We start from the raw sequence: 144179 nt of genomic DNA on the forward strand, positions 1-144179 counted from the left end.
GAAGGCCTGGGAGTAACTCTACGACCACTCCAGTGCAGGACTTAATTCTTAGATTGTTGGGCATGCCAGGCAGTTTGATCCTGTAACTGACAAGATATAACATGGTAAAACAGTTAAACCCAAACCGCTATCGGCCGAATAGTCGATACCGCTTTAGAACCCTAGCCGATGCGCTAAAGAATCGGCTTTACAGGAATTTCATGGAAATGTGTGATAATATGCCCTATCGATTGAATTACGAGCAGGATAGCCAACAGACAACCTAGTTGGCAGATTAATCTTAAAATATTGGACTTAACCAAGACAGTCTTAAGATTAATTAGCCAATCGGTCCGATAAGGTGCTTATCGCACATTTAATCAGCGGCTGATATATATATATATATATATATATATATATATATATATATATATACATATACATATACATATAATGTATGTCATTATTTAATCCCAAATACTACCTTGACTCAGCCGTAATTGTCCCACTCTTCTATCTAGGAGACCGGAGGTCGAATCGCTCTAGATAGAAGAGAGAGACGGTAACCACTAAGCCAAGTTGTACTATTGATTAAATAATTTTATACATTATACATATATGTATAAAACCACGGTTAAATCGCAAAATTTCCGGACGACACGGTAAATTTTGCATTTAGGTCCTTGCCGCCCTTACAGAGGTTGAAAAGGGCCTAAATGCAAAATTCGTCGTGCCGCTGTTTCTGGCCGTTCCTCGTGACCGAGGGGTCGTTTGCCACGTTACCTTTCCGCCCTCCAAGAGAGTGGCAGGAGGTTAGTTTTGTGATTTTTTGAAATACAAAATTAAATTTATAAATTATTTAATAAATAAACAAAATTCAAAAAATTCGGCGGGTGGAGGGGAGGGAAGATGGGCCTGCAACCTTTTGGCCTCAAAACTCACGCGAAACATGATTTTGGCTTGAAAACGAAAACCTACGACTAAAAAAGAACGGACCGACGACCGGAAGAAGGGAAAGAAAAAGGAACGGAAAAGGAGGGAAGGGAAAGAAGGAGAAAAGAAAAAAATGAAGCAGGAAAAAAAGATTATGCCTCCAATTTTACCGATTTTTATTAGATTGATTTAAGCAAATTTTATTTTCTGAAATTCAAATTTAACTCATGTTAATAATTTAAAATGCTTTTGGGATATTTTTAGAATATTCCGAAAAGCTTCCATTTAAATTAATTAATTTACACTGGGTTTTCTTTTGAACTTTCATTAACAAATTATTTTTAATATATTATTTAATTTATTTTCGGCTAGGGTGAAGCTCATGCCGTGACACACCTCCCCAGCTCCCCTCCCGCTGGCAGCAGGTGTTCGCCCTCGCTGCGTCAGCTGCTCTTGTCTTTGCCGGAGATTCTCGCTCGCCGCCCCGCTGGCGCGCCTAGCAGGTTGCCTTGCCGCGTTGGCTGCTCGCTCTTGTCTCCACCGGAGACCATCACGACCTTGCCCAGCTTCCCCTCTCCGCCGGCAGCAGGTTGCCGACCGCCTCGCTTGTCGCCTACGGAGCCAGCCCAGTGCACGGAGCGTGCGAAGAAAGGTCGGGCTGCATAGTCCCCGGCGGTCGGTGACAGCCAAGCGGGCGCTTGGCTAACTGGGCCCATTGTCAGGTCGGTGGTGCGCCACTGACGTCTTTTAATGTAGTATAGATTAGGCAACAACTGCAACATTTGTTAGTTGATGGTCAAGCAGTAGAAAGAACATTACACTAATACATGTAGTGGATGGCAAAGCATCTATCTAATTTCCAAAGTTGCTTTTCTGTAATGGATAATTTGCAATTCAAAATTACAATCACCCTGAAAAGATTTTAAATGGATTTTCTATGAGGTTCCAATTTTATTATTATTTAAATCTAACAGTAATCTGGTTAAATGATTTCTTGGATTTATTATTTTTATCCGTGGAAAACGTTGCGGACGGAGTACCTGAATATGTTATTCTAAAACGAATGTGCAACCTATCTACGTCTCCTTGAACCAAAAGCGTACAAGTTACATATGTGAAGGCGTCTTTTTATTTGGCCGCCGTTAAAATCATTTTTAAAGAAGTTGGGACCATATGTCATAATCACATATTTCTTCAAAAAATTGGTTTGAATTAAAAACTTCTACGGGATATAATATCGAAACTCGCTAATGACAGTTATCATTAGATCCGGAGTACTCCCTAAAATAAAGCCATTTATATCGTCCACTCTTTATTGTAAATCTTTATCCTAAAATAGAGCTATTAATCCATCTCTCTTATCATTTTAATCAATCATAATCATTCTCCATTTAATTTCTCATCTACATTATTTGCTCAACCAATCGTAATCTTTATACGCTCATTCTCACTTATTTTCTTAATTCTCGAATTCAACTCTAAAAGTGGTTACATTTTACTCTCTCCATCCTATAAAATATAAGACATTTTTTTGTCCCATAGTATAGGGCATACAAACAAGCATGTATTAACTAGCATGTATTTTTTATCTAAATTTTATTTATTTTAAATTCTTCATCGTCAAAACGTCAAATCACATTACATGTATGCATATATGCACATAAGTAATCTAAACGAGGGGGTGTTAGTGTTTTTTAGGCAGGGTGTCAGTCTTAGTTGCGACTTAGGGTGTAAGACTTTAAAGTCATTAGAGTATGTACTGTTAAAGCCTATGTAAACATCATTTATGTATTTGATGTTTTACTTATTGTATGTATGGATTGAATAAAGAATTGTTCACTAAACAATTTTCTTTCTTTCAATATAGATGTCTCACGATATCATTTCGATTGGAGAGGAATTATGCCTTGTGGATAACGGTACCACAAATTCTATACTTAGGGAGGTCAAATACTTCCAAACTCTTAAAAAGAGAGAAGGGAAAGTTTTGACAATCGCTGGACACGATACTATAATAGTTGGCTGTGGACGAGCAATTATTACATTCCCAATGGGTACACAAATCACAATCGAGAATGTTTTATTATATTCTGATTCAACCCGTACCCTACTAAGTTATAGACATATCCGTCAAAATGGATTACACATTGAAACCCATATGGATAATCGAGAAGAATTTCTTCTCTTAACCAGACAAAACGGACATAGCAAACGTATTTGCGAAAAAATTCCATCTCTTACGTCGGGTTTGTACTATACATACACTATGCTCATTTCCAATGTTGCGTATAAAGTAATTTTTCAAAATGTCGATGCATTCCACACTTGGCATGATCGACTTGGGCACCCGGGTATCGGGATGATGAATAAAATTATTGGCAACTCTATTGGTCATAATTTGATCACTGGAAAAATTCTCAAATCCTCTAATTTTGTATGCACTGCATATGCTATAGGAAAATTAATTTTGAGACCTTCTTATCTCAAAATTAGAGCTGAACCACATCGATTCCTTGAACGTATTCAAGGCGATATTTGTGGCCCTATTATGCCACGATCTGGACCGTTCAGGTACTTTATGGTTTTGATCGACGCATCTACGAGATGGTCTCGTGTGTATCTACTATCAACATGAAACCATGCCTTTGCTAAACTTATGTCTCAAATCATAAGATTAAAAGCATGTTACCTTGAACATAGGATTCAATCAATCCGTATGGACAACGCTGCCGCATCCCATGCTTTCAATGATTATTGCATGGCATTAGAAATTCAGGTTCAGCATTCAGTTCCATATGTCCAAACACAAAATGGTTTAGCTGAATCATTGATCAAAAGAATTAAGCTTATTGCTCGACCATTATTGATGAATTCCAAACTACCTTCGTCATGTTGGGGTCATGCAGTACTGCACGTTGCTGATCTTATCCAGCTACGACCAACTGCATATCATGAAACTTCCACAATGCAGTTAGTACGTGGAAATCCTCCAAGTATTACCCATTTGCATAAGTTCGATTGTGTTGTTTACATACCGATCTCACCACCACAGCGTACTGCTATGGGCCCACACAGGAAAGTGGGGATATATCTGGGATTTAAATCTCCATCAATCATAAAGTATTTAGAACCATTAACTAGTGATCTATTTACTGCCTAGTTCGCTGACTCTATTTTTTATGAGGAACATTTCCCGGCATTAGGGGGAGATTTCAAGTACCAGAAAGAATGCTAGGAAATTTATTGGAATGCTCAGGGTATTCTAGCCTCGGATCCACGTACTACTGAAACTGAACTTCAAGTTCAGAAAATTATACATAACCTGCCAGTTGCATTTACTAATTATAAATGTGTGACTAAATCCTTTTCCCGCTCAGAATGCAGCAAAAAGAGTGGAGGTAGCAAACAAAACCACTCAACTTTCACTCTCTAAAAAGAGAGAAAGAAATATGGTCACTAAGCGAGATATAATTGCTAACAAGCAAAGAAAGATAGTAAATGCAAACCAACCTTCAGTTGGTACACACCGAAATGATACTAGATATCAAGAGAATCATCATCTGCAACCTAGCTCAGTTGTGCACAATGCTGAGGCTAGATATTTGTCACACCCCAAGTTTCTATCCCAAGCCAAAATTTAATAAAGAAATTGTTAATTAATAATTGACATAATTATAGCTCGGGAGAATACCCCTCTAAAGAACTAATTTAATTTAATTAAATCAAAGTCCGCGAAATTGTTAACTAGATTTAAAGATGAAATTCAAACTATAAAATTTGCCCCAAAAATAAATTAAAAATTGGCAAGGTGAGGTTTTTCCCTCCTTTTTCCTTTTTCTTTTTCTTCCTCTCCTTTTCCCTTTTTACTTTGGTTTGGGCCGCAGCCCAACTCCCCTCTCCCTTCCTTCTTTCTTTCTTCCTCCTTTCTCTCCTCTCACCGGGCTAGCCCAGCCGCAGCCGTGGCCCAACTCCTCCCCTCCTCCCTCCCGCACGCACCCCCCCGCTGGGCCAACCGACCCAGCCCACTTGACCGCGTCGGTTCAGTCCGTCTCCCCCTCCACCCGCGAGCGATCGACAGGTGGGGCCTGCCTATCAGCCGCCCCGTCCCCGCGTCTGACATGCCCACGCCGCCACCGCCACCATCTCCGCCGCGCGCTGCCGCAATTAGCGCCGCCGCCTTCCAATTTTGGCACCACCTTCCATCCCCGCGCCCTTCCAAACCCTGGCCACCCCTCCCTGCTATTTAAACGACGACGCCGCCCCCGGTCGCCGTTTTTCCACCGCCTCCCGAACGCTGCCACCGAACCCCTCACCCAAGCTCGCCGTTCGCCGCCAGTCTTTGCCGCCAGACCTCGTCGTCGTGGGTCCCGCCGCCTTGCCATCGTCATCTCGTCGCCGGTGAGCGCCTCCCTTTCCTCCTCTCTCCCTTTATCCTGTCCGGCCGGCTGTCGCCGAGCCGCACGCCGTTGTCGGCCGTGTGCGCCGCGCGCCGTCGCCACCGCTCTCCACCGTCGTCGTTGCCTCCGCGACACCGTCCCCGAGCCGCCGCCAGCCGCGCTCGATCACACCCGCATCGCCGGCCATCCTCGCCGTCGCGTCGCCGTCGCCGCCCCTATACTTCGAAGCGCACGTTTACTTCGAGATCGTCGTGAAGATCCCTCCTGAACCTGAACAAGGCAAGTGGCACTCCTTTTTACCATATTGATCCCATTTATTGTTAAATTTCCACCGTTTACATTCAAACATGCATTGTTTTACTTAAAGTATTTACGGTACTTTGCTTTATGTTATTTTCTGGGTTCAACCTATTATGCCATTGTTCGTTCATCCTTTATACCTGTTGTACCTAGGGTAATCGAGGTCTAGGCCATGCTTAGCCCTGCTTAGAACAGGTAGCACATGGGAACTTGTAATCACTTGTACTCTGATTTAGTTTAATGATTCATTACCCGGTCAGGGTTAATTCCAACTAAAATATTGATAATGGTGGGTCATGGGTGCATGGTTTTGAGAGTCGCACCCATGACAATTAAGGACTGGTTCACGGGAAACCCTGTTGGTAATCCAGTGCTAACCACATGCCGAAATGGGTAAGGTGGGCTTTGAAGCATGGCTTCAAACTATTTGACATATCAAGGCAAGGGTGGGCGTGACGGAATATGGATAGGTAATCGTGGTGTAATGAAAGCCTCTGCTGCTTCCGGATTCACCATGGCACAAGAGGGGACTGCCCGACTTGGTGTAAAGGAGGAAGTGAAACCTAAAGTGTGGTACGCTTAAATAGGGAGGGTTATGTGACAGGTCCTATTACAGTCTCCTATCCGGTGTGCCATGGTGGCATGTCGGTGCACGTTCAAGTGCAGTGGAGCTGTGTCTTATGGGTACAGTAGTATACCTCTTATCAGAGTACAATCTATTCGAATAGCTGTACCCACGGTCACGGGCGGACTCCCAGATTCACTGTGATTAGTTGAACATTTAATAACCTGAGTAAACAGGCTTTCACTTGGGGCTACTGCAACATGGTGTAACGTTGAGGAGTGGTTGGGCCTATTGCAACGTGGTGTAACGATGAACAGCTTGGAGAAGCTTTATTTAAATGCTTTATGTAAATGTTTTACTTATTTATGTAAATACTGTCTTTATCCCTGTTTTTTTCTCAATTGCTGCTGTTGTGCAACTAACCCCAGCCTATCCTTGTGATTACTTGCATTTATTTATTACTCCCTTTCTGTCCTGCTTGTTGAGTACGTGGTTGTACTCAGCCTTGCGTTTTTCCCCCTTCAGAAGTTGAGTACTGTTCAGATGAAGGCGATCCTGAGGTTTGAGGCTTGTCCGTCGTCGAGGCGCTGCTTGTGGATGGAGCCACGCTACACTGAAGCCAGAAGCCCTTCGTTTACCTTTTCGCTGCATGTCGTTAGACTTTAATTATTATTTATTATTGTTTTTAAGAATGATGGTAATGTAATTAACTTTGTCTATTGGTGTACCCTGGCTAGTCCTGGACGGGGATTTTAATACACAATAAGGTTTAGAAATTCGTGTAAGGAATTTTTGGGCGTGACAATATTCTGAAAACCATAGACACATTATGTTGGGAAATCACAATGAGTCACAATATTCTGAAAACCATAGACACATTATGTTGGGAATCACAATGAGTCTATAAGGGTTGATGAAATTGTCATCAATTATACTGACACTGGAAATTCGTTTGATAGAAGAGCTACAATTGTCAATAATAATTTTTCCGAACAAATTGATGATTGCCTCCAAATTGATCTAGAATCTAGGTCTATAAAAGAGTGCCAAAAGGACTCTGACTGGAACAAATGGAAGGACGCAATTGATACGGAATTAGCTTCGCTTTATAAAAGAGATGTATTCTTGGTTGTTATGCCTACCCCTCGTGGTATCTTCCCTATGGGATACAAATGGGTTTTCATTTGAAAACGAAATGAAAGCAATGAGGTGGTGAGATATAAAGCAAGGCTTGTATCACAAGGTTTTACGCAAAAACCTGGTGTTGATTTCAACGAAACTTATTCTCCAGTTATGAACGATATAACTTTCAAATACTTAATATCATTGGTAGTGCAAAATCGTCTATCTATGTAGTTGATGGACATGGTGACAGCATATCTTTATGGGTCACTTGATTCTGAAATTTACATAAAGGTTCCAGACGGAATCGACATTCCGAATCAAAAGATAAATCGTAACATGTATTGTGTTAAGTTGCATAAGTCACTTTATGTCTTAAAACAATCAGGCATAATGTGGTACAACCGATTAAGTGAATTCCTATCGTTAAAGGGATACACTAAAATGATGATTGCCCACGTGTCTTTATCGAAAAAATCCCCCACAGGATTTTATAGTATATCAGTATATGTTGATGATTTAAACATCATTGGCAATACACAAGATATAAATGAAGCACGTCATCATTTAAAGACGGAATTTGAAATGAAGGATTTGGGTAAAACCAAATTTTTCTTAGGTCTATAACTTGAGCATTTACCTTCACGAATCCTTGTGCACCAAAGTACTTATACCTAGAAAATATTGGAGAAATTCAATATGTATAAGTCATATCCCTCCAAAACTCCTATGGTGGTTCAATCTCTAGATGTAGAGAAAGATCCATTTAGACCAAAAGAAAATGGAGAGGATGTTTTAGGACCTAAATTTCTATATCTTAGTGCTATGGGCGCACTAATGTATCTTGCAAATAGTACGCGACCAAACATTGCTTTCACAGTAAATCTATTAGCAAGAAACAGCGCCGCTCCTACCCATCGCCATTGGACTAGAGTTAAGAATATCTTTCGATACCTTAATGGCACAACATATTTAGGATTGTTCTTTAGAAGAACCAGGATCCGATTTTACTTGGGTATACTGATGCTGGTTATCTATTTGATCCCCACAATGCCAGATCACAAACAGGATTCGTATTTTTACAAGGTGGAACTGCTATTTCACGGAAACTTTCGAAGCAAACCCTGGTAGCCACTTCCACAAATCATTCTGAAATAATTGCATTATATGAAGCACCACGTGAATGTGTATGGCTTCGCAGAATGGTTAACCACATATTAACATCTTGTGGTATTGGGTCATTAGAATTACCCACCATTATCTATAAAGATAATGTCGCTTGTATTGTTCAGATGGAAACTGGTTATATTAAGAGCAACATCACTAAGCATATTGCTCCTAAATAATTTTATCCTCATGAGCTTCAGCAATATGAAGATATAAAAATCTTGCAAACTAAGTCATGTGATAATCTTGTTGATTTATTAACAAAATCTCTACCACATTCCACATTCTCTAAAAGTCTGCAGAATTCAAGAGGAGTATCTCTCTAGAAAATAACCTATTCTCATTATATTATACTCTTTTTTTTGTATGAGTTTTTTACCCTTTGGGTTTTCTCATTCAAAGTTTTTAATGAGGTAATGTCAACACAAGCTCTTAATATATCACGTTATTCTCCTTATTTTTCCCATCGGGTTTTTGAGTTTTTACCTGATATATCTAAATAATGAATTATAATTATCTTTTCATGATTTTATTTACAGATCTTCCAAGTCTGGATTCGATCATAGGGGAGTGTTATGAAATATGTGGAGTGATCCCATCTATCCATATAATAGATCTCATCCATCCAGATGCAAAAGAAGTTACAAAGAGGAGAACATGATTCACGTGTTTTTGAAGAAACTTGCGTTTCTCCCTCCAACAGACGTCTCTCTAGAATGAGTATGGCGTTTCCCAAACCTCGTACTTCCATGGTTCACACCGTATCTCCTCGTATATATTGAGTTGCCAATGAATGAGAAGATTGACCCATTTATTTTTTCCTCTGTCGTACTTTCTCATCTAAACAGTTAATATTGCCCCTTGCATAGCAAGAGAGCTGAATTTTTATATACACCCGTGGTAATGTATACTTATTCCCATAGCCTTTCATGATCTTCTAGGACAAATGATTAGCCGGACACAACGAGTTCATGACCGAATCGTTCCCATTGGGTCAACCGCACCACAGCAGCATCTATCCGAACGGGGTTTCTTGGGCGGATGAGCTAGGAGTGGAATCGAGCTACTCATGGTTGAGCTATAGCTTCTCCGATGCGACGCCGCCCCACACCAGGGCGCCGAGGCTGCCGTTCCCAATGGGCGTCGCGTCCGTGAAGTACCTCGCCGGTGAAGAGTACGTCGCCTCCAGCGGCCGGGCCTCCTCCGCGCGCCGGCCGTAATGTTGGGGTGGCGGCGTCGACGCTGGAACGCTGTGGAGGCAAGAGCGTGCATGGCGTCGACCAAACTATACGTCAGGTGACTGAAAATTCCGTAGGTGTCAGTCGATATTGGTTGGCACCTGATACAATCGTACAAGTATCTTTACAAAGAGCATCTTCAACAATATGACTATCTCACTCTTCAAATTAAAATTTGGTAATTATAACCAAAATTAGCACTCCGACAGACTCCATCCGACTGGCCAAACAAGTTTTCCCACTGGCCAAAATTGACTAGCCAAACTAGGCTTACCATACATGGCCCCACCCGTGGGGCCCACACCCCGCCCACCCTGCGTTCACACCCCACCCCCCTGCATCCTCCGACCGAGACAAGCCGTCGGCGTCGTCACTCCCGTGTAGTCGTTGAGGTCGTCGTCGCGCCTCGTTGCCTCCGGAGCAGTCATGGCAGTCGTCGAGGTCGTCGTTGTCGCGCCACGCCAGCCGCTCTGGCGCCGCGGCGCCTCCCGAGCAGCCATGGCAATCGTCGAGGTCGTCGTTGTCGCACCGCACCGCTCCGCCCCACGTCGACGCCACGTCACGTTGCCCACTCCATCCCCGTGCCGGCAGCGGCGCCACCGCCTGCCTCAGCCACCGCCTGCCGCTGAGAGGAAGAAGAGGAAAGAGAAAGAGGGAGAGAGAGATTGCGAGAGAGGGAGAGAAAAAGAAAAAGAAAGAGAGAGGATGACATGTGGGACCTAGTTGTCATAGACTCGTGATAGAGATGATGGATGGAGGGACCGTTGAAGTAAAAAACGAATTTGAGTGGCCAAATAAAATGAAGAGTTATCAAATAGATATTTGGAAAATCTAATTTGGACTGTTGGAGATATTGTAACACTAATAATGTGTTGTGCTAACCCTACGGCAATACTTAGTACTAACATTTAGTAACCACGTACTCCAGTGCATATTTTTCCACACGTTGCAATAGAATGACATCTGTACCAATCACAAATCGCACCATGCAAAATGACGTCAAACGTCTCAACAAGCACCATGTGTGTCTGCTAACATAACAGACTAAGCTCGCGTTCGATGCCCCGTATAAGTTAATTTACTCTCTCAGTTCTCCGTGCGCACATTTTTCGAACTACTAAACGGTGTATTTTTTGCAAAAATTTTCTATAGAAAAATTGTTTTAAAAAATCTTATTAATCTATTTTATATTTTTTTAATAATTAATAATTAATGCAATAACACCCTACAATAAAATCCAACGCACAAGGCAGTGATACAGGTGCCTTCTACAACAGAATCTGTAAAGTAGAAGTTCTCATTTTATTTTTTGGCATATAACTTGAAATCACAATAAATTGATTGGCTGGCTAGGATGTACTGCAATCTTCTAAATAATAGTCCCAGAGAGAGTGACAATAAAAGCAAATACCTGCTTGAGTATTTGACGAAGCCACATTGCTTTCCCGCTATCACCTTTACCTTTACATGGACAAGATCTCCATAGGGATTAAAGGTTTGCGGCCAATTTTGTCCCACAAACATCACATCAAATCTTTGAATACTTAAATAGAGTATTAAACATAGATGAAACGAAAAATTAATTGGACGGTTATGTGACAAATCGTGAGACGAATCTTTTGAGCCTAATTAGTCCATGATTAGCCATAAGTACTATAGTAAACCACATGCACTAATGATGAATTAATTAGACTCAAAAGATTCGTCTCACGGTTTCTAGGCGAGCCGTAAAATTTATTTTTTTCATTCGTGTCCGAAAACTCCTTCCAACATCCGGTTAAATATATAATGTGACATCCAAAGATTTTCATTTCTCAACTAAACACCCTCAGATCCTCCTCAACAGTCACACTTGGATCAATAGAACCAATAAATAGCTGCAAACAACCAGAACACTGTGACATTGACGTTCTTCCATCTGATTCCTGTTAAAATATTTCTTTAGAGGAGAAAAAAAACAAAGGTCCTACTCTTGAATTATCTGGATTGCAATCAGACTCAGATACTTCTGTATCACGGGAGGGAACTGCAAAAAAAAAAATAGAAATGTGTGCTTAGAAATAATGGATGGAGACACAGCCAACCAACTCATGTTAATTCCTAGATTGATTCTTAATTAGTGATCCATTGTTGAAAATCCATAGCTAGCACGCACTAAAGCAATGCATGTGCGAATATAACATGATATCCACCTCAACATGTTATAAATTCACATGTTTAAACGCTGTCAATGTACAGAATCCAACATGTGTTTTAGCAACCTACCATCACACCTGCCCAACTAAGAGGCTGCACCAAATTCATGGCAGGTAAAACGACATACATATATGTGAGGTATATGTTGCAGCTTGAAATGCATCTACCAAAAATGTGGCAGAAACATCTGCGCTGATAACAAGCAATGACTTCAGGGGTGTATGACACGCATTGAATACAGGGGAACAATGAAAATGTGGCCAAAAATTGAATGGACGATACTAAATGTGTCGTCATGCACTTCTATCTTCAATGGTTTAGCTCTTAGGAAACAATTCATAATATAAATGACCATATAATTTATTCTTACTTGACATTAAAATATGTGCAAGAGATTATCTCTTGATTAAAAGATAATTTTTATCTCTCTTCTATTAAAAAATTATATAATACATTTTATAGATAGTTTATAGATATCTACTAGAGGTAGCCTTAGTTGTAATGATACATGGAAGCACACAGCCAGCTGTAGAAATTGGCTGAAAAAAACCATCGGGTTGGTGCACATACCTTTCTTATTGGGAACATCGCCGATACATATATTTGGCAACACGGGTGGAGGGGCTCCGGGATCCTGACGTCGACGGCGCTCCACTCCTCGAGCAGCACCAGGTCCGTGGTGCACTCGGCGAGGAGCCCTGCCCGCAAACGGCGCCGAGCGAGCGGGTGAGGTCGGTAGGGCGACGGGTAGGCTCTAGGTCGACGTCAGGATCTGGGAACAAGAGGGACTCCACGAGCACCCAATGGAGATCTGAGGAGCGCGGTGGAGCAGTCGTGGGCGGGCGCCGGTCGCGTGAGGCTCGGTGGAGGGGCGGCGGCGTCGCTCGCGGGGATGGTGGCACAGATGAGGACGAAGGCGAGGGGTGAGGGCGAGTCGTGTGTGGGCGAGGGGTCAGGGCGGACGCAGTTGATCCTAGCCGTAGATTCGTAGATAGACCGAGACGGACCATTTGATCTGAGTATAGAAGTGAGATGGCGCATTATTATAGGGTAATAGAATAGAAATAGAACGAGAGTTGTGTTCATCCGTCCTCTCACTGTCCTTTACACCCGCACATGCATGCATGGGGCCAACTGCCTAAAACAAGACTCGTGTGTGACCAAAAGAAAAAAGAAAACAAAGTTCCGCGCCGATCTGTCTATGAGCCTATCGCACGCGTTCTCTCATGCCTACTCCGCCCTTTCTTTCCTTTTATTTTCTGCCAGTCTCACGCTTACCATGATGATATAATATGTCTTTTTGTTTCCTCTTTACAGCAAGTTCAATAATATAGCTAACTACTAACTTAAATTCATCTATACTCAATTCATATAATAGTTATCTACAAAATATTAATAGATAGTCTCACATGGCATATAAACTGTGTCTTGTGTCTTGGAGCCCGTGATGCAGCTAGCTACAAATTAGTAGCCCACTTACTTCTATCTCCCCTCTTAGTGTATCATTTGTTGTCGAAAGACCACCCACCTTATTTTAGACCCGGTTGTTTCAGCTAGTGATGGTTGTAATTTAGATTATTAAGTCAGATTATTATAAATATAGGTAATTATTTTAAAGTATCCAAGGACAGTGGGTCTAAAGCCACACAATAATCTAAAAAACATATTTGGATGAGGTTATTATATTATAATAATCTATCTATTTGTTTCAACTTACTCCTAATAAATTAGATTATAATAATGAATTAAATAGGGTCTTAATTTTTTATGATGTTAAGCATGGTTTACTATTCTCAATTATAATCATACTGGTGTAATTTACGTTTCTCAATGACGTCAATTTATTATTCTTGACTCGACGCATAATTTATTTTCAAAATTTATTTAATTTGCACAACTAAAGTTAACTTAATCAGTGCAAAACATGGACATTTAATATTTAATTTATTCATATATGTTCTATAATCCAAATATCTACTATCTCTACTATTATGAAAACTAGCATGGTGGCCCGCACATATTGCGTGGCTAGCATCGTTATATAGGGTATTTTATCTTGATAATAATTATTTTTTAATTATTAATTTGAAATTAAACTCATCTAAATGTATTTTTTAGTTGGAACCTTATTTATTTCTATTCTAAATTGTACATGTACCTACACTCTTTTCTACCTAAACTGTATTTATATGTTGATTCTTTCTCTTAATTTTACTTACTTTTAACCAAAATTTTAGATGTTTCTAAATTGTATTTGTAGATGGACTCTTCCTCAATATCAATTATTTTAAAATTTTAATTTGAAATTTACATTTTTGTTAACCATATTTACATATGGAATCTTTTATATTATTTTTCTTTATTTTTAGTTTCAAAACTATATTTCTAATCAGATTATAGATGTTTCCAAATTGAGCTCCACCTGAGATCATCTCCAAATCACACAACAAAACCACAAATAAAATGCACAAAACCACCACACCCGCGCCTCACGATCACACCGACATCCACACGACTCCCGGAACACCGCAGGCTCGACTCTTTTATATGTTGTCTTTTTTATATTACTTTATATATTATATATAATAGAGCACTGCATTGTCAAATCATGACACAATCAGGCTTAAAAGATTCGTCTCGCAATTTACACACAATCTATGTAGTTGATTTTTTTTCTATATTTAATACTTCATGCATCCAAATATTTGATGTGATTGCGTGAAAAAATTTATTTTGGGAACATGTAACATGGCCTTAGCCTTAGTTTAGGATCACGCCGCTCGTACATCTTGGCCTCAAGTTCATGAGAGGAACTTGATTAATTCTGTCTGAAATAATTAATTAAGCTGGGTGTTTTGGTAGGATCGGTCGGTATATAGTTCTTGCCTCGACGGCCATGGAGTGGCCCTGGATGATGTCAGGGACGAACGATCTGATCGCTTGCATGCTCTTCTTCCCCAAGGAGAAGTGGTAGTCGTTGATGCCGAATTCGCCGACGAAGAAGAGCGTTCTGCCGAAGAAATCCTTGCATTCTGCGTCGCTATAATTTGTGAGCAATTAAGTGATTTTTGATTGGCTAATTTTAGCTCAATTTAGCTAGTAGATTAATTGACTGGGGGAGATTAATTAGTGACCTTGGGCTGTGCTGCCTGGATGGCCGCTATTTTCTCTTTTTTTATATAGTTGTCCAATTCAAAAAAATATATCTTTTCTTTTTTTCTCCTTTTTTTTCTTCAATTAATCTTAGAATTTTTAACCTATAAGAGACAACGTGAAGGCTCCTGATTTTAGCTCAATTTATCTAGTAGATTAATTGACTGGGGGAGATTAATTAGTGACCTTGGGCTGTGCTGCCCGGATGGTCGCTATTTTCTCTTTTTTTTTAGTTGTCCGATTTTAAAAAATATATTTTTCTTTTTTTCTCCTATTGTTTTTGATTAATTTTAGGAATTCTAGCCCATAAGAGACAACGTGGAATCTTTTTCTATTAGTTTATATATATAATAGATTGATTGGCAGTGTTCTTGTCATACATTGTCCGTCCGTCTCACCCAACTGTGCCGGTCGGGCTTAAAACTCAAATTTGACCAATTTTCATAAGAACATAAAAATCAAACTCAAATTTCGATGTTCCGCGGACCCGTCGCGCTCCCGTTCATCCCCGCCGCTTCTACAGCCCCGGGCCTCTGCCTCCACCGCCGCATCTGTTGTGATCTGGCTGGCCTATCTCTCAAGACTCACCTCTGAATTTTGTGGGAAACAAACGCAGTTCTGAACAGAACAGAACAGAAAATTAGCAGACAGCTACAGTAACCTGACGAAACTGAAGAAACACTGAATTTGTGTTGCGTTAACTGCTGCAGCTTTTCTCGGTTCTCCTTTCATTATTTATACTCCGAAGTCCGAACTCAAGGAGCTTGTTACAATAACAAAAACAACCGCAAATTATGTAGATATTCTATTTGACCCTGCATCCCAGGATCGATCCGGCACCATATTTTTTGCAACTACCAAATAACTGGAAAAAAACAGCTAACTAGCAGACTAAAAGTCAGTAACCTATTCATCCGTTGTGTAACACAGCACGACTTAGATGCATTATTTGATCCGAGAAAGTAGAAACTAGCAACTAATTCGGCAACGAAGATTATTTTCTATCAGCATGGGCATGGCCGTGACATCTTCCAGTTGAATTCTGCCATCAACGCGCACCTCCGCGCCGGCAGAGTTACTGCTGCGCGCCAAATGTTCGACGAAATGTCGGGCCGGAATGTGTTCACATGGAACTGCATGATATCTGGCCTCGTCAGGAACAGGATGCTCCCCGAGGGCCGAGGCCTGCAAGATGTTCGACGCAATGCCCGTGGGCTGCGCTCTTGACCAGGGAGCTCTTTGACCAGATGCTTGACGGGAATGTTGTTTCTTGGAACGCGATGATATCAGGCTATGTGCACAACGGGATGGTGAAGAGGGCACGCGAGATATTTGACATGATGCCGTCAAGGAATGATGTGTCGTGGCTAACGATGATCTCAGGTTATATCAAGAGAAAGCATGTCCATGAAGCGTCTTCCCCTTCAACTTAAGTGCGCAATGCATTGCTGTTAGGCTATGTTGAACTTGGTTACATCAGGGCAGCAGAGGAGCTGTTTGGTCAGATGCACACACGGAACCTTGTTCCTTGGAATGCCATGATCACAGGGTATTCGCGAGCGAGCTGGCAGTATGGGGATTGCGCAGCGTCTGTTTGATCGAATGGCTGAAAAGGACATTATAGCTAGGACTGGTATTATGCGTGGCTATTTGCAGAATGAATCTGTTGGTGCTGCATGTAAGGTGTTTCCAAGACATGCCTCATCGTGAACTTGTTGCTTGGAATACGATGATGGATGGTTGTGTGCAGAATGAGAGGTTGGATAATACTGAGATTGTTCTCTGAGATGCTGGAGAAGGATCAGATATCATGGAACACAATCTTGCAAGGATATGTCCAACAAGGGGACATGGATAGCACGAATACCTGGTTTAGAGAAATGCCAAATAAGGATGAGACCTCATGGAACATAATGATCTCTGGGTACAAAGATGATGGAGCATTATCTTTGCTTTCAGAAATGATCCACGGAGGACTCAAACCTGACCAAGCCACTTTGAGCGTTGTCATATCTATGCATCTCTTGTCCCCTCGGATGTGGAAAAATGGTGCATCTCTGGGCAATCAAAACTGGTTTTGAGCATGATGCTTTGGTGATGAGCTCAATGATATCTATGTACTCTGAGTGTGGGATGATCGGTGAAGCTTCACAAGTTTTCGAGCTGATTTCGCAGCGGGATATAGAAACATGGAATGCCATGATTGCAATGTATGCTCATCACGGTCTGGCTGACGAAGATTTGAAACTTTTTGAAATACGCATACAAAACTTATATAAAAGAAATCAAAGAAACCAGAGACATCAAAGTGCGGCTGCCCGCGGACTGTCCACCCAGAATCTGCACCGCCAAAACTCCAAAACTCCACCCAGAATCTCCAATTGAAGATGAACCAGAGCTTGTGACAGGTAGAGCTTCTAGTCGGTGAAGATTACCTTGGAATCGAGGTCTGTCTTGACATCCTCCATATGAGCTTTAGGTACCAACGGGTTGCAGTCGCACGGAGGTGGGCGAGGCGCGCGTCCCACGACACCCGGTTTGCGAGAGCGAGGAGGTCACGGCATTGCACCTCGGTCACGGCGTGTCCTGCGGCCGGGAGGGCTCTGCAGAAGCGCGCCTCCAGCAGCTCCCGCCTGCGCTCACGGCTTACGAGATCGGTTTGAGAGACGGCCGAGACGACCTCAAGGATACGAAACAGCTGTTGCTTCCTCCTCAGCAAATCCTTACGCCACGCCACCGCCTGAGCGAGATTGTCCAGGCCGACGACCACCCAGCCGTACTGCTGCCTTGCATGCTCCAAAGCACCCTGGACCAGCTCCGCGTCGTCGAGCCGGTCGAGTTCCAGAACGACCACACGGGCCCAAGCCGGCGGGTGGCTGCCGAAGGCCTCCTCCAATGCCAGGTAGTCCGCTATGGAGCTCACCGGGAAGTCGTCGGGGCCAGCTGATCCTGCCATGGGCGATGGCCTGCCGGACGAGACGGTGAGGAGACTCGCGCTTGAGGAGGGAGGCGGTGGCCGGTGGGGCTCGGCTCGAGGGGCGGAGGCGCAGCCGTGCCAGTGGGACTCGGACTCGAGGAGAGGCGGTGGCCGGTGGGGCTTGGGCAGTTGGGCTGGAGCCTGGAGGGGGAGAGGCGGTGGCCGCCTGGCCGGTCGGGAGAGGCGGTGGCCGGATTTGAATTTTGAATCGCTGCCTCTGAAACTTCTCTCTTTTGAATTTTGGGTCGGGAGGAGGGGCCAACGGCGTACTACTCCGTCCTGAAGAAAAATATTTCCTTGTTTACGTGTGAGCGTTGATAATCTATCTTATTTAAAAAATTATTTAAAAAGTAAAATAAACTAGTTGCGGATAGTCTTTTATCATCTAATAACAATAAAAATATTAATAATAAATTTTTTTAAATAGAACGAGCAATCAAATAGAAACTAGAAAATTGATTTATTTTGAGAGACATTATAAAAATTGATTTATTTTGGGAGGCAGCTTGTACGACAGTCGTAGTAAAAAGAACGTATCGGAGGTATGACTCGCTCTGATTGTTGAACCATTGGGTTCATCGGTTCAGACGTTGAACCATTGGGTTATCGTTCGAACCGTTATTTTTTATTTATTAATATTATATTTGATTTGTACTATTTTTAATATATAATCATTACAAACTGAAATATACATAAATTAATTAATATATATTATTACATGGTCATAACATCAAAACAAAAAAATTATAGTATCGTTAATAAATTCGTAATGTAATATTGAACCAGTTTGATTCTAAAAAATGGTTGGGTCACCCAAGAAACAAGTTGGTTTAAAAATACTGGCTGGTTCATGGTTTTTTACTGATTCAATTGCATGGAGGGTCTTCGAGCGGGACTGAGCCGCCAAGATCGGTGGTTCTATTTTTTTCAGTTTAATTGCCGATTTGGTACGGATTTTTTACTATGCGTACTGTTGGAGATATGGACCCGGGGTATCTTCTGTGTGTATGGCGCGCTGTGACCTTGGACCCGTGAATCGAAATCCCCGAAAAGAGAGATCGGGCCACTAGGGGGTCGGGCTCGAAAGGTTGCTGGGTGACCGAGCGTCGGAAGGGTCAGGCCGCCCCTGAACCCCCTCGGCGTGGGGGATACACATTGCGAGGCCCACTACGTGTCAGACACGGTCTCGGCACCCAACCACCGTATTTATGGCGATAGGAGGGCGCTTACCACGCCGCGTCACCCTCATGATGGACGCAGGTGTGCGCCTGCGCCAAGCCACATTAAATGTGGTTGTAGGCGCACGCCCCTTCCACGCCCCTTTTCGAGAAAAAGCGGGGAGAGGCAGGCTACCTTGATCGCACAGTGACATCCCTGTCACTGCAAGGATAACCCATCTCCCTCGCCTCGTCGTTGCATTAAATACGGCAGATGACCACGTGCGAGGGGTGGCCGCTTCCCGTTCGGACCACCGGGTTGAACGGAGGGCGCCGCCCACACCTCCACCTACTTATCGATGGGACCCAACAGTGGCAGTATGTCAACTTGTTGACTTACAGCGACATCCGCAGCAGTCCCAAGAAGGATAATCTTCTGCACATCGTAGGTAGGAAAAACAAAACCCATGGTCGTTGTGGTGTCCCCTTACAGTATAAAAGGAGGGTCTGGCTAATGGAATGGAGCATGACAGAAGACAAGTAGAACATTCTCATTATAAGCTTGTAACGCATTTATTCCCATAGTGCACAAGCGACATGAGTAGAGTTCTACGCCTAACGGCAGCTGTCACACCCGGAGTTTTATCCTAAGCCTAATCCATAAAAGAAATTCGTAAATAATAATTAGTTTTATAATTCAGGAAAAATCCCTCCAAAGGAATTAATTTAATTAAATTGAGGTTAGTAAATTGATTAACTGGATTTAAACCTAAATTGCATAATATAAAATTTTGCCCAAAAACTTAATTTAAAATTCGGCAAAAGTGAGGCTTTCTTTTTTTCCTCTTTTTTTCTTTCTTTTTCTCTTCCTTCTCAAATTGGGCCGAATTCCAATTTTCCTCCCCCCTTTTCTTTTTTTTCTTTCCTTCCCTCCTCCTTCCTCTCCCTTCTCTCCCTCCCAGGCCGGCCCAGCCGACCGGTCCACCTCCCCCTTCTCCACCCCACATGTCGCGCGCCTCCCCCTCTTCCTCAGGCCGGCCCAGCGCCCCGCCTCCTTCTCCCCCACGCCCTCCCCTCTCCCCGCCTGGGTCGCGCCGCTCGCCTCGGCCCGCTCGCGCAAGCTGTGCCGCCGAAGTCTGCGTCTGTCACACCCGAAGTTTTATCCCAAGCCTAAATTCGTAAAAGAAATTCGTAAATAATAATTGGCTTAATTAACTCAGGAAAAAATCCCTCTAAAAGAACTTAATCTAATTAAATCGAGGTTCGCAAATCGACTAACTGGATTTAAACTCAGATTGAAGAAGTATAAAATTTGGTCAAACAAATTAATTTAAAATTTGGCAAAAGTGGGACTTTCCTTTTTTCCCTCCTTTTTCCTTTCTTTTTCCCTGTCTTCTCAAATTGGGCCGAAGTCCAATTTGCCTCTCCTTCCTTTTCTTTTTCCTTTTTCTTTTTCCTCTCCTCCTTCCCGGGCCGGCCCAGCCGAGCCGGCCCACCTCTCCCTCCAGGCCGGCCCAGCCGAGCCGGCCTTCTCTCCCCGCGCGCCTCCCCTCCGCCTGGGCCTCCAGCCGCCGGCCCAGCTCACTTGCCCCCGCCTCGACCCAGCGCCCGCGCGACGCCGAAGTCCGCCTCGCCTCCCTCGCCCGGCCGGACCGAGCCCGCGCCGCGCCGCCACCGACTCCAACTTCTCTGCCGCAACCGCCGCCGCCGAATCCGGCTCGTCGCCGACTCAGTCTCCTCCCCAACGGTCGTCCCCCCCTAGCCGGCGCCTCTCCCCCTATAAAACCCCCTCCCACAAGCGCCGCCGCTGCCCTTTCCCCGTCCGCCCAAACCACCGCCGCGCCTCCGTCGTCTCCGCCGCCCGCCGACCTCACCCCCGGGTGCCGCAGGTCGCCGCCCACCCTCGTCATCCCCTGTCCCGCCTCCTCGCCGACCCTTCGCCGGTGAGCAACCCCACTCCCCTCTCCCTCCTCGTCCTTCCCCTTCGGTCGTCGTCGCCGGCCCACGCACCGTCGCCGCGCACGCGTGCCACAGGTCGCCGCCTCCGCGCCGGCCGGGCGCCGTCTCCACCGCCACGCGGTCGCCGTGCTGCCGCTGTCGACGATCGCCGTGCCGCCGCTGCCGGCGCCCGCCTCTACCTCCCGTGCACCGTCGCCATCGCTCCTCCGCTCTGTGCGCCGCCGCCCGTCACCTTGCACCGGTCGCCGCCGTCACCGTCATTGCCCTCCGGTCGCCGGCCGATGCCGTCGCCGTCGTCGCCCTCACGCCGTCGGTCCTCGCCGTCGCCACTCGCTCGCCGCTGGCGCCGTCCTCCCCTCCCGGCCGAGCCCGCCTCCCCCTCCTCCTCTGCTCTGGGCCACTGACGAGTGGGTCCCACTCGCCAGCCGTCGGTCGCCACCCTCCTCCCTATCTCCTCCCGTGGGGCACAGCTGTCAGCCACCCACCTCCCCTTTCTCCCACTGACAGGTGGTTCCCACCCGTCAGTGCCTCCTCTCTCCTTGCTGACGTCAGCAAGCCCCATTAATTGCGCAATAATTGATTTAGGACTTTTCTGTTTAGCTAAAAAACCCAGAAAACTTCTAAAATTCATATCTAATTCATCTAGTCTCCGTTTAGGCCCATTCAAATTTCATTAAATTCATAAAATTGTCAAGAATCCATTAAAAATACTTTCTTTTACTGTTTCAGTAGAGTTTGTGCCTGTTTTATTTATTTTTGTGCCTTGTCGCTTAGATTCGGACCCCACCGAAGAGCCGGTTTATTTCGAGATCATCACCGAAGAACCCCAGGGGCCAGAGCAAGGCAAGTGGCACTCATCTTTGATCATATTGAGCCTATTATAGCAAATTCCCCGCTTTATTTCTTCAAATATGCATTGTTTTAATTAAAGTATTTACTATTTTATTTTCCGGGTAATCCCTATTATTATGCCGTTGTTTACCCAACTTTATTCATGCTGGACCGGGGTAACTTGACTAGAGTTAGGCCTAGGTTAATGCTTAGCCGTGCTTAGATCAAGTAGCTCATGGGATCACATTTAATCATGATTAGCTCTGAATAGCTATAATAATGATTCATTCCGGTTCGGGTTAATGCCAACTAAAATATTGCTAATGGTGGGTCGTGGGTGCTTGGTTTTGAGTGTTGCGCCCATGACAATTAAGGACCGGTTCGCAGGAAACCCTGGAAGTTAATTACGTGCTAACCACAAGCCAGAATGGGCAACGGTGGGACTTGGAGTGTGATTGCGAACTATTCGACGTACCCAGGCAAGGGTGAGCGTGATGGAGTATGGATGGGAGTCGTGGTGTAACGATGGCCTATGTTGCTTCCGGATATACCTAGGCACAAGAGGGGGCTGCCCGACTTGGTTTAAATGAGGAGGCGAAACCTGAAGTGTGGTGCGATTGAATAGGGAGGATTATGCGACGGGTCCTATTATAGTTCCCTTTCCGGTATGCCGTGGTGGTATGTCGGCGCACGTTCAAGTGTAGTGGGACTATGTCTTATGGGTACAGTAGTACACCTCTGATCAGAGTAAATCTATTCGAATAGCCGTGCCCACGGTTAAGGGCGAGCTCCCAGCTTCACTGTGATTAGTGAACCTTTAATAACTTGAGTAAACTGGTTTTCACTTGGGACTACTGCAACGTGGTGTAACGTTGAGTAGTGGTTGGGCCTGTTTCAACGTGGTGTAACGTTGGACAGTGTTGTGGTATTTTACAAGCGTTATTTACTTACTCTTTAATTTATTCAATTACTTCTATTATTTTTAATCTCTGCTATTCAGTTAAATGCTGCTTTATTGCGACTAACCCCTAGCCTGCCCTTGATTATCCCCTATGCATCATTTATTGTCCTCTTTTCCGTGTCACTTGTTGAGTACGGTGGTTTGTACTCAGCCTTGCCCAACTTTTTCCCCTCCAGAGTTAGAAGATGAGTCCGATGGAGGTGACTCTCAGAAGTGAGCTGGTCTGTCGTCGAAGCTTTGCCTGTGGACTGGAGCCGTACCCGCTGGAGCTAGTCTACCTTCCTTTTCGCTGCATTTTCGTTATAATAAATGTTATTTTCAGTTGTTTCTAAGAACGATGGTTATGTAATCAACATTGTCTTTTTGTGTACCCTGGCTGGTCCTGGACAGGGATTTTAATACACAATTAAGTTCGGAAATTCGGGTGAGGAATTTCTGGGCGTGACAGCGTCGCCTCCCCGCACAAGCCGAGTCTGACTCCGCCGCGCCGTCATGCCGCCACGCCCGCAACCACCGCCGCCGAATCTGCACCGTGGCCGACGCGGTCTTCAACGGCCGCCCCGCCCTAGCCGCCGCTCGTTTTCCCGAGACGTCGCCGCACTCGAACTCGCCGCCACCGAGCAATCTTCGCCGCCGCTGCCGACCGACCTCGCCGCCAGTCGTCATCCCACGTTCGCCGCCCTCGCCGACTCGCCGCCGTCCTCCGTGCCGCCAGTGAGCCTCTCCCCTCTCTCCCACCTCCCTTTTTTCCCATCGATCATCGCCACCGACTCCCCAACGCCGCCGTCGTGCGTCGTGCGTTGTCCATCGCCAGAGCCACCTCTTTGGTCCCCGTCGTCGTCGCCTCGCCAACCTCTCCCCGTCGCTGCCAGCGCCCTCGCGCGCCGAGCTCGTCGCGCCACGCCGCCATCTCCCCGAACCGAAGCCGCCTCGGGCTCCCTCCGCGCCACTCTCACCGTCGCCGGCGGTGCGCCGCCGCCTCATGGCCGTCGCCGTCGCCAGCGCTGGGCGCCTCGCCACCGCCACCAGTCCGCCGACGCCGCTCGGCCGAACACCGCCGCCCTCCCCTGCTCAGCCGGCGCCGTCTCCCTCCCCTGCTCGGTCGGCGCCGTCTTCCTCCCCTATCTGCCCCGGGGCACCGACCGGCGGTCCCCACCCGTCGGGCCCCCTTCCTCTCTCCTCTCCCCCAAAGGGCGCCACCTCTCTCCACCGCTGACGTCAGCAAGCCCCATTATTGCGCAATAAATATATTTAGGACTTTTATGTTTAGCTAAAAACACAGTTAAACTTTTAAAATTCATAACTAATTCATCCGATCTCCGTTTAAGTCCATTAAAATTTCTTTAAATTCATAAAATTGTCAAGAATCCATTGAAAATACTTTCTTTTGCTATTTCAGTAGAGTTTGTGCCTGTTTTATTTATTTTTTTGCTTTGTCGCTTAGATTCAGACCCCGCTGAAGCGCCGGTTTATTTCGAGATCGTCGCCAAAGTACCCCAAGGACCAGAGCAAGGCAAGTGGCACTCATCTTTGATCATGTTGAACCTATTATTGCAAATTCTCCACTTTATTTGTTCAAACATGCATTGTTTTACCCAAAGTATTTATCGTATTTATTTTATGGGTAACCAATTATTATGTCATTGTTTATCCATCGTTATTCATGTTATGCCAGGGGTAACTTGAGTAGAGTTAGGCCTAGGTTAATGCTTAGCCGTGCTTAGAACAAGTAGCTCATGGGATCACACGTTAATCATTTCTAGTTCTGAATAGTTGTTAATTATGATTCATTACCCGGTTCGGGTTAATGCTAACTAAAATATTGTTAATGGTGGGCTGTGGGTGCATGGTTTTGAGAGTCGCACCCATGGCAATTAAGGACCGGTTCACGGGAAACCCTAAAAGTAATTCAGTGCTAACCACATGCCGAAATGGTAATGTGGGATTTGAAGCATGGATGGAGTATGGACGGGCAATCGTGGTGTAACGAAAGCCTCTGCTGCTTCCAGATCTACCAAGGCACAAGAGGGGATTGCCCGACTTGGTGTAAAGGAGGGGGTGAAACCTGAAGTGCGGTGCGATTAAATAGGGAGGGTTATGTGATGGGTCCTATCCCAGTCTCCTTTCCGATATACCATGGTGGTATGACAGCACACGTTCAAGTACAGTGGAGTCGTATCTTGTGGGTATAGTAGTACACCTCTGATAAGAGTATAATCTATTTGATAGCCGTGCCCACGGTCAAGGGTGGACTCCCAGCTTCACTGTGATTAATTGAACCGTTTAATGACCTGAGTAAACTGACTTTCACTTGGGACTACTGCAACGTGGTGTAGCGTTGAGTAGTGGTTGGGCCTGTCGCAGCGTGGTGTAACGTTGGACAGTGATGTGGTATTTTACAACTGTTATTTAATTATTTATTCTTTAATCTATTTAATTACCTTTATTCAGTTTAATCTCTGTTATTTATTAAAATACTGCTTTATTGCAACTAACCCTAGCATGTCCCTGATAATTTCTATGCATCATTTATTACTTCCTCTTCCGTGCTGCTTGTTGAGTACGGTGGTACTCAGTCTTGCTCAATTTCTCCCTTCAGAGTTAGAAGTTGAGTCCGATGGAGGTGACTCTCAGGGGTGAGCTGTTCCGCCGTCAAAGCGTTGCCTGTGGACTGGAGCCGTACCCGCTGGAACTAGTCTACGTTATCTTTCCGCTGCATTTTTCGTTAGATTAAGTATTATTTTCAGTTGTTTCTAAGAACGAAGGTTATGTAATCAATATTGTCTTTTTGTCTACCCTGGCTGGTCCTGGACAGAGATTTTAATACACAATTAAGTTCAGAAATTCGTGTGAGGAATTTCTTGGCGTGACAGCAGCCTGAACCTGTATAATTGCTTTGAGTCCACCGAGGGGCCCGACCCCCCTCAAATCTCTCTCGCTTTGCTTCCTTCTCTTTGACGAGGCTTTCGAGCCTTGACTCGCACCTTTGGGTTGAACTCAAAAGGGGTTCCACGGACTCCACTTGACGAGCTCATGCGCCGACACGTACAACCAAGGTATTTTTTTATTTGTTTTTGTAAGGCTAGATTTACTAAAATCTACTACTTATTATATATATATATATATATATATAGACACACACACGTACACACTATATTTTATGAGGGGAAGGTTCCCTTCAGAATTGCGTTAACGTTACTGATGTAGTTTGCGCTCAAAACTAATATAGTAAGTTTAATTTGGTGTCGCAGTGGATAGAGTACTACTCTACGGACAGGAAATCTCGGACAAGCATGATTTTTTTTGGCAGCGAGCTGGCCTAGCAAATATTTTTTGGATTTTTGTCCGTTTGTTTGTTTTTTATTAAATATACAAACAATATCACAATAGGTTGCAAATTTAACACCAAAAATTTGTCACCTAAATAAAATTTTAAATTAAATCATGTTTATTGTAACTAGGGTAGATTATTTTGATTTTTGTACAAAATTGATGAGCAAAAATATTTCTAAGTATAAAATTTCATTTATGTATGTATAAAATTTATGAATACCTATGCATAAATTTTATGACAAAAAACATTTTATCTATGTATAAAGTTTATGTATATTCATGTAAAAAGTTCATGAATAAAAATATTTTATTTATGTACCGAATTGAAATATTTCATTGTCGAAAGACCGACCACTTTATTTAATTTGTTTATGACGTTGAGCACAAATTAATATTTTGAATTATAATAATGTTGATGTAACGTACGCTTTCCAAATCAATTATATGTTGACCATAATTTAATATTCTCAACTCGACATTTAATTTATTTCCAAAACTTATTTTAATTTTCACAACTAAAATTGACTTAACCCGGTGCAAAGCATAGACATTTAATATTTATTTTATTTATATATGGTCTACAGTTCAAATCTCTATTGTCTCTGCTATTATAAAAAATGATAGTTTATCATCCGTCATTCACTGCCTTGCCTGAGCCGAGTGGGCCGGTCGGGCTGCGTCACCCACGTCGCACATGCTGCACGGACCTTTCATTTGCCCACCTTGAGTGGGTCTTGACATGTAACGTAGTAATAATGTGTTCGCTTTGTAAGCAAAAGTTCGCGAGTTTGGTTTTCGCTGGCAGCATATTTTTTTCTTCTCTTTTCGAGTAATTGTCCATCTAAGACCATTGTTTCAACAAAATTCAAACTCTATCTTACTACTAGTAAATAAAAGCTCTGTAGCTCAATGGTCAAGCCATTAGTCATTAACATATATTAATATATATGTGCTAGGTTTAAATCATAGCAAAGTCATATTTATTTATTTTTTGTTAACCTGCCCCGTACATTTTTGTTTTTTTAATCTTTTATATCCAATACAAATCTACAATGAGTAAAGTTCTTTTACTTGCCCATATAATTTTGATATTTTTTTTGCTTTTTATATCCAATACAAATCTACAATCAGTAAACTGAGAATAATATAACCATACTTTACTATTCCTTACTCAACGCGCATTTTTTTCAAAACTTATTTTATAATTTATTTAAATTACATGATTAAAATTAACTTGACTCGCTGTAACGCAAAAGTGATAGAGGGGGGAGAAAGAGAACGTTTCAGTGGGCCGTTAAGCCATTCCATCATAGACAAATCTATGTCATTCGCGATCAAGCATGGTAAAGCAATGCTCGGTGACGAGGGGCGGAGCTAGGTAGAGCCTAAGGGGTTCCCAGGCACGTGGGTCAGAAAAAATTTAACCGGAATTTATCAATTTTCACTTATCTCAATCCAAATTCAGGCATCTGTAGCCGCCTAAATTCGATTTAAAGCACTAAAATCAAGTGAGTGACAACTGTCTATATTTTGTTCTAATTCCACCACTGTTGGTGGCCCAAGGCGCTATTCCAGTTTCGTGAGGTTCTGCTGAAACAAAATACATATAATGTTAGTTCCACCATTGTTGGTGGCCTAAGGCGCTATTCCAGTTTTGTGAGATTCCGCTGAAACAAAATACATATAACGTCTGATATGCCTGAACCAAAACAAAAGATGATGACTCCACACAGAGGACCTCTCGCCACATGTGAAAGCGTCGCTCCCAGTGAAAACATCGTTCACAATGACAATCAAATAAAATGTATTCACTGTTTTATGAGCCATCCACTGTTTTGCATAAAAAATGCCGTCCTTATCCAAAGAAAGCCAAACTAGTGTGATCATTTCAGACCCTTAATCTTCCCCAAACTGAAGCAACCCAAAAAAAAATGTTTAAGTCATCCGTAGAACTGTGACATCTTGCAACCTATTTTGCCAAGCATAGGCAGACAATAAAAAACTACAGAAGCAAATTAATAGCTGCACAAATTAATAATTGAAGTTGCATAAATATGTAACAGAAGTTACACACGATTGACAATGGCAACTTCAATATTGTGGAGTGCAATTTACCCATAAAGGACAATTATTAGGTCTTGACACTGAAATCACAAATTAGATAAATTAGCTTGAAAATACATTCAAACCATCACACAAAAAACATTTGCAAAATTATTTATTACTTGGTACAAAAACAATTTGGTGTGGATTCATATATACGTTGCAAGAAATCACAGCTTTTACCCCGGAATAAAATTCTGAATACAAATGTTTCTATTTTTCACTCTATAGTTTTCCTAAGCGAGTACAGTGCAGATCCCACTGACAGACAGAACAAAGTTTCCTCTGAAATTCTGAATGATCAACGGACATGCAGCGGTAAATGGCCACCGACACCGCCACCGACGACGTTGCCTGAACGTGCGCCGCCTCCAGACTTGGTAGATGGCCTCGGTGTGGCGAGGGTCGGTGTCAAGGCCTCCGACGGAGCGGGGCTTGGGAAGGGAGGACGGCGCCACCACTACCGCGACGTCAGCGTGCGCTCGCCCTCAGCCGCTGCCGCTTTCTTCCCCACTATCAGCGCCACGCACTCAGTCTCCGGCCCGCCACCGTTTTGAAGTACTGGAACTTCTCATCACACGACGGATCTGGGCAGCACAACACTCCGGGTGCCGCCGTGAGCCATCGTGCACCGGCTCCCGCGCGACCTCGCCATCACGCGCCTACGGCCGTCGGAGCCGCAGCCTCCCGCCGCTCGTCTTTGGCCGTCGCCGCCACACGCGTCCAGCCGCCGGCCAACGCGGCCTCGCCCTCACGCGCCTCCGGCCAACGCGGCTTCACCCCGCGCGCCTCCGTCCATGGCCACCATGCGCAGATCTGGGCGAAACCAGATCTAGCCACTCCACTACCGCCTCCATACGCCTTTCTTCCAAGGTGGAGAGGGAAAGGAGCCCCACCGCCGTCGTCATCGCAGTCGCACGATTTCCGGTAGCCTACTCGAGCGACGGCGAGGCAGCAGCAGGTTGGCGAGCTGCTCCTCGATCGCACGCGTCGCCGCCCGAGCCGCCTCTTAGAGACGACGCGGGCGTGGCTCTCTTCGTTGTGTGTTGTCTTCGTTGTAATGACTTGTCCTATAGTCATACATATGATGCGATAATTTTTACCGTTTGCTTACGTCACTTCTTCGGTTGTATGCACTTGCGGGAGAATTTCGAACGTGTCAGTTGATTCTTTTGTCTATCTGATTTGCTTTAAGGTGCGTGCACGCTGTTGGGTTTGGTTTGTTGTGTGTTCCGTAATTCTCTCAAAACAGTTAGCCGTGTTAGAGTATTTTTTTTTCCACCGTAGCAATTCTCCCATCTCTCAAGCAGTCTGTCTCTGGAGCCATGGCGGCGGGGCTAACAAGTAGAGGAAGGGGGAGGCCAGAGCCTGGTGGAGGTGGCTGCGGCGCTGGAGGGATCCTGGCTGATCCACGGCTGCTCTAGCCAGTTGGGCAAGAGGAGGGCACGAGAGCTAGGTAGAGGCCGAGGAGGTGAAGCTGTTGCTGGCGGAGCCTGTCGACAACGGGGGAGGATGAGGCATGTAGAGAGCATGTCTCACCGGGGTCTTTCTCGTTTGTGATTCATTTGTAGGTAGTTTATTAGAAGAGCTAGGGTTCATGTGGTTTCAATTTGTTTTCTGTGTCTAGGATGTTTGTCTTGCGTAGGAGCATGTGATTTATGCGGAATTTGTGAGGTTTCTGCAGTTTGTTTGTGTCCGTAAGCTCTATGTTCTCAAAACATGAAGTCATAGTCTACGTAACTGAGGTTGTTGCTCCGGTAGATGTTTTATGCTCAGGCTTTGGGGTTTCCATGGCAGTTGCTTTTTTGATCTTGGGTTTTCTGTTGCGAATAACCAAGCACACGATGTGGGTTTATTTGGAGCTCGGGTTTTTTCATATCGACTAATGTTTTGTGTTTTAGACAATGGATGAAGGGGGCAGATCGATTTGTATGCACGAGCAATGAATTGGTGATTTGGTATGCACTGTGTAGCCTAATTTTTTGTGTGATTTAATTTTGGATTAATGTAGTCATTCTTCTGGTCTTGAACTGACGTTCATTAACACAAAATTTTGCATCAAAGTCGCATAGTAATGTTGTATTATTTTTACCATCCAGTTAATAGTTGAGTTCATTCTACTAATTTAGCACAAGGCTTTGTCAAGCACAAATTCTTTTTGAAATGATTTTCTGGTTTACATACTCATGGAGATGCAGAGAACTATTTTCTTGCATGCATTGCACGTATTGCAACCTGAAAAGGGTATCAATTAGTAGATGAGAGTATCCATGGAACCTGGGGAAATTATATTGTTAACCTGGAAGCTTTGAACCTGTACTAGTCTGCTTTGCTCTTAGGGGTGTGCTAAACATTACGGCTTGTTTCGGTTCATAGGATTTTCAAAGAATTACCGTAGGAATTGAAACTTTAGGATATTTTTCTATATGTAATTATGTATCATTTATTTCACTGGAATAGCCCCTAGCCAACTGAATGAGCTTTAACAATGTTAGGACCAATTGAATGAGCCCTAACATTAGTTACATTTTTTTTTCTATTTGGAAGCTTATAAGTTCTGTCTGTTTGTGCTTGCATTTACCTACTTAATAAACTTCTGAATTGTGTTAGTTATGAATTCTATTATAAATTTGTGCAACTCCTATTGTAATCTTGTGCAATTTCAGCCATACATGTGTGCAACTTCCAGTCATAAACATGCAACTTGTTTTTTACTTGTGATGTGTTCTGTACATTTTTTTCTACTTGAATAATCCAGCTATGCCTTTCGAAAGGAAAGGAGCAAACTGAAATTTATGTTTTGTGATTTCAAAGTCAGGAGAAAATAATTACCCCCTGTAAGCAAATTGCACCCCTAGTTGTTACAGTTATTTTTTTCAAGCATAAGCAATTTCTCATGCAATTTGTGCAACTTCAATTATAAATTTTATGCAACTATTGAATTGTGTTGTGTGTCTAGATTTGACCCAAAAACAGGGTGAATAGATGCAACAATTCTGATAGTTACATTAACTTCATACTAAAGTTGCACATTTTGAGATGGTACAAATTTAGTGTATGCGGTGTCCAAGTTTTCTTGATTGACAAAAAGGAAAAAAAATTATGCTGTCATGGTAAGTGCTTTATTGGTAGAAATACTTATTGTTGGGGTTTTCAAGTAACTATTTGTTAACTGCACCATATATATGTAGATTTTATTGGCATTTGTCTATTTCTTTGCTGGTCTTTAGATTCGCACCAGGTCGCCAAAAGTAGTCAACTGGTTTATATCTAGTTAGCCCCATATACACTTCTATTATGTTCAAAAAATATATATACTCTCATACATTGTGCGGGGTAAGAAAATTAATGTTCACTGTTTAATTATGTTGGTATGTTGATTGACTAAATTTGTCTATTTCTGTGTGAACAAATAGGTTGTTGAAACCAGAAAAGGCTCAGGGTTTTTTTGTCACCTTGAAGGACTTATACTGTTACAACGGGCAAAAGCTCCCTTTCGCAGCAGCTCAAATTGGTCAAGCGCTCTGTAACGAGGTCTGTGTTTTGACACATAGTCTTTGCATTCTACATTCTAAGTTACATGCTTGGAGGAATTTGGACTTATTAACTTTAGCTAACTATGCTTAGGACACTCTCCAAGAGCAGTTAACTGACTATTCCAGTTGCTTACAGACTACAGAGTCCTTTCTTTTTTATGTACTTACTTTTCTATACCATGCAAATCAGATCTCTTCACGCCAAGGTCTTCTACAAGTGCATGAATTCACATTAGCCGAGATTGAGCACTTTGTAGATCCTGAGGATAAATCACATTCAAAATTTGCTGATCTTGCTGATTTGGAGTTTTTGGTGTTGCCAAGAGAGCTGCAAATTTCAGGGGAACCAAATTAGTGAAGCGTGGGGAAGCAGTTTCAAAGGTGTGGAGTTTCTGCCTTGGTGACTAAGTTGCAGTCATTTACTGGAATTTTTTAGCTGATGCAGTCTGCTGCTGGGATTTGTTAGATGATGCAGGCTGCCACTTTGTAGATGATGCATGCTGGAGCTGGCGTTTTTTGGATGATGCAGGGTGCTGCTGGCATTTTTTTGGATGATGCGCACCGCTGCTGCCATTTTTTATGATGCAGGCTGCCATTTTTTAGTTGATTTAGCCTGATGCTGCAATTTGTAGATGATGCAGGCTTCGGCTGCCATTTCTTGGATGATGCAGCCGGCCATTTTTTAGCCGGCCACTGTGTCGGACAAGTCGAAGGCGAGGCCACGGAACTCCGGCATTTGCGTCAGGTGGTGCCGCCAGAGCCGTCGAGGAACCACGAGGTTCCCAACCGGGATCAGGCATTGACTCCTTTAAGTCTTTCAGTTAATCCCTATCATAACAGTATTCAAGGGGTCTAGAAAAAGATTTATTTCACATCTATTATGATGTGAAATTATTTCTCCTTAGTCCTATTCAATCTCTCTCTTGAAAAATAACCGGACGAGGCATAATACAGGTACCTGCCTATCGTTCATTGTTCCTAATCTATGATTTAAATATAGGCTAGATTGGACGATTGTCCACTCTGATGAGTCTGGCACTGAGGCTGCGTTGAGGCTGCGTTTAGTTCCAAAAATTTTTAGGAGATATATCACATCGACGCGGACGATCACATGTTTGAAGTATTGAACGTATTTTAATTATAAAATAAATTTCAGATTTCGCTTGGAAACCGTAAGACGAATCTTTTGAGTCTAATTAATCCTTTATTACCACACGTTGGTTATTGTAGCACTTATGACTAATTATGTACAAATTAGACTCAAAAGATTTATCTCACGATTTTCTTGTAATTAGTTTTAATGTTTATATATATTTAATTTTTTTGTTTAGATGTTAAAGATTCGATAAGATATTTTAAAAAATGGTTTTCGGAAACTAAACATGCCCGAGTCCCTAGGACATGATTAAAGATCTCATCTCCGTGAGTCATATCGTCCCTTTTTTTTCTTTTCGTTTTTCCTTTTTTTCCTCTTCTTGGACTGCGACTCTACTTCATACTCTCTCCATCTCAGGTTTTCTGTCTTGAGGCGATGTTAAATAGTTGCATAGTCTGAAAAGGAACCAATAACCATTCTCCTAATTTTCACTAAGTGGTTACTCACCAAGTACTACTTAAAGTCTTAAAACAAGCCTTAGAGAAAATCATACCATATAAACTAAAAGGTCTTTCCTTGACCAAATGATCTTACTCATGCCTTGTTTAGTTTAAATTTTTTTTTCAAAAATATCACATCGAATTTTTGAGCATCTAAATAAAGCATTAAACATAGATAAATCAAAAAACTAATTGCACAGTTACGGAAGAAATATCGAGACAAATCTTTTGAGCCTAATTAGTCCATGACTAGCCATAAGTGCTATAGTTATCAACATGTGCTAATGACGGATTAATTAGGCTTAAAAGATTCGTCTCGCGGTTTCCAATCTAGCCGTGAAATTCGTTTTTTCATTCGTGTCCGAAAACCCCTTTCGACATCCGGTCAAACATTTGACGTGACACTTCTCCCAAAAATTTTCTCAATCTAAACATCACCTCATTACATGCTCTCAATTCGATAATGGTAAGATCATAAGGACATTGGGTCCCAATGGTATATTAGTGGTGGTTTATATCCTGCCACATAACAAAAATGGTAACTTGATAACGTAATTAATGAAAAAGAGAGGGAAAAAGTTAGAAATGGTTTCCTCACGAAGAAATTAAGTTTTCCTCCATCCAATGTAATAAGAAACTATAAATTTACCATTGGGAAGAAACTACTAGTTTTTAGAGTATATGTGTCACGCTCAACATTGGTGGACTAATATAGAGTTAGAAAAGAAAGAAAAAACAATTATTACTTTAAGACATCTTTATTGTGAAAAATGGTTTCTATAGATAATTTCTTATACTATGACAGTCGTGTCAATTTCTTCCGTTAGACTGCCCTAAGATACGACTGTCTAAGTACTCAATTTCTCATTACTTATTTAGTGCCGCCATTAAGTCCAACTAAGTTTTTACATTTAACTTTGGAAAACCCATCATAAAGTCTGTACAAATATACACCATGTGTCCACCATGTGCTATATGTAAGTCCGATTTTATTATCTAGCATTCTTAACTATACTAGACTAAACGACACAAATTTCTTACATCTTAGTTTAAGAAAGGAAAAATGAGCTTAGACAACTAGTTGACCAACCTTTGCTTAAATTTCCATCACACAGCTCCGAGCCTCTAACTATAGAATTTTTAATGTTAAACAATTTTGGAGCAAACACAATAAGGTGAAGTGGACCATAATAATTGTCACATTAGATTTATCCTTAGTTAAAAGAGCAAAATCATGTTTATTTTCACTTAAAATTATTATAGTCTAGATTATTAAGATAACTTACTATAAGCTAGATTATTATAAGTTGAAGTAGATAATGCATGATAAGATGGTAATTAACTTAAAATACCTAAGGACAGCGAGTCTTTAACAATTTAATAGTTTGAAAAGGAATCCTTGGAGGAGCTTATAAATTAGAGTAATCTAGGCTCTAGATCATAATAAGCTGCCACAATAATCTAATTATTTGTTTCGGATTATTTATGTAATCTAGATTATAATAGTTCTAAGCCGGAACAAACCAGATCTAAGAGAGAACAAAAATAAGATATAAATTTATACTCATGGTCCGTTTGGTACGACTCTAATTCTAACATAATCTTTTTATAGAGTTGGAACCCAAGTTTCAGCTCCATACAAATTGAAAATGAAGTAGTCCGAAATGATCCCAAAAAATAAGCTACAAAGGCAGGAGTAGACGAGGACAGTCCCTGCAGGTGGAACCCACATCCAGAGGGCGAGGGAATATCCAACTCCTCGTCACGAGTTCAAGGCCACACTCGCTAACCGACAGGTGGGGCCCGGGGGATTATGAACTATACTGGCCCACCTGTTAGTGAAGTGTACGAGTGATTTGCCATTTCCAATTTCCAACTTCTTCACCTCGCCCACTTGATTCGAGTTCTACTCTCCAGATCTCGCCGTCGCGCTCCGCCGCCTCCGCGTTGGCGTCGTCGTCGTCGTCTTCCCGTCTCCGGCGGATGCCTCCTCCCAAACCCTAAGCCGCCCACCCCGCCAAAACCCTAGATCCCGCGCCCCGGGGCCCCGCCGCCATGGATTCCGCCGCGTCCGGGCCTCGCCACGGCCGCCTCCTCATCTCGCCGTCGCTCTCCTCCCCGACCTTCTCCACCAGCTCGCCCTCCCGGTCCCCGGCACCGCAGCACGACCGCCGCAACTCCACCTCGTCGCCGCAGCCGCTCCTCCCCTTCCCATCGCCTACCTCTAGGTCTCGCTCCTCCGGCGGCGGCGGAGGCGGCGCCGGGGGCCCCCGTGCAGCGGGGACGGCCGCCTCGCCGCCGGCCTTCGCGCACAACGCGCGCGTCGCGGCCGCGCTCGCGCCCGCCGCGGCCTTCCTGCTCGACCTCGGCGGGCTGCCCGTGTTCGCTGTCCTCGCCGTCGGCCTCGCCGCCGCGTACCTCCTCGACGCGCTCCGGCTCCGCCAGGGGGCCTTCTTCACCGTCTGGGCCGCGCTCATCGCCGCTGACGTGGCGTTCTTCTTCTCGGCCTCCCTCTCGTCCGCCGCGTCCGCCTCGCTGCCGCTCACCGTGCTCGCGCTCCTCCTCTGCGCCGAGACCTCCTTCCTCATCGGCGTCTGGGCGTCCCTCCAGTTCCGTTGGATCCAGCTGGAGAACCCGACCATCGTCGCCGCGCTCGAGCGGCTCCTCTTCGCCTGCGTGCCTATCGCGGCGCCTGCAATATTCACATGGGCTGTTGTGTCCGCGGTCGGCATGGCCAACGCCTCCTACTACTTTGCCACGTTCACCATGGTCTTCTACTGGCTGTTCTCCATACCTCGGCCGTCAAGCTTCAAGAACCGAAAGCAGGACTCTCCATGGCAGGATACTGACGGCATTCTTGGCCCCTTGGAGAGCTGTGTGCATGCGCTGTATCTGTTGTTCGTGCCAGTGTTGTTCCATGCTGCATCCCACCATGCTACGCTCTTCGCATCGTGGACCAATGTGTGTGATCTGCTGCTGCTGTTCTTTGTACCATTCTTGTTCCAACTTTATGCTTCCACACGTGGTGCGCTGTGGTGGATTACCAGGGATGCACAGACAATGGATCAGATAAGGATGGCAAATGGCTTGGTTGCGCTGGTTGTAGTGGTGCTTTGCCTTGAGGTTCGAGTTGTATTTCACTCTTTTGGAAGGTATATTCATGCTCCACCACCTCTGAACTACCTTCTTGTAACGGTCACAATGCTTGGCGGTGCTTTGGGTATGGCAGCGCATGCTGCGGGCAAGGTTGGAGATGCTGTTAGCTCGGTGGCCTTTACAGGGTTAGCAGTGCTTGTCAGTGGAGCAGGTGCTGTAGTCATCGGATTCCCTGTTACGGTATGTTGCAGTCTGCTTAATAGCAATATCCACTCTTGCAAATTTATCATCAAAATTTAACAGTACTGATGAGTACATATATGAAGTGTAGTGAACCAAAGGCTTGAATCTTGATGGTCTAAGCTATTGCTAAGTACTAAGTACTCATGGAAGTTGGGTATTTATAGAGTTGTTTGCTACCTGCTACTGCACAGCTATTCAGATTATATAGTAAATTCTACCCTGAAAATCAATGTTGCTACTAAAATAAACTTGTTGAGGGAGCTTCTCGAATTTTGATTTTTCATATGCTTGTAGCTATCTGTTGATTGTAGCTATTTTATGATTGACTTCATTCCATTCATGTATTTGCTTGGTATTTAATATGGATGATCTTTCATGTTGAGTTAGTTGTGGTGTTCCATCTATAAGTTTGATTAGAATTTCATTCCGTAATAACAATCTTTCAAAAGCTGCTATGGAAAGTATTCTATAAGGTACCTTATTCACTGTTACTGTGGAAACAATGTTACCAATGTCAATCAACATTATTTGTGGTGCTGTGATCTCATATAGAAAACTCTCTAGTACTGTACATGGCAGTAGCTCGATGTGGATGCTCTTGAACTATGTACTCTTTTCCGAACTGATATTGTGCTCCCTGAATTTGTCTACTCAAGCTAGTGCAATTTTTGTTTTTCTATGAAAATACTGTACCCAAATCCATATGTTCCTATTCTCACACTCGTCGCCCCTCCTACTCTCTACCATTATACCTTTGGGTAATTTTGCTCCTAAGTAAATCATGATTGTGATGATTCTGTTGAGTCCTTAGTTATTGTTAGGATTTAGTTAGTATTTCTTGCAAACTGTGCATGTTCATAATTACTTGTGCTTGATAAGGTTTAACTTGCACACACTTATATAATAAAAATGATCTTGCTCTACATCAGGTGCTTGATATTCATAGTGAAACAAGTTCCAGAGCGAATGGGCATTATCAAAATTCTAATGGTTCTTGAATATCCATCTCACCTCCATTTGACCATGGACTAGAGTCTTGAGGCAGTAGTTTGTTGATTCTATTGTGGTCATTTTTTGCGCAGCTTACAGTCCTACCATAGTCTCGAATATGCAGCATTATCATAAAAGCTATTACTTATCATTTTTATTTTTATTACCTATACTTATTTCTGTGATCTAATCTTTTTGGCAGTTCCTTCCGCTTCCAATGATTTCTGGTTATTATGCAGCAAGGTTCTTTACTAAGAAAAGCTTATCATCATACTTCACCTTTGTGGCAATAGCAAGCATGATGGTCCTTTGGTTTGTAGTCCATAATTATTGGGATCTGAATATTTGGATTGCTGGCATGCCATTGAAGTCATTCACCAAGTATGTTGTTGCAGCTGTAATCATGGCAATGACTGTTCCTGGTTTGGCTCTTCTCCCAACGAATCTGCGGTTTCTTGTAGAACTTGGTCTTACTGGTCATGCAATATTGCTGTGCTACATTGAGAACCGATTGTTCAACTATGCTACCATGTACTACTTTGGATTTGAAGATGATATCATGTATCCTAGCTATATGGTTTTGATTACAACCTTTTTGGGATTAGCTCTTGTAAGAAGATTATCTGTTGATCAGAGAGTTGGGCCTAAAGCTGCTTGGATCTTGACTTGTCTTTATTCTTCAAAATTATCAATGTTATTTATCACATCAAAATCGGTGCTATGGGTTTCAGCTGTCTTGCTACTTGCTGTTACTCCACCCTTGCTTCTTTACAGGTATACTGCAACCTCATGTTCTAATTAAGTGTTTTGACTTCTTTATGTAAAATATTTCACTGTACCTTCCAGAGACAAGTCAAAAGGGGCTTCAAAGATGAAAGTTTGGCAAGCTTATTTCCATGCATCTGTAGTAGCCTTTTCTGCATGGCTTTGCCGGGAAACAATCTTCGAAGCTTTACAGTGGTGGAATGGAAAGCCTCCTTCAGATGGCCTGCTTTTGGGTTCCTATATTCTGTTGACAGGCGTTGCTTGCATACCAATAGTTGCTCTCCACTTCCCTCATGCTCAGGTATTTGATGCTTGCACCCTTGTTCTAAAAATTATCAGTCTTCTCATAAGCATATTTGTTGTTAGTCCATTCGTGATTTTCTCAATACTTTTGCACCAGAATTCTTCGCGTTTATCTTAACAAGCACAAGCACTTAGAGATTGAGGTTCTAACTGTGGAATTTCAAATGATAACATCAATTGTTCTGTCCAGATTATGTGGGAATTTTTTACCTTTTGAGGGTATCATATTGATTAATATTGCTTTGGGGACACTAATTAACTTCAAACTTGGGTAAATAATTAGATGCAAACATTAGATGACATTACGTCCAGTTCACACTGGTAATCTTCAATCTGACCTTTTTTGGTTTGGCATTACCATGATTTCGGTCCAATTTTATTAACTTCCATATTTTGAATTTGAATTTAGGTTTTTTTTTAACTTTTAAGAGTTTGTCGAAGTGATCCTACTATCATGCACTCATGCCCATGACGTTAAAATTTATTTTATACTACTATAGGGTTTTGCTCGCATGGCCTGCACTATTTGAAGCACAGCTACTTACTGAATACTGATGGCTAGCTAAATGCCCATGGTTCCCTACTGGATAAAAGAAAATATACCATAACATTGTCTAAAATATTTTTCTTTAGCTTATGTTACTTGTTTGCTATAGGCTGCGCTCACCTTGATCATATATTCATATAACCCATTTATATTGGACTATCTGCAATAGCAAAAAAAATATCAGGGGCAATTCATAAAAACCGTAGCAGGAAGAGGTATGGATGAACTTTGAAAGGAGTACATGGTGGTTTATACATGAAGTTATGATTATATAGTTCTCGGATCCCCATGTTTTAGTTTTGCTTCCCTATGTGCATGTCTGAAATAGTCGTCGTACTTGATATTTTTCATCAGTGGAAAGCACATTATGCACAAAGTGCTTACAGTACCTGTTTAGTAGGACGCACCTTCATTTTTACAGATTTGAATTCAAAATTTTTCTGTTCATATACCTCTACCATTATATTTGTTGTTTCTCTTGAAGTGCCAAAGTAGTTGTTTTGGTAATGTGAACCTTACAAGCTATTTTGGAGCTGCTACAATTGATTCTATGTTATTATTCATTTGCAGTCAGCCAAGAGGTTCCTAGTGCTGGTTGTGGCTACAGGGCTTCTTTTTGTTATCATGCAGCCACCTATTAAACTTTCATGGGTATATCGGTCAGAGTTTATCAAAGCAGCACATCTATCTGATGATGACACTTCAATATATGGTTTTATAGCATCCAAGCCCACATGGCCATCATGGCTGCTCATTGCAACAGTGGTACTCACGTTAGCTGCAGTTACATCCATTATCCCTGTGAAGTATGTTGTCGAGTTGAGGGCTTTGTATGCATTGGGGGTTGGAATTACACTTGGCATCTACATATCTGTTCAGTACTTCTTCCAGGCAGTTGTTCTGTATCCTCTTCTTGTTGCAACAATTGTCTCGGCTGCAGTCTTCATAGTATTCACACATCTTCCATCTGAATCCAGTACAAGGGTTTTGCCATGGGTGTTCTCTTTGTTGGTAGTTTTGTTTCCAGTCACATATCTTCTTGAAGGACATCTAAGAGCTAAAAATTTTGTGGATGATGAGGAAGCAGAGAATTTCACCAACATGTTGGCTATAGAAGGGGCCAGAATGTCACTGTTGGGTCTCTATGCTGCCATTTTCATGATTATTGCATTAGAAATTAAGTTTGAACTGGCTTTGCTACTGCGTGAGAAAGCTGTGGACAGAGGTGTAACACATGGTCCACCTGGTCGGAGCTCTGCCTTTCCACCCAAAGCCAGACTACTCCAGCAGCGAAGAGCTCATGCTGCTCCAACCTTCACTATCAAGAGATTGGCAGCAGAGGCAGCTTGGATGCCTGCGATTGGCAATTTTTCAACTGTGTTGTGCTTCATCATCTGCCTTATTCTCAATATAACTCTTACTGGTGGCTCAAATCGTGCTATTTTTTTCCTGGCACCTATCCTTCTGCTTTTAAACCAGGATTCAGACATCTTTGCAGGATTTGGTGACAGGCAACGTTACTTCCCTGTAGCAATCTCTATTTCAGTTTATTTAATATTGACAGCATTGTATAGGATATGGGAGGAGACATGGCCTGGCAATGGAGGGTGGGCACTTGATATTGGGGGTCCAGGCTGGTTCTTTGCTGTGAAAAACATTGCCCTTCTCATGCTCACATTACCTAATCACATACTCTTCAATCGCTTCATGTGGGATTATGTCAGGCAGACAGACGCAAAGCTACTTCTGACTCTACCCCTCAACTTGCCATCAATTATAATGCCAGACATACTTACTGTGCGGGTATTAGGATTGTTGGGTGCTATTTATTCTCTATCACAGTACGTTATATCAAGGCGGATAAGACTTGCCGGGATGAAATACATTTAAACTAGGACATGCAACTTCTTTTGAGGTAAATCTTGTATGTCTTGCTTCGATTATTGTGAATAAGAGCCTCCAGCTTCCTGATAGAAATATTTCGGTGCTTCGTGTGCAGGCTTTAAACCATACAGCGGCAATTGTTTTCAAAGGCTCTTGCTTGAAGTCACCTTTGCCGGGTGAGTTGGAAACAAAAAATTGCCGTGAAGCAGAGAAAAACAATGGTCAATAGTCGTCATCAGTTTTGTACTAGATGATCCTTATACTGGTAAAAACCTAAGGTGTTGTAGTATAATGTTACTGAACTCACCTTGGGTCTTCTGAGCTTGTGACCATACAGCAGTTTATGTCGATACTTTCTTTTTATGAGAGCCTCACCAGAACTGACTTGAGAATCTGTGTAGATTCATTCGTTATCCGAGAAACTAAATTCTGAATGACAGGGTAATGTTCGCCACGGAGCTGTCTTGTTCTTTCGCTGCAGAAACTGTTAATCTTTCCGATGTAGAGTATACAATATACTTATATGATAGGATGTCCGACAGTACAGGTTGAGGTCTAGATGTGATTGGTCTGCGGTTCGGCAATATTCAGTCATTTGTTTCACTTCTGTTCATGAGCTTGGTCTAGGATTGGTATGAACCAATCAGTAGATTTGCTTAGAATTCAGGATATTCGAAACTACATGTTTGATGCCTCAAGTGTACTGAGCGGTAAAATTATGCATTAATGTTGTCATCGGGAGAGCACGAAACTATCTGCCTACGTATTGATAGGAACCAATCGGAAAGATTTACGTGGCTGGTGAAATAGGAAACTTTTTTTTATTAAATAAATCGTTTTAGCGAGTAATTTTATTACTAAACCACTGGATAATTTTTTTTTCAAAACTGAATTTTTTGGCTAAGCTAGTATGAGTGACGTGGCAAGACAACGCTCTCTGGTTGGCATGGCAGGTCGTGCTGCCACACCTTGACAATGGTGTGACAAGCCGTTTCGTTACGTCAATGTTGATGGTGTGACCAAAAGGTTTATACGGTAGAAATATTTTCCTTGGAGGTTTAGTAATATAACTATTTATTGAAAATGTTTAAAAAATAAAAAAATTCGTGAAATAGCTCCTCTTTGTTCGATTGAAAACGTAAATTCCAGAGTCCGCCTTCGTTGCAGGTAAAGCGACTCAGCTCACCACCGGACGCGCGGCACGGTCTGCCTGGCCCAGGCGCTGCCACGTACCACCGCGCCTGGCGGGTCCCACTGGCCAAGCCCGACTCCGCGAAGAGGGAGGTGGGGCCCACCGGTCAGCCATACGTCTCCAACCCCACCTCCCCACGAGGCGATCCCCCACGCACCTCCTCCCCTCCCATGGCGGCCGCGCTCCTCCGGCGCGCGCTCCACCTCCGGCGCGCGCTCCCGTCCCCTCCACGCGCCATCCTCCCCGCCCGCCGCGTCCTCTCCAGCTTCACCACCACGCCGACCCCGACTCCGACCCAGCAGAACAGCTCCTCCACCACCACCATCGACCTCTCCTCCGACGAGAGCCGCCGCCGCCTCATCAACAGGTGCGCCGCGCCCATTTTTCTTCCCCCCTCGAACCCTGGGGTCCCGTCCCCGAGAGAGTGCTCTTGATGTGTGTGTGTTGGTGTGTGGATTTGCCGCAGGCTGGTGTACAGGAGCAAGCAGAGGGGGTTCTTGGAGCTGGACCTGGTGCTGGGGAGCTGGGTCGAGCAGCACATCCACTCCATGGACGAGGCCAACATCCGCTCCCTGCTCCATGTCCTCGACCTCGTAAGATATCCCCGCCGCCCACCCATTAACCTCCTTCCACCTAAGTCTTGTGAAAATTCCATCATTTCATCATATGTGTAACCTTGTTTTGCTCTTGTAACACGGATCAATTAGCTAGTTGAAACTGCTGCCTCGTAAGTCGTAACTCATTATGATCTCCCGTTGCTTGTTTTCCCTGGCCTTTCTAATTTGCAATTCTAGTCTTTGTTTGGGGGCTTAGCCTCCATTGTAACAATAGTTTGTATTGTTTATCCAGGCTGATTCATAGCTGTGTGTTCTTGTAAAGCTCTATAGTTGAACACCTTTAATACAATGGAAAGGATTTTGATAGGTGCTACTCGCAGATTCAAAAGGGCCATGAGGTCTTGGGAACTAGATATATGTGATTTTGATTATTGATGATGAACAGTTCTGACTATCTACATGGGTTGGTTTATTGGTCAAAAATCCAGAAAATAGTTTCATCCCATTGGAATTCAGAAGTTTGCATTATTGTCATCCCTTCTGATCATCCCTCTCTGATCATCCCTGCCTGATCATTCCTGATGTGGAACTAGGGAGTATGCCCCTTAGTTCGTCAATGAGTAATTGGGCAATTCAGCAATTGTGGTTTGTAGCTCTAAGATAATCTAAGTCAGCTGCTTTTAAGACCTAAAAACTTCATAGCATAAAATGGTATGGCTGTTATGTATTTACTTAAGCTGCTAATTTGGTAACAAAGTCTGATTTTCCTTCCTACCATTTATCTTCCCCAGAGGAGCAGTCAAATCATTTCTTTGGTGTACTAAAAATGTTCTTTGCTACACCTGATGTTTTAGAATGTTCATGCATTGTGCATCTCTTATGCACAACAGTTAATTATGTTACATATTAGTACTTCATACTGCTCATCAGTCATGACAGCTTGGAAGGCAAATACCATGATCCATTGGACAGCAGTGCATCGAAGCATCATTTTGTTGTTGTTTTAAATTTGTAAGTTGGCTCTAAGCTATAATTTATGACATCTCAGGAAAACCCAGATTTGTGGAAATGGCTTACTGGTCAAGAGCAACCACCAGAGGCAGTGAATTCTAATCCTGTATGTTATACCGCACAACTCTTCTGTCCCTCTAAATGCTTGGTTCCTTCTGTGTACTGAACATTGCTTTGTCGAAACAGGTATTTATTGCTGTTAAATCGAAGGTCACGGACAACCTGAGCAAGCACTCGTCTCCAGAGACCCGATCAGCGCCTGGTCAGCCATGGGTGAGAGGGTGGGATGATAAGAGAGGAATTGATGGACCAAAGTATGGAAATCAATGATGAGATGCTTTAGAGAGTGGTGTCAGATTATATCGTTAGTATGATCCTGTTTTCCTGCTCCTATTGTATGGTGCTTGTGTAGAAAAATAAATCATGGTGAAATGGTGTCATCCAATTATTTGGAGAATTGGAGTGTCACTATGGATTGTGCTAATAAAGCTCTTTATGAGTTTCAAACACTTCACAGTTGAAGAAAAAGCATAGTTGTACTGATAACAAGTAACCAATAGCTCTATTTTTTACTTGGTATTTCCTCGTTTATGTAACAATGATGGAAATTAGGCCATCTATTTTGCAATGCACAATTGCAACCAAGACCTTGAAAGGCTGTACTAGATTTAAATTACAATTACATGAGATTGCAGGCAGTGATCGCCATTGGTCATGTCACAAAGGTAATCATGTTGCCTTTCGTTAGTCGTCACGCTGAGCGTCATAGATTACTTTGCAGTAGAAAGAATATTAGTTCAAAGACAGCAAAGGCAACAAATAATTTGTTTACTGTAATTGCAATGCTTGTTTTGTGATTTACAGACTGCCTTTGTCACTCACATTGAAAAATGAAATATATCAATCTTACTTACAGCATAAATGAAATATATAATATTTCTGACATTATGGTACATCAGATAACTGCACAAAAGGAGAAAACGGTCATTTGGGATTATCACAATGTGCATTTCAGCGCGTCGAGATCTTCAGATAAAGAACTTATGGACCAGCTGAGGTTTGTTGAGCTCGCATCACCATTTCTTCAGTAGTAGTCCCTATAATGTCATTTGCGCGCTTCAGGGGAACACAAATAATTCTCCCAATTGAATCCTGAGCAGAAAAAAATATTGTCAGAATCAGGAACCTTGAAATGGGCCAAGGATCAAAAACCTTGAAAGCAAACAAGTGAGCTAGATCTGTGAATAAAGGGATTGTTCAACGATTATATAAGGTAATTTGGTCCTTTTGATGCTGAAGTTATATATGCGTTATTTAGCTCAGATGAGAAACAAATATTTTGCATGAATCCCATTAATAATCTTACCCGAGATACAATACCAAGCTTTTCTAGCTTCTTTACAGCGTCAACAACGTCAAAATTGCACTCAACACCAAATTCTTCCTTAATGAGCTGTTCACAGCGTGAATCGAGTTCCTATAAATGGCAACAAGTAAAATGCGTCAACTTCAGAAAAAAGTCATATATGATGAGTCTTAATGGCATACAAGTAAAGATGACTTCATCCTCCAAACTCCCTATTTATAAAATGAACTTTGATGCCACAAAAACCAAATTCAAAAAAATTAGTTTTTGTCATGTTTCAGATGAAACAGAGAGATATGTCCAATAAAAACTTCCCAAGCAAATAATGATGTGTGAAAACCATGGAATGTAATAATGTCAATTCAAGGCGATTAAGAATATTATGGGTAACTGAAAATATGGCATAAAATTTACTAGTAACAGGGAGCATGGTTACTCACTTGTACAGTTGCCTTTCCTTGCTCCATCAAAATGTAGTAAGAAACAATGACCTCTTTAACCTGCAAAGAGTTTTATCTTATGTCAGTGGCATATACAAGACAAGTTGCGCATAGCAAAGAGAAGTTCTTCCATACTTCTTGCTGGATCACATCATCACACAAATGCAGAAGTGTTCCTTTTCCACTGTCAAGCTGTTTATCATACATTGATTTTGTAATCAAATTTTGATAAGCTACCATATTTGCCTGAAATCTGTTTCATAAGAGAATAAAATAAAATTTTCTGTAAGCATTATATCAGGAAATTGACCATGTGGGTAAACAACTGATATTTACCGAACGAAAGGTTTAACAAATATTTTATTCTAGTGGAGTATGATAAGGTAAACCACTTACGTGAAATAGATCTTAGCACAGTATCCAACTAAACCAGACAAGATTGCTATGACAACCCATATATCAGCCTTTGGCATTTCAAGAGAACCTATGAGAGTGACCTGAAAATAAAAGGTTATTAGATGCTGAAATATTAGCATATCAGCATGGTTTGGCATCTAGAGCATAAGATACATACCAACCCAATCACAGCAGAAACAAGAAATTTCACCCAATCCATTGGAGTTAAACTAGGGTTCTTCTTCTCTGGCTACATCATAAATACTGTTATTATCAGGTACCCACAGGAAGTATGATGGAACATCACATATGAAGCACACTTCTCTATTACCAGAACTAATTCCATATCAGCCATTGGAATATTTTTGAAATGCTTTACAAATATTCCTCGATCCGGTTTAACCTCTGTGCTTGCTCTCCTGAGTTACAATCAGAACAAGAAACTATGTCAGCGTACTGGGAGATTTAGAAGTAGTAAATTAGTTAAGCTAGTTAGGTGAATACATGAATAACAGAATAGATACCTATATACCACAATCATCCTTTCAAATGTAGGTTCTTGAATTGTCATTGGACTTAGTAGATTCTTTATGCTGCCAACCCATAAGGAAAATGCACATTAGATAGAAATTTAGTTTTAGTGTAAAAAATCTACTACGGGTAAACGCTAATCAACAACCTCAGCTCCATCTTTTCTAAGCGAATACGCTCAACAGAAAAATCTTGTTCTTCTACTACATCATTAACTTCGTCATCAGTCTTCTTTGTGTCCTTTTTGGGCCTCAATCGCTGTTTCTTAGAGAACAATTTATCAATCCTGTTGTAAAACCAACATGATCGTTTTGCATTACCAAATTAAACAATTATCCTCCAATCAAGAAATTTTGAGAAAATGAATGTTATTGAACCACATTATAGTACCTTGTAACTCTGAGCAATGATCTCCACAACCGTGATATGATTACATCCACTTTCTCAATGAAGAAGTAATCAGTTGTCTTATCGATTCCAATGCCCCGACGGAATATAATGTACTGCAATAGTAGTGCTTAATGTGATAATTATCTATGTAAGAGATAATGTAGAACTGAAAAAAAATGCATTGAACATCAAATGTATGCCATCATGAGGTATCAAATAGCAAGGGAATAGTGGTTTGGAACAAAAATGGCCGCCTTTTTTTTGGTTGCATTCATTATTTTTATCCGTACTGTTGTTCTCAAAAGTGTAATCTTATGATAAAAGCGTAATCTTACAATAAACCGCATCAAACGTCCTCTTGAAAGTTAAAAGTCTATACCTTATCTGCGGATGCTGGTAGATTATCATGTGGATGTGCTTTGAAGTACCTTGTCAACAACTTCTTGTCTACCTAGGATGGTTTAAAAAAAAAGTTAATAAGCAAGTGAAATGGATTATGGATCATGCATCTTTATGGCCCCTTGATTGACGACGATGTTGTAGAAATAGGTTCAGACCTTGGATTCATCAACTTTGATTGGTAGATTCAGAAGATATTGACCAGACTGGGCTACATCATACTCTTCATCAGATAACAACTTGAAGTTACTCTTTTCCATTACCTAGTACCATGAGTATTTTTGAGAACAAGGGGAGTGTCAGTCACTGTCAAATCTCACAGACAACATGTAGCTGTATCAAAGTTTATGGATAGTGGTTGACCTGAAACATGTAGGTTAAGAAATTGAGTTCAAGTGTTTCAATCTCATCTGGTCTCAGGCTTTGCTGCTCCAAACTCTTGACGCCATTTACAGGATCAAATAGGGCATACAATTGCTGAACCACAGCACAACATTCAGACAAATGAAACTTGATCAACTGAGGGAAAATTATGAAATAAGAAATGAATTAAAGAGAGGAAATGGCCTACCATTAGGTCCTCAAATTGCAGAAGATACCAAGCACGAACAGTGTACTCCACCCTCCTACATAGCTTCAAGAACTCGGCACGATCCTTATCTTGCTCTAAAGATTAAATCCAGAGGATGTGTGAATTATTACAATGTAAATAAAATCACACAATTTCAAGTCCACAATTCCAAACAACAAAATTTCACATGTGGAAAAGAGTAAAAGCAATTCAGAGAATTTGCAAAATACCAGATTGTTAACTCCAATATGTAATTACTGCGGATTGCCAATGTACTGAAATTTGATTAATTAAACCTGACCTATAGCAACATTTTAGACAGAAACAAAATGCATCACATTTGAGTATTACGATCACCGGAAAACATAAAAAATCGATTAGATTTCAAAATCTCCTTCATGCAAGACAGATATTAGTAAATACTGTCTGCAAGTAACACTTATTCAAATTAACGCATCCTAGCCCTTTCTTGTCGCAATTCAAACTTGCAAAACAGCATACAGTCATAGTTCGTTGACGGCTAGGGATGGGCGCTCGGTCCACGGGTTATTAGTTTAAATAAATAAACTAAGTTTTATTTCTAAGATATAAAAAAATAAAACTAAGTTTATTTATTTGAACTACAGATGATCATGGGTCGCATGCAGCCCAGAATTGCATCCGGAGAGAAACTAGCGAAGAACAGAAACAACCAAACCGCGCATGTTCGTTTGCCCCTCCCTCCCATTTTCCAAACACTTCGCCATGGCAGCCAATCCAATACGTGGGATGGATCGGATCGATCGATCGATCGATGAAGATTTATAGCATACCGATGAGGTAGGCGAGCTTCATGATGAGCTTGGGCTTGAGGATGGGGATGACGGACTCCCTCTCCAGCCGTATCACCTCCTTCACCACCCCGTCCTTCTTCTCCTTCCTCATCCTCGCCTCCATCTCCCTCGCGGCGGCCGCCGCCTCCATCGTTCCGGGGCGGCTCGCAGCAGCGTATATACACCCAACCCGAATCCGACCGGTGCTCTCGGAGCCGGAGCCGGAGCCGGAGGCGTGGAATGGCGGCAAGGGATGGCGTGTGGCGGCAAGGGAAGAAGACGATGCGCGCGCGCGAGAGGGAAGAGAGAGAGGGGGGCTCGCTAATCACAGGGTTGATGGAGTTAATTAATTAATTAATTAGTTAATTAGGTTGATGGAATGATTAGCGCTGGAAAGAGAAGGGGAATTGATACCAAAAGTAGGTAAAAGAAAGAGAGGAAAAAAAAGGCTTCCAGAATTGGTTCATGGAGAGACTCGTAGAGACTTGTAGGATGTGTTTGGTTCGTGACGAGTTAGGTTTTTGGCTCTATCCTGTATAGGATGTATTGATTTTATTTTTTTGTTTGGTTGGATGGATAGGATCTTGTTTTTTGTTTGGTGGAAGGGATGAGATGGAATGGGTTAGACCTGTTTTTTGTTTGGTTGAAGAGATGAGATGGGATAAAGGCGGTCTCTCATATCCAAAATAAAATATTAAATTCTAGGATTAATATATAAATAACTTAAAGTAATAGAATGTATATTTATACAAGTAATATATTTTAAATAATTTTAATAAATAAAATAGACACCCTTCTATACGTCGTGGTCGTCCTAGGACGGATCCGTCCCATCGTTTTGGTGGGATGAGTTGGACCTAGATCTGAGAGAAATATTACTCTCCTGGGTCCAACCCATCGCACCCATCCACCAACCAAAACCACCAACCAAACAGGGTCAGGGATGGATTGGCTCTGTCCCAACCCATCCCATCCCTGGAACCAAACACATCCATAATGTGCCGGGGCGGGCCGAACGAAAGCCTGATATGGCCTACAATAGTTTTTTAGAAAATTCAGACATAAGTCTTTGCGGTGACGCCGCTCCTCCGTGTGTGGGATAGCAATTTTGCTCACGGGTATGTGTACCTGTTAGTACCTGATCCGATGAGTATAGGTATAGATGTAATTTTGCCCATAAGCATACCCGCCCACGACCGCACTACCTAATGGACAACGGCCAGGTTTAGTTTTTATCCGCGAGTTATGATTTCCCCCCAATTGACCATATAAAAAATCATATATATTTTATTGTGATATTATGGTTTGGTTGGTAGTTCACTATTTTTAAGGTGATACTACGATTTTGATATCATTGTTCTTTGGCAAAATTTGCTACAGGGCATCGAAAAACGTGTAATTAGCTGGTGGACACCGTAAGATCAAGAATTTGCTGTAGGGCACCAAAAAATATGGTAATTAGCTAGTATACACTCCGGCCATTATTTTATTAATTTTGGCGTAAAAAATTTTAAAAATGACAAGATTGCCCTCGGTGGTCGGTTCGACCCCGTCCTCGCCGTAGCTGGGTCACCGTTGCCGCTGTCTGCTCAGCTGTCCCGTAGGTTAGGGTTCGGGTGTGGTGCGGCGTCGAGACTGATTGGGTCTGGTTCGACCAGACACAGTCAGCATAACGGGTTAGCCCCCGAGGGTAATCTCGTCATTTTTTAAATTTTTGACTCTAAAATTAATAAAATAATGCCGGAGTGCCTACCAGCTAATTACCATATTTTTATGGTGCCCTGTAGCAAATTCGTGATCTTACAGTGTCCACCGGCTAATTACACGTTTTTTCGATGCCCCGTCGCAAATTTTGCCTTGTTCTTTTTATTTATAATTTTGAGTTTATTGTTTCTTTTACTATTTTTTATTTTTTATGTATATTGGAGAAGAAATTAAGGATATGTTTATTTGAAAATACATACCGGGTATCCAGTGGGTACCTGTGCACCCGCCGGGTATGAGTATGAGTATAATATTTTGCCCGTTAAGTAATTCAGATACGAATCAGATATTCATTGCGTATCGGATCGAGCATATTTCTGCTCCATTCGTATCCGGCCTGACCCTTTGCCATCGATAGTACGCAAGTGTCATTTCTCCGTGCTTGTTCGCCACCGGCGCTCTCCCCGCGCTCGCGTCTCCATCACTGCTCACCCGTGCGCCCACGTCCGCGCCACGCTGCTCGCCTCGTTCGGCGCCGACCTCTGCCCACGCTACTCCCCGCCGCCGGCGCCAATCTCAGATCTCGTCTTGTATTTGTGTAGTCGGTCTCTAAACTTTTTTTTCTTCAATAAATTAGCTATCGCCGTTCAATCTAGTCCAAAGAGATGTGTTAGCCTAGTGTGGGCTGAGCCCATATGTAGTGACTGGGCCCAAACAGATAGCGGGGTGTGTGCGGCCCAATTTGTAGTTGGGCTCCAACGGGATTGGCGGGCTACGCGCGGGCCTCTATAATTAGTCCTGAACGGTGTTGCGGTCCACGCGCGGCCCTTTTTATTTTATTGGGCCGGAACGGACTGCTGTGCACACGTGGCCCAATTTTTTGGCCCGGCCCATGTTAGAGCCTTACCGGTTTCAGCCCACGACGCCATTGCTATACAAAATGCGGCAGCCGATTTTGGAACGGCTCTCTTGCATGGCCTATGTACATACTCCCTCTGTTTTTTAATATGATTTTTTATATTTGACAGTTCGTTTTATCTTTTTTTTAAAAAAATAAAATTATAAGTCTAACTTAAACTATATTTTGTAATAAATAAAATTATAACAACATATTTAGTAATTATGTAATTTTTTAACAAGACGAATGGTCAAAAGTATACTAAATATTAATGGCATTAAATAAAAAAGGAACTTACTCCATACTAAAATAACTAACCACTTTCATCAATTTAAGATAAATTAGGACTCATGTAAAATAACCTCTATGTTCCTATCTACTTGTACTCCTAATTTAAGATAAATTAGGAGTACCTTTTTGGTTATGAAAAGATGTGCAGTAATTGTGCATGCCCCTACCTAGTCTATTTTATTTTCTTTGTAGTCACTAAGTAGTTTATTTTGGGATGGAAGGAGCACGTTCTTGCTAAATTGCTACTGCCTCATTTTAACGCTAGTATTTGTTCAGTTAAGAGAAAACAAAATGGCCTCATCATGGTTTTTGTTGGATTAAAATATTACTATCTCCGTTTTATAATGTAAGACTTTCTAGCATTATCTAGATTTATATGGATACTAATGAATCTAGACATATACATACAACCACTATACATTGATCAATAGATATATCTAAAAATAGCTAAGCCTTACGGTATGAAATGGAGAGAGTAGCATTCTATAGGAAGTGAAACTGAAACCAGTGCAGTTCGCTCTTAGAAAAACGTATAATATTCACAACTACTAATATGTACTCCAGTACACAAACACTACTTATAAGCTACTCCATTACTAAAGAGAAATTTTAGGGTATTTAAGAAAGCACATAGAGCTACCAAAATTTTATAAATTTTTTTATTACATCCAAGTATTAGGTAATTAGAGGTATCAAAATTTATATTAGAAAATCTGATACCTTCTAATACCATCTTATGAACGGTAAACAACCTTAAGTCTGAAACTTTAGGAACAATAAAATTTTAGGACAAAGGGGATGTAATTTTTGGCAAATGCTTCTCATTTGTTTATACCTCAAAGATGCATGACACTTTTGACAAAATGCAGCCTACAATGTAAAAAAAATACGGTGAATTGATCCCCCTAAACCGTCCCTGATGAACGTTGACAAAAATAAATGACCAATTGTGCATCTTTTTTTTTAAGGATTGCTTTTGCCAATAGGCATTTCAAATTTGAGTTTGCATCTTTTGGCATCAGATGAAATAGGCTTTCCGAGAAGTCCATTTTTTTTTGTCAATAACATGGGATGGATATCTTCACCCCAAAAGTGTTGGTTTCCTGCAATACACAAACTTTGCCATGGAGGTCCTAGCAGTATATAACAGCGCGTTTGAAAAGACAAAATTGAAAAGACTCTTGATGCTTTCCTCCACTCCAGTGGATCATCTCTTATATTTTTGCATCTAGTAGACACTGTTCAAGTAGAAGAAGATGCCAAGCAATGCGAGTATCCCGACGGCGATACCAATAGGCAACGCTTGCCTGCAAATCAATCAACAAAGGTTTTTTGTTAACTTGATTAGTTCATGCACCATGAATCAAGATTCAAGGACTTGTTTGGAACGCAGGATGTTTTTTTTAACGAACTTAGGTGAAATCTGACTAATTTGGAGTATGAAATTCACTTGCTCTAATTTGGTCAACATATAGAAATTGAATGCGCAACTCATACATTAGCAGCTCAGATTTAATTCAATAACTTGGGTTTCTTTCTTTCTTCTGTATGCATAAAATTTACTTACCCAACAGCTTCATCCTTCTTCAGCTGCTCCTTCCTAGCTTTGCGGGCATCCGTGGCGTTCGCGTTCTTGGACACCTTTGGCTCGTAGGGCTTGAACCTTCTCTTTGGGGCTCCACAAACTGCATCAGTAATGCAAATCAATCATTCAGTAATGCAGACCAAGTCTGAAAGTATGGTTCTCCTGAAACCTGAATTAATACAAATATGGTTCTTTGTAATCCTTTGAAACTGTAAACATTTGTATGCAAATGCACTGAGCACTGTAAAGGATGTTCTTGCTCAATTTGTCTTGAAACAGGGGAAGACACTGCCAGTTGCAAATTGTGGGTGGTCTAACATATGGATTATGGAACAAAACTGATGTCAGTAAAAAAAAATAAAATTCAGGCCATACAAACATTTCAGTGTATAACATAGAACAGAGCCTAGGGGGTGTTTAGATGGTGAAAATTTTTTTTTTGAATGTCACGTCAACATTTGACCGAATGTCGAAAGAGGTTTTCAGATATGAATAAAAGTATGAATTTCACGGCTAGCCTATAAACCACGATACGAATCTTTTGAGCCTAATTAATCCGTCATTAGCACATGTAGGTTACTATAGCACTTATGGCTAATCATGATCTAATTAGGCTTAAAAGATTCGTCTCACGATTTCTCCCATAATTGTACAATTAGATTTTTGTTTAATCTATGTTTAATACTCCATTTAGATGTCTAAAGATTAGATGTGATGTTTTTAGATGAAAATTTTTAGGAACTAAACAATGCCTAATTGGTAAGTTCAATGGCCTTCTACCAAGTTGTGTGGTCAAGCATTGTAGTTTAGCTGTAGAGACCCCAAACATCCAAAAGAAAAAACATATCTTGTAATTGAAATTGTTATTTAGAGAGAGAAAAGAACAGCCTGCAAAATTTGTTAGGTTTTTTGCATAAACTGAAGGAGACAGACAAGGGGATGATGATGCGGCGTTTCTGACCGGGGCAGAAGTACTTGTCAGGCAGCTTGTCGAAGGGCGTCCTGTCGCTGTAAATGTACCTGCAGCGAGCAGAGCAGAGCACGCGGCGGCGTCACGAAATCATGCGCGGCATTGCGGGGGGAAGAACAAGTCACGGACCTCGTCGGCGCCGGTGCCGGCGGCCGGCGGATCGAAATCGAGGCTCTCACCCGCAGTCGCGGCAGATGTAGGCCTGCTTGGACGCGACGCCGAACCGCATCGTGATCCTCGCCGCCGTCGCCGCGGCGGCCCTGGCGCCGCGCCGTCGCGCTGGCGCCGGCAGCGGCAGCGCCGGCGCGCTGAAGGACGACCGGAGCTGCGCGCGCACCAGCGGCCGCGGCGACGACGGGGCCTGCAGCTGCAGGGCGGCGGCGGCGGCGGCCATCACCGCTAGCGCTAGGCAAAGAAACGATCGTGCGGGCGCGTCGCGTCGCGTGGCGAGCTCAAGATCTTGCAACAACAACAACAGCAAGAAGAAGAGGAGGAGGTGGTGGTGGTGGCGGGAGAGAGGGGATAAGAGGGAGCGGGAGATGATTGGTGCGTGCGGTGCCCGTGCTCTTTTTCCCTCGCTTTTTCTTCTCTTGGCGCGGCAGCGTGGAGGCGGGAGGACGGTGCATGCGTGGCGGCCATGGCGTCCCTTCGCGCGCTATCCCTCTCCTCTGGACGGGAGCGCCACTTGGCCAGCGCATCACCTCGCCTATGTCGAAACGGCAACCCCTGCTCCTGCCTCCCTACACGATACTGAATTTTTCAACCATAATCCATACAAAACAAAATCTCTCCGATGAAACACCGAGACTTTATTAATAAATCAAATTATAATAAAAAAATCGATATTATATATTTTTTTAAATAAGATGAAGGGTAAAACGTAGATAAAAAATCAACGACGTCAAATAGAAAAATCAGATGGAGTAGATAGTAAAAAAATCCTATAATTTCCTGTGTACTATACCAATCCTCATGTGGCGAGATCACGCACAGGGACTTGTTGGCGATCTCATCTTAGGCCTTGTTTAGTTTGTAAAAAAATTTTAAAAAATATCATATCAAATTTTTAAACACACATTTGAAGTATTAAACGTAGTCTAATTACAAAACAAATTTTAGATTCCGGCTGAAAACCGTGAGACGAATCTTTTGAGTCCAATTAATTCGTCATTAGCATATGTTGGTTAGTGTAGCACTTATGGCTAATCATGTCCTAATTAGGCTCAAAAGATTCGTCTCACGATTTTCCCCCATAACTGTGTAATTAGTTTTAGTGTTCATATATATTTAATACTTTATTTAGATGTCTAAAGATTTGATGCGATGTTTTTTAAAAAAGTTTTTAGGAACTAAACATGGTCTTACCTGGGCGAGCCAATCTGATCTCGGGGCTCGTTGAAGTCGTTAAAAAAATCGATTTAATACTAACCTATAAATAATTTTTTTATAATTTATAGTAGCTAATTAATGCAGCGTACGAGTAAGATTTATCAAAAGCGGTGATTATTTTGTTTTCCATGAAAAAAAACTAATGGTAGTTTGCAAACGAAAAATAATTTATAAATAAAAGTTTTATATACGTATTTTTAGCGATCTAAAAGTTAAAGTTAAGACTTAAAAAATAAACTTCGGTAAGAAAACCTAAAAATCAACTCCGATTTTCGGGTTAAAAATTTAAATTTTAGCTTATAAACATAAGTATAATTAAAAAGATAAGGGTGTCAGATTTTAGATCTCAATTTTTTCCTGGAAGGACATGGTCTATCTTCAGGGGAAGGAATTATCAGAACCAACGAAGAGAGAAACCAAACTCTGAACATCCAGAGAACTGAATTCTCTGTTTTCTGAAGAATTAGTACTCTGAAGAACATATCTCTGGGGAGTATGAAGATTAGGGGGGATCTACGATAGAATTTAGGGTTAATAGTTACTATTTACGACTGTAGATGTCATGCTTGTCGTTTTGTTCTTTTACTTCTGAACCTACATAATTCAGAGTTAACATCCCAGCTGTATGTGGACTGGGATCGATATAATCCCGATGATTGTAACGACAAAGGGCAAGAAGATTAAAAACTTATCTAGTTTAGTCTGTAGAACTCTCTGTTATGTTCATCCAAAGGAAATATGAGGCATAAAAATTCTCCTGATTTTAGGCATACCTAAATTTTAGGAATTGACTTAAAAAACCTATAAATATATTTTTTTAGCTTAATTCCTCAAGATTAGTTTTAGAGATCAATTTTCTCTTACCCCGCTCTTTCCTCTTTTCCATCTCTCCCTCCCTCCCGTGTCGTTACAGGCATTAGGGCTGCGTTCGGTGTGTTATGGGTAAGTTAACTTATCCCTGACACATAAAACGTAGTAATAAATTAGTATATGATTAATTAATTATTAATTATTAAAAATATAAAATAGATTATTATGATTATTAAAACAATTTTTCTATAGAAAATTTTTGCAAAAAATACACTATTTAACAGTTTGGGAAGCGTGTGCGCGAAAAATGAGAAGGAATAAGTTAACTAACGGGGGCGGCGAACGGGGCCTAGGGACGACGAGGAGGTAGGGCAGGCAGCAGCAGTCGCTGCCCTTCATTAAGCTCCTAGACCACGTTCAGTAAGGGAGAGGGTAAGTTAACTTACCCAATGCAAAAAAGGAAACAATAGATTAGTACATGGTTAATTAATTATTAATTATTAAAAAAAATATAAAATAGATTAATATGTTTTTTTAAAACAACTCTTCTATAGAAAATTTTTGCAAAAATATATCGCTTAGTTGTTCGGAAAGCGTGCGGACGGAAAAAGAGGAAGCTAAGTTATCTTGCCCATGCTGGCAAACACAACCCTAATCTCCAATGGCGACAAAGTGCCCTTACTCTTGCTCTTTGTGTCCTCGATGCCCAGATTGACATATGGGCCCTACATAAATCTACTTGGTGCCACGCAGGACGAAGCCACCTTTAAAGCTTTTTGAGGAGAGGAAATAAACCGATATTGATAGTTCAGGTAGGTTCTACATCTAGTATTGTGGTCAGGGGACGGACATCAGACTGCGTTAGATTAGGGACCTAATACAGACTTTTCGAAATTGAAACAATCATAACAGCCGAACGTGCATTTCAAATCGAGCCCAAAGGTTAGCCCAAAGATCGCAGATACGGCATGTATGCCTTTGTGCTTTCTCTGTTCGATGGTTCTCAGGCAGGCAAGCTTGTAGCCTGTTGGCAGCGACTGCTTATGCTTATACCAAAGACATGATCTAAAATTTGACAAAATATCACTCGATAAAAAAACAATTATCTGACATCTCAATCTTTTCGCTTCTGCTTATGTTTGTAAGCACAAAGTTGTATTTTAAATTTTAAATTTTAGAGTTTTTTTTACCGAAGTTTATTTCCAGTCTTAACTTTTAGATCGCTAAAAATACATATATATAAAAGTTTTATTCACAAATTACCTTTCATTTGCAAATATGCCATGATCACCCCCTGAGTATTTAGGCGCTTATATATCCTACAAACTATTTCAGGTGCTTGAAAATTGTAGACTCTAGAAGGCAATCTCTGTACCTGATAAGCAAATTTTTTTTTCTGCTGAGGTGTTGCCGAAAGACATAATCCAGTAAGAAGTTCAGTCCATCCCGGTTGGAATTAAACTGCTCATTAATTTGTTAGATGATGGGAATCCCATAAACCGTTTATTATTATATTTGCGTAGTTGTGCAATTACACCTATTTCCATGTAACCTGCATAATTATCTGTGCACAATTTCCAGCTCCAAACAGGCACATCACACTGAACACAAGCTCTTCAGGTCAAAGGATTCCTCCTGATCTTCTCCTCACCCACCTGAACATATGTGCCATCTGCATGCAGCTGCAGGAGAAAGACAATTCAGAAGATTCAGAAAGGAGGCAGTTGGAATCAAAGCATTGCATCTGAAAATTGTTTCTTTTCTGGATGGCTAGATGGCAGCTAAATTTTATCTCTCAGATGCTGCTGCAATCTGATCAAGAAACACTATAGCTGAAGATTTGGTCGGTGAGAGCAAGACAGTTATGTGAGCTTAGCTGCAATAACATATGGCATCATGATCATGCTAGCTGTGCAGGAGTTAATGGCTGGTGATCAGAAGAATAATCCATGTGCATGGCTCATGTGGAGGTCCTTGGAGGGAGGGCTACAGGAGCTATAGAATAGTGGCCATTTCTTGCTTGGAGAAAACAAGGGGATGGTTTAGTTTATGGGCATTGCGCCATGTGAGCTAGGCTTATTATTCCATCAGCTGAGAGCAAAGCACTTGAGTTCATGTGGCCTGTCTCCCATGGTGATCCTGCAGGGGTTTTCACAAAGCACAAGTTGTGACTTGTTCTTAATTTTTTTCTCCCTCTCCTCTTCTTTTGTCTTAGAGTAAGTTTAATAATATAGCCAACTACGAGCTTCAATTCATATATAGTCAATTCATACAATAGTTAACTATAAAATATTAATACATGGTCTCACATGTCGTACACACACTGTGTCTTGGAGGTCGTGCTGTAGCTAGTTACAGATTAGTAGCACACTACTCTTCCCTCTCGTTTCTTATCTCTTTAAAATATATTTATAACTAGCTTATAGTCTACTATTGTACTTACTCTTAGAGCAAGTTCAATAGTATATAGTATAGACAACTACTAGCTCCAATTTATCTATAATTAATATAATAGCCAACTCATATAATAGTTACCTACAAAACATCAATATATGATCCCACATGTCATACACATATTTTGTCTTGGAGCCCGTGTGTAGCTGGCTACAAATTAGTAGCTCACATCTCTTCTCTCCTCTCTTATCTCTTAAAAATATGCTTATAGCTGACTTATAGCATGCTATTGTACCTGCTCTTAGGACCACTCATTTCTTGGATCTGCTGCGCTTCGGTCGCCGCGCCCATCCTGTCAAAATGATTAGATTCAGAGACAACACTTTGCATCAGGGAAAAAGAAAATACTGACCACTGACTAGTGTGACTGTGCTGTGGTGTGAAGTGTGTACCAGGATCAGACTAGGTAATAGATCCATGTGCTTATTGGCTTTGCTCAACAAGACAGTTTTTTAAAACTAATTAATTTTAGAATATTGGTGTCTGTTATATAAAAAAGGGGAGTTTGTTTTCTCTGAACGGTAAGTTTAGTTTGCAAAATCATCCTTTACCAATGTTTTTTTGGCATATAACTACATAAATAAGTAAACCGCATCGAAATTGTGAAAACACCTTATGGTCAGGGGTGGGAATAAGCCAAGGCCCGTAAGTTCTTTCATAACCCTATTTAATTCTTAAAAAAAATTTAGGTCAAAACTCTATACAATTTTATTTTCAACTCGTTTTGAACCCGGCCCTTAAATTTTATAGGCAAAATAGTTGGGCCCATTACCACCCCTACTTATAGTTATCAGTCTATAGTGAGCCTAGCTACTACCTAGTTACTGAAAAGTAATACAACATTCATATAATGTGCAAGATAAGTTTTCCAACTAAAAAGTCAGTTGTACTTTGCTAGCATTTCATTAGCTCAACAAGCTTTGAGTAGGGTTATTACCCATACAATTGCATCCTAATGGGAGGCATGAGAGTAGTGAGATCTCACTGATGCCTTGTGGTCCTCAGGACAAGATTTTCGCGGCTGTACTTTGACACAATATTATCTCATCAAACTACAAAAGAATGCATCTTTGGAGGATGTTAACATTGTTATCACTAGTCAAGAAAGTACCAAGTGGTTTCCTGAGAGTTCTTATTCTAATGTAACATGTATATAAATTGGAAAGGGTGACATGACACAAAGCAGCTCTATGGATCATTGAAACGACCAATTTAGTATTTTTTTAATAAAAAATTGCCTAATATTTGATCCACTCGAGTCGTCGTTGACCAGGCAAATGATGATGTACTGCTTGCTATCGAATTTTGGGTTTTGTGATATGAGGTAGCTTCAAATGCAAAAGATGCAAATTTTTATATTGTAGAGCAGATCCAAACACAATAAATAGATGAGCATTTGTTTAAGTGAAGAGGTGCCATCGGTTTACGAAATATTGGTTTAGAAGGTCATTGGTCAACCAAAATCGGAGGAATTAGTTTACCAAATTTCAGCATTTCTGATAAACTACCGTATAGTTGCTCAGAGACATGAACCGGTCATCACTCGAATAATGCAGATTTCGCTCCATAGGGTGGCAAATTGCATTCATTCCTCCAAACTTGGTAGTTATGGGTTGATCAAATTATTTAGTTGCATTTGTTAATTTGTACCTTGTTAGTTATGCGTTGATTGAAAATATTAAGTGTACTCATTAGTATCAAATCAATGTCTTGTTTCCTGAATTTCGATTACACCAAGATGCCCATCTGGATCCTATCTATATGTGGTAAAAAGAACTATACCACCAACACAAAGTAGATCAACATTGGTAAGCATTGACCTTTTGTGAACAAGAATCAAAGTGGAGAAAAGACACTGAACATACAACCCATGGTTCACATTGTTAAATTGATTATGTCTTTTTTTTCTTTTTAGTGTTTTTTTTTCAGATATATGCATTTCATTCTGGATGATGCAGAGCTGCAGAGTTGTGAGTTTGAGAGAGTGCTATGCAATGGATTTGGCTTCTAATATATAAACCAGCTTGTGCCAGAGGTGACATGGTTCTCCTTGTTTTCCTCCTCTTTTCCTGCCCTTTTCAAGGATCTTCTGCCCCCTGCACAATTAATTTGTTGTCACCTGCATCTTTGCTATTTTTCTTGGTACATTTTTCCTGTTGCTTAAATTCAAGAACCAAATCCAGCAGATCCCAATTGAATTGATATATTCAGTAAACAACAGGCTTATCCTCTCCCATCACTGTGTGAATTTTGCTAGCAAACAATAAAACAACAATTTCTTTTTATAACATTTGTTCTTAGCAGACAGGCCCAATTATTTACTGTCTCTGTTAGCATTAGGTGTTGATTGACTATATCAGTTTCTCTCTTTCCAATGCAGGCCTATATAGTCACACTGTCTGGTTTTCTACGACTGAGATGCAGCTCACAGCACTGTAACATGGCCCTAATTAGTTTAATTAGAAATTGTTTGTTTACAAGAAGTGGTGCATTATGATCAAAATTAGCTAGGTTCTGCAAACAAGTTGCAGAATACAACAACTAGCAGAAAGTTTGCTGAAGTAAGCTGGGACTTAATTTTGCACAAGTTGCAGAAGTTCAGTCTTTGCAGTCTATGGTCTATGAAAACTGATTACCTAGCCATAATTGGAGATCTGGATTAATTTCCATTACCCAAAAGGGCTTATAATTGAAGCTAGTGGAGAAATGCTAGAGACATTCACAGAAAACTTAAACTTTTAATCCAGTAACAAATAACAGAGACTACATATGGGTGTGCCAATTTATTGAGAGCAACATGACAAAGTTAAAATCAATCAGCTATATGTCACATCTTATTCTAATGGCAGCAAGAGACCAAAAGCTGGACAGCTAGATGGTGCAGACCTGACCTTCTGATCTCCCAAAACTTATTCTAGATTGGCTAAATTATCTCACATCCGATTTAAAAGATTGGCTGATTAAAAAAAAACCAATCAAGGTTGTCAAGTGTTGCAACAGTACAGGGGAGGCTGAATAATTCAATTGAGAACCTACTGACAAGTTTGTGTTCTTATTTTTTTAGAAAAAGAGTAATTTTATAGTATTTGAGAAGGTATCAAGAGATACCAAAATTTCAGTATAAAATTTTGGTACCTAGGTACTAGAATGTACCAAATTTTACACTAAAATTTTGCTACCTCACAGTACCTACTCTAGGGTTGTAAAATTGCTCTTAGAAAAAAGCAATTTTAAAAAACAGTGGTACCTCAAGGATAAGAAAAAAACTCCTTAAAAAATAGTCGAATTTGTTGGTACTTCTTGGCAGGCAGGCAGGCAAGCGATGATTGGATTCAGAAATAAGCAGCAGCAAAAGAGAGACAGCTTCGGATCAAGAGACTTTCCCATGTGTGGTGTCATTATACTCTTGACTGAAATTAAGGTGTTCCAACAAGTCAGCTTAACATTCCACTAAAAATGCTTCCTTGATAAGCACCCATAAAGCATCAAAACAACAAGAGACGTATTCCAGATATTAAAGTAACTTCCAGAGACACATCTGGTCACTGGAAATTGTACTGATCTGAGATTCATTTTTCTTGCCTGAAAATATTTCTGTCAAAGTCCATACTTTGTGTGTGATCAGTTCAGACTGTTGTGTCAATGCCAATCTCACTGGCACTTGATTGAGCATCAGATCACAAATTTAAAAAACTAGGATCACAAATAAAACTAAATGAATTAAAAACGTTTAAAATATTTCCATCAGATAAACAAATCTGTAACAGCATCAACAGTACATTCTAGGTGACATGGCTATCCAACAAAAAAAATAATATTGCCCATTAGAGTAACAGTTTCGGCCTGCCTCAGATTGGTCAAGGAATCAAATGGACTCCAGTATTTTACACCTGAAAGGGCATCAAAAGAAATATTTCTCTTCTTTTCTTTTTTTCATTGTAGAACCTGCAGTCTGTCAGATTGCCAGCTGAAGAAGTAGAAGAAGAGCAAGTTCAGAACCTTCAGATGCTTATGTACTTCTAAACGCAATTTGTTTTCCTCTCTGTACGCAGGAGAAGAATGACAAGTTGACCTAGCTTTTCGTCAAACTCAAAAAGGTTCAATTTTCTGTAATTATTTTTACCCTTTGCCTGTTTGCTATATAAATTCTCTGAAATTCAGCCTCTCTCTGAAGTTCAGAGTCCATACCACCCCTATCTTTCCGCTTTTGTTTATATTTATAAGTCAAAATTTAAATTTTTAACTTTAAAATTAGAGTTGATTTTAGTTTTTTTTACTGAAGTTTATTTTTCAGCTTTGGATTTTAGATCGCTAAGAATACGTATATAAAAGTTTTATTTATAAACTATTTTTTATTTACAAATAAAAAGCTGAACATTCAACCCCCCGTGTGTAGCTTTAGGACAATCGACAATAACATTTGCACTGTCAAAGTACAGAGCAAATTAAGTCAGGTGAGTCATCTGATAAGAACTGAACTTTGGCTCTATTTGTCAATGAAGTTAAAAAAAAACAGTAGTCACAGAATGACAGAAACATAAAGGGACACTAAAATTAAGGAGAGGCAACCAATATGAGCTTTGACCCATAATACCTGCATCTAATCACAAGCTCCAAGACATGGCCACATGTGTAGGCCCTTCTCACACATACAACATGCACACACTACCTTCTGCTCTCTTTCCCATAATTTTTTTGCACCACACACAAAAAAATTTTACTCCTCCAAGTCCACACCACACCTCTCTCTCTCCTGAGATTTGTTTTAGTCTAACAAAAGTAACAAAAAATATCTCAAGGTATCGTTATCTCACGATACTAAATTTTTTCTGGTCGTTGGATCTAACAATGCACATCTTATTCAGCCAGATCCAATGGTGAGAAACGATTTGGTACCTCGAAGTACCAGTATCTCAAGGTACTTTTTGTTGGACCGAAGCAAATCTCCTCTCTCCCTTTCTCTCTCTAAAAGTTTATTTCTTTCTCTGTCTAAAGAGTATCTATCTTTCTGTCTAAAAAAAGTTTCCACATGCTTATCATGATATTGTATATAACACATAGAGACCAAGAGCAGCTCACCTCTGCAAAAACAGTAGCTGCACAAGAACACATACACAACAGAGAGTGTGAGAGAGAGAGATAGAGAGAGAGAGAGCTGGAGTGCATGCATGCATGGATCACCTAACAATGACGTCCACGTCTGAAAATGCGCTCGATCACCATGACGACCACGACGCTTCGTCGCCGGCGCTGCCGCCGATGATCCCGGGCTGCGACCCGCACGACGGCGCGGCGTGCCTGGAGCTCATCGAGGTGCTGACCGCGCGCGCCGGCGACGTCCAGCGGCGCGTGCTCGGCGAGGTGCTCGCCATGAACGCCGGCACGGACTACCTCCGCCGGTTCCTCGGCGACGGCGGCGAGGCCGACGCCGCGGCGTTCAAGGAGCGCGTTCCGGTGGTGGAGTACGAGGACGTGAAGACGTACATCGAGCGCATCGCCAACGGCGCCCCGTCGTCGCTCATCTCCTCCAAGCCCATCACCGAGCTCCTCACGAGGTAGGTTTGCGCGCCCTCCATCTCGCCGGCCGCCATGGCCGTTAACCCCGCAAGTACTGATCGATTTGGTCACGTGTGGCGGGGCAGCTCCGGCACGTCGGGCGGGCAGCCGAAGCTGATGCCGGCGACGGAGGAGGAGCTCGACCGCAAGACCTTCCTCTACAACCTCCTCGTGCCGGTGATGAACAAGTGAGTCGCTCGCTCTCGCCTCGCCGCCGTGTAGTTGATTACAAGAGCTTACTCACCGCCATCGATCGCCATGGCTGGGTTGGTCTGACAAGCGTCGCGATCGCTCGCAGGTACGTGGAGGGGCTGGACGAGGGGAGGGGGATGTACCTGCTGTTCGTGAAGCCGGAGATCACGACGGCGTCGGGGCTGGTGGCGCGGCCGGTGCTGACGAGCTACTACAAGAGCCGCCACTTCCGGCGGCGGCCGGACAGCCCGTACACGCGGTACACGAGCCCCAACGAGGCCATCCTCTGCCCGGACAGCCGCCAGAGCATGTACGCGCAGCTGCTCTGCGGCCTCGCCCGCCGCGGCGAGGTGCTCCGCGCCGGCGCCGTCTTCGCCTCCGCCTTCCTCCGCGCCGTCAAGTTCCTCGAGGGCCACTGGCGCGCGCTCTGCGACGACATCCGCGCCGGCCGCGCCGACCCGGCCGTCGTCACCGACGCCGCCTGCCGCGACGCCGTCGACGCGGTCGTCTCCCGCCCCGACCCGGACCTCGCCGACGCCATCGCCGCCGAGTGCTCGGTCGGGTCGTGGCGGGGCATCGTGCGGCGGCTGTGGCCGAGGACCAAGTACATCGACGTCATCGTGACGGGCTCCATGGCGCAGTACATACCCCTCCTCGAGTTCTACGGCGGCGGGCTGCCGCTGGTGTCGACGATGTACGCCTCGTCGGAGTGCTACTTCGGCATCAACCTCCGGCCGCTGGACCGGCCGGAGGACGTGGTGTACACGCTGCTGCCCAACATGTGCTACTACGAGTTCATCAAGGTGGAGAAGGACGGCGAGGAGATCCGCGACGGCGAGGTGGTGGACCTCATCGACGTCGAGGTCGGCGGCTACTACGAGCTCGTCGTCACCACGTTCACAGGTGAGCACGCCGCGCGCGTGTGCCCTTCAATTTCTTCCCATCTCCTGCATGCGTTCATCAGCGCCGTCCGATCGCAAAATCAACGGCCCAGATTCACCGAAACTCACGTTGGTGATTTTGTCAGTGTTAATTTCTCGCGTTTTTCTTCTGCCGTTTTCATGTAGAGGGAATTTAAGTTTCTAAAAAACTGTTAAAAATTTTAATATATAAAACAGTGAATTAATTATTCCGTGAATTATTAACTTCTTAGTAACGGCACAAAAATTACTATCGCAAAACAATACACAGCACGTAGGAAGGAGCCATTAATTGTTCAAAGAAATCATGGCTAAGAGATTAAGTGCCCATCTAGGTGATGATTAGCCATCCAAAATTGGGGATTTGGTTCTTTATATCTCTTCAAAATAGGAGTGGTTTTTAAGAAGGGTGAAGTCCCTTTCTAAGAAAAGAAGAATTGGGCAAGTGAAACTAATTAGTTTTTAATGTTGCATCATTCATGAAGATAATAATCATTCACCATGAGAAAAATCATCACGTAAGATCCATAGTAAAGATACGCAAATTATGAACTGCCATCGCACGTGAGAATGACATGTAGGACATGTTCCATGTGTCGACACACAACAGATGGTATTTTTACAGCTCCATGCATGATTTTTGCAATATGCACGGTATGTATCAAAGCAATGAACTGAAACTTTTTTGTGACGTGATACCATTCATGGCATGCATATATTGTCCAAAGATAAGTGCATTTTGTCTTTTAGACGAAAAGGTCACCTGTTCTCCCTTTTAACTTATTTTGATTTTTGTTTTGCCTTTTGTGGTCTCCCTTTTGTTCCTCTAATGGTGGACACAGACACACATGAATGAATCCTGCTTCCCTAAGCCACAGTGCATTGACTCAGTATTACTATCTCCTCCGTCACTAAATGTTTGACGCCGTTGATTTTTTTATATACGTTTGACTATTCGTCTTATTTAATTTTTTTAACAAATATGTAAAGCTATATATATATATATATATGCATAAAAGTATATTTAACAATAAATAAAATGATATAAAAATAATTAATAATTATATAAATTTTTTGAATAAGATGAATAGTCAAACATGTATGAAAAAGTCAACGACGTCAAACATTTAGGAATGGACGGAGTATTTCCACACGGTTCGATCTTAATTTGGATTTCAACAATGTTAAGTAACATCAGATCGACACATCTTTTCCCTTATGTATAGCTACTCTTTATTAATTTCTGAATATAGGAATTTTGCAATTAATATAAGCTAAGCTAGCACTGAAAGTCGATTGGTTGGGAGTCAGAGAATAATTATAATTCTTAGCTATCATTTTCAGTTAGTATAGTTCATGGCAATGCATGGGTGTTAACATAAAATATTTCTTTTAACAAATTTTATTAGCTTGCTGTACTTTCCATTTCTTTTATATTGAAGGAATAGGTAAGTACTATATGTAGAGCATATTTTTTTAGTTGCTTATGTTTCTTGTGATGAGATGTGACAAAACTAAAAAAATGGTAACTTGATTATTTGAGTAGATATTTTTTTCAGGGTTTGACCAAATAAGTTATAGCTTGGGATTCCCTACTAGGCCAATGGGGGTGTAGTGTGTAGAGTGCTTGACCATTATCTCCTCCTAGCTTGCCTATAGCCTTTCATGTCTGCACTTAATTATACTTACTTTAACCCGACATAGAGACGTTGGTATCAACTGCTTGCTCCCTCTCTGTAGTATGTATAAAATTATATAGGTGGGTGATGGAAATTACAGCCTACGTCGTATAATAATTTCATTTTTCGATTTCTATGTATATTTGATTGCTCATTTATCTTATTTGAAAATCTTATATAAAAATTGAAAAAACAGTCACGCATAAAGTAACATTTTTGTTTTATCATCTAGTACAAAAAAATACTAATCGCAAAAAAAATTCAAATAAGACAAAGTATCAAAATATAGTATCTAAAAACTGAAAAATAAACTTATTTCGGGACGGAGGTAGTATATTAGTGAAACATATGGCAAATGTTTATAACATACTAGTTAATTACAAACTAATTAAATATATATAGTTATTAAATAGAAACTACAGTATACAGGCATTGGTTAATGTTACCAGAGCGATATATATGGATCATCACACAAAAATTATGTGTATGGAAGGGTCAATGATCAATGGATGCCACAAGATCGAATTAGTTGATCCAGATGTGACATATTAAAACCTATACCCGGTTTCTTTGACTCTCCTCTCAACACTTCACCAATGCTACCAGCTGATCAATAAATTTATTATCTTCACCTTAATTATAGATTTGCATATCATTTCCATGAATAAACGGGACTGGGCATCATCTGATCGATGGATCCACCATGAACCATAAACTAATGCTCCTGAGGGGAAGTTTGTTTAATGCAGTACTGAATCAAAATAGATAGCAATTGCACGTGGAAAAGCTCTCTGATCCACAAGTGTATGGTGTAGCCTGGCACAAAGTCAAAGTGTCAATTATTGTAGCATGCATGAGTACCAGTGATGTTTACCAAGATATTTCAGCAATTTAAAGCCCTAAGTAGATTATTGTTTGTTCAGTAGCTTGAGATATATTTATATTATGATTTTTAAGAAATAGAAAGAAGAAAATATGGGTCTGATGGACAGTTAAGATTAGTAACTCTATCATTTACTTATTGCCTTTTTTGTTGTAGCCAAGATTTGAACTATCAAACTTAATATAAAGTTGATTTTAAGGTGTTCTTATTATAGTTTATTTATTTAGCATTGTTTTCTAAATTGCTAAGAACACAAATAAAAATGTTTTAATTATAAATTATTTTTTGTTGATTCGCTTCATTTTTATTTATTTTAGTTTTTACTTTAATGTCAATAGTATTTATAAAAATTTAAACCAAGACTATATTTTAAGTTAATTGTTAAGAGTTGATACTTGATTTATCATGTTGTAATGTTTATTTGTGTCACTTTAGAGAATAAATAATTATATAAATATTATAAGTAAAAAATATTTAGCGTAAAAGAACTATGACAGAGTTGGCCTAGGGTTCTCGAAATTATAGAACCGACCCTTCCGCAAGACATTGTCTTACCCTCAATCTGTTTAAGAGATTCTGATAGAAAAAAGGTGTTTATATAGAGGGGCCTTGCATATCCTTAGCAAAAGGGCCCAAGGTAATGCAAAGCCTGCAAACAGAAGCTTCCTGGGCTAAAAAGGCCTCCTTGCATTTTCTTTAGCCCAACATTATTTTTTCCCTTCTTGATTTCGATTTTTCATTATTATTTTTTGAACCTTTTCATTTTAATTTAAAACTAAATCTGCCCAAAACTAATTCTCAAATCTGAACATTTTGTTATGTCACCCCACCAGGCGTAAACAAATACACCATCATGTTATAAACAGTTAGTGTGGCAGTATTGTTCTACTATGGGCATTGGTTCAGATTTGCAAATATCTCTTGAGAGTGTTTATTTTTAAAATTTAAAAAAAATTTTGAATAAGATGAATATTAAAAATTAATACTCCATTTATTCTATATTATAAGACTTTCTAAGTCTGTCTAAATTCATCGATATATTAATGTATATGTTTTATATATATGTCTAGATTCATTAACATACATAAGAATCTAGATATAACTAAAATGTCTTATAGTATGAAACGGAGCGAATAACATCAAATTAAAAAAAATCAATTATTATTGTTGGTTGCTTGGTTGATCATTTTTTTTGGAAGCGATGAATGAAAGTAAGCTGATGGCGGTGGTGCAATTGAATTGATGCGGAGGCAGGGCTGTACCGGTACAGGGTGGGCGACATCCTGCAGGTGGCCGGGTTCCACAACGCGGCGCCGCAGTTCCGGTTCGTGCACCGCCGCAACGTCGTCCTCAGCGTCGACACCGACAAGACCTCCGAGGACGACCTCCTCCGCGCCGTCACCGCCGCCAAGCCCCTCCTCGACCCGCTCGGCTGCGTCCTCGCCGAGTACACCGCCTACGCCGACACCTCCTCCATCCCGGGCCACTACGTCCTCTTCTGGGAGCTCACCCCTCCTCCGCCGTCCCCCGCCTCCGCGCGCGTTATGGCCGCCTGCTGCGCCGCCGTCGAGGCCGGCCTCGACGCCGTCTACCGCCGCTGCCGTAGCCGCGACCGCTCCGTCGGCCCGCTGGAGATCCGCGCCGTCGCGCCGGGGGCCTTCGACGCGCTCATGGACCTCTGCGTGTCGCACGGCTCGTCGGTGAACCAGTACAAGACCCCCCGCTGCATCAAGCACCCCGACGCCATCGCCGTCCTCGAGCACCGCGTCGTCGGCCGCTTCTTCAGCGACGCCGTGCCGCACTGGGAGCCGCTCAAGGTCGACGCCGCCGCCGCCGACACCTGATCGCATGCAACAACGTCGGCGATGATGATGATGATGAGATGGATGGTTAATTGGAGTAAAACCAAATGCAAGTAGATAAATTGATCATTATGTGTGTGTGCGTGTTTAATTACTTAATTCCGTCTTCAGATTTTCACAGTTCGAGATTATTGGTCATTAATTAATTGTTAATTATTAGGGGCCATGCACGCATAGCCTGTAATTGTGTAATGTCAAATATTGCTCATTGACTCCATCCCAAAATTGTTGGTTAATTAATCAAGATGATTAGGTTAAGATATAATCAGGCTAAACTATTTTTTTTTGCCTTTTGTTTTTTTTGTTTGTTTTTGCGTTAGTTTGGTCGTTACCGTGATCCATCGACCTCTCTATACAAATTCTTGCAACTGTTCAGTTTTGCGAAACGATTACAGTTTTATGAAACATTCATACGACTATGTGAGGATAACTAATGCTCGCTCTGCCCAGGAATATAAACATTCTAACTTTGTTTAACTGAGATTAAGGTTATAATAATAAAATTATTTTGGTTTTCCTTACAAAAATAACTACCGCTAAATGTGTCTTAGGAAGTTAATTAAATGGTAGAAGTTGGGGGTTCATGATTATTAACAAGCAGGGTGGATCCAGCCTGAGGGTCGTGGGAGCTCTAGCCCCCACTACATGCTAGATCCCGTAAAAAATGAGGGAGAGGAGAGGGGAAGAAGAGGGAGAAGCCTAAGAAAGAAGAAGTAACCAGTCACCTAAACCTTAGATACTTAGTTACTGTATCGGCTCTTATTAATAAGAGGTGAAAACTGAAAAGGCAAAATGGTAAAATTATCATAGATGCTTGCATATATTTATTTGTGGAAGAAAGAAGCATAGATTAAGAAATGTAGCGCCATTTATGCAAATATATAAAGGCACCGCTGCTTGCCAGGCAACGACGTTCACTGTTCATTTGCCACCCAGCCGTTGGATCTGCAGTGCAGCTGATGCAATGGCTAAGACATATAAGCAATTAAATCAACCGGAAGATCACAATATGCAGGTGGATGGCAACCTGAATAGTCAAGAAAAACATGTTAATCCTAAAATTCATTTTCCTCACATTCCTGCAGGAAGTAGATCTGTGTCGATGCCTCTTGGAAGGACAGCATGATGGGAATTGGAGCATTTATGCTTGATCCAAGATGCCATAATACTATACTAATAAAGAGATTTTTTTTACTATTTTTAAAAAATATCTTAATGTACTCTATTTTTTAGTGTAAAAATTTATAAGCTTTAGTGTAATATATCTTAAGATACCATAATTTTATACTAAATTATTTTAATGCTTCAAGATATTATTTTCAAAAGTAGTAAAAAAGTCCACTAGTAAGCGTTACTGCTTCGTACCTGCAATCTCCTCTAGTTGCTGACCTTGCAGGTTTGCATTTGGCGGTTCCTCTGCCCAAATTAAATCCAACTATGCGTGGATGTCACCGTCAACTCAAGCACCAGCACGCTGCTCGCGACCTCCTGGTTGCTGAGTCACTTGCATATGGATTCGACCTCGTTATGGTCCATATATATTATAACTGTAGAACAATTATGTAGAACGGCCATGTAATCGAGCGGCTTTGCTAGAATGGTCATATAACCGTTGGCTTCGTTAAAATGACCTTCTATCCGGTGGTTTTACGTTAGAATGGCCATTGCAACTATTTTTATTCCCTAAAAATAGGAGTCAACCAGTCAACACAAATTGTGACCAAATTACCCCTCAGTCCATTAGCAGTTCATTTGGAATATTTCGCTCTCTCTCGATGTGTCTCTCCTCTAGTGCATGCGACGAACAGGAGGAAGCAGCTCATGGCCGGCGCCGACGGTGGTGACGGCGCGCCGCCGGCCACTCCCTCGTCGGCGAGCGGCCTCCCTAGTGCCGATGGCCAGTCTCCCCGACGCCCCACGCCCTGCCCGCCCGAGGCCGCCCCCTTGCGCTGTCGCGGCGCACGTCGTCGGCGCCGCCCTTCCCCGATCTGCCACGCCTGCGCGCGTCTCCACCGCCGGCCGACGCCGCGACGACGCTTGACGCCGAGCACCGCGAGCACCCGCGCCGGCCGACCCCGGCCCCTCCCGAGCTGCAACCTGGGTGAGCCCGACCGTCGGTCGGGCTGCTTCCCGACGAGGCCCCTCCCGAGATGCTGCATTTGGATGGTGTTTGTTATTTGGATGGTCTATGCTTATGTCTAAGATGGTGGTTGCATTTTGTATACTGCATGGCCTAGTAAATTTTGTCCAGCTATTTTGTTCTGTATGCGTGAGATGGATGTTGAAAGTAAGAGATAAAAGGATCTTCATACATGCATTTTGTCCAGCTATTTTGCAAAGGATCATACATGCATTTCTTAGAGAAAAAGAGCTACTGATACGACAAACTAACCGAAGACTTAAATTTATACAAGAATTTTGCAATTTTTACTGATACAACAATTTTTACTGCTTACTCCATACAGCATTTTTATCATCTGGATCACTCCGAAACACAAAGAAGAGCGGTGCCAAAATTTCATTCATCCCTTATACATAACGTATTCCAGCATTCAGCTTTGCAAAAATAATCAGTACATTTTTCAGAGATTCTTGGTCAGAGATTCCTGAAAAATGCTGCTGCTGCTGCTGCTTTCCTCTCTTCCAGCACCAGGCAGCAGCGGGCACAGATCGGCGTCGCCCAGGTTGCACCTCGGGAGGGTCCGGAGTCGGCCGGTGCGGGTGCTCGCGGTGGTCGGCGTCGGGCGTCATCGCGGGGTCGGCCGGTGGTGGAGACGCGCGCCAGCGCAGCAGATCGGGGAAGGGCAGCGCCGGCCACGTGTGCCGCAACAGCGCGAGGTGGGCGGCCTTGGGCGGGCAGGGCGTGGGGCGTCAGGGGAGGGGGGGTGGCCGTCGGCGCTAGAGAGGCCGCTCGCCGGTGAGGGAGTGGCCGGCGGCGCGGGCCACGAGCTGCTCCCTCCTGTTTGTCGCCTGCACGAGAGGAGAGAGACAGAGAGAGCGAAATATTTCAAATGAACTGCAAATGGACTGAGGGGTAATTTGGTCATAATTTGTGTTGACCGGTTGACTCCGATTTTTAGGGAATAAAAATAGTTATAATGGTCATTCTAATGTAAAACTGCTGGATACGAGACTATTTTAGCGAAGCCAATGGTTCCGTGACCATTCTAGCAAAGTCACTCGGTTTGGTGGCCAAAATAGCAATTATCTCCTTACCTATGGGTTCTACCTCGTTATGGTCCATATGTAGCATAATTATAGAACAGTTATGTAGAACGGTTATGGTCAGAGGATCCGGTTCCATCAGTTGGCCGGGTGCGGCGTGATGGTGCGGAAACAGTTTTCAGTACACGGCTAGACATACACTAATGTGTTTGCATGCTACGTAAATAACTATAAAAAATATGAAAAAAAATTATAAGATAGATTAATATGAGTTATATCACACCACAAACATGCAAGTTTAAATTCACCTTCTACAAGTTGTAGAAAAAAAACAAAACTAAAACTAAGTATACGCATATTACAATTATTTTTGTTATTTTTGCTACAACTTGTACAAGTTGAATTTAACCTTGCATGTTTGTAAAGTAATATAACTCATATTTATCTATCTAATAAATTTTTTTATATATTTAATGACTATTTAGATGACAAGTAAACAACGGATGGATATCCAGCCGTGTGCTTAGAAAACTGCTTCCCGTGCTGGTGCTCGATCCAGCTGATCTGTGCACGCGAAGTCTCGCAGCTCGCTCATGCTGCACGTTGTTGGAGCGTTGGCGGTTCGGGAGGTTGCAGACATCGATCGATCGAACGCACGCTCTCTGCACTTCTGCAGCTAGCTGCTGTTCTTCGTAGTCTGCTCCGTACGTGCACTATATATACCAGCGAGGGCACACTTCGGCATCGTGCAACTCATCTCGCCGGCCGTCGACGGAAAATGGCGAGCCCTCTGCCGCCGGAGATCGCCGCGCTCCAGCTCCACGCCGGGCGTCGGCACGGCGAACCCGGCGAACTGCGTGGCGCAGGAGGAGTACCCGGACTGGTACTTCCGGGTCACCAAAAGCGACCACCTCGCCGACCTCAAAGCCAAGATGAAGAGGATGTGTGAGATTGATTTCTTGATGTAGAGGAGTATAGTGAGTTGCAACTCACCGGCGGCTTCGTGAGTCGGGGTCCAAAAACATATCAAATCACATCTAAATTTCGATTTATATGACTCACTAGATTCTTTATATCAAAATCTTGTAGCACGCAAATTTTTTTTATTTTTGGAGATTTTAAAGTATTTTTCTAAGATTTTTAAAAGCGATACATAACACATTGATTATTTTATTGATAAAGTACAGTCACTTTTAAAAATCTTAAAAAATACTTAAAAATCTTCAAAAATAAAAAAATTTTGCGTGCTACAAGATTTTAATACAAAGAATATAGTAAGCCATGTAAATCGAAATTTAGAGGTGATTTGATATATATATATATATATATATATATATATATATATATATATATATATATATATATATATATATATATATATATATATATATATAGAGGGAGAGAGAGTTTGATGAATTATTCCATACAATTTCATGAATTATTTCGGTTAGGATATTTTTAAAATACCCTCGAATAATTGTGAGCCGTTTATTGTTTTGGATCCAACAGATTTGATTTTATTATACTGCACCGCTATTAGGTGTAGTACAAATTTTTTATACATGAAAAAAATTAGAATTAAAATATATATCTATGCGATAAAATTGTGTGTTATATATCATTTTAAAATGATCAATTTTATGGTACTTGAGAAGGTACCGAGAGATACCATTTTTTCTATGTAAATTTTAGTACCACTTATAAGAAGAAGGTACTAAATTTTACGCTAAAATTTTAGAACTTACCTGTACCTTCTCAACAACCGTAAAATTGCTATTTTAAAATAGATAAATTGATAAATATTTCTTACCAAAGTTTAGAATAAAATATTAATGTACTTATAATAATATATAGTTAAATGTAAAATTACTTTGATACCGTAACATTATCTTCTTTTGATATTACAAATTGAAAACCATTTTTTGGGTTCGCTGGCAGGTGACAAATCAGCTATCAAGAAGCGCCATTTCTACCACTCGGAGGAGATGATCGCCGGCCACCCTGAGTTCATCAACCGCGCCGCGCCTTCCCTCGACGCGCGGCTCAGCATCGCCAAGGACGCCGTGCCGGAGCTGGCCATGGCCGCGGCGGCGAGGGCGATCGCCGAGTGGGGCCGCCCGGCCACGGACATCACCCACCTCGTCGTCTCCACCAACTCCGGCGCCCATTCCCCGGGCGCCGACGTGCGTCTGGCGGCGCTGCTCGGCCTCCGCCCCACCGTCCAGCACACCGTCATCTACCTCCATGGCTGCTCCACGGGCTGCAGCGCGCTCCGCCTCGCCAAGGACATCGCCGAGAACAACCGCGGCGCGCGCGTGCTCGTGGCGTGCGCCGAGGTCACCCTCCTGGCGTTCATGGCCCCCGACGAGGCCCACCTCGACACACTCGTCGCGATGTCGCTGTTCGGCGACGGCGCCGGCGCAGTCGTCCTCGGCGCCGACCCAAGGTCCCCCGTGGAGTGCCCCATCTTCCACATGGTGTCCACGTCGCAGGCCATCATACCGGGGACCGAGGAGAGAGTCTCCATTGAGGTGAGCGAGCGCGGCCTCGACTACAAGATCTCCGGCGAGGTGCCGGCGCTGGTGCGCGCCAGCATCGAGCGGTGCCTGGCCGACGCGCTGGCGCCGCTCGGCCTCACGGCGGCCGGCGGCGGATGGGACCACCTCTTCTGGGCGATGCACCCAGGAGGCCGAGCGATCCTGGACAGCTACGAGGCGGGGCTCCGGCTGGAACCCCGGAAGCTGACGGCGAGCCGGCGCGTCCTGCGCGAGTACGGCAACATGAGCGGCGCCGCGATATTCTTTGTCCTCGACGAGATACGGCGGCGCCATCGGTGCGGCGAGGAAGAGGAGCCCGCGTTCTGCGGCTGCGAGTGGGGAGCCCTCGTTGGGCTCGGGCCGGGGCTCACCGTGGAGACGACGGTGGTGCGCGCCGCCGGTGGCCGTGACGATGGCAACGAGCCCATTGCTGCTTGAGCCTTCAAACATGGTTATTTACTTTGTCCGTTGAGTATTGTCAAGCCTATCTTTATACTCCCTCTATCCTTAAATGTTTAACGCCGTTGACTTTTTTATACACGTTTAACTGCACGTCTTATTCAAAAAATTTACATAATTATTAATTATTTTTATATCATTTTATTTATTGTTAAATATACTTTTATGCACATATATAGTTTTACATATTTGACAAAAAAATTAAATAAGACAAATTGTCAAACGTATATAAAAAAATCAACGGCGTCAGACATTTAGGTACAGAGGTTATAATAATTATCAAAATAAAGTAATCTTTGTTACAGTGAGCTGAGTAGTAACCCAAATTGTTAAGTTTAAATTTTTATTGGAGTGAATTTTAGATTGTGTTATTTGAGTTAAGTTCAAATTACATGCGAGTGAATTTTATATTGAGTTATTTGAGTTAAGTTCAAATTACACTAATATCCTAGGAGGGAATGTTGTTAAATGGGCTGGGTTCTAATACAAGTATTATACAGGAACATACCCCATGGACCAAATACCTTTTGGACTCAATTGGCTAATAAGTTAGGAAAGTGATTTTCTATCCATGAAATAGTATTTTTAAATCTTGATCGTCCATTCTTCTCACTGCATTCTAAATAAGCTCTTAGATAGGGGTGGGCAAACATGAACCAGCCACCGAACACCGAACCAGGCCACGCCGAACTGAAGCAGCGGTTTTTTCAGGTATTGGCTAGATGTTCAGTTTTTGTTTTGATCTAGATCGGTTTTTGGCTCAGAGATCAGTTTATATTCATTGCAAACTGAAGAAACCAAAGTCTTGAGTAGGAGTTGGTTAACCGTCTCAAGCCAAGCGAAACTCATCAACCATCTGGTTTGTGTGCTATGCATGTGCGACTTGGTCAGTAAGTATGGGGCCTATCAACGATTTGTTCCTTGCGCCATGTATGTACGAGATTTCTCCTGTTCGGTATAAACCATACCTGATAAAACCAAGTCGATTTTGTTTGAATTTTTTTTCGGTTTTACTTTTTCCACCATATAATCTATTTTTATTTTCCACAAACCAATATTAACTTAAACGGAAGAAACCGAACGAACCAAGCAGTCCGAATGAACTTTAGGTATAATACAGCAAGATGGGGCAAAGTTTATTGGGCCAGGAATAGTAATAACAAGATTCCAAACTAAACTAGTAGTGCACGGCGCGCAGCACCATCGTCTCCACGGTGACTCCTGGCCCGAACGCCACCGCCACCCCCCACTCGCACCCGCGCCGCTCCTCCTCGCCGCGAGGCCGCCGCAGCTCGTCGAGCACGAAGATCACCGTGGCGCTTGTCATGTTCCCGAACTCGCTCAGCACCCGCCGGCTCGCCGCCAGCTTCTCCGGCGCCAGCGCGAGACGCGCCTCCACGCTGTCCAGGATCGCGCGCCCGCCGGGGTGCACCGCCCAGAACAGCCCGTTCCAGCCACCGTCGTGTAGACCGAGACCGAGAGCGCCGAGCGCGTCGGCGAGGCAGCGGCCGACGTGTTCGCCGACGAGAGCCGGCATCTCGCGGGAGATGTGGTAGTCGAGGCCGCCCTGCCTGAGCTGCCCGGTGACGACGTGCTCGGTGTCCGGGATGGTGGTCTGCGACGCGGACGCCATGTAGAAGATGGGGCGCTCGACGGGGCTGGCCGGGTCGGCGCCGATGACGACGGCGCCGGCGCCGTCGCCGAAGAGCCCCTGCAGGATGAGCGTGTCGAGGCAGCCCTCCTCGGGGCCGCGGAACGCGATGAGGCTGAGGTCGGCGCACGCCACCAGCACACGCGCGCCGGCGACGCTCTCGGCCTGGTCCTTGGCGACGCGGAGCGCGCCGGAGCCGGCGGAGCAGCCGTGGAGGTAGAGCAGCGTGCGGCGCACGGTGGGGCGAAGGCCGAGGAGCTTGGCCAGGCGGACGTCGGCGCCCACAAACTTGCCGCCGGAGCTGGTGGCGACGACCAGGTGGGTGATGTCCGCGGCCGGGCGGCCCCACTCCGCGATGGCCTTCCTCGCCGCCGCCGCGGCTAGCTCCGGAACGGCGGTGTCGGTGATGTCGAGGCGGGCGTCCAGCGACGGCAGCGCGCGGTCGACGAAGTCCGGGTGCTCGGCGAGCACCTCCTCGGTGAGATGGAAATGGCGCTTCTTTATACTGGATTTCTCACCTGCGTGAAAGATGCAACAATTTAGTGAGATTGGCTAGTGACTGACGAAACAGATTGTGTTTCAATTGTTCTGATAAATTTTTAGAATTTTGATTAAAAATGAGATTTGTTTTGGATATATCCACCCCAAATTAAACTGCAAGTTGAACTAAAATGTTGTAAAGGAAAATGCCCATCTCACTTGCTCAAACTATTTTTAGGTTCATCTTACAATACCACACAATTTAAAACGGTTCACGTTACTTCCCTTAATGGTATTGTCTGTCTTTCTTTTCTTTACCCATGTATAATTCATATTATACAAAAGAATTTCATAGAAAAGTGGCATATATTTCAATTTAGTATCTCAACCGTACGTAACCATCGACTCAAAAATCTAGAAAAGAAAAACCTCCCCTTTGTGCTTAGCACGCACACCCGTTCGAAAAATAGAAGAAGAAAACAGTCCATTACTTAAAAAACTCTACGAGTTCATATAGACCATCTTTAATTATATGAGCCAATCCTTAATTTTAATTATATAAACCCGTAGTAAATTGTAATGCATGAACTTGGTAGTAGATTTTAAAGTTTAACCGCATAGTCATGCAAAAATTTGAAAATACTTGCTTTGATAATGGTGTCATCTTTTATGAAAATGTTGAAAGGAACATGCTGATTCTTTTTTATATGGGAATCATATCCTGATCATTAAGACATGTATCGTTTCATATATATATATATATATATATATATATATATATATATATATATATATATATATATATAGCTAATATTCATGCCTGTAACATCTTCCGTACAAATCCAACCGCTTGTCCATAAAGCAAAATTAATTACTAACCATCTTCTTCCCAGTGATAAAATTAACTAAAAATATATGAATGAAAAAATACTTTAAATAAATGGGCTAAAAATACATCAAATATATTTCTCAACATACAGATCCTCTCCATCTTGGCCTTGAGGCCGGTGAGGTGGTCGCCGCCGGTGACGCGGAAGTACCAGCCGGCATACTCCTCCTGCGGGATGCAGCTCGCCGGGTTCGCCGTGCCGATGGCGAGAACGGCGGCGCCGGCGCCGGCGCCGGCCGGAATACAGCATCTGGCTGCACTAGCGATCGCCATGGTTCTTGTGGTATGTACCAGGCTAGGAAGGTAGCTTGAGAGGTGGCTGGCTTTATTTCTACTAAATTCCTCTTCTTGTTAATTCGATGCTGGTGATATCGACGATGGCATGGCATGATGCTTATATAGAGAGAGACAAGGCGGCTAAAATTAATTAATACTAACGTAGTTGACTTTGAATACACCACTCGTCTTATTAAATAAATTACATAGTTAATAATTATTTTTATGGATTAACTTATTACTATAGAACCTTTGAAAATAATTTATAAATTCAACTATTTGCAAAATAAATAAATAAATAAATAAGATAAAATGTCAACATAAATATAAAAATTAATGGTGTCAAACAGAAAATGCTGTATGAGTATACTACCTCCGTTTTATAATATAAGATGTTTGACTTTTTCAGTTTAACATTTAATCATTCGTCCTATTCAAAAATTTAGTACAAATATAAAAAAATGACAAGTCATGCTTAAAGTTCTTTTTATAATAAAGTAAGTCATATGCAAAATAAATGATATTTCTATAATTTTTAAATAAGACAAATAGTCAAACATTATAAGTGAAAAAGTCATACACCTTACATTATGAAACGGAGGGAGTATTAGTTATTAATTATACTTGCATTGAACACAAGTGTGCAATTGGCCAGTGTTGTCTAAGCACGTAAAGTACGTGTCTAGACATAATAAATATGCGTGGACTTTTTTTAAAAAAACTTGCTTAATTAACTACGAGGTGACCACGACCTGATCATAACCACCAGGGTTAATAGTATAATTAACTAAATTTTAAAAATATGGAACAATCTTTTGGGATGACCACCAGCAGCTAGCACACGGATTTTTTTTTTGGTAATAGCATTTTTATGATCATTTCTTGTAATACTTTTTTATGCAACCTTTTATTTTTTGCAAGTTGTGCCATATATAGAGCATATTAGCCGAACCCATTTACCAGCGATGGTGTGTACGCATGGAATCCTGGCTGAGTCAGGTCAATTAATTCATTGCAAAGGAAAAATTTGAGATGATCATGCATACATTGCCATGACTTCTCGGCTTGCATTTACATAAGGGCATGTACAATGGTAGAATCTACGATGAGTTCTATCTTAAGCCAGTCAGCATAAACAACTTCTCGTACAAAGGATAATCTCTTCAGCTGACTCTTCATAATTACAGACTAATTAATTCTCTGCATGCAAACAAGGATCCAATGTGCATGTGGTCATTGCATATTTTCTATGTTTGATGTATACACATAGTCACAAAGTAGATAAAATGATAAACCAATTTATCTATGTACCATAATTTAGATTTAGGATGATTTAGAGTTTTAGATCAGTAGTAGTTTAGTCACCAAAACTCCAAGAGGGACCGAGAGATGAGAGTTTGAGAGTTGAGAAAAGCAGACAATATGCAGCAGCAGTGCAGCAACGGGGCAGTAGCGCAAACAAGCAAACAAGATGCAGCAGCAGTCAGCAGATGCAGCAGTAGTCAGCAGCAGCGTAGACAAGCAAACAAGATGCAACAGCGTAGTCAGCAGATGCAGCACGGAGGCAACACCGGCAGGGGCGAGTTGACCGGCGGCCGCCGCTGGAGCGGGACGAAGGAGGTGTTGTTGTTGGAGCTCGATGAAGGGGTGCCGCCGCTAGGCACTAGCAGGAGCATGGCACCGGGGGGCACTGGATCTGGACAAAGGGGTCGCTGCCGCCGAGCACTGGAAGGAGCACGACGCCGGGGGGGCACTGGATTTGGACAAAGGGGGCGCGTCGCCGAGCACTGGAATGAAGGCCGCCGACCGCCGACGCCGGATTCGGGAAGGTGGGCGAGCTGCCGGGGATCTCCCGCCGGATTCTGGTCCTCGCTTTCGCGCTCTCCCGCTGGATTTTCCCGCGCCCACGCTCTATATTTTTCGCCGTAGCACATATCATCCACTGGCAGGCTCTATGCAGAGACGAAGCGTGTACAATGCTACATTTCCGCTGTCTCGCGTTTTTCTCAGTAGGAATCGTCTCTCCAGCCGACTGCATGCAAAACAAAGGTATTCTCTCCTATCATCTCTCATCCATATCAGCAATACGTGCTCTAAGATGGATATGGAACATGGTCCAAAAAATTAGGCTCCAAATTAATGTTTCAATGGTACATCACAATTAAAAAAGCATTCTAATATGCTTTGTGATTCCAATTCTTTTTCTATAAATAACTCTAGCTTTTGTCCCACCTCCTAAGAAATAATTCGTAAGAAAATCTGAAACATCCACCTCAAACAAAATATGCATATGAACTTTAATCTCATTTTGCTTATTCTATCAGTCATCTGTGAGAGAATCAAAGAAATACATGTACACGTGCATTGGTCGAGCCGAGGGACGTTGTGGATCCATCAAAATGGGTTTCTCATGCTTGGGCATATTTATATTGCCTTTTACATTTTTTTTGGCTGCAAATCACTAAATTTATCTGGAGTTTGTTTTTGGAAACTGTGCGTACAACTATTTGCTATTCACCCCCATGACATGTCTTTGCTCTTTGGTTGTAATGTGCCATCGTCGATGTGTACTGCTCGCAATGCTCGCATGATTATGTTATGAACACTCCAGTTCAGAATCATCCATACATGTATAGCATGTTTCCTACTTTAGATCTATTTATTTGTTGTGTTTTCGTATATATCCAAGATGATTTTATTACTTTAAATATTTAATGTCATTGATTTATTTATAAAATAAAATAAATTTATATATGATTTTTCTCCTTCGCTTTAACAAGTGTTCGATAATAATCGTGGCTATCTTAAATGACTATTCAGACGATGATGTGAATATGCATCCCAGACTCATGGCCATTTCACTATATTTTTTTTATATTTCTTTCGTGAGTAAGAAAAACTGAATCTCTGCACCAAGAAGCAAGTGTTCTTCCTACGTACTTCGTCTTATTCATAACGTAAGATATTTGATTTATTTTACTTACCATGTTTGACCATTTATCTTATTCAAAAAATTATGAAAATATCATTTATTTTGCTTGTGAATTACTTTATTATCAAAAGAACTTTAAGCACGATTTGTCATTTTTTATATTTGTACAAAATTTTGGAATAAGATGAATGATTAAACGTTGCAAAAAAATCAAACATGTTATAGTATGAAACGGAGGTAGTAGTATTTAGGCATATGATCACCACCACTATTATTGTCAACAAGTGATCTTCATTGGAGCTGTAGCTGTAATCGATCAAGCACAGCTCTCCTGCTTTGTTTCATAGCAAGGCATAGTTAAAATAGATGAACAGTTTACAATATATTGATCTATTGTCCAATGCAGACATAATTGTATCAGTTCAAAAATATAACAATTTATATATTCCTTAGAAGAGATCGAATTTAAAGGAAAGAAAAAAGAGGTTTTGGTGTTTTTCAGTAACCATGGATTTACTGAAGTTACTAGGGTAAGTGGAGGTAAGTTACAAAGAAATTTGAATGGGTTTATATTGTAAAACAATAATTTGAATCCTAGAAATGCTGAAATTTTGTAATGGAGGGAGTATATAAGACTAAAGTGAATTTTATTGTTTTGTTTGTCAGTTTCTTTTAAGGTAATGCCTTGTTTTTTTTTTAACACACCGAATCTCAAGTTCTGGGGACGTACGGCCTGGGCGCGGTGACGTATACGAACGTCCTAATATAACGGTAGCCAAGTCAGTCTTGGTAATTTTAGGTCTTGTCTTTTCGTTTCCATGTATACCTATAATGTATATTTTGAATAAAAACAGCATGCCATGACATAGAAACGCTGCTCACTACGAAGCAACGTAGCACATCACACAGCGATCAACCAACTAACCTTCACGTCAGCCCACCTCCCTCCCACCACCACTGTCAAAAAACTCGTGAGTTAAAAATTAACTCATATGTCTAGCATGTGTTGTATTGTTCGATAAGTTAAATTCTAGCTGCATAGTATAACAGCGTGATATACGTACTTGCTAGTGGGCGTGTCAGTTAAAAAATAACTCAATATACGTGCAACATATTCTTGAGTTAAAAATTAACTCACGTTCACTGACTTATATTCGTGCTTCGGTAAGTTAAAATTTGACTGAAATTAGTTAAAGCTTAACTCACTTTATTCGGAGGCACCCCACAAGTAATCCAAAAGTTAAACTATAACTGCAATATGCAAAGATGGGGTGGTTGCTCTGTTAATAGGTGGTGTAGGGTCTGCTTTGGTTATGGTTATGGTGTGTCACGTGCTATTTATTACGTAGTGCTCAAAACGCTGTACAGTAGTTATATATATATAATTTATATATAATTTTTTATTTACAAATATTTCTTTTTTCATATAAAAAATCGAGTGATGACCCTCTTACGGTTTGAGGCGGCTGATTAATTAATTACGGCAGGTCCATTAATTATCACCTACAGATAAACATGTTTCTTTCTCATCCGTTAAAGCAGCCAGAAGAAGAAGACGAAGACGATGAAGAAGAAAACGTGTTCAAAGTATTGGTCATCATATCCATCGCCGCCGGATTACTTCTAGAGTTGTGGTGGAGACAGGCCAGAAGAGGAATAACGTACTCGGACGGTTTCCTGAAAAAGATAAAAGGTATCGAGAGTGATAGATTGGCAACATATTTACATTAAAATATATAGTGTGTAAATAAAGTTTTTATGTACATGTTTTTAGTGGTCTAAAAATGGTGAGAAATAAATCACATGTGATAGTTTGGTGACATATTTACATTAACAAATAATGTGTAAATAAAACTTTTAAGTATGTGTTCGTAGTTATCTAAAAATGGTGAAAAATATACCACAATAGAAAACCCTAAAATCAATTTATAATTTAAGATTGAATATTCAAACTTTTTATAAGCATAAGCAGAAGCGAAAACATGAATGAGGCTGATCGATCAATGTAGAGACCTACCTTTATAGAAACGAAAATACTCTCTCTGATTTGACCGTGGACTTTTGATTTTCGTTTGATGGTTTGTCTTATTTTTATGCAAATATGTAAAGTTATAAATCATGTTTAATGTTTCTTTAATAATAAATTAAATCACAACAAAACAATTAAAAATTATATAATTTTTAAAAAGAACAACTAGTCAAACGTGTACTCAAAAGACAACGACGTTAAATAAAAAAAACGGAGGGAGTATAACCATAGGGCAAGTGTTCTTGGAGGCAAAATACAACCAGTTTGCAATAACGAGACAGAGCAGTTTTCATAACACGTTTTTAACGATACCAGATTAGGACATTCTGCGTGTTTCACCTCGAGGTGTATATGATCATAGTTGACAGCTTAATTTAGAGTCTGTAAATCTGTGTAACTTCTACGGATCTAGTTGTAGAGACATGAAGAGTATAGTTTCGTTTGTCAGAGTTTTGTGAATTTAGTGGTTGTGCATTTTTTTTAAAAAAAAAGATGTATAGACCACTTCAATGTGGTCTCTTCTGATTATCTCGGGCATAAGTTGAAAACAAAGAAAAAAAGTACAATTTATACCCGTCAAGTAGAGGTCAAGTTTCATTTATGTCATTTAAGGTTTCAGCCGTAATACTATGTATATTATATTATATCGTCCATTGGCTCCAGAATAAATAAAATTAAAAACGTAAAATCTATGTCCATTGGGATTTGGATGGTGTGGGGTTATCAGCTTCTCCCTCTGGGCCCTCTCTTCCTCGCCCTCTTTTTCCCTATCATTCTTCTTCCAATCACCATGTATGAGGATCCATGGTGTAGGACTAGCTAGGGCTCCCACACTGGATCTGTTCTTGCATGATTAAGAAAATAATAATCATCCAATTAAGCAACTTCATTAGGAACATATGAGTCAAGAGACAAGTATATCAAAAATGACATATTTGTAAATGAAATACAATATATAAATAAAACTTTTATATATATGTTCTTAGCAATCTAAAAGCATAGACTGAAAAATAAACTATGATAAAAACTCCAAAATCAACTTCTAATTTAATGCCAAAAAATTAAAAAATTGTCTTATAAGTATAAGCAAAAACGAAAAGATAAAAGTGCTGGATGGTTAACATTACTAAGATGTGGGAATATATGTGCCAAAACTCCACTTTATACATACATAGGGGCATTTAACTTTTTGCCACTCTTAAAAATAAACGATAATAGATTTGTCACTCACTGTCTATGACACGTGGCCTCTTACGTATCTATGACATATGGGTCCAATAACAAATCTGTTATGACCAAATGTAAGAGCGTGAAAAAGTTAATTATTCCATGCGTGACACATTAGGCGATACCGCATTAATGTGACACGTAGTCACCGCGTCAACCAAAACATCTACCATGGATTTCAAGGGCTTAGATTCGCATTGGTTTTACGAGTTGGAGGATGCTATATACAGAATTTTGCGATTTAGGTATGCGAATTAAACTCGACTATGTATGAGGGACCCAGAATGGACTTCTCCGAAAAGAAACAAAGACATCAAATACTCAAAACAGTCAGGCTGTCAGGCCAGCCCAACCCAACCCATTTGTACATGTCAGCACTCGGCAGGCTGCGCAGCACAGGCTTGGCTTAATTATTGGCCCATGGGCCCTTTTTTTACCTGCGAGCCTTTTGGTGCTCTCATCTGATCTGACCATAGACGAAAAGCGAGTAAAAGCCCAGCCCATTATGGACTTGCCAATTTCTGGTGCGGAATAAGTTCACAATAGGATCCTTACCGCTAAGTCTGTCTAAGATCCGTTAATCACAGTACCAGAAATGTGAATCTCTGAACTTATATAAACTGTTTAAAAAACGTCTTTCAGCAGTATTGACTTATTTTACCCGATTTTACCAATGTGACTTACAATGGCCCCACATGTCAGGTTTTATTTTTTGTTCCTTTCCTTGCCTTCTCTCTTCCTCTCTCTTCTTCCTCTCTCATGCGCTTCTAGCTCCCGGGTGGTTGGGGCACCGGCGGCGGCGAGCGGCGGCCGTCGGCGGGCTGGGCCGCAGGTGGAGGACGCACTCACGGCGTGCTATTTTGGCTCCATCAAGCCGAAAGCATGTTGGATAATCACAAGCCGAAAGCATGTTTCTCCTTAATTTTCTCCTTCAGTTAGGGCTATATTAGGCTGTCGTCAGCCAGGTCCTGGTACACATTTTGGACAATCAGGTTGACAGATGGACACTTATTTTATCACTAATTATTAGTATAAAACCTACTAATATTTTGGAATTGTTTAATAAATACAAAATATGTTATGATGCCTTTTTAAAACTTAAATTAATTTGAAATATTCAGAGTAATATTGCCAATCAAAGTTTAAATATGTTGACTTGAAAACATCGCTTTTTTTTACCAAAGATAGTGTTATTAATTTTTCTCCTAAAAAATTATCCCAGCAAAAGAAGAAAGAAAAAAAAAGAAAAGTCAAGATCTCATAAATTGAACTTTCAACTTGTCCATAAGATGGAAAAACTCCATACTTGTAAATATCAAATCAAGTGCAGAAGATTAGACTACACGTCCTGTAACCAAACTTCCCACTGAATGTTGAAGCACCTGATTAAAACTGATCGATCAATTGTTCTTTTTCTGACGCAACTTGGGCCTGATGAAAACCATGTTTCCGGGGAGCATGGCACCATACCTAATAATTGGCACACACAATGGTAAAAAGAATTGACTCGTGACCTAATTAATGTACTTGATCGGTTCATTTTCTTAATACCATGATGGCTTGATCACGTCATTAACCATGCATTCTTCACAAGGGTTCAGTGCTATGTGTGATCAGCTAGCGTGGTGTGGCGTGTAGTCATATATATATTTGAATACTAATGTCGACTGGTATTAACTACTCCCTTCGTCCCTAAAAGAGACAATCTTTCGGTTTTCCATGTCGAGCGTTTGATCATTGGTAATTTTTTAAATAAGACGAATAGTTAAATATTGTATCTAAAAACTAAAAAATTGATTTATTTTTGAACAGAGGGGTATATGTCTATGTAAATAATTTCCTAACACATATATATGGTGAGGTGTTGAGTTTACTTAGTTCCATGTGTGTATGCATCTCCCGTGTGATCGAAAAAAAACGCCTACGCAAAATACACTAGTCCTTTTTGTTTTTTTTCATTTGACGCTATATATTGACTTGACGTAATAAATCAAATAATGTAAATATACAAAATTAATTCATTCTTTAAATTTCTTTAATAATAAATCAAATACTTATAAAATAAATTATCATATAATTTTTTTAATAAAATAAATGGTCAAATATAGACCCAAAACCTAACAACTTCAGATAAAAAAAAAACCATGAGAGAGTACATAGTACTAGTAGTTGTGTATATTGCGCAAGTGCGTTTATCCACACGAGTGTGTGACCTGTCACGGCAAAGGTGGCGAAAAAAGTTGTACCTGTGCAGCTAACTAGAGGCCAAGATTAATCATCACCAACTTAATTAAATCCTGCACGCTAGTCACACGCTACGCTACTGTTAATCTAATTTACGTTGAAGATTCAAGAAAAAATACCAATATTTTCCGTTGTTCTTCTGAGAGATTCTTGTTCGTAGGTTGGGAGTTGGAAAGTTTATCGATCATATCTTAAACTTTTAGGGACTTTGGATTGGATCAAATTGTGGTTGGTGAAGTTAAGTGCTTGGCATTATTAATTTGGTAGCACATTGCATGCCCCAAGATACCTTTCACCAAAGTATTTAAAAAATATAATCTCATAAACCTAACAAGAAAAAGCTAGTTATCTTGATTGCGTGCCTGGATTTAGTGCCACACAGCAATTTGGGGATTCAGTGAGGAAGTAGTTGATTTGTCATCTCTGTGGATAATGTCCTACACTTTTTCCAAGTTTCCATGAGAAAAAAATATTGTTGATTAGCATCAGAGCTCTACTCTTAGTGGTCCACTTTAAACTATACAATGGTTAGTGTGAAGTCAACTCCCCAACAAAAGGAATGACGCCACATGATGTAGTTGTCGCCGGCGAAAACTTTTTGCAGATATATACCGCCTCGCGCCTAAGTACCTAAATATTTAACGTCATTTATTTTTTATATACGTTTAATTATTTGTCTTAGTTAATTTTATTAAAAATATGTAAAGCTATATATATACATAAAAGTATATTTAACAAGAAATGAAATGATATAAAAATAATTAATAATTATGTAATTTTTTAATAAAACGAATAGTCAAATATGTATAAAAAAAGTTAACGGCGTCAACATTTAGCTATGGACGGAAGGAGTACGTCATCAACAGAATCAATGTGCATTTAATCAACAAATAAAATACCAAGGAATTAGTGGATCAACCATATTTGATATGGGTTTTATATAATTAGCCTATGATAAAGATAACCAACACAATAAATATGGTATCATTTTAAATGTTCGTGATTATTTTTTTCAAATATGTCAAAGCGATCAAAGTTTAAATATGAATAGTGTACATTGTCATCTACGAAGAGACAATGAAGAAACGTATGGGGGTGGGGGTCTATAGTTTGTGCTATATTTAACACACATGGAAGGTAACTTCTATCGATTAATTAATTTACAAATATAAATTACATATCCCATTTTTATTTCTGGTCAATGAGTACTGTTCCTAATAAGATAACTTCAAAGTGGGTTAGCGTTTGCAATAAGCATGCTGACAATATCTCTGCTTCTCTGCTAATTGAGCGCACCTGAATTTTTTAGGCTCTTTAGGTCGAAACATGCCTACCTAAGTTTTAATCTTAGACTAAGCACATTGTTGCTCATGTTTACGGGTAATTAATATTATTATGAAAATATACGAGATACTCCCTCCATATTTTTCATATGATGTCGTTGACTTTTATATTTACGGTTGATTATTCGTATTATTGAAAAAATTATATAATTATTAATTATTTTGTTATAATTTAATTTATTATTATAGGAACGGTAATTATGACTTATAATTTTGCATATTTGATTAAAATTTTTAAATAAGACAAACGGAACATAATTTCAAAAATCAACGATGTCATATAAAATTCATGGAGGAAGTGCTACAACTTGACATGTGTTAGAGATATGATCCGAATTATTATCTGTAATATATTTGGATTATATTACTAGTTTCCTACTGGGTTTCTTCTAACCGTTTTCTGCTTAGAGTAGGAGTAGAATTAGTTATCAGGAGATTCAAATACTTCATTTTGGTTCGCATCTCTGTTGGGTTGTACCAATTTATACCAACGGGTTTAGGGTTTTATTCCCATTGCGAGTTTGCAGTATGGTTCACTGCTCCTGTTCAAAACAAGCGAGGTTCTCGTTGACCTCAAGTTTGGTTTGTGCTTATTATAGTCCAAAAGACTATTTGCCGCAAGGTAATTTATCTACATGAGGTTCCTGGTGATTTCAATTTTTATGCTACAAGAGAATTCGTCTCAAGGTGGAGATTGTTAGAGAGATGATCCGAATTATTATCTGTAATATATTTGGATTATATTTCTAGTTTCTTACTAGGTTTCTCCTAACCGTTTTCTACTTAGAGTAGGAGTTGTATTAGTTTTCTAATATGATTCTGTCAGCAGTTTCCTATTAGAACTCTTTGATTTCCCCTTATATATATCCCTTGTAAGCTGCACGGGAAGGGCGCGACGACCCGATGTATTCCCATGCTATTGTAATCATTACCTCATAGTGATTATTGCCGGTTGGCGCCCGTGGTTTTTTCCCGTAAGAGTTTCCACGTTAAATCTGCTTCTCGGTTATGCGTCTATTTTTCTAACAAGAGAAGTTTAATGGCAATTAGTTTCCTAATAAGATTTTATCAACCTTTTACTATTAGGACTTCTTGATTTCCCCTTATATATATTCCTTGTAAGCTGTACGGGAAGGGTGCGACGGCCCGGTGTATTCCCCTGCTATTGTAATCATTACCTCATAGTGGTTATTGCCGGTTGACGCCCGTGGTTTTTTCCCGTAAGGGTTTCCACGTTAAATCTGCTTTTTTGGTTATCTGGCCAATTTTCCTAACAACATGTATCGTGACTTTGGCAGTGTCAAGATTTGTCCTTATAGATTAAGAAACTAAAAGAATATATTTTGCCACCTTGAGAAAGTATCGGGAGATGCTATATTTTTTAGCGTAAAATTTATATCTCGAGATGCTAAAATTTTAAATTTTTAAGTGTAACTGCTTTCTAAAATTGCCAAAAAAAAAAGAGAGAGGGAATTGTGCAGGCTCCATGACTCAATGCACACGCGAGCGATCGTCATTCGTTTGCCCAAAAGGGGCATGCACCCTGAACGTAGCGGGGGTAGGTCAGCGGTTGCTTGTTCAGGAAAGCTTTGCGCATGCCGTGCGTGCAATCCGTATCCTTTATTTTTGCTATTTTTAGCTCCTTTTCTTTTGCTCCGTTTCCCTTTTCGCTTTATTAGGCCAAGAGGATTTATGTTTGTGTGTGTGTGTTTTTGTGCGCATTGATTGGTTGGTTGGTGCGATTCGCCCGTCGTACTTGGCAGGTGGGCCCCACTCAAGAATGGGATCATCTCCTATTGCTATGCTAATGACACCAAATGAACAGTACAGTGTCATTGGTATGTTCTTAGCCGTTCGTTTTCAGGTGGACATCCACACATTCATCTGCTACAGTGATTTGGCACAGTAAATCAATTATATTTTGTTTACAGTAATTTTGATACAGTGTTCTGCGTCTAGCAAGATGCCATTTTTCCTCTCGGTGTGCTATCCTGCCATTGCTATGCAGGTGATCCGGACACCCCCACCTGGATGCATGCGTGTGATTGGGAATGGCCCGGTGGGTCCGGCTATGCCTCTACTGTTTGTTTGTCAGAGCGAGTATATCTGATTACGTGTAAGCGTGAGGTAAGAATTGATACATCATATATGTTATATTTATACTTGAATTGAGAAGAAATCGAATGCAAGAAAAAAATGTGCTAAGATTTTTAGCTAACTGAAGGATGGTGTCCAATTAGGTAAGAATGTGTTGGATCATGTAAGGTTAATCTAGTATAAATAGATGATTAACTAGAGAGCATTTTTCTCATCCCTGAGGAGGTACCATGCCACTGTTTTTTCTATATAAAATTTGAACCGCATGGTATTTAATATTAGATATTAAGAGATACCAAATTTTATATAGAAAACAGTGTTAGCTTCTGATACTTTTTGGAAAATGGTAAAATTGCCCTTAACTAGAGGGGTACGGTTATTAATTATGAGACAGATGTACTAGAGTGGTGGATCATGTATTGTTTAACTTTTTCATTTAAAAGTCGAACAATATATTTGCAAATACGAAATAAATAACGAATAAAACTTTTATATACATGTTGTTGGTGACCTCAAAGCCATGGTTGACAAGTAAATCCAAAATCAACTCCAAACTTAAGATTATAAATTTAAATTTTAGTATATAAATATAAACAAAAGTGAAAAGACGGGGATGAGCCAGCCTCTAAGGACTCATCCAAATTTATGACATTTTGGACGTACAACACAGTCAGGTGAGGACATCATGTAAATGTATCTTGTGGAGAAGATTGGTGGATATCGTAATAAATAATTTGCCTTTGACGATTATATGTGTGAAAGTTTTGGACAACACACATTTTTTTTGGTGTAAGCCTTGCAGCATGTGGCTGCTGATCCATTGAAAAGTAGGAGGCTTCTGAGTAAATTGGCTTCTTGTTTAAATGAAATAGAAGTGACTTAACTGTCCAAAAATAGTGCAACATCAAAGTTGTTTAACGACATATCTTGGAAGGCACATACCACCTAACTGAGCATTTGGATAGTGATGTAACAAAAGATTATTTAGTTTGAGCGAAACACATCTCACTCCCTCGTTCACAAAAGACATGGTACTAGAAAGCACACATTCAAATTACAGAATTTTTTTGGCTTTTTATGGAAAAGGATAAACATCATATTTCCAAATAGAAAATAATTTACAGTTAATTAAAACTTTTAAATATGTGATCATAGTGGACTAAAAGCTAAAGTTGGAAAATATACTATAATGAAAAAACCTCAAAAATCAGCTCTAAATTGAAGATTCATAATTTAAATTTTGGGTTATAAGGATAAGCAAAAACCAAAAGAAGGATAGGCACAGAAGTAGACAATATAATAGCCACAGAAACAACTCTAAATTTATGATTGATTGGATAAAAATGTAGATGAATAAATTAAATAAAGAAAACTATTATTGGATGAGATGAAGACACAGAGAGACAGTTGTATTTTGAGATAAATTTAAATCACATAAGTAGTTATATTCCGAGACGGGGTGAGGCCGTGTTGGTTAGTAACCGTGCGAAAAACGTAGCAATGGATTAGTATACGATTAATTAATTTTAAACTATAAAAACTTAAAAAAATAGATTGATACGATTTTTTAAACAAATTTTCTAAATAAAATCTTAATAAAAAATATGCTGCTTAATAGGTTGGAAAGCATGCGTGTGAAAAGTGAGTAAACTTTGGGAAAACTCATGAAAAGAACACGCGGCCTGAGTACTCCTCCGTACTACTCCAAGTGGAGTGACAGATAGGTAAACTGTTGGCATAATAAGATGTCAACTACTAAAAAGTCTGAATTTGAGTCCGACGGAATTTTTCTTTTTTTTCTTTTTTTTTTTTGCTTTTGTCTGAAACAATATTGAAGAATGAAGATGGAAAGGATCCACCCGGGGGTTGGTGCGATGAAAGGAACGATAGGCACAGAAGCAGCTGATGACAAACACGGCATCATCTCGATCTCGATCTCCATCGATCGATCGATCGATGTCCATCCATCCATCTCAGGCGCGTGCAATTTCCAAGCAAATTGCCAATGCAGAATGACACATAACCTAATGTCTGATCAGACATATGGATCAGTGGGATTCAGTGCACTGGACAGCTAGCAATGCCGACGCAATTTCTGTGCACTATTCAGCCGTACTTAGGCAACGATGCATAGTTTCATGTTTCATGGTATACCGTAAACTATACCGTAAACTACGTGATAAATTTTATGTGGATGAACTACTCTCTCATCTTATGAAACTTTCTCATTTAATGGTCCTGCTAAGTCAGCAATTTAATTTACTAATGTGGCATCCTATTTAACGTGCATGACACCCTCTTGAAATATGCATTGAGATTGGTCTTAGGCTGTCCCTTCTACATATCTAAATTTTCTCGTTTTTCACGTGCTCGTTTTTCTAACGGCTAAACGGTGTGTTTTTAAATATAGGAATTTTGCTTTAAAATATCATATTTATCTATTTTTTATTTTTTATAATTAATAAATAATTAATCATGTACTTTTCGATGACTTACCCAAAACTAACCAAAACGAACACGCCTTCCTGCTGGAATTTAATTTGCGTCCGCACAAATTAGACGAGCTCCACACAAATTTATTACGATAAGAAAGTAGCCCTGTCTTTGTTTGATGGCAAGGAATTAAATTTTGCATTTTGTGTCAAGAAAAGAAGCCGAAACGTTGCACCAGAAAAGCTTTCTCGTGACATTACATTTTCGCTCAAGATTTTGTTTGAGCTAGGGTTGGTGGATGCTTCCGTCCTCGCCACCTCATGATGACTGTACAAGATAGCGTTAATTTCTGCGAACTCAAAGGGAAAAAGAAAGTCCGAATTACCCTATAACCTAGGGTAGTAGTTTAAATTACCCATTGAGCTTAAATAATAGACATTCCACATATCAAACTTATCGAACCAAACTAATTACCCCACTAACTCACTCTAGAGCAGTTTTGGTCATACACGGTACACATGTAACAGTCCAATCACCAGCACATTTTTTAGAAATGGTGGGCCCACATGTCAGATCTTTAGTTATATTATTTTATTTTCTTCTACCCTTTTGTTCCCTTTCATAAACCGCTGCCACCTTTATTGTCCTTTCACTCTGCCACCGCCCTAATAGATCAAAAGCATTATCGTTGGTCCTTCTCAAGCAAAAGACCAGGTGTCAAAGACGAGAAAGAAGGTGGCATTATAAGCTGGAGGAGAAAGATGATGGATCACACTCGTTCCCCACCCTAGGCAACATCTTAGGTCATAGTGATCAAGAAAGACGATGAAGACCATAGCTTCCTTAGCAGGAGGGGTGTCCTCGTCCAACTTTTCTAGTTGATCCCACCCCTATCGCCGCTAGTGTAATCTACGTGCAAAGAAGGTAGGGGTGGTGATCCTGGTTCCACAATCCATCTTTCCTCTTAGTACTAGCGAGTGAGGCGTCGGACCTCACAGTCACTCTTTCCTCTGCACTAGAGCTTGAGGTCGCTCTAGTTATAGTCTTCACCAGAGAGATGACTGCCAAACTAGCATAGAGGGAGTTAGAAAGGACTCAACCGACATGGAGGTCGGAGATAGTGAGGGAGCACCCAAGCAAGCAAAGGGAACAATGTGTCGAGGAGAGTTCAGAAGTAGAGAAAAACCTGACATGCATATGGTCTCTATAAATTATATTTGTTTTTTCGTTGACTACGCTGCCATGTGTGTGTCACGTGGGACCAAAACTACTCTGGATTGAGTTAGGGGTGTGATATGTTTGATCTAAAATTCCAGGGTGTGTTTTTTATTTCATGTAGGAAAATCATACCGTTGCAATAGTTGAGGGGACTAATTCAGATTTTTTTTATATTCCAAGAAAGTTTATCCATTAAAGGTCTCTTCGGTTAGGAGTAATTTCAACTTATAGGAATATGAATGGTTGAGGAATAGGAATGAACAAGGTTCACAAAACCGCAGAATGACCTCCGACCGTGATGTAGTGGAGGCGCAGTTACTGCACGGAAACCGTTGATGCTGCCGTAATTTCAAATTTTTGAATTCAAAACCACGGTAACCGTGGCTTTGTCGATCAAAACTGCGCAATTTGAGGTCAAAACTGCACGGTTTGAGCTGAAAACCACCTCAACCATGATCTGCAGATAGAAAATTGTTAAAAAAGATCTGAAAAAGTATGTAAAATTCTAAGAAAAATAGGAAATAGTAGATAGCTTTAATTCTAAGAGGTAGGACATGTTTTTGGAAAAAAAACAAAAATTCAGCATGATCTTAACTAAATTTGTGGCATTGTAACAACTATTTACATAACAAATGATCCGTCACAATTATTACACAATACAAGTGATATTCCAAACACATTTCACACCATAAATAATAGAAAGGATCATAAATAAGCTAGTGTCCATACTCCATAGACCATAGGGTATAAATAAGCTAGTCTCTGTACTCTACAGACCATAGTGTAAAGAGAGTGTCCATGACACAGTCCATAACATAATAGGAAGCAATAGTTCAAATTTAGTAGTGTCTACTATACAATACGAAATATTTTGATCTCCCACTCCTCTTGGGCCCTGACAGGCCTTCAAATGAACGATTTCATTTTTCCCTTTTTTGTTACCATTTTTCACCAATGATTTTGAAATAGTCAGGAAATACAATGTTTCATCTATTTCTCATACAAAACTATACTATAAATCAATCTCTATCACATATATTTTTTTTACTAAATTTCATCAAAATTTTTAATTCGCCTCAAATTTGTTGGTCCTACTGTAGTCATATCGTTACCGAACCTCAGTGGAGGTCATGGTTACCGTAGTGGTAACCGCAGTTTCATGAACCCTGGGAATGAATACTCACATGAATACATTTGGATTTTCAAGAGGTTTTGAGTGGATAGAAAATTTTATTTAGTTTTCTTATATTTAATTCATACAAACCGGATGAGTTTCTAAGGAATTCAATTCTTAGGAATCCCATACTGTATTTTTTTCCTCCAAAACAAACATGCCCTAACACAAATTAAGAAAATGATTTTCATGGGCCCATTCCACCTAAACTCCACAGGCGACGCAAAAGAGAAACCACACTAAAAAAGACATCAATTTCCCAGTGGGCATCTTAGGATCACAATTATGAAAACAATTAGTTTAGGTGGCTTCTTTGGAATACAACACACCAAAATAGCTTTGTGCATATGTCCCTGCTAAGGGCATATGTTCAAAGTTAGAGCCTACGACTGTCTCTTCCCTTATCCCCATCAGCAACACTAACTTATTTTATAAGAATATCGAGAAAGGTAGACTCATGCATGATCTCTTTATTAATATAACATACTGTCTTTTATTACTCTTCTTCCCTTTTTATCTACTCATGCAACAAAATGCCCTTAAATTAATATTATGAGTAGACTTTAAGCCATTGTCATGCATAACAAACAATTTTTCTCTTTCCTCCATTCTCTTTCTTCCATGTCATGATATTTGCTCACGTTGGAATGGCGAGAGTCAACTAATAATCGTATTTGTACGTGTCCTAAGGAGATGTTTATGGTTACCATTTTTTCAGGCGGTTTCTGAGGAGAGTTGTCTATATTAGTATACTTTATAAATGCTCTTCTTACTTGGTGTCATTGTTTAGAGAGGTTTCAGTGTCCATCAATAGTGGCTTGAAAAATTATAAGTTCTACCTTTGTTTTAAAATAAATTTACCTATTTTGAGACATAGTGCTCCGTGAAGTTTTATATTGCAAGGAAGATATATGTGCACACACCACAGTATTATCACACAACATACATATCTTTTAGTGCATCATGTTAAATACAACAGATTTAGCTGCATAAACTTGATCCCTTTATACTGTGATTGGCCTTGTACACATTCATGGAAGAAAAATAATTAGGCCCTAACTCTTTTTTCAACAGGCATCAAGTTAAGATTTTTGTATTCACCGCTGATATTACCACCAAGGTTGTACTTGTATTAAGTTTTTTTTTACCATAGGCACTCCGTTTTACGTTTTAAAATTTTATAGCCTTATTTAAAATTTCTATGGATCCTAATAATTCTGGTTACATGTACAAGACATTGATTTATGGATGAATTAGAACGAGTTAGAAAGTCTTACAATAAGCATGGTTCTTTGCTAATAATCTATTTTCTTGTACCACATGGTACTGCAAAACTTACAAGTTATTACAATTTTGAACTAAAATCATAATAAAAATGCAATAACACGTAGTGCCACAGTAACAAATGTGAAGAACTAAAAGATTGTATTTCCAATCTTTAGAAAGCAATATCTCTCATGTACTATGTTATTTTTAAAACCGTTTCAGCACAATGCTTAAAAAATGATTTAGACAACTAGATATGTCATGATTGTATTTTGATGTTGTTACTTAAAATTAGCTGCCATGTTATTATATTTTAGCTTTCGTGTTACCGGACTGTTTCGGACTAGTGAAAGTGGAAAAAGGTGGGCTAAGGGGGAAGTCAACGGGCGGATTTGACCACCAGAGGAGCACTTTGACCAGATTGTGACTAGGACGAAATGAAAGAAGGTGCGAGGTGGGTTTGGGCTTTGAGAGGGGTATAAGATAGTTATTCTATAGAGTTGCACAATAGTTATTTCATAGAGGTACAGGATAGTTATTCCACAGAGATTTGGCCTGTGAGAAAGGTGGGGTATATATATATATATATTATATACACAATCACTGTTCCACTTTTTTTGTACTTTATTTCATCGTGATATTATACTTTTCTGGGAACGTGTGCATTTCAAATTCAAATGAAACAAAGCGTTCCCGAATTTCTTTGAACCCGGCTGTACCATCTCTAAAAGTAATCGACAATTGACAAAAGTGTCAACAATAGTTTAGCTAATTGGCTAATCATGTCGTGGTAATTAATTAATTCTATTCTCTATGCACTGTTACATATTTAATTAGGCGCTTATTGTTAATTTGCACAAACAAGCTTAGTAGAATAAGGGCAGTCACAATAAACCAACACGGTTGCCATAGTATAAAAAATCATATAGAAATTATTTTTCATAATGGAGGTGTCTTAGAGTCTTTCTCTCTCCTAACTCTATATATTTCATCAATTGTGACCATAACACGTAACCCCAAGAAACTAATGGTTTTTCCCCAATGGTAAATTTATGGTCTTGGTGTATTGGGTGAAAAGAAAACTTAGCTTTTTCCTCCCTTTCTTCATTGATTATATTGCAATTTGCAATGTCATCATTTTACTTATGTGACAAGCTATTTAATTAAGATAGAAACCATCATTAATATGAACTACCCTAATCAACTGCTAGCTCTAAAATTAATACTCGATCTAACTATTGATTACAATAGTTGGATATAAAATCCCACTACAGTACATGGCGTACGGTAACAGTGTCCTTCTCTTAGACCCTATTTAGATTTCAAAATTTTTTTTAAGAAGAAGGGTCACGTCGGATATTCGATAGAATGTTGGAAGGGGTTTTCAGGCACGAATAAAAAACGAATTTCACGGCTCGCCTGAAAACCGCGAGACGAATCTTTTGAGCATAACTAATCCGCTATTAGCACATATAGGTTACTGTAGCACTTATGACTAATCACGCACTAATTAGGCTCAAAATATTCGTCACACAATTTCTCCCATAACTATGTAATTAGTTTTTATTTTCATCAATATGTAATGCTCTATTTAGATTTGTAAAGATTCGATGTTTTTGAAAAAACTTTTCAGAAACAAAACGGGCCTTTAATATAGCTTCTTGAATCTCGTGTTATAGATGATTTTGTTTTGTTCTTGTATACTATCCTCTTCACGTAAGCAGAAGTTTGATGTATGCGGCATGTAAAATATTTTACTCGCTCTAGATAAACCAAAAACCTTTGAGAAAAAAAAGTGATTAGACGCTCCACTAAACAAATTAGCTACAGATCGAAAAAAATTTGGCTGTCAGCGATGACAGTTTTTTTTTGGGTCAGAATCGGAAATAAATAAGGTATCACGAGGATATTGGGGTCAGATCGATGTTTGGAAGCGTGCGTGCTTGGCTTTAATTAGTGGAGTTAAACTAAAAAACTAAGACCCGTTTGGATCCCCTAGGCTTTTTTAAAGTCATTGTCACATTAAATATTTGACACTAATTAGAGGTATTAAATATAAATTATTAATAAAACTCATCTCATATTTTGTACTATTTCACGAGACGAATCTATTGAGCCTAATTAGTTCATGATTAGCGAATGTGATGCTAAGGTAATATTTTCTAATCATGAATTAATTAGACTTAAAAATTTTATCTAGTAAAATAGCCTTAGTAAAATAGCATTTATTCATAAAATTAATTTTGTTATTAATCTATATTTAATATTTTTAATTAACGTCTAAACATTTGATATGACAACCTGATCTAAACAAGTATCCAAAGCACGACCGACTATCTGAGATCGGATCGGTGATCGGAATGCACGCATGCGATGAATCAATGTAGTCAGTGATGGAACTGTGTGTCGAGCTATATTATATTCACTCACGTTTTGTACCCTGCAGAATGCTGATCACGTACTGTCGTAATATGTTTACTTTTAAGCCGCAGCCAAAATTTGATATTTAAAACTTAATTTCCGGCTGATTTCAGAGTTTTTTCATCGTGCGTTGATTTTCAAAGTCAGCTTTTTAAATCACTGAATATATATATCTTTCTTGTTTCCAACCTATAAAAATAGTGCTTAAAGTATGTATAAAAATGTTGAGATATATGGTATAGTTCTATCTATTGCCAGCCCGCTAAATTTTAGTTTAAATTTATATGAGGAGAATTTTGTAAAACTAAAGTGAGCCATTTTCAGTATTCGGTGTGTTTACAGGTAGAGGTAGGTGTTGGTATAATTTCCCATTTGCACGTAAAAGTGTGCGGCTCATAAACGATTTGTTAATTAAGTAAGCTAAAAATTTAAAACTAGATTAATATGATTTTTTAAAGCAACGTTTCAACGTAGCAGTTTGGGAAGTGTGTGTGGGGAAAACGATAGTGAAAGCTGGAAAAACCTAGTGCGGAAAAGAAACTTACATGGGTTAAAGTGGTATGAAAAAAAATTAATTAAGCATAGGTTCCCATTTTGCCCTGATATTGGTAAAAGTTTTGAAGCTTTAAAAATCTGTTCTAAAAATTTCCCAAATATCCTTTATTATTTTTTCAGAGATAAGCGATTCTACCACTGAGTTCATCCCAATTCAACTATTTGTCATCAGCATCATCACTTTGTATGACATGTTATTGAGTTTAATGATTGTTCTACAAAATGCTATTGGACCAAGAACGTTTTACTAATATACCCAAAATACCCTTATATAGTTAAATAGTTAAGGATTGATTTATACCCTTAGAAGTTTCACAAAATTATGGCATTGTGTGCTTAGTCTCTTTACACGTGGAAGTTTGTGTATAAGTTTCAAGATTTTTGTATTTTTTTTGTTTGTAAAATAATTATACATTCTATGCAACATATTATGTACTTCTTAGAAAAAAATATTGGAGTATATACATAAACTTCTATGCCATGCAAGGAGCCTATGTAAAATAATCCATATTTTTTAAAAACATCGAAATATATAAATTAATCATTAACCTTGTACGTACATATGGGAATTTTGGGTCTTTTAAAAAGGAATCAATGGACCAATAGCATTATAAAATAAATGATAAACTTATTGTTATATTATAGAAAGTAGCAACGTCAATGCTAAAATATTGAACTACGATAAACTCGCTCGTACGGAGCATATTCTCTCTATTTTTAATGAAGTGCATACTTACCTGCAATAATATTAATTATCGATGCACGTACCTGGATTGATCCTAAATAATTTCCCTTGGAGCGCATCAAGATTTGTGCACGTGAAACAGCTTCCATCTGATCACCAATATTTCTAGAGATATACTCACTCCGTCTCTAAATATTGACGTCATTGATTTTTTTATATATATTTGACCATCCGTTTTATTTAATTTTTTTAAAAAAATATGTCAAGCTGTATATATGTATAAAAGTATACTTAACAATGAAATGATATAAAAATAATTAATAATTATGTAAATTTTTTTGAATAAGAGGAATGGTCAAACGCGTGAAAAAGTCAATGGCGTCAAACATTTAGGATGCAGGTCGGATGCATGTCTTTTTATACTACCTCAATTTTAAAATATAAGATTAATAGATTGTTTAGCATGGACTAAGAAGATATTTAAAATTTCCCTTTTAGTCAATTTTAGAATTTTCAATTGATTATACTCCATTTCTACGCATTTTATTGTCTCCAAAATCATTGAATTAATTAAATCATGAGAATCAGCGGACAAATGCTTGTATTATAGTACGAATTTTGAATTCTAAAAAAAATATATATTTTGGAACGGATTGTAAGTTTTTCACTTCACTCATTTACCCCATTCCTAGCTACCTAAGAAAGCGGATCCTCCATCTCAGGTATCAACTGACGCCAAGAAATTTTGACAGCTTAATTAGCATATATTGACGTACTACATGGCACAACAAGATCACTGTCATGGTCTCACTTTCAGCTAGCAGGTACAACCTACATAAGTGCTCTCTCTCCGTTTTATATTATAAAACTTTTTAGATTTATCTAGATTTATCCATATATCAATGTATATAATTATATATATACCTAAATTTATTATCATAAAAAATAAATCCAGTCCAAATCAGAAAGTCTTATAACTTTGGAAGAGACAAACTCCCCACATTCAGATACCAATGCGTCAACGCCACAATTCAGGCCATGTTTAGTTGCCAAAAACTTTTTCCAAAAATATCACATCGAATCTTTGGACACCTAAATAAAGTATTAAATGTACATGAACATTAAAACTAATTACACAGTTATGAGGAAAATCATAAGACGAATTAATCTTTTAAGCCTAATTAGTACATGATTAACCATAAGTGTTACAGTAACCAATATGTGCTAATGACGGATTAATTAGGCTCAAAAGATTCGTCTCGTGGTTTTCAGGCGGAATCTGAAATTTGTTTTGTAATTAAAATATGTTTAACACTTTAAATGTGTGATCATAGATCCGATGTGATGTTTTTCTGAACACAGCCGACACTATTGGACTACTCCTCTGTTTTATAATATAAGATGTTTGACTTTTTTGTTGTAATGTTTGATCGTTTCGTCTTATTTAAAAAATTATGGAAATATCATTTATTTTTCTTGTGGCTTACTTTTTTATCAAAATAACTTTACACACGGCTTGTCATTTTTTATATTTGCACTAAATTTTTGAATAAGACGAATGATCAAACGATGCAACTAAAGTAGTCAAACATCTTACGTTATAAAACGGAGGTAGCAGTAGTTTTTTCACGGCATTTTCGAAGATTGGAAGGATTCAGAGAACGATCGGAGTGACATGTGAAAGCAGACACATATCCTCCGCAGCACACGGCGGGTGTGAACAATATTAGCATGTGTTTTGTTCTATACAATGATGTAATTCCAAACCAACTTATGAGGGTGAAACTAAAAGCTCTAGTTGTTCAGATTCATCTCTAAAAGAACGTTGTAAATAAAATTTTTATATACATATTTTTAGTGATAAAAAAAGCAAAGGCTCAAATTACACTATGATGAAAAACCCAAAAAAATAATTCCAAATTGAACGTTAAAAATTTAGATTCTGTATTATAAGCATAAACAGAAATGAAAAGACGAGGGTGATAGTCTCTCAATTTGCCAACACACTGTCTACTTGTGGGCTTATCAGCTATGACCAATTTTCTAATTTTAGAGTTGATTTTATGTCTGTCTCCCGTAATATAATTAAACATTGGCTTTATTTTAATATAATATACATATTTAAAAGTTTTACTTATAAGTTGTTTTCCCATCTGTTCATTTCCCATGGCATCTTCTAAAATACTCTATCAATACCGTCTATATCTGATCGTTTGGCCGAGATTAGATCCTGTGCCAGCTCCTAGAGAGACACTGTATTACTGCCTCCGTTTCCGTTTCATACTGTAAGACTTTATAGTCTTGACTAAATTCATTAATTGATGAATGTATATAATTTATATATATATATATATATATGTCTAGATTCATTAGTATCGACATGAATCTAGATAATACTAGAAAGTCTTACGTTACGAAGAGTAGGACCTAAGCTTAAGTTGATACTGAATATGATTAGGTAGAAGAGTAAGCAACCAAAGATGGTAATGATAATACTGATAGAGGGACATGCTGCATGCATAGGCAGGGGTTTGGTGGTAGCTGGTATGTCCCTCTTGGCCTCCAAATGTGTGGCTCTTGTTGGCCATGGGCTGTACCTATCTCTGCAAAGCACATGTGTACTCTGATTAGGTCCTAATCACTCACCAGAAAAAGAAAAAAAAAGAACATATATAGTGAAAAATCATGTTTTGCCAAACCAAATCTCATTTAATTTTTGCCGTTGGACCTCCATTTCCAGCCCTCCTCGACTGTTCCTGGATTAATTGCTTGAAAACATTTATTTGAAAGGGGTTGCAATGACAACTATAAGCCTCTTTCATTATTGCAAATATACGATTTCTGTTTTGAAATTATTGTTTACAAATGAACTCTAGATGTCATGTGCATTTTTGTTATACTAAACAGAGTTATCTGAAAAAAAAAACACCAACAGTATAGTGGTGGATTAGTGTGATGTTTGTGCCAGCCTGCTCAAAATTTGATGTCCACCAATAATAGTATACATAGACCGGAAACTATTCTTCAATTGTAAAATGACCCAAAAAAAAAGGAAAACAGAATTCTCTGCTAGGTTAACTACAGTACACCCTATCTTCCAGTTTTGGTGTCATCAAAGGAAAGAGTTTTTTACCCTCCTTAAAAAAATACCTTGAAATATCATATTTTTCAGCGTAAAAATTTAGTACCGTGAGATACAATATATGTTAAGATATTAGAATTTTACACTAAAATTTTTGGTAGCCTAAGATACTTTTCAGGTAGAAAAAGCACAAAGGAAAAGACTATTCTATAAAGATTATACATTAAAAATTATATATAAAAAGTGTGTACATGCTAAGTTTTTTAGCTTAGTCCGAGTAGTATATATATATATATATGATACGGGGTGTGCTCCTATACTTACTTACACTTCAATTCTCTTGTCAGCACAGTTACCTTTGACATCAGCCATGCATCTACTCAGACAAATTCTCCAAAGTTAAAAAATAAATTAGGAAAAAGAAGTCCAAAATAAAACTTTGGTATTAGGGATGGAGACGTCCAAATTGGAAAAATCAAACCTTAATGCTATCGACCCCTTAGCAAATATACCCTAAAATTTCTGGGGCTGCCATTAATTGTTTGTACAATTAATGTGGCACGATGGTACGTGGATACAATTGGGACCATGAGTTGCACAGTGAGCTCTTGTAGCTCGAATGCTCCATTGATATGACAGTAATGTAAAAAAAGGAGCCTCTACCAACGAATTTGAACCAATGGTGAGCTTTGAGACTTGATGTCGTCTTGCTGACAATTATTAAGGCCGAGTTCCTCCTTCCAGATAAAAAAACCCTAAACTCTCTCTCGTTTTTCACGTACACGTTTTTAAAAATACTAAGTATTGTGTTTTAGAAAAATAATAGTAAAGTTGATTTAAAAAATTATAACAATTTATTTTTTATATTTGTTATAACTGATAATTAATATGTTGTTGCGTTTTTCGCTCCGGCTATGTGACCCACTCAAGAACAAGGCCTAAGCAAGTACTGTAACAGTTTATAAGATGGCTAAATGCTGAGATGGAGAAAAGATGAGAGAAGAGTGAAGAAAAGCGGGTGGTAAGCTTATAGTCAGCTCTGGCATAACAACCAAGAAACTTTGTGAGAGACAAACAGACTATGTATTAATTATAGATGGCTAACTACTATGGATGGGCTGGGAGAAGGCTATAAGGAGTTTTATAGCCGGCTTGCTGAATGTATTATTAGCCTAGCTCTAAATAGGACTTTCAGTGGACATCACCTAATTAATATGTATTACACACAAGTCAATTATGTACAGCAGTAGTGGTGGATCTGCTTGAACTGACACTGAGAGATTAAAAAAAAAGAGTAATCTGTTTGTTATAGGCTTAAATAGCTGTGTAGCAGGAGTACCAATAGGACGCATATTAATTCAATGTGCATTTTCATTTTAGAATGATATGGTCTTCACGAAATCATGCATTATTTTTGCTCAGTTGGCTAGCATAAGTAGCATTCTACTGTAGAAACCTCACTTAGTTGTCAGTATTAGGATGCAGAACACTGTATGTATCATTCTTATAAATAACTAATAAATTGTGGGGATAATAGGGTATCAATATATACATGACTGTGAGGGAACATATCAGACAAATTTAGGAGGGAGAATGAAGGACCCTCTAATAAATTAGTATCCCACAATTAATCTCACTTGACATATATAATATACATACATTACTTTTTGTTAAGAACGGCTTTTACAGTACAGAGTCAGGTAGTTTCATATAACAACACACGACTGAATACGTATTAATTTTGTTCGTGTCATTTTCATAAATAGAAGTGATATACATGATCAGCATAATAGCTTGGTTAAAGTTTAACACGGTAAATTTGTAGTAAAGCGACCTATTACTCATCATACGACTAAAGTCACGCAGACCAGAAACTGATTTACCTATACCAAACAAGTTTAATTTATCTGTAATATCTCTTCTCGCAAAAAGTGGCAAAACCTTTTTATAATTAAAAAAATCACATATATTGGAGTCCCTTAGTTATAAGACTGCATAGTATTCTCTGTTTTGAAGCTCCAGGAGTTGGTGCAGTAGACACATGAGCCATGACATTGTTGATGGACTGAACTGCAAAATGTTGCACTGCCTAACTAAAATTGAGTTTAGAACAACTCACATATGTATTTGGAGAAAATAATTAATTGTTATTTTTTTGCACAGCATTTTCCATAAAAACAAGTCAGAGAGAACATGACACTTGGTTGGACCCCAAATAAATGTCAACCAACTTGAATGAACATTATCATTAAATTCGGTACACAAAAGTTTGAAATTAAACATCCAAGCTTCACTTACACAGGTTATAATAAACCTCACCATCCATGACACTTAATTAACCCTTTTTTTCTCTCCAGTATATATATATGCTACGACGTACGTACCAACCCCAAACCATACGAATTTGGAAGGAATTCGTATGTGACACATGCAAAAACAAATAAAACAGAATGATAATTTGAACTTAATTTCTCCCTAGCAGCAAAAGGGAAATTTGACCGATGACTTAGCAGCAGCAGTAGTAGTTATTATGTGTGATAAAAGAGGACACGTGTCGCATAGGTAGGTGCATTGCATGCATGGGCGGCGGGAGGGAGAGGGGGAGAGAGAGATCAGGCGGCGGCGCCGGCGGTGATGGGGACGCTGTGGAGGACGACGGTCTCGACGGTGAGGCCGGGGCCGAAGCCGAAGAGGACGCCCCAGTCCATGCCCTCGCCGGTGGTGAGGTGGCCGTCCTCGGCGGAGCGCTTGCGCATCTCGTCGAGGATGAAGAGGACGCAGGCGCTGGACATGTTGCCGTACTCGGAGAGGACGTGGCGCGTCGCCCTCATCCTCGCCTTGTCGAGGCCGACCTTGGCCTCGACCTGGTCGAGGATCGCCGGGCCGCCGGGGTGCGCGACCCAGAAGATGGAGTTCCAGTCGTCGATGCCGAGCGGCGCGAACGCGTCGGCGAGGGCCCGCTCGATGTTCTTGGAGATGAGCCCCGGCACGTCCTTGAGGAGGTGGAAGGTGAGCCCGACCTCCCGGAGGTGGCCGTCGATGGCGCCCTCCGAGTCCGGCAGGATGGTCTGCGCCGCCGACACCATCTGGAACAGCGGCCGCTCCACCGCCACGTCCGGGTCAGACCCCACGATCACCGCCGCCGCGCCGTCGCCGAACAGCGCTTGCCCGACCATGGAGTCCAGGTGCGACTCCGACGGGCCCCGGAACGTCACCGCCGTGATCTCCGAGCACACCGCCAGCACCCTGGCGCCGCGGTTGTTCTCCGCCAGGTCCTTGGCCACCCGCAGCACCGTGCCGCCAGCGAAGCACCCCTGCTGGTACATCATGAGGCGGTTCACCGAGGGGCGGAGGCCCAGCATCTTGGCCAGCTGGTAGTCGGCGCCGGGCATGTCGACGCCGGAGGTGGTGCAGAAGACCAGGTGCGTGATCCTCGACCGCGGCTGCCCCCACTCCTTGATCGCCTTCTGCGCCGCTGCCTTCCCCAGCTTCGGCACCTCCACGACGACGATGTCCTGCCGCGCGTCCAGCGACGGCGCCATGTACGCGCACATGTTGGGGTTCTCCTGCAGGATCTCCTCCGTCAGGTGCATGTACCTCTTCCTGATCTGCGACTTGTCGCCTGCACGCACCATGTGCCACCTCAGCATTTTTTCTCTGATTTTTACTTACCTTTTTTTATAACATCTTAAATTTTGATTAAATTTGATTTAGTTAGATGTGAAAGATTTGTCATGTCATGGTCGAAGTAAAATGTACACTGCTGATGTGTCTCCTGTTGCTATCTGGCAGGTGGGCCCGGCTTCTTTAAAGGGTAGGTACAGTACCACATCGATCGTGGACTTGTAGTTGGAGGGGAAAACAAAGGTTATTTTCGGTTAAATGTAATTACCAGCAAATATTCTTAGGAAATAATTAATTTCAGCTTTTGTAAAAAAATATTCTAAAATATTGCTCGAAAAAATAAAAAAAGATTTGCTACTAGTGCAAAAATCTAACAACTTGTCACTCAATTGTCAGACCCTAATTAAACAACCCGTGTAGGCGTGAACCGTCCAAATCTGCTATGCTTTTGTTTGTGTTATTTCCCTTTTACTCCAAATTAAGCTGCAGTCTTTCATCTGATCTCCTTATAATCAAGAAGATGGCCAGCCAACGAGTCATGAAAATATACTAGTAGCAAAAAAGAAAGATAAACAAGCACGAGATGTGGAAAGCAGCAGCACTTGACAATATTATTCTGGTTGTTTGGTCAATTTTTTAATCTATACAGAGCCATGCATGTGGATGCCAAGTGATGATGGAATTGGCCATCAGGATTAGATCAAAGTTAATTGACTCTCAAGTTGGATACCTTAATTAGTGCTGACATGTTAGCAAGTGAGACACCTGAACCTACTACTGCTGCTGCTACTGCTGCACACACAATGACCTAACACCTAAGTAGCTTGGAGGCACAAACTAATTAAGTGTGGTCAAACCGTTATCCTCTTTCCATGGCCATGCTTCTTGTGTGTTCTTGTGTGCAGGGCCATGCTTAATTAGGGGCAACTAACAAACTTCCTAGCACATTCTTTTGAGTAAGGTGAGATATGCTAGAAGAAGAAACTAACATATTTATGTTTTTCCCCATGTAAATACAAAATATGTGTATGTGCAGCTACTAGCTTGGTCTGATATATTATCCATGTAGATGCATGCCTACACATAGGTACTACCTGGTAAATGTTCTTGCTTTTGTTGTCACTTGTTTCTTAGTTTCTTTTTCAATTTTCAGATGGCCGGCCGGCAAAGAGAATAGACATAAAAATATATGTTTTTTTTCCCTGACGGCAGAAGGATGCATACATAAATACACATGCATGCAGCCATCACGTAAGTTAGTCCATGGAGATAATATGATATGTATACCAGATTATCTTATATGGATGCATGGATTGATTGATCAGAGTGGATGGCAGTAGCATGCATAGGATAGAAGAAGAAGAGAAGAGGAGGTAGCCATGGATGGATGGATGGGTAGATGCATGCTTACACATCCTCTTGAACTTCTCCTTGAGGTCGACCATGTGCTCGCTCTTGGTGATCCTGAAGTAGTAGTCCGGGTAGTCGGCCTGGTACACGCAGTTCGCCGGCGTCGCCGTCCCGATCGCCAGCACGGTGGCCGGCCCCTCCGCCCTCTGCGCCCTCCTCACCTCCTCCACCGTCACCGTCGGTGCCATGCTAGCTCTCTCTCTCCCTCTCTCTTGCTAGCTAGCTCACTCTCGCCGGCAGCGACTGACCCGATCGTCGTCGGTCGTTAGCTCGTGTGTTACAAAGATCGGTCGTCGGCCGGCGAGGAGGAAGACGGACGACGGTGAGCAGCAGCTAGCTCTAGCTCGATCGATCTGTGGCGATGTGCTGCTGAGGGTGCCATGGGTGGTGGGGCGGGAGCTGATATAGGCGGGCGCGCGGGGCGAGGGGGGAGGGTGAGGGCGGGGGTGGGTAGGTCGGGCGGACGGCGCGGATGGCGGCCACGTGAGCGCGCGCGGACGGACGGCGGGGGCTGGCGACACGTGGTACCAACCGGCCAGCGCGTCCGCCTCGGGGTTAGTTGGCTCGCGTGGCCGAGCTAAGCTTCGTCGCGTGCCGTCCGCGCCACCATCCATGCGAGCCATCGAGCGACCGCCGGCCGGTCGCTGCGGCCGGCTGGCTCAACCGGGCACGACGCACCACACTTGGAAATAGGCCAAGGGCAGTGGATTCTTTTATAACCTTATTTAACTTTTAAAAACTTTTAGCTCAAAACTCTAAACAATTTTATTTTTGACTCGTTTTAAACCAGACTTTTAAATTTTTAGAGACAAAATAGTTTGGGTCTTTACCACCGCTAGCTGCGTGGCATGACCGAACTTCCCGTCCTCTCCGTGGACTGGTTGCTGTATGGTCAAGTGTGGGCTAAGGACATGATACTGTAGTGGTGTAGCATGTGTTTTCTACTCGAAACACTGAAGTGGTATCTATTGGTAGAGTGGTAGCGCAGTAGATTTGGATTGTTCGTTTATAGAAGTCTATTATTAGTTTGTTGCTTTACTAAGTTAGTGATTAATTAAGGGTAATGTTGCTATTACGATTTTATTAGTTTTTTTTAAGATGTCTCCGTCAATCCATTTCTTAGATCATATCGCTCACTAGGACATAAATAATAACAACACATGTATATACTTTTAAATAGAGGAATGTATAGTTTTACTTCTCCATCCCATATTATTTTTGGACCACTGTTGTCAACTGAGATACGCGGGAGTATAAACATACGTGAACCCTCTAACCCTCCGATAAAATTAAATCATTGATTCAAAGTTATTTTTATTACTACTACGGAGCACCATAGCAGGGCCCCTGCTAAACAGCTGCACATTCTTCAAAATATATCTTTGGTTCTGACACATAAATATACTTTTAACTTCTATTGAAGAATATTTTAAGGCTTATATATGTACTATGTATATATAGGTCAAAGTAAGTATTTGTGAAGTTATTAATAGTGGTATTTTTGGAAGTTTTACCGAAGTGCAAGAAATTCTGTCTTCGTCCTTAAATCTTCACAATTTTTTTTATATTTTTTATGACTATTTAAATTGCATGTAACAGACGAGGGGATATCTCCTCGAGAGCTTAAAACAGTTTCCCAGATTTATTACTATAGTTTGAGGAACACATGACTGCGGTGTGTTCATGTCTTTTCTCTTGGTTTCCATACTTCGATAATAAAATATTGATCACAGTCATGTATGAAGGTAATTATTATGCGACTGGAGGGACAATTAGTTATAAGATGATAATGAAAATGATATTTCAGGGCCGTTGATCAGCACAGAGTCTCGATTTAAGCTAATGCGTATACGTGCTCTAAAATAGATACTATGTAACTAGACTTAAAAATATTTTGAATTACTAGAGTACATGTAGGCAAACTGACTTTAATTAAAATAATAATACATGAAAAGTACTATGGTTTCTGTTGCAAAAGACGGTATTAATGAAATATTTGGATTCCGTATAAGAGTGGAGGACAATTAGCTAAGATGATGATATTTAAGAACTGTTGATCAGCACAGAGTCTCGATTTAAGCTAAGGCGTAGGTACTCTGAAATAGACGATGTAAATAGACTACGTAAAAATATTATGATTTAATAGAACACATGTTAGAAAATTGACTTTAATTAAAATGATAATGCATATAAAGTATTATGATTTAGTATGTCAAGTGGGAAAAAGACAGAGGAATTCAGTATGTCAAGTGGAAAAAGGAATAGACGGAGTATTTATACTTTTGATTCCTGGGCAGGTGGAATCTTACAATATTTTGGGTGTTTAGTTTTCAAAAATTTTTTACAAAAATATCACATCAAATCTTATTTGGACATCTAAATGGAGCATTAAACAATGATAAAAAACTAATTGCACGGTTAGAGGAAAATTCATGAGACAATCTTTTAAGCCTAATTAGTCCATAATTAGTCATAAATGCTACAATAACCCACGTATGCTAGTGATGAATTAGTTAGGCTCAAAAGATTCGTCTCATGGTTTTCAGGCGAGCTATGAAATTTGTTTTTTCATTCGTGTATAAAAACTCCTTCTAATGTCCTGTAAAACGTCCGACCTGACAGCTAAAAATTTTCTTTTCACAAACTACCGAGGCCTTGTAGCGGCTACTAAAGAAACATCTAGGTGTGCCTACCATCAAGAAAAACAATGTCAACATTCATAAATTGTGCTTTGCCTTTCGACGGTCATGAGTAGTTTTGGGGTGGAAATGATGTTTATCTCTAATTGTATCAACATGATATATTAAAAATTTAAATAACATATACACTACATTGCTGCTAGTACACCAGTCCTAGTACTCTATCTTTCAATTAACTCCTATTTGTCTCTTCCATTTCTTACAATTTATATAGAGGTTTGCCTCTTGTACCTAGGTATTGTTTCTCTTCTATGTTATGTCTTATCTCCATATGTTACCTTGGGGCTAGTGTTTAACATTATCTTCTAGGGGAATTATAAATTTATTACTTGTTTGAATTGCTATTGTAAAACTACACTAAGAAATTACAAAAATACCACTAAATTTGTTATTTTAGTGGCATACTTGTAATATATAAAAATCTATAACAAATTTGCAAAAATTCTCTCTTTTAACTCTATATTTACAAAGTTCAAGGTAGAACAACATCTGTCGACCTAGTTGCAGTTTTAGGATAAATGATAAAATCTTCGTGTTGTTTTTTTTTTTGAGTGGAAGACTACCAGGCAAACACGCCAAGCAGTATATATATTAAAGCAAATAAAAAGAGGTTAGAGTTACAAAAGGTTGAGCCTTCAATCTAAGTTTACGACGATTGCAACAAGTCAGAAACCAGAGTTTTAAGTCTTCGTGTTGTTGAAACATGAGACATAATAAACCTTATTATTAACAAAATATTAGGATTTAGAAACAGAGTGAGTATTTATACTTTTGATTCCTGGGTAAGTAGAAACAGAGTGAGTATTTATACTTTTAATTCCTGGGTAAGTAGAAACGGAGTGAGTATTTATACTTTTGATTCGTGGGTAAGTAGAATCTTACTATATTTTGTAGCAGCTACAAAACATATCTGGGACCACCTGAAGTTGATCAAATGTTTGAAATTTTTGTATGTGTCAATCAAATCCATCAGCCATTGGATCCGCATCCACAGTACAATACACATAAAAATAAAACTCAAGTCCACAAAATGAGTTGGTTCATGGGACGCCTGTTACAATGGGTTTTGATTCTTTTTTTTTTTTAGGCCACCGACGAGCGAGGTTTCATTTGTTATTTTTTGGCCTTATCTTGTAAACCACGTCGGATGTGCTTTTTTTTTAAAAAAAAATACTAACTCTTTCCCTAAATGTTTGACGCCATTAGCTTTTTTATATATGTTTGACTAGTTGTCTTATTCAAATTTTTTTATCAAATATGTAAAGCTATATATATATATATAAATATATTTAACAATAAATAAAATGATAGAAAAATAATTAATAATTATATAAATTTTTTTAATAAGACGAATAGTCAAATATGTATAAAAAAGTTAACAGCATCAAACATTGAGTAACAGAGAGAGAGTACGTAAAAACAACCCATTAAAATTAAAATAATCACAAGCATTCAGCAACAAAACATTGATGATGAAACACATGACTAGCACACATACACTGCTATTTTTTTTTATTAAACTTGCATCAGATAAACCTTGATCTCTCATGCATGGCAGTTGATTGAGCCCTTCATTTGCTTGATCTTACTAACCTTGTTTTTTTTTTCGTTTCGATGTACTATTCCACAGGTATAAAAGAAATTTCTGCACATGAATATACAATATCCGTAGTAAGCTCGTTACCCCAATGTACAAAAAATTACTTAGCTAATTTGGTCCATTGCTTAATAATTTAGTAAACATATTTTCCGTTGATCATGCAATTATTGAAAAAAGAAACATACAAGCGACAAAACCTATTGAAACTATGGTCGCACTTAATTTATATTCAAGTTATACTGTGTTTACGATAAAATTGCTTATTGTCATGCTATGCAACTATAGGTTAACCTCTATGCAATTTACGATTTTATTAGTTTTTTGTAAGATGTCTCCGTCAATCCATTTCTTAGATCATATCGCTCACTAGGACATAAATAACGACACATGTATATACTTTTAAATAGAGGAATGTATAGTTTTACTTCTCCATCCCATATTATTTTTGGACCACTGTTGTCAAATGAGATACGCGGGAGTATAAACATATGTGAACCCTCTAACCCTCCGATAACCCTCCGATAAAATTAGATCATTGATTCAAAGTTATTTTATTACTACTACGGAGCACCATAGCAGGGCCCCTGCTAAACAGCTGCACATTCTTCAAAATATATCTTTGGTTGTGACACATAAATATACTTTTAACTTCTATTGAAGAATATTTGCTTATATATGTACTATGTATATATAGGTCAAAGTAAATATCTGTGAAGTTATTAATAGTGGCATTTTTGGAAGTTTTACCGAAGTGAAAGGAATTCTATCTCCGTCCTTAAATCTTTACAAATTTTTTTATATTTTTATGACTATATTTAGATAGCATGTAATAGACGAGGGGATGTCTCCTCGAGAGCTTAAAACAGTTTTCCAGATTTATTACTATAGTCTGACGAACACATGACTGTGGTGTGTTCATGTCTTTTCTCTTGGTTTTCATACTTCGATAATAAAATATTGACCACAGTAATGTATGAAGGTAATTATTATGCGACTGGAGGGACAATTAGTTATAAGATGATAATGAAAATGATATTTCAGGGCCGTTGATCAGCACAGAGTCTCGATTTAAGCTAATGCGTATACGTGCTCTAAAATAGATACTATGTAACTAGACTTAAAAATATTTTGAATTACTACAGTACATGTAGGCAAACTGACTTTAATTAAAATAATAATACATGAAAAGTACTATGGTTTCTGTTGCAAGAGACGGTATTAATGAAATATTAGGATTCCGTATAAGAGTGGAGGACAATTAGCTAAGATGACGATATTTAAGAACTGTTGATCAGCACAGAGTCTCGGTTTAAGCTAATGCGTACGTACTCTGAAATAGACGATGTAAATAGACTACGTAAAAATATTATGATTTAATAGAACACATGTTGGCAAATTGACTTTAATTAAAATGATACTGCATATAAAGTATTATGATTTAGTATGTCAAGTGGGAAAAGGACAGACGAATTCGGTATGTCAAGTGGAAAAAGGAATAGATGGAGTATTTATACTTTTGATTCCTGGGTAGGTGGAATCTTACAATATTTTGGGTGTTTAGTTTTCAATTTTTTTTACAAAAATATCACATCAAATCTTATTTGGACATCTAAATGGAGCATTAAACAATGATAAAAAACGAATTGCACGGTTAGAGGAAAATCGTGAGACAATCTTTTAAGCTTAATTAGTCCATGATTAGTCATAAATGCTAATGATGAATTAGTTAGGCTCAAAAGATTCGTCTCGTGATTTTTAGACGAGTTATAAAATTTGTTTTTTCATTCGTATCAAAAACTCCTTCTGATGTCCTGTGAAACGTCCGACCTGACACCTAAAAATTTTCTTTTTACAAACTACCAAGGCGCCTTGTAGCGGCTACTAAAGAAACATCTAGGTGTGCCTACCAGCGAGAAAAACAATGTCAACGTTCATGGATTATGCTTTGCCTTTCGACAGTCAAGAGTAGTTTTAGGGTGAAAATGATGTTTATCTCTAATTTTATCAACATGATATATTAAAAATTTAAATAACATATAGACTACATTGCTGCTAGTACACCAGTCCTAGTACTCTATCTTTCAATTAACTCTTATTTGTCTCTTCCATTTCTTACAATTTACATAGAGGTTTGCCTCTCGTACCTAGGTATTGTTTCTCTTCTATGTTATGTTTTATCTCCATATGTTACCTTGGGGCTAGTGTTTAACATTATCTTCTAGGGGAAATTATAATTTATTACTTGTTTGAATTGCTATTGTAAAACTACACTAAGAAATTATAAAAATACCACTAAATTTGTTATTTTAGTGGCATACTTGTAATATATAAAAATCTATAACAAATTTGCAAAAATTCTCTCAATTAACTCTATATTTACAAAGTTCAAGGTAGAACAGCATCTGTCGACCAACGAACACAGGACCGTGGTCTGTTTATGTCTTTTCTCTTGGTTTCCATACGTCGATAAAAAAATATTGACCAGATTCATGTATGCAGGTAATTATTATGACACTGGAGGAACAATTAGTTAAGATGATAATGATAATGAATCCCTACCAAACGGGCCTTAAGGGCTGTTGATAAGCACAGTCTCGATTTAAAGCTAATCCGTGCGTGCTCTATACTACGTAACTAGACTTAAAAGTATTTTGATTTAATAGAGCACATGTAGGCAAACAGACTTTATTTAAAATGATAATAAATGAAAAGTATTAATAAAATATTAGGATATAATATAAGACTGGAGGGACAATATATTAGATATGAGATGATGATGATGATGATGATATTTAAGGTCCGTTGATCAGCACATAATCTCGATTTAAGCTAATGCGTACGTACTCTGAAATAGACTATCTAACTAGACTACGTAAAAATATTATGATTTAATAGAACACATGGGGGCAAATTGACTTTAATTAAAATGATAATAATGCATATAAAGTATTATGATTTTAGTATGTCAGGTGGGAAAAAAGACACAGGAATTCAGTATGTCAGGTGGGAGTACTTTTCATTCCTGGGTAGGTAGAATCTTGCAATATTTTGTAGCAGCATAAATTATGCTTTGCCTGCCATCGAGGAAAACGATGCCAACGAGTCAGTTATAAATTATGCTTTGCCTTTCAAGAGTTTTTGGGATAGAAACGATGTTTATCTCTAATTTTATCAACATGATCTATTAAAAAATTTAAATAACATATACACTGCATTCCTGCCAGTACACCAGTGCTAATACTCTATCTATCAATTACTACTCCATTTCATAACGTAAGATGTTTGACATTTTTATTGCAATGTTTAACCATTCGTCTTATTTAAAAATTTAGTGCAAATATAAAAAATAACAAGTCGTGCTTAAAGTTCTTTTGATAATAGAGTAAGTCATAAGCAAAATAAATAATATTTCCATAATTTTTTAAATAAAACAAATGATCAAACATTACAAATAAAAAAGTCAAATATCTTATATTATGATATTATGAAACAGAGAGAGTAACTCTTATTTTTCTCTCCCATTTCCTAAAATTTATATAGAGGTTTGCCTCTTGCACGAGGGTTTGCACGAGGGTGACTCCTCTTTTTTCTCTTAATTGTATGTTCTGCTTTAACTCCATATGTTACCTTGGGGCTAGTCTTTAACATTATCTTCTAGGGAAGATTGTAAATTTACTACTTGTTTGAATTGCTATTGTACAACTACACTAAAAAATTATAAAAATACTACTAAAATTATTATTTTAGTGGCATACTTGTAATACAGAAAAATCTATAACCAATTTGCAAAAGATTCCATCTTTTAACTCTATATTTGCGAAGTTCAGATGTAGGGCTGAAAACGGAGCAAATATAGATGGATAACACACATACCGTATTTGTTTTCATATTTTTAGACGGATACAGAAACTGATATGAATATCTCAAATACAGAAACAAATACAAATTATCTCGAATACAAATAAGGATCGGATACAGTCGAACACGAATACGAAAATAAATATTTCTTGGAACATACGAACCACTCGAACCATTCGTAAAGACAAACAGCACCACATATATATAGCTAATTTAATCGAGATAGTTGTCATTTTAGGCCTCATTATAGATTAAACACGTTACATTTATTTTCACGGGTAACAGATAAGTGACATAAATCCACCACATATTACATACTGAGTTCAACAAATACTGAGTCTAATAGCACAAAAGCTTAAATTGGTTGATGGGCCAGACCTGGAATCAAGTGGGCTGAACTGATTTCAGGTGTTCACGGATATCAACTCATTGCAATCTTCGGATATCTGCTCATTACAATCTTCGGATATCCGTCGGAATATCCGTATCCGTCGGAAACTGCCGTACCATATTCGTATTCGTATCCGAAGAAAACTATTCGTATTCGTATCCGTATTCGAATTATCCGGAAAATATCCGCTCCAAGCTACCTCCATATTCGTTTTTTTTCGGAGCGGACGGAACCTATCCGCTCCCCTGTTCAGAAGTAGAACTAACATCTGTCGACCTAGTTGCAGTTTGAACATAAATGATAGAATATTCCTGTTGTTGAAACTTGAAATACTTATAAACCTTATTGTTAATAAAATATTAGGATTTAGTATGTCTTGTGGGAAAAAGACCGTGGGACGTGCCAAGTGGAAAAGAAACAAAGGGAGTATTTATACTTTATACCACCTATTGATTAAGCGTTTGAAATTTTTTGTATCTGTCAATCAAATCCCATCAGCCATTGAATCTGCATCCACGGTGCAATTCGCAAGGTAACATGCAAAAGAAATTGACTGAAAATACAAAGCTGCGCATGCTGCCAATGAATGCAATATATCAACATGTGGCGATTAACATGCCTAATAAGGATCTTGCATGAGCCACTGATTTTGGCTAACACATGCATTTGCATATACTTGTAATTAATTAAACAACAACGATTACAAAACTACCCAATTGACTAATCCGTATCAGCTGCATCAAGGGCACTAAAACCTCATTGTTAATCCCAAATAGCCATGTGAAAATTTTAATTAGTCACCAAAAGCAGCTCATGCACACCAGTATAATGATCAATGAAACTAACCAGGAGAGAAGATAACAAAAAGCAGTAAAGTGGAAAAGGAAGGTGGCCCTAACACATTTTCTCCCTGAAGGAACAAAAACACGAAAGCAAGATTGGTCAGTTCATCCATCTTATTGGACAGGCTAGTAGTGCTAGTTGAATGAGGGCTTGCATGAGGGTGACTCCTCTTTTTGTCTTGTATGTTATATTTTAACTCCACATGTTACCTGGGGCTCGTGTTTAACGTTAGGCAAAATTTGCTATAAGGCATCAAAAAACGCGTAATTAGCCGGTGGATATTGTAAGAGCACGAATTTACTGCAAGCCATCACAAAAATATGGTAATTAACTGGTAGACACTTCGACCATTATTTTATTAATTTCGGAGTAAAAATTTTAAAAATAACGAGATTGCACTTGGTGGCCAACCTATTATATCGACCGGGCCCGGTCGAACCAGATCCAGTCGGTCTCGGCGCTGCATCACACCCGAACCCTAGCCTACAGGGTGACTGAGCAGGCGGTGGTGGTGGTGACCCGGCTACGGCGAGGGCCGCAGTGGCCCGGCTACCGAGAGCAATCTCATCATTTTTTAAAAAAATTACTCTAGAATTAATAAAATAATGGTTGGAGTGTCTACCAGGTAATTACCATATTTTTGTGGTGCCCTGTAAGAAATTCGTGATCTTTCGGTGTCTACCCGTTAATTACGCGTTTTTTGATGCCCTGTAGCAAATTTTACCTTAACATTATCTTCCTGGGAAAAGTGTAAATTTGCTACTTGTTTTAATTGCTATTTTAAAACTACACTGAAAAATTACAAATATAACACTAAAATTATTATTTAAGTGGCATACTTTCAATATAGAAAAATCTATAACAAATTTGCAAAAGCTTCTATCTTTTAACTCTATATTTGCAAAGTTCAGAGGTAGAACAGCATTGTCGACCTAGTTGCAGTTTAAGGATAAATGATAAAATCTTCATGTTGTTGAAACTTCGGAGACGATTAACCTTATTGTTTGGCTTTTGTTTTTCTTATAAGTTAAACTTTAAACTTCTAAGCTATTTAGATGTTTTCCATTATCGCTATTTTTTTAATCTTTTTTTTATCATTAAAAACACGTACACCGTTTGACTCGTTTCTCTTAGAAAACCAAACAATAACCATCGATTATAGTATTTATTTTTCTTGTTGTGTTGGTGACAAATTAAATTAACCAGCGTGTCGGGCTTGAGTAAAAGTGGGTGTTTGTTATCTGAAGCGAAAAACGTAGCAATAAATTAGTACATGATTAATCAATTATTAATTATAAAAAATTGTAAAGTAGATTAATATAGTTTTTTCAAAACAACTTTTCTATATATTTTTTTAAGAAAATACATTATTTAACCATTCAGAAAACCTGTATGCGAAAAACGAGGTAATCTGGGTTAATACAGGGTGCCGAAGGTGGCCTTAGTTTGTTTCTCCGGTAGCTTCTACTCTCTAGTTTATGCTCTCGAGCAAAGAAGTCGTCAGCACAGCTCAGTAATAAATAGTATATTAGGTCGTGTATCATGGGACTATAACCTATCGTTTTTTATATACACGTTTATTTCGTGTTTATATATGGTAATTGACTTCAATGACTGTTTAGAATATATTAGGGCATCCGTAAGAGAATGCGAATATTTTAACTTCTAAAAATTTATATTCCATTCATCTAAAAAATTAGACATAAAAATTATGCTCTCCCAACAGAAATCTAAAAAACGAATAACTTGTACTAAGAACAAGTATTCTTGCCCCATATTTAGAACACAAGTGAGTTAGTTTTAGGCATATGTAAATATTAGGAATGCTTTTAGAAACTTGTTAGAGATATATTTTCTTACTCAATTCCTAAATTTTAGTTTTAGAGATCAAGTTTAGACATCTTTTAAAGATGTTCTTAGAAATCCAGTTATAACAACAACGAATTCGTAGGAATTAAAAATATTATTGTTATAACAAATAATTTACGATATATTCTAGATGTGTTATTTGTAGTAATATAGTAAATAAAATTATAATCTGAAATGCCTAGCCCATGTCTCGGCTTAAGAAAACAGTGAGCTTAATTAGCGGTAATATTTGCTGAAAGCTCCATCGTTTACTTGTCTAACTTGTAAGCCGCTATCAGAATTAAATTTCAAAAATTACTTTTAGAGTTGATTTTTTTAATGAGCTTTTGGAGTTGATTTTAGGGGTACTTAATAAGTTGTTACGGCTTATAATCAACTGCAGGCTAAACAGTGAGTCTTTTAATTTTTAACAGAAAGTTTATGTATAAGGTAGTAATGTATCTTTAGTTTTGTAAAAAACTGTTTTACCTTGATGAAATTCATTTCACTTAAAGAAAGATTATCCTGTGAGACAGTAGAACAGGCATAGGGGTGATTGTGGCCACATATTTACAAACAAAAAATAACTTATAAATAAAACTTTTATATTTGTATTCTTTGTGATCTAAAAGCTAAGGCTGAAAAATAAACTTCGGTAAAAAAATGCCAAACTTAACTCCAAATTTAAGGGTGAAAATTTATATTTTGGGTTATAAGCAGAATTAGAAGCGAAAAGATGGGGTGATAGGCTCAACTACCGTTATTGTCTCAAATTCTCACATAAATACATTACCGGTTATGTGGAGATTTTGAGTTGATTTTGGGAAGTTCTGAATTTTTGTTGGACCAAATTTTCTGATCTGTTCTTTGCGTTGTGTATTGTACTATCTTGTGATGAAGTCTATCTGATACTGCACCTAGGAAGCCTGTCTTGTGGATCAGAGGTGAAGGTGTTTCTCTCTGTTTATTAACTTTCCTCTGTTGGCTTTTGAAAGGAATAAACAAAACGATATATTTATATTTGTAAATAAAAAATAATTTATGAATCAAATTTTTATATACGTGTTCTGAGTCATCTAAAAGCCAAAGTTAAAAGATAAACTTACAATTAAAAAATGTAAAATCAATTTGAATTTAAATTAAGGTTAAAAATTTAAATTCTGACGCATAAGTATAAAAGATAAATGTGTATATCTACTAGATTTATTGTCTAGGATCCACGACATTCTGAGTACTTCCTCTGAAACCCTCCTGAACGGTATTTTAGTTTTTTTTTTACCATCATCTGATCCAATGGTTAACATTAATCCATCCTTAAAATTTTACCATCATCTTCCAGTGAATCTGATGGCTGATATTCTCTATATTATGTGGCACGCTGTGGTGGTATTTCGTGGAAAACTTTTCATTTGTTAAGATGTCACATTGGGGTGGTGTTTATATGCCTATTGATATTTGATACGTGGAAAATTATGTTGGAAGAAATTAATTTTCGTAGAAATCGAGGAAAAAAACATGATACTCTGCTCTCTCGAAACGGTTCTTAGGACTTGGCGTGTCCATGCTAGACTCCAAATTCAGCATATGCAGGATCAACCAGAGGAAAATACTTTTGGGAGCAGCTGCAGGCCATTCGTTGACTCATATTTATTTATTTATTATTATTATTATTATTATTATTATTAATTATTATTATTTCATCAGCTGACAACGACAGAACTTGATTAGCACAGCTTGCAGACTATCCACCTCTATGGCCGGCCAAGACAATGATGGTGTTATTTCACCATCCTAATATAATGTGGCAAAAATTATAAATAGGGAAATACATATCTCTACACAATTTATTTTAAAATTAAAAGAAATAAAAGATTCACAAAATTAAAAGAATCATGGTTCTCGATAGGTATGGGAGTATATATATTGTATTTTGCAATGTAATTTTTTAGTATTTTTTGTGTGGTCAAGTATCAAAACATATATATTAAATTTTACGCTAGAAAATATGGTTTCTCTTGTGATTTTATTGGAACTATAAATTTTTTTATATTAATCCGCTCAATCAATTGTACAACTCACTCTGTCTTAAAATAAAACAATTCCTACCCTCCTATAAAAGAGTTAATTAAGAATAGGTGGGTAGATAAAAGAGTTAAGAATAGTTGGATAGATAAAGGATAAAGTTTCTCGATTTGTAAATCATGGATAGTTAAGAAGGTATAAACTAATTTCTCAAATGTGTTTAAATTGTAGAATTAATTTGTTTTGGGATGAATGGGGTAGAGTGCATCACAATCTCAAATACTCCGTACGCATAATGCTGCTGCTGCCACCGACCAGTACACGGATAAATTAAATAAATATTGTACAGTGTTTTGTTGGACACTGAAGCAAGTATCGCGGCCTCCTTTTTATGGCTGAAATTAAAAATGTTTTTGAAGTTTCTTTGAAATTAAATATTAACTGCCCAGGTTAACTGGCAAGCCAACTTTGGGCTCACTTTGAAAGCATACCTGTAGCAGCCAGCGGAGCATAATAGCTCACGTTGATATCCCATTATCGATTATGCATTATTACATATATGTTTTTCACACTTTTAAATTATATATTTTATACATTTTAAGGTACATAGTTGGTTTCGTACGATTCATGTATAGTTGGTTTTGTATGATTACATTATTTAGATTCCTATGCTCCCAAAACACATATCCAAGTCTTTAAATTTGTCTCTAGTCACAAATCACCATGATCTTCGTAGAATTTTACCCACCTTAGAATGCTTATAACCTAATCTCTTCTATCTCCTCTCCTGTATTCTCTTCCTATCCCTCGGATCTCTCCATTTCTTCCTCCCTTCTCTATCTGCTCTCTCCATTTCTTTTTCTCTGGTAGTGGGCCCCTGACCCGATAATGTGGCTAAGACTCTTTCGATGAGATCATTCTAAGGTTGGTTCATGGTACGGTGGAGCCGATGTTGATGGGAAGGAGTGGGAGCTAGCCTACGAGGTGTGAGTGTGTTCATTGTGTCGACAAGTGGATGACATCAATGATGCTCATGTGTTTTCATCATGCCGAGAGAATGATAGAGGTAAATGTGTGGGTTCTATCGTTGAACGACAAAAAGGCCTAGGAGCGGACGTTGATAGCATGACATCTATGAGCAATTTCACGGTTAAGGTACCGAGAGATATTAAATTTTACACTAAAATTTTGGTACCTCCCAGTACCTTTAAAAGTACTGTAAAATTACTCGACATCTATCTATACCCACTATACCGCTTGATCCGACCATACTTGACCATGTCATCTCCACCGGTTGCCTCTTCACCCGATTCGTTGTCTACAAGCCTAATGTTGATCTCCGTGTCATCGCTTGTTCTTGTTGTTGTTGCTGCTGCTGCTGGCTTCGTGTAATCGTCACCCTCAATGATGCCACTACCTGCCATGCCGGTGACCATGAGTTCTAGGGTGCTTCCTGAAAGAGGAGGCAGAAAGAAGATGCTGGAGATCGGAGAGAAAAGAGAGGTGGTGGTAGTGCATACATGCATATTAGTGCCAATTAGGATCCCAACGACCAGGGGACGTGATAATTTACAACCAAAATCGTATATTTTGACGTGTTTTCTTAAAATATAGGGATCTATATGACATAGTCATATAAGTTTCTCATATAATATTTGTAAAAAAAAGAACTTTGCGATATTTAATTCAATCATTTTTATCCGTGAATAACTAAACATATCAAATAACCTGGAAATATTAAAATCTTGCGGGGAAAAAACCAACGCCATAGATTCGGTCGAAGCCATTTTGCTGGAAAGAGCATCTCGAATCGGTCCGTGTACGTAGATTATTGCAACAATAACCAGTCTGACATATAAAGATAGCGAAGAAATTAAAACAGCAACACTACAAGCACACCATTACAATTAATTAAGCTACGTTCTAGCTGCAAGGTGAGTTCTCCTTTGAACAAATCCACACGATTCCCAGGATCTCGTTGAACAATTTTACGGTACCTAAAAAGATATCAGGAGGTAAAAAAATTTAGCGTAAAATTTGGTACCTTGTACCTACCTACTCAGACTCAGGGACGGTAAAATTGCTATTTACCGTAATTGAATCATATTGGACCCATCAAACTAAGAATGGGTTGGAAGTGTAGATCGAGATCGAATTAATGAAGCACTAGATCTAACTCGGGCTTTTTTTTCGCTTGGTTTTTCTTGGTTCTTAGAGATGGGTGTTTGTTTTGCACAACATATTGTCGCTTTTAATTAGTACATATATTTCTGTTGAAAAAATATTATAGATACTTTTAAATACGATGAAGTTCTTTAAAATACCTATGAGGTGAAATAATTAATCTGGGAGTGTTTTCGAGGATTTTTGGCATGAGACCCAATCTCATAGGAGTTTCCTTTTTGTGTGTGTTCATCTCTTTTTAAATTCTTTCGAGGTCTATTATAATAGTAGTTTCTATTTTTTTCCATATTCGGCAATCCTATGTATACACTAAATTCATATCAAAATTGTCTGGTTTTGTCTATTCCTATATGTTCTATTATTGTTCCTACATTTCGAAGAAGCCATAATGCATGGAATTTTGTTGGCCGAAAAACAATAATATATATGGACCGATTAGGATCTTGTTATGTGAATTGTCCAGATCAAAGCCAAAAGTTTCCTGAACATTTGCAGTAACAACAATGGGAAAGTACTCCCTCCATTATATTGTAACAAGATGTTCTTTATTTATCTCAAGTCAAAGTTCTTCGGTGACCAAGCTTACTGTAAAATATACCCCTCCGTATTTTAAAAGGTGACACTATTAAATATTTGGTACACTAACCATTCATCATATTAAAAATATTATACAAACAATCATAAATATAAGTTATGATTAAAATATAAATAGTAATTAATCAAATTAGAACAAAATAAATAATAATTACATAAATATTTTGAAAAAGACGAATGATCAAACATGTGCCAAAAGTCAATGGCCATATATATTTATTAAAATATGAACAGAATAACGAATATATACAGTATCAAATTAGATTAACTAAATATACCATTGCATACACTTTTATAGTTTATTTTTGTTTTGCGAGGTATAGATTGATATATTTTTCTGAAAATTTCTGGTCAAACTTACAAAAAGTTGATAGATGAAGAATATTATAGTATAAAAGGTGATAGGTGAAGAATAAAGTAGTATATAAATTAACAGATACAAAATAAATTGTTTCTATATGATCATAAATCTCTGTTATTTAGGGAGCAACCAGTTATGGCCGATGAAGGATGTTCAAACGAAAAATTACAGGAATTGAATTGTTTTCTGTAAAAATCATGTAAAATTCATGCTCTAACAAGACCCTTAAAGACGGAGACATAATTTTTCTGTAGAGGATGGAGAAGGGGTAGGTGAGGGCTGTAGAGCATTATGTTAATTTGTTCGGGAATTAATTCGTTGGTGTTTTATGTGAAGTTAATATATGATTATTAGCCATTTCAATAAATTAATTAAAAAATGTAAGATGTGAAATCCTTAGCCTACGCTAGTAGTGGTGTACAGTGTAGACCTGTGCTACCTATTCTGTGTGGTAATGATATGATGACTTTTAAATTTAAAAGAGTTTAGATAAGTGAAGGACAACATGCCAACTCCCCGTTAAGGCGTTTTTTAAACAAGCCAAATATGAAAGTGTAAGCATGCTTACTCCTGTTTCTTAAAAGATCTAGTCTAACCTAGATTTTGAAGGTAAAAAATTCATATCTAATAACATACTTTTCGGCATGATCTTTTAAATAACTCATACATAAAAACTTTGGACAAAAACATTTTTCAATCATATATTTTTATGATATGATTTTCTAAATAACTCATACCGGACACCATAACATATTTTCGAGAATAAAATTCTCAAAACTACATATATTAAACTATAACAAAACTATATATTTTAAACATGTATATCACAAGAATTCATATATTTTAATTAAACTATCCCAAAACTATATATTTTACCTGGCCTATCCTAAAACTATCACGAAACCTTATGCAATGGACTAATATGAACTGCTTTGAAATTAATATATCAGTGATGAAGGATCGATGTTTAGGAATTTTGGTAGTGTTACAAAGATATACATTCTTCTTTGTGTTTTGGTAGCATTCTAAAGATATTTTGGTATCCCTCCATCTGGGCCAATATAAATATAAATATATATATATATATATATATATTTATATATTTATATATTTATATATTTATATATTTATTTATATACACACATATATATTAGTAGAGATGTGTAGCATGCATATATAAATACATATAGTTGCCCATCTTCTCAAACACATAAAGTTATAGATGCACACATTTGGTGGCTTGGTGCAGCAATAGTGACATTATGTGTTCTATGATTTGGGAAGATGATTGATTTGTCATAACGTTTCAGGTATAGGTCTTGGTGATGAATGGTTTTCAACGAGAACCATACCTTTAAGGAAGATTAATTGTTCTCCGAGGATTGCTTAGGGAATAATGATAATTCTTATTGATCAGTCCTGGAACAGTACTGGAACAGTTATAAGATGTATAGTTTACAAAAGTGAGTTCTGTCTAACTGTGAGGTTATGCATATGTAGGCAGAAATATTTATTATGGCAAAAATTCTGATGTTGATAATTATGCGTACACGGATGAAATTTCAGTAAGAAGTAATTACTCCCTATATTCAAAATATATAAGTACCTCTAGCATTATCATGAAAGTTAAGGTTAAATAGAAAATACTATATACCCTTCATTAAATACAAAGATGGTGGAGGACGATTGGGCATAAGACGTAAAGAAATTTAAATAATAGATGATCAATTGCACATTTTAGAATTTTATTTGAACGCTTAAAGTACTTATAGTTTACTAGCACATTGGCCGTACGTTGTAAGGGGATTTAATTTTAAAAAAAAATATCATAACATGTTGTTAATATTATTTTTTGCATGCATCATATTATAATTGTTACATATATTTGTTATTAACATATGGGTATATTAATCCCACGGTTTTTTATCATAATAGGTAGAGTTAGTGGAACAGTGTATATATATATATACTATTATTTTTTAACAAAATATAGTATAGATTAAAAAAACAAGAAGTTGGTGGTGGTGCCACCACCACTAATAATGTTTATAGTAGTATCGATAACGATGGAAGTAATTATGTTCATGGTTAAATATTATGTGTTTGTAACTTTTTCTTATAGAAAATGAAACTTCTCATGAAATTATTATATATATGGAACGGTGTATATATATATGGAATCCTTAACCTTGTACACAGAAATCATTTAGGTACACAAACATGCAAAATGTGTCATTAGACCTCTAAGCTTGCTAAATATATCATCTTAGTTCAAAACCTAACAATGGACATTGACATGGCAAAATGTCACTGAATAAGTGGCCCCACTCACATTTTTTTCCTTTTTTTCTTCTCTTATTTTTTCCTATTTCCTTCTTCTTCTTCTCCTCCTCCTCTCTCTCTCTATATGTTTTTCACTTCTTCCTTCGGAATTCTCAAGGATGGTGGTGATTTGGGACAATCTTGGTGGTGATGAACCATGGGTACTAAAACAAAATTGAATATTATCAAATAATGATACGGTATAAATACGGTAGCAAATATGCAGAAGAATATTTGATAAAAAAAATATCTGTCCGTATATAGGAAACCCATATAATGGACTCCTCAAATTAAAGAAGAATTATAAACTTCTTGCATATCAAATAATACATCAACTCTCTAGTTACTATAAATATATTATGTTATTGTGAGAGAAAATCGTATTTAAGAAATTATATTGAAAAAATAGGTCATCATATAAATAATATGAGTCTTAAGTTTTTGTGGAAGATTTTCCAAAAATAAACAATGTTAAAATTGGAATGAACAAATATGAAGTCATCTCTATCTTACTATCACAAATTACAATTTTATAGTTTTACTATAAAGTAAACTAAGAAGAAAATGCTATTGCACTACATGTAGTTTTGTAGTTAGATATCATACTTTAAAATAAATTTGACAAATGAGTCTGGCTAGAGCTATGGGTTTAAAGTATAAGGTAATATGAAATGGACTTTTTTTTCTAAAACTATCAGAATAGCTATGAAAAAAATACCTTACTGTATTTGTTTCCGCTGCCATGAAAAAAAATACATGAATTCATTTCCGTTTCTAAAACTATCCAAAAATTATCCTTCTAACATTATTCATTTCCAAAAATGCGTCCGGATCTCGAAAACTATATGATCCGATTGCATCAGTAGTCCAAGGTAGTTTGTTTGTTGTCACATAGGGTATGGGAGTGGGCCACCGGCCTTTCTATATGATTATATAACCATCAGACTACGGCCCGTTCGTTGCCCCCTACTACTGACCAGATTCTCTTATTTTTCACGCGCGCTTTCCGAATTATTAAACAGTGTATTTTTTAAAAAAATCAATGGAAAAGTTGCTTTAAAAATCATATTGATTTATTTTTTAATATTTTATAACTAATAATTAATTAATCATGTAGCAATCTATTATTATGTTTTCCGCACTAAGTAAACAAGCAACAAACGAACACGACCTATATCCCGATGCGTGTTAGCATCATGGTCGATTATTAAGATGCATATCATTTATAAGAATATAATGTTTCTACATGTTTTCATTTGTCTAAGTGCTATCCTATGAGGTGCAATGTGTCAACAACGTGGGCCATTATTTGCTAAGCTAGCTTCTCATGGTGTGAAACTTTGCCCAGAAATTTCCCAGACAATATTCAGAAGAACGACTCCATAAATACATGCCCAACCTACAGATATGAATATGCTAACCTTGGTGAGATGAGCTATACCTTTCCAGGAGTTTAGAGGCATTTGGTAATTGGTATGCCTATTCAAGTTTGCATTGTCCTTAATTTCTTTGCCTGGAAGGAAACAAGTTATGAGAGGCATACCCTCAGCCTCGTGGATTTGGATCGTCTCACATCGTGAAACAATGGTATAGTCCCACAGTGCGCGGAGTGAGAAAATGGCAGGGCACTGTAGCAAATCACTCTAAACAAAAAAATAATAAATAAATTCACTGTCGTGTATTGTAGCAAACCCCAATATCGGAGGGATCTAATAGCCATTCATCTTGAAACGTATGGCTGAGATTTTTCTAATATCACCACACTATTTCTTCTCTGTCATTAGTATGCAATGGCAAAGGATCCGATTCTCAGCCTCATGGAGATTCTTCCGTGTTATCGCGTCTATTGGGGGTTTGACGAAGCTACAACTTGTACAGATCAGTGTCACTTATTCTGTTCCTCGTAATATTAGGTCATCTTTTAGTCCTGTTAATTAGTAGTCTAGTACTTCGGACTGTAACACCTTATAAATTTAAAATATGGTGGGGATCGAATTAGTGGGATTACATTAGAATGGAAAATTCCCTTCGCTAATATTTCTCCCTTGTAGCCCTTCTATTTTGTAAATCATTTTTATAATAACTCAAAATTAATTAAAATTAACAGTGTTTAAAGAAAACTGTTGTCTATGAACAATTTCAAATTAGCTTCACTAAATACCAGGAGCTACACCCGCAAGGTTTCCCACTTATGTGCACCTGCATCTTTTTGTTTATGTTTATGCCTATAAGTCAAAATTTTAATTCTCACCATCACATTTATAGTTGATTTTGGGTTTTTTTTTTCAATTAAGGACAAAGAGAGCGATGGTGGCCACGGTCAGAAAGGAGAGTGTGAGATTTGAGAACTTCCCACCTTGCGCCGTTTGAAGAACGAAACATAAAAGGGCTATGCAGTACTAAAGTGTTGGATTTCATTTATCGTGGAAGAGGCCGAAACCGGTCCTGAGCAGAGCAACGATAGTCGCGATTATCTTTAAAAAATCTTGTGAATTCAAAACTCAAAAACTCAAAAAATAAATTGTCATGGTTTTGGATGTCAAACCGCACGGTTTGGAGCAATTATCGTGGCGATTTTGAAGATGGCAATAATCATAGTTTTGATCACGATAGTTGTGCAGTTTGGTGTGATTATCGCATGATTTCGAATACAACGATAATCATGATTTTGATCATGATAATCATGGTTTTCTGTGATTATCGTTTGGTTGGCTATGATTATAGCGACAATTTTGAATTCCTTCACATTGGGCCGTATTAGGCCTCAGGAACAGTGCATTTTTAAATTTTTTCTCTCACCTTTTGACTTTTTTTAATTGATTCATATCTTGTTTTTGAAAATTTTCTTAGTTTAGGATAAACATATATAACTATCACCATGATTTTTTGGATTTATCTACTATTTTTTCAAAAGTTTTGAATTTGGGTGATATTTACGAAACAATATCACCAAAAATCGCTACCCTATCTTGGCAATATGTGTGAATTTGGAGATAATCGTGGTTTTGTGAACCCTACTAAAGAGAGCGCGAGATGTGATAGAGATGAGAAAGTTAACAAGGGTATGGCCTGTGGTCCATGGACCAATATGTTAATTATTCTTCGTTTGGAGGGGTTTCATAGCAAATTAAGTAATTCTAGGGCCTATTTTTTGAGCTTATACCAGAATCTCCAAAAGTTAAAAGCTCTGTCAAACAACACTCAACTTCTGAGTATCTAGAGTTATACAATCAAAAAAATGAACTAGAAACTAGAATGTGGCTTTTCTAGATGACGAGAAACTAGTTTTCTGCCGGCTATTTCTCACAATCTTAGGCTGCTATGCAAGCCCCTGATGAATGTCTATGGTCCAAAGGTAGAAAAGTAAGAACGGGTATAAAAAAGTTCTTATGGAGTCCATTTCGGGGCAGGCTACGTGCGCTGTGATCACCGTAGCTCTAGCCTCTTTTTTTAAGACGATTGCGTCACTATGGATCTATATGCTGGATTATTTAGAGCTTAATTGAGTTATTTTATATTTTATATTTCATCAAAAACACAAACAAAATAATTTATTTATATGCGAGTTGCATATATGTAGCATAATGGATTTTTATGTGGAGTTAGCAATATCCAGCTATAAAAAGAATCATAGATCGAGAGCCATGCCACATGTGAACTTAGTAGAGCGTACTATACCTACATTGATTGAATTAAATTATCCTCGTACCGATCGATGACGACAACGTAGTACATACTTCGATCCATACGAGAGATACTCATTTTATTTTTTATTTGATGTTGTTAACATTATATCTATATTTATTATTTATCTTATTCATATTTGTTGTAAATATATATGTAAAATCATATGTTATGTTTAATGTATCTTTCTAAACAATATATGAATCTTTTGTGTAAGATGACAGTGAAACATAGATCTAAAAATTAATAAAATATGTGTAAAGAAACTAAAATGCGTATTGATCTATCCGGATCCTATGGCAAAACAAATTGTTCACTCTTCGTAGATGGCCCTAATTCGACTATTCTATTTTTTTCTTTTAATGAATAGATCAATGAGTAAAATAGTGAATATTCCTTGGTCCAAAATTATAGCAGCATTTAATTTATTTTACAAAGGTTAAGGAGAGAGATAAAATTAAACAAGAAATTCCACTACTTGCCATAAGTTAACACGACTTTTAAGCAATACACTCAACTAGCAAGGCTTTCAAATCTTAACACGAGGAAGTGAATTTCTTCATTCCATGTCACTCCCGTCATCTCATCCGTCTACCCTAGTTGTCATCATCGCCGCTTGACACTAACCAGTGGCCATAAGAAGTGGCGGAGCAGAACTTGCCGAAGAATGGCAGAGTTGGCGACCGTATTCTCTCCCCGACACAGTCACCAATGGGTGGTGGCGGCAGCATTGAGCAGTGGCACTCACAGCGGGACGTGGATGAACCGACAAGAGTGATATGGCCAGACTGTGAAATCCGCAGTCCTTATGGCAATATTCGAAAACCTTATCTATCAAGTGGCATTCCCTAAAAGACACGCGAATGTGATGGCAAATAGTGGAATTTTTCAGGAAAGTATATGAAAACTAAATATTCGTTAGAAGTAATAATGCAGAAGTAGGGAGAGCAGGGGTTTACATGTGGCTCGAGGGTGGCCATAGATCAATCCAATGGTTATAACTACCTACTACCAAAAGTACTATTAAGATTTCTCTCTTAGGATGTTAAAAATAACTTACCCACTAAGACTCTAAGTCTTAATACATAGTTTCATCTCACAATTACCAAGACTATAAACTAGATAACTTAACCAGATGAGTTTCATGGGGATGAAACTCATTTCTCATCTGATGAAACTCTCCCATTTAATGACTCTGTGAAGTCAGTAATTTTGTTAATGTGGCAACATATTTAATGTGCATGACATCCCTATAAAACATGCATTAAGACTAGCCTAACAGATGTGCTAAACAAAAGCTGAACATTAATTCCAGCTCTCAATGGCTGAGAAAATGCTCACATCATACTCTCACTCTCGGAGTAGGAAGAGTTTTCAGTGGTCTAAAGATGGATGGTATGGTCTAAAGATGGTAGGCAGGAGATGCCCTCCATAAGCCTCCCACGTAAATGCTTGATTAGCCACACCATTTCTGCGTAAGAATTTAGTTTTTTAATTATTATTATTTTTGTGATTAGCACTTGAGACTTGAGAGTTAGTGGCCAGTGTATGTGTGGTCTATGTATTTGCTGGCCCCACCCACTCCACCTACATGCTTTAATTTAAGCATGCTTCCATTCGGTTTCTCCAGATAAATACTGTCCATATCTAACACTTACACCCCCAAACATGAAATCCTTTTTTTACCACACCATTACCAATTTATAATTGTCAAAATTACTTTAAGTGAGATTAGTTAATTGAGGTATGGAGAATTTATAACTGGAAAATATGTTTACCCAAAGGATCTTTACCCCTGGTTAAATATTTTCACCGAATGAACCCACACCCAAATTGTATATCTTTCTTAATGACCTTAGGTTATTGAGCTCTCGAACATTAATAAACCAAACTAATTTGTAGGCTGAATTTCTTCTAAAGAAAAAAAAACTCATTCGTCAGCCACAGGTCAGGCAACCATGGAGACTTGGCGCAGTATGAACCATTTATTCGACACAAAGAAAGTAAGAATTGATTAAAAAAAGAGTTGATAGCCAGTAAAAAATGGATACTAGCTTTTTGTTGCCTAAACTCCACGATGCCATCGACTCCACAACTACATATTTATATGTGTTGGTCCACTACAAGTCGGTTCATCTTTGACTACGAATTCGAATTGTGCCATTTCTTGGCTGAAAAGTAGCATCCTTAATGACAAGTACATTTTATTTCAGAATCATGGTAGCTATACGGGGTCTTTTCCAAATGAATGATTCTCTGCCCCAACTTGGTAGACAAATGATGACCTCAAGTTTAGAGTTAATTTTAAGGCTTTCTCATCATATTTTATTCTTCGGTCTTAGTTTTTGGATCACCAAGAATACATATTGAAAAATTTTATTCACAAATAATTTTTGTTAGCAAATATACTGTTTGAATTTTTCTTCTCAAACATTCAAAAGATGATCCCAGACGTGATTCCTTCGTTCTTTAAAGAATCAACTTTCTTCGTTTTTAGAAATTGATTTTTTTAAAGAAAGAAGCGAGTATACCCATCTACTTAGTAAGGATATAAGATTTTTTACGGTCTTTTCTTAGCTCATTCATAAATTAGTTAGCTCTTTATCATTAAATTAAATTATTAATGCAGAATCTACCTATCTTTCTGATATGTTTTTTTTCTTATGTCTAAGCTGGTTATAAAATTACAGCTCACTTCTCATCTCTTCTCCCCTCTCTTCTCCACATAAACATTTAGTCAGTTTACGACCTGCTACTACTGTATCTAATAATACTCCTCAACCATGGTCAGCTGAGGACAGAGTCTTAGAACACTCATGATTACTACCCTTAACACTGGATTAATTAACTGTAAACCATGCTTTCATTGATCGAGACAGAGACAGCAACAAATCGGAGGCCTGAATTCTCAGACAGGTCGACGGTCGAAAACTCTTGCCCTTATCGTACGGTGTTTTCGTCGGACTGTCGATCATCGTGAACCACTCGATCGTGCATTGGATGCAGCAGAAAAAAAAAACGATCACCGACGCTCTCTTTATTGATGGTGTCGTGGTTACTGCAGCACCCGTGAAGTTGTACTTTATTTTTTTTGGAGAAAAAAACACCTAGAGCGTGAAATCTAGGTATCATTATGGTACGAAAAGACTCGAGCCATGCTATTATAAAGGAAAACAACTTATTAAGAATTAAAAATAAATAAATAAAAGTTATATGTATATGTTTTTAGTTATCTGAATTTGGATGCTGAAAAATAAACTACGATAAAAAAATCTAAAATCAACTCTAAATTAAAAGTTATAAATTATATTTTCTTATTATGCTTATAAACTAAAAAGACAAACATGAGACTTAGCCGTTATAACTGGATCTATATATCTTCTACTCCCTCGTCCCAAAAACAAGTGATCACTTTAGATTCAAAACATATCCTAGATCAAGTGACTGTAGAGAGCTACTTGCCCACCTACTGCCTCTCATTTAAATTTATTTTCATTTTACTCCTAACTATCCTCCACTTCTAAACATATCTCATTTAATAAGAGATACAAGTTAATTAGGTTGCTAACAATATATTGCTAGTCTAGGTCAGTATATTGCCCCTTCATAAGTGCAGGTACGTTGCATAGTTTATTTTGGTAGACTTTTCTGTTCCAAATTCAAAACAAACCTAATAAAGCTATGAATTAATCAATCCTTTGTTTTTCAGTATCTCTTTTTCATCAACCGGGGGCTTAACACGATAGAGCATGTTTCTACTTGATTGCCACTTCTTAGAAAATTTTGGACTGTAATGCTATTTGATTTAGACAAATGAATCTGAAATAGATCAGATCAATTCAGAGCTTGACCATTTCATGTTGCCGTTGTCTATGTACAAAGTTTACGCTGTGTAGTTGTGTGTTCATGCTTTCTCATGGGTTGGACAGAGAAACCAGCGAAACCAACCCAAACCGTGTAATGAACAGGATTATGTTTAAGAATATATTCTGAATAATTTTCTTATCTTTTAAGTCGAACCGTCATTTTATAATTTATAGTTTTTTTAACGTAATCTTAGTAATGACAGGGTGTAATACGAGGTTTTACATGGGCACAAGTATCGGTGTCGTCGTTGCAGGATTTTCAGAATTGTTATTCGTTTCACCTTTCGATGACAACTCTGGGCCTATTGTATGATTTTGTTTTGGGCTCTGTTCGTAGGCTTACAGTTGCAGCCCACTATTTCCTTGGTGGACATTCAAATCGATAAACTACCTCATCTTTTCAATTTTAAAGACCAGACGCTTGTAGTTGTTGGCTACATATGTGCATTGATATATATGCGGATGATTATTTGTGTTTTCAGTAGAAAAAACCAAACAAAATATTTGTAAATAAAAAATAATTCGTGAATACAACTTTTATATACATATTCTTAGCGTTTTAAAAGCTAAATCTAAAAATAAACTTTGATAAAAAAAACTTCAAAATCGACTCCAAACTTAATTTTGAAAATTCGAATCGTTCGCTGGATCTTCTAGGCACGCTAAACGACGGTATAAGCTGAAACGAAAAGATGGAGGTAAGTATCGAAGTACAAGGAATAAGAAACTACTTTTGTTCATGTGAAGCGGTGACCTTTTTTCTCCTTTTATTTTTTTTCTTTTTGGCATCACGACTAGGCAACAAGCACTTGAGATCGGATTACCATCACGATAGACTCTAAACAATATAGCCAGCCATTTTTCACAATATGAAATTATGTCCTGTTCAAAGTCGGCCCATCCTAGCAAGGTACAAGGCCAAGGCCCAAGGGAAAAAATGTTTTTTTTCTCTTTCTTAAAAAAATAATCTGTAATAAAAGAATGTTGCAACATAAAAGCGGCATTTTCTGTATTATAGTGCTATAAAAAGTATTTAAGTTATTTACTATGTAACTTAGACTTTTTGCATTGTATAGCTATGAAAAGTATAAAGTTAAAATTACTATGAGCAATAGCGACAGAAATTTGCCCACTTGAGAACCTCATGATCCACACCATTTTTTAAATGCTTGTGTTTTTTTACCAGCCTTTTTGTTCATATTTAATCATTTGTTTGAAAGGACCACGTAGGAAGCAGCCTTATAGAATTGGAATCCCACAAAATTTAAATATTTTTCTTCAAATTAAATAGGACCTAAGAGTTACCAAGGGGTTGTTTGTTTAGAGTGACTAATCCATAAGTCTCTCCACTTTAGTCTTTTTAGCCCCTGAAATACTAAACATGAGAGACTAATAGAGGCTAAAACTATCTAGGTACATAAGTCCCTAGAGGAGGTGTTAGAAAGGACTAAAGGCCGAGTGCATCTACTCTACTACTCTAGTCATATAGCTATGTGTGTGTACTGTGTACTATTGAATAGATCATTAATGAGATTTTAGTCTCTTTTAGTCCCTCCAAACAAACAGGATACATGACTAAAAAGAACTTATGTTTTAGTTCTAAGACTAATTTTTAGTTCTATGACCTACGACTTATAAAAACAAACATCACCTTGATTCACAGACCAAGGGGTAAGTACGATGAAAAAGATCGAATTTTGAAACAAATGTTAAACGGTAGTATAATAAACTTATTTTAGATTGGGAGCCATTATGTTTTTCAGTGCGCAATGTTGTCGTCTTCGAGCAATCACCCTTCTTTTTTCATCACAGAATGCATGGCCTAATATGTAATCTTCCAGTTTATAATATTTATTTGATGATACCGATGATTTTTCCCGTACATTTGACCATTTATATATTTAATTTAAAAAATATATAAAATATATGTCACGCTTAAAATACTTGTAACGATACAAACAATAAATAAATTATGTTTATATTTTAATAAAATAAGTAATCAAATGTGTATTAAAAAGCCAAAACACTAAATAATAAAAATGGAAGAAAGTAGTACAAACAAATATCTTATGTCTTTGAGGTGATTGTTTGTCTTTTATAGCGACATATTACGAATATAATTTTTATATACATGTTCTTAGCGATTTTAAAGTGAGGCTAAAGTAAAATATAATAAAAACCCTAAAATCAACTATGAATTTAAATTTATAATTTAAATTTTTGGCTTATAAGCGAAAATTTGGCTTTTGTTTATATGCCCAAATTTGAAATTTTAACCTTAAATTTTAAGTTGGTTTTAGGGTTTTTTGACCAAAGTTTATTTTTTAGTCTTAACTTATCGCTAAGAATACGTATATAAAAAATTTATTCACAAATAATTTTTCGTTTATAAATCCAAACAATCACCCCTATCATAGTGTATCGTATTCCAATTATAGTGACTTGCGTGGTGTATCCTTATAACGATGCACGGTGGATTGTTGAAAAAAAAGCTCAAAACGTTTCATGCATTTCCTGTTTTTCTTTTCTAATTTAAAGTTTGCTGTGACTTCACGTCACGAGAACAAGTGTATACGTAACAACGTCGAATACTAGTTGTACATTAAAAAACTTAAGTATAGAAAATACTCAAATACTTGACTCTGCGCATTTGGTACATTTGGTTAACCTTAGCTTTTACAGATAGGGTACTGGTTTTTATAGTTCCAGACTCCCCTTTACAATACCGTAATTCCCATAGGTGGTTACTCATATAGTCTAAGGACACAACATAACGTCTTCAGCTCTTTTGGACCACTTTGTCAACTGTCCTAAATACTTAAGTGCACTTGAGTGTTGGTCTTCAGGCATCTAGTAAGAATATGACCGGGAGTCGTCACTAACAAGCTTTTTCGTGTCTTATTCGACAAGCTTTCTCCTAACTTGTCGAGTCTTTCCTGGAGAGATCTTGCTATCTTGACTCAAAAGACACCTATGTGGCACTCAACACACATAACACCCATGGTTCTATGGCACTCTCAAGACACATTGCTTCAATATGCCACCAAGACATATTGCTTTAGCATGCAATCGAGACAAAATACCTTAGCTGCCGAGGCAAATTGTCTTAACATGCTATTAAGCCAACTTGTCTCATCTTGCTACCGGGACATAATATTTTGACATGTCTCCGGAGCATATTCGGACGAATAGGTAAAGGGGCACTGTACCAACAAAGTTCATGCAAAGAAAAAAAAAAGCAAAGAACAAGAACATAATTTCTGGGATTCTTTTCACCTCATTTCCAAACCCAAAAGGCAGCAAAAGGCTAGTGAGAGAGAGAGAGCATCACCGGAGGAGGAGAGAGCGCGGCGACACCGGCAGAGCGCGAGATGCGAGGTGAGGCCGGCCGGAGAGGGCGATGAGCAGCGCCGGAGGAACCGCCTCCACCACCTCCACCTACGCGGAGAGCGTCGCCTCCTGCCCCGCCCCCACCCACCTCATGTCCCGGGCGCCTCCGCCTCCGCCGCCGCCGGCGCATGCCGCTGTGAGGCGGCAGCTCGACTTCGCCGGCGGCGGCGAGCTCGATGACGACGAGGACGACGACTTCCTCTTCCGCGCTGCGGAGGAGACGGAGCGGAGGCACTTCGAGGCCAAGCGCCGCGCTCCCGCACCGCCGCCGCCCGAGGCCCCGGCTTTCCTCGAGAGGCAGTGCATCTGCGGCCGCGGAGCCTGCATTGTGGAGGAGAGGGAGTCGCGGCGGTGGGTGTACGTCTGCCCGTCGACGCCGGTGAGCTTTCCCCTCTCCAAAGATCATTTCTTTGCCCCCCCCCCCCCCTCTTCCCAATGTTTTACTTCATGTGGATGAAAAAAAATACAGTTCTTGTGGGTGTGTGTTGTGTCTTTGGGTGGCTTGCTTGGGATGAAACACGGTTGATGCAAAGGGATTTTGCTTTGTTCTACTTTCATGTTAAAAAAAATTGGCTTGACAGAAGTTCAAGATCAAATGTAAGGAAATTTGCTAAACTTTCTGTACAGTGTTTCCTTTCTTGGCTGTTTTGTTCTTTCTTTCTCTTGCTTCTATTGTGCCGTGGGGTTTACTATCTGAGCGACAGTGTGAGGAATGGTTGATCATCGTGGGAGAATGTTGGGCTTATTTTTGGCAACAACCCGTAGCTTTCAGGTGATATTGGATGACCGATTTAATGATTGGACATAAGCTATGGTCTGCTACTGACATGCTGCCGGTCAGATTTCGCCAATTACCTTAGAACTGTGAAATTGGAATGTAAATTTAGAGGACTTTGTGTACACCTTTTCATGTAGATTATAGTTAGTAGTACTTATATATTTTGCTTTACAGTTTTGCAGGTTTGTATATCTGTAAATGTCGCATGAATCACGTCCGTGGAGCGTCGGTTGCTATTGTTTAGAAGTGCTAGTTACTTTCCAGTATTTATGTTCATGCTTCTCATTATTTAAGCAGTATTGTTAACCTCGCACTAGTAAATTCGTCTAATTCCTCGTGCATCTCTTCTGCCGGTGACATTTGTAATTTAATACTCAGTCCCTAATCAAGGATGAGAATCTGTAATTACTTGTGCATCTCCTTTGCCGGTAGTCTCTGACCAACACTATTTTGTTGTGCACCTGTTCCCATTTTCTCTGGAAATAGATAAATTTTGGATTGCGTACATTTAGATATAGTTCTGAAGGAGAATAGAAGACTATTTTTTGTATGGAACCATGTTTTTTTATGTGTGTGCTTTCGTAAGTATGCAATTTTTACATTGAAGTGCCTAATGTAGTATACCAATTTGATAGTTCAGGTTGGTCTCTGGGCAATGAGCTTTCAATGTAAAAGATGTATATGTAAAGCTAATAGTAGTTTTACTTGTTTCAGAAATGCAGATATTCTGTTTGGTGTGAAGAAGCTGATCTTTGTCCAAATCCACAGCCTGCTTTTATAAGCCTTCCTAAGCCATATCCCCGCGTTTTTAACAGCCCATGTAGTCCTGGTGTGTTTAACAGTCGTAGTAATCAATTAGCTGGTGCTACAACTCCTACACCAAGCAATCATCATATTTTTAACAGATCATGTAGTCCTGGTGTGTTTAAAAGTCCTAGCAATCATTTAGCTGGTGCTACAACTCCTACACCAAGCAATCCCCAAGATTTTAATGGTCCAAGAAACCCTCATGTATTCAACTATCCTAGAAATTCTCGTGTATCTAACAGTCCAAGTAATCATCAAGCTGGTGCTACACCTCCAGTTAATGCTAGATCGATTAATAAACCAACTTGCTATTGTGGGGCTGGAAAATGCATCAAGACATCAATAAAAGGGCAAAAGTACTATGTGTGTTGTATAAAGAAGGTAATGTTTTTGTTAATTCTGTTCTTTCAATGGTTTCTCTTGAAATAAATTTGTGCACCATGGTCAATTATGTTCAGTCATGCTGTTGCATTATGCAACGTATTTCAGCTATTGTTAGCATATTGTTTCTTCTGTGAGTTTTAGTTTGTATTAGTACTTAAAAAATCAACCTAATAAATTTTTGGAAAAGCTTACAGCATTTGAATGGATCTTAAATAAGTATATCATAAGTTCCAATCTCTTAAAACGTTTGAGAACTAACCTCAAGTAAAAATATATTTGATGCTGAGAGAACTAACCTCACTCTCCCAACGTCAAACAAATTTGACCGGAAGGTGTAATTTGCACTAGACATCAATCTACAAATAACCTTATTATTGGAGAGATGAGAATTTTATGGTAGTAACATATAGTGCAAACAGAAGTAATACATAGCAATATATATTCCAATGCAAATTGTACACATAATATCCTATAATTAAATATTTTCCTGTCAAATTCCTATTTTTAAACAATAAATTTCTCATGCGGTCCTTGTTTAAATTGTTGCTCTGTTTAAAAAGGTTTTACCAATATTGGCATATTGAAGAGATGGTCATGGTTCATGGTTGTATTTTGCTGTTTACATGATTGATATTTATTATAGATAATGGATAACCCCATCCTTCATTTACATGATTATTATGAATTACTAATTGATATATCCATGAATTATTTATCCAAAAAAACAATTTTGTTTCCCATTTTTTAGGGACACGGTGCATGCTCTTACTGCGTCCTGGTCGATGGTTTTGTAGAAGAATCACCACAAACTAGAAACGACAATCAGGTGGACGATAACCATGGGAGGCACAGTCCAGTTAAAGTGGAAGGAAACAATGAAAATGGACCAACCAATCCTGATCAGCATGAATATGATGAGTGGCCGTTTGACATCATCAACAACGATGTTGTATGCAATGGTTTTATGGTAACTACTGAGCCTACACTGCGAGATGGTATAGTTGCCGGGAAATCGTCGAGTACACGGCATGAACCAAATGCTACGGTTGAAGTGAAAACACCAACAGAATCACCCATGCCGCCATCTCATGGTAGCGGCTGCTGCTTCCGATGTGGCGAAGACGGACACTGGTCCCCGAACTGCCCTAAGCCAGCTTCAAGTCCACTGAACTCACCTTGTTTTCACTGTGGCAAGCTTGGGCACTGGAGGAGTAATTGCCCTGCGCTGCATGACACAAGAGGATATTAAGACGGCATATGATGGTCTCTTTTGGCTGTAATGCAGGGAACCATAAGAAGCTAGGTCTCTGGATCAATGGCCTTGCCTACTGATTGACTTTGACAATGGCTGTCATGTAAACAGGTTTAGGGTTTAGGGTTTAGACTACAGCATTGGACACCTGGCAATGCTTGTGTTGTCTGTCAGCAAGAGGTGTGGGCTCCAACTATGTTTTGTGTATATTATGATCTGCTTGGTTAACTACTTGTGACAATCAGTGGCCCAGTATTAATTTAGGTCGTATTTAAGTATGGATTATGTATTTATGTTGTCTATAAAGCATTATGTATCTATATATACTTGTATGGAAACTTATTTGTTTAATGCTGCCAATCAGTTCTTTTTCGTTTTCAGTACGCATCACTTGATGCCAATAGATGATGAACTGGGAAGGTTCATGTGAGACCTTGTTTAGATTGTAAATTTTTTTTGCAAAAACATCACATCAAAACTTTAAGCATACATTTAAAGTATTAAACGTAGTCTAATTACAAAACAAATTTCAGATTCTGTCTAAAAACCATGAGACAATCTTTTGAGTCTAATTAATCCGTCATTAGCATATGTTGGTTGCTGTAACACTTATGGCTAATCACGTTCTAATTAGGTTTAAAAGATTCGTCTCACTATTTTCTCTATAACTGTATAATTAGTTTTAATGTTTATATATATTTAATGCTTTATTTAGATGTTCAAAAATTCGATGTGATATTTTTGGGAAAAGTTTTTTGAACTAAACAGACCTGAACCAACCACTGATGTCAATTCCTGACTCCTGAGCAATGTTGATTTTCCAAACATGCTGCTAACATTTTCGACAGTCAGGCTGGCATGAATCCAAACACGCTCCAAACGCTCATCTGATCTGATGATGATCTCATCTGCCTGGGCAATCCAGTAGGCGATCGGCTGCCGTTCTCTGAATTTTGGTGGCAGCCCCCCGTTCATTTCAGTCAGAAAACTGACATGTCCTTTTCCTCTCATGATCATCGCAGAGACTTGCAGAGAACACGACACCGATCCATCGATCTCGAATCCGATCGAGAAAACGCGTGAGCTGCTGCAGATTTTCTCCTCAGAGACCGGAGGGAAGTGAGGAACCTTCTCCGGTTTGACTCTGAACGAGACCCTGAATTTCTCTGTCTCGTCCTGCGTTGTCCTCTCTGCTATGATATGATATCGACTGTCCATTGGCATTATCTGTGTGTGGTCTCCATGGTACGGCCAGTGCTGAGATGGGTACACCGTTGAACGCATGCAGTCAGCATGCATGTTAATATGTTACAGCTGGCCGCATATGGTTTGAGGAATATATTTATGCTTCTAGGCCAATTTTTAACATTAAATTTGAGAAATTACATATAAAAGATTTATCACCACAAATTGATCTAGCGGTAAAACTACAACGGCAAAATAATCTAAGCAAAACCCCATAGAAACGATGACGGGTACTTAAATATATATGATTAGGGATGTCCTAATTTTATCTCTATGGGAGTATATTGGATGCTATTATAGATGATTCGTGTTATATATGGTTCTTTGTTATGGAGTGTGTGGTATGAAATGGATCTGCGTAATGTCCAAATTAACCATGAGGATCGAAAGTTTGTTGGCTACGGATGAGAGAAAATTTTGTGCGCTTCTCTCTCTTTCAAAAGGTATTGTTGTCTACAATGTTAAGCACGTATATAGGTGATTTACCTTACTGAATGTTGAGCTTGCAAATATGAACTAGAATACAATGGGTTAGTCAAAGATGCCAAATTTACTGAACTTTATCTTGCTCCAATACTTTCACTGCTGATAGCTTCAATCAATCAACCAAGTTGACTACAGTACCAAATCTACAGAGAGTGCAAAAATGCGTTAGCTCAGATACT

At 39.4% G+C, this 144179-nt stretch overlaps 9 protein-coding genes, 1 long non-coding RNA gene and 1 pseudogene across 10 annotated transcripts; 7 read left to right on the forward strand and 4 right to left on the reverse strand.

The window, feature by feature from the left end:
• Positions 1 to 14877: 14877 nt before the first annotated feature.
• On the forward strand, positions 14878 to 17435 carry LOC107305238 (annotated as a pseudogene).
• Positions 17436 to 31691: 14256 nt separating this feature from the next.
• On the forward strand, positions 31692 to 33003 carry LOC107305305. Its single transcript, XR_001551433.2, has 3 exons — positions 31692 to 31905; positions 32098 to 32288; positions 32374 to 33003. It is a non-coding gene; the product is annotated as an uncharacterized LOC107305305 (long non-coding RNA).
• Positions 33004 to 35367: 2364 nt separating this feature from the next.
• LOC102705674 lies at positions 35368 to 41785 on the forward strand. The gene is made up of 5 exons (XM_040528813.1): positions 35368 to 36839; positions 38035 to 38606; positions 38679 to 38898; positions 40018 to 41362; positions 41447 to 41785. The coding sequence occupies exons 1-4, from the start codon at positions 35559 to 35561 to the stop codon at positions 41335 to 41337; spliced, it is 3393 nt and encodes a 1130-aa protein (XP_040384747.1). The 5' UTR covers positions 35368 to 35558; the 3' UTR covers positions 41338 to 41362; positions 41447 to 41785.
• An 861-nt stretch (positions 41786 to 42646) lies between these two features.
• Positions 42647 to 44670, forward strand: LOC102700188 (succinate dehydrogenase assembly factor 2, mitochondrial). The gene is made up of 4 exons (XM_006662902.3): positions 42647 to 42890; positions 42990 to 43116; positions 44129 to 44197; positions 44278 to 44670. The coding sequence occupies exons 1-4, from the start codon at positions 42694 to 42696 to the stop codon at positions 44419 to 44421; spliced, it is 537 nt and encodes a 178-aa protein (XP_006662965.2). The 5' UTR covers positions 42647 to 42693; the 3' UTR covers positions 44422 to 44670.
• A 238-nt stretch (positions 44671 to 44908) lies between these two features.
• On the reverse strand, positions 44909 to 49276 carry LOC102700471. Its single transcript, XM_006662903.3, has 15 exons — positions 48997 to 49276; positions 48185 to 48279; positions 47977 to 48090; positions 47772 to 47876; positions 47594 to 47665; positions 47215 to 47327; positions 46973 to 47110; positions 46818 to 46886; positions 46625 to 46712; positions 46472 to 46543; positions 46294 to 46394; positions 46033 to 46150; positions 45898 to 45957; positions 45458 to 45568; positions 44909 to 45243 (listed from the first exon to the last, which is right to left on the reverse strand). Exons 1-15 carry the CDS (start codon positions 49145 to 49147, stop codon positions 45133 to 45135), a joined length of 1518 nt encoding a protein of 505 aa, XP_006662966.1. The 5' UTR covers positions 49148 to 49276; the 3' UTR covers positions 44909 to 45132.
• Positions 49277 to 52922: 3646 nt separating this feature from the next.
• On the reverse strand, positions 52923 to 55037 carry LOC102705960. The gene is made up of 4 exons (XM_015842367.2): positions 54624 to 55037; positions 54436 to 54494; positions 53457 to 53574; positions 52923 to 53196 (listed from the first exon to the last, which is right to left on the reverse strand). The coding sequence occupies exons 1-4, from the start codon at positions 54836 to 54838 to the stop codon at positions 53118 to 53120; spliced, it is 471 nt and encodes a 156-aa protein (XP_015697853.2). The 5' UTR covers positions 54839 to 55037; the 3' UTR covers positions 52923 to 53117.
• Positions 55038 to 64269: 9232 nt separating this feature from the next.
• On the forward strand, positions 64270 to 70444 carry LOC102706237 (probable indole-3-acetic acid-amido synthetase GH3.13). Its single transcript, XM_040529033.1, has 4 exons — positions 64270 to 64652; positions 64740 to 64841; positions 64952 to 65748; positions 69582 to 70444. Exons 1-4 carry the CDS (start codon positions 64270 to 64272, stop codon positions 70169 to 70171), a joined length of 1872 nt encoding a protein of 623 aa, XP_040384967.1. The 3' UTR covers positions 70172 to 70444.
• A 2019-nt stretch (positions 70445 to 72463) lies between these two features.
• LOC102706514 (bisdemethoxycurcumin synthase-like) lies at positions 72464 to 76329 on the forward strand. Its single transcript, XM_040528551.1, has 3 exons — positions 72464 to 72476; positions 74081 to 74299; positions 75293 to 76329. Exons 1-3 carry the CDS (start codon positions 72464 to 72466, stop codon positions 76327 to 76329), a joined length of 1269 nt encoding a protein of 422 aa, XP_040384485.1.
• Positions 76330 to 77527: 1198 nt separating this feature from the next.
• LOC102706796 (bisdemethoxycurcumin synthase-like) lies at positions 77528 to 79643 on the reverse strand. Its single transcript, XM_006663428.2, has 2 exons — positions 79460 to 79643; positions 77528 to 78519 (listed from the first exon to the last, which is right to left on the reverse strand). Exons 1-2 carry the CDS (start codon positions 79641 to 79643, stop codon positions 77528 to 77530), a joined length of 1176 nt encoding a protein of 391 aa, XP_006663491.2.
• Positions 79644 to 106568: 26925 nt separating this feature from the next.
• LOC102700750 (chalcone synthase 1) lies at positions 106569 to 109759 on the reverse strand. Its single transcript, XM_006662904.3, has 2 exons — positions 109388 to 109759; positions 106569 to 107974 (listed from the first exon to the last, which is right to left on the reverse strand). The coding sequence occupies exons 1-2, from the start codon at positions 109572 to 109574 to the stop codon at positions 106965 to 106967; spliced, it is 1197 nt and encodes a 398-aa protein (XP_006662967.2). The 5' UTR covers positions 109575 to 109759; the 3' UTR covers positions 106569 to 106964.
• Positions 109760 to 138845: 29086 nt separating this feature from the next.
• On the forward strand, positions 138846 to 142621 carry LOC102707074. The gene is made up of 3 exons (XM_006663429.3): positions 138846 to 139427; positions 140541 to 141014; positions 141766 to 142621. Exons 1-3 carry the CDS (start codon positions 139059 to 139061, stop codon positions 142264 to 142266), a joined length of 1344 nt encoding a protein of 447 aa, XP_006663492.2. The 5' UTR covers positions 138846 to 139058; the 3' UTR covers positions 142267 to 142621.
• Positions 142622 to 144179: the final 1558 nt, after the last annotated feature.

Source organism: Oryza brachyantha, chromosome 11 (assembly GCF_000231095.2).
Source record: "Oryza brachyantha chromosome 11, ObraRS2, whole genome shotgun sequence".
NCBI classification, from domain to species: Eukaryota; Viridiplantae; Streptophyta; class Magnoliopsida; order Poales; family Poaceae; genus Oryza; species Oryza brachyantha.

Coding starts and splice junctions, on each gene's coding strand:
- LOC102705674 (XM_040528813.1), top strand. CDS start 35,559: ATGGATTCCGCCGCGTCCGGGCCTCGCCACGGCCGCCTCCTCATCTCG. Junction 38,607..38,678: donor CCACCCTTGCTTCTTTACAG/GTATACTGCAAC, acceptor TGTACCTTCCAG/AGACAAGTCAAAAGGGGCTT. Junction 38,899..40,017: donor TCCACTTCCCTCATGCTCAG/GTATTTGATGCT, acceptor ATTCATTTGCAG/TCAGCCAAGAGGTTCCTAGT.
- LOC102700188 (XM_006662902.3), top strand. CDS start 42,694: ATGGCGGCCGCGCTCCTCCGGCGCGCGCTCCACCTCCGGCGCGCGCTC. Junction 43,117..44,128: donor TGCTCCATGTCCTCGACCTC/GTAAGATATCCC, acceptor ATGACATCTCAG/GAAAACCCAGATTTGTGGAA. Junction 44,198..44,277: donor AGGCAGTGAATTCTAATCCT/GTATGTTATACC, acceptor TTGTCGAAACAG/GTATTTATTGCTGTTAAATC.
- LOC102700471 (XM_006662903.3), bottom strand. CDS start 49,147: ATGGAGGCGGCGGCCGCCGCGAGGGAGATGGAGGCGAGGATGAGGAAG. Junction 46,151..46,293: donor TGTGCTAAGATCTATTTCAC/GTAAGTGGTTTA, acceptor CTTATGAAACAG/ATTTCAGGCAAATATGGTAG. Junction 45,569..45,897: donor AAGGAAAGGCAACTGTACAA/GTGAGTAACCAT, acceptor TGCCATTTATAG/GAACTCGATTCACGCTGTGA.
- LOC102705960 (XM_015842367.2), bottom strand. CDS start 54,838: ATGGCCGCCGCCGCCGCCGCCCTGCAGCTGCAGGCCCCGTCGTCGCCG. Junction 53,575..54,435: donor TGACAAGTACTTCTGCCCCG/GTCAGAAACGCC, acceptor TTACTGATGCAG/TTTGTGGAGCCCCAAAGAGA. Junction 53,197..53,456: donor AAGAAGGATGAAGCTGTTGG/GTAAGTAAATTT, acceptor ATTGATTTGCAG/GCAAGCGTTGCCTATTGGTA.
- LOC102706237 (XM_040529033.1), top strand. CDS start 64,270: ATGGATCACCTAACAATGACGTCCACGTCTGAAAATGCGCTCGATCAC. Junction 64,842..64,951: donor CTCGTGCCGGTGATGAACAA/GTGAGTCGCTCG, acceptor GATCGCTCGCAG/GTACGTGGAGGGGCTGGACG. Junction 65,749..69,581: donor CGTCGTCACCACGTTCACAG/GTGAGCACGCCG, acceptor ATGCGGAGGCAG/GGCTGTACCGGTACAGGGTG.
- LOC102706514 (XM_040528551.1), top strand. Junction 74,300..75,292: donor AGCCAAGATGAAGAGGATGT/GTGAGATTGATT, acceptor GTTCGCTGGCAG/GTGACAAATCAGCTATCAAG.
- LOC102706796 (XM_006663428.2), bottom strand. CDS start 79,643: ATGGCGATCGCTAGTGCAGCCAGATGCTGTATTCCGGCCGGCGCCGGC. Junction 78,520..79,459: donor GGCCAAGATGGAGAGGATCT/GTATGTTGAGAA, acceptor TCTTTCACGCAG/GTGAGAAATCCAGTATAAAG.
- LOC102700750 (XM_006662904.3), bottom strand. CDS start 109,574: ATGGCACCGACGGTGACGGTGGAGGAGGTGAGGAGGGCGCAGAGGGCG. Junction 107,975..109,387: donor GGAGAAGTTCAAGAGGATGT/GTAAGCATGCAT, acceptor TGGTGCGTGCAG/GCGACAAGTCGCAGATCAGG.
- LOC102707074 (XM_006663429.3), top strand. CDS start 139,059: ATGAGCAGCGCCGGAGGAACCGCCTCCACCACCTCCACCTACGCGGAG. Junction 139,428..140,540: donor ACGTCTGCCCGTCGACGCCG/GTGAGCTTTCCC, acceptor TACTTGTTTCAG/AAATGCAGATATTCTGTTTG. Junction 141,015..141,765: donor ATGTGTGTTGTATAAAGAAG/GTAATGTTTTTG, acceptor CCCATTTTTTAG/GGACACGGTGCATGCTCTTA.